General features: G+C 43.4%; 7 protein-coding genes, 1 long non-coding RNA gene and 2 pseudogenes across 10 annotated transcripts; 3 read left to right on the forward strand and 7 right to left on the reverse strand.

Annotated features, from left to right (window-relative positions):
* Positions 1 to 2744: 2744 nt before the first annotated feature.
* LOC133929277 (enoyl-CoA delta isomerase 2, peroxisomal-like) lies at positions 2745 to 5210 on the reverse strand. The gene is made up of 2 exons (XM_062375973.1): positions 4371 to 5210; positions 2745 to 2969 (listed from the first exon to the last, which is right to left on the reverse strand). The coding sequence occupies exon 1, from the start codon at positions 5114 to 5116 to the stop codon at positions 4388 to 4390; it is 729 nt and encodes a 242-aa protein (XP_062231957.1). The 5' UTR covers positions 5117 to 5210; the 3' UTR covers positions 2745 to 2969; positions 4371 to 4387.
* Positions 5211 to 6593: 1383 nt separating this feature from the next.
* On the reverse strand, positions 6594 to 10273 carry LOC133929278 (ER lumen protein-retaining receptor A-like). Its single transcript, XM_062375974.1, has 6 exons — positions 10056 to 10273; positions 9716 to 9981; positions 7996 to 8111; positions 7151 to 7224; positions 7004 to 7067; positions 6594 to 6928 (listed from the first exon to the last, which is right to left on the reverse strand). The coding sequence occupies exons 1-6, from the start codon at positions 10144 to 10146 to the stop codon at positions 6892 to 6894; spliced, it is 648 nt and encodes a 215-aa protein (XP_062231958.1). The 5' UTR covers positions 10147 to 10273; the 3' UTR covers positions 6594 to 6891.
* Positions 10274 to 14950: 4677 nt separating this feature from the next.
* LOC133929882 (uncharacterized) lies at positions 14951 to 21263 on the forward strand. Of its 2 annotated transcripts, none has more exons than XM_062376639.1 (4): positions 14951 to 14986; positions 20331 to 20451; positions 21003 to 21122; positions 21199 to 21263. In XM_062376639.1, the coding sequence occupies exons 1-4, from the start codon at positions 14951 to 14953 to the stop codon at positions 21261 to 21263; spliced, it is 342 nt and encodes a 113-aa protein (XP_062232623.1). The 2 variants fall into 2 exon arrangements, with proteins under 2 accessions (XP_062232623.1, XP_062232622.1); XM_062376638.1 differs by having other exon boundaries at positions 14951 to 14983; positions 20328 to 20451.
* On the reverse strand, positions 16619 to 17939 carry LOC133927944 (uncharacterized). The gene is made up of 3 exons (XR_009911404.1): positions 17686 to 17939; positions 17493 to 17599; positions 16619 to 17031 (listed from the first exon to the last, which is right to left on the reverse strand). It is a non-coding gene; the product is annotated as an uncharacterized LOC133927944 (long non-coding RNA).
* A 5075-nt stretch (positions 21264 to 26338) lies between the features above and the next one.
* On the forward strand, positions 26339 to 32707 carry LOC133929279 (protein STICHEL-like 4). 2 transcript variants are annotated; one of them, XM_062375976.1, is made up of 7 exons: positions 26339 to 28302; positions 29093 to 29312; positions 29632 to 30177; positions 30777 to 31022; positions 31125 to 31422; positions 31818 to 31878; positions 32424 to 32707. In XM_062375976.1, exons 1-7 carry the CDS (start codon positions 26620 to 26622, stop codon positions 32505 to 32507), a joined length of 3138 nt encoding a protein of 1045 aa, XP_062231960.1. In that variant the 5' UTR covers positions 26339 to 26619; the 3' UTR covers positions 32508 to 32707. The 2 variants fall into 2 exon arrangements, with proteins under 2 accessions (XP_062231960.1, XP_062231959.1); XM_062375975.1 differs by having other exon boundaries at positions 30777 to 31422.
* Positions 32708 to 47183: 14476 nt separating this feature from the next.
* On the reverse strand, positions 47184 to 49039 carry LOC133928171 (uncharacterized; annotated as a pseudogene).
* An 8912-nt stretch (positions 49040 to 57951) lies between these two features.
* LOC133929280 (chaperone protein dnaJ C76, chloroplastic-like) lies at positions 57952 to 60840 on the reverse strand. Its single transcript, XM_062375977.1, has 9 exons — positions 60488 to 60840; positions 60073 to 60201; positions 59832 to 59961; positions 59627 to 59747; positions 59374 to 59455; positions 59078 to 59128; positions 58750 to 58788; positions 58495 to 58591; positions 57952 to 58362 (listed from the first exon to the last, which is right to left on the reverse strand). Exons 1-9 carry the CDS (start codon positions 60737 to 60739, stop codon positions 58235 to 58237), a joined length of 1029 nt encoding a protein of 342 aa, XP_062231961.1. The 5' UTR covers positions 60740 to 60840; the 3' UTR covers positions 57952 to 58234.
* Positions 60841 to 62336: 1496 nt separating this feature from the next.
* LOC133929885 (ALA-interacting subunit 1-like) lies at positions 62337 to 67470 on the reverse strand (annotated as a pseudogene).
* Positions 67471 to 83763: 16293 nt separating this feature from the next.
* LOC133929886 (disease resistance protein RGA2-like) lies at positions 83764 to 85536 on the forward strand. Its single transcript, XM_062376640.1, has one exon. It carries the CDS (start codon positions 83840 to 83842, stop codon positions 85331 to 85333), a length of 1494 nt encoding a protein of 497 aa, XP_062232624.1. The 5' UTR covers positions 83764 to 83839; the 3' UTR covers positions 85334 to 85536.
* Positions 85537 to 106092: 20556 nt separating this feature from the next.
* LOC133929281 (uncharacterized) lies at positions 106093 to 110326 on the reverse strand. Its single transcript, XM_062375978.1, has 7 exons — positions 109533 to 110326; positions 108781 to 109020; positions 108011 to 108100; positions 107294 to 107443; positions 107083 to 107207; positions 106522 to 106651; positions 106093 to 106426 (listed from the first exon to the last, which is right to left on the reverse strand). The coding sequence occupies exons 1-7, from the start codon at positions 110190 to 110192 to the stop codon at positions 106301 to 106303; spliced, it is 1521 nt and encodes a 506-aa protein (XP_062231962.1). The 5' UTR covers positions 110193 to 110326; the 3' UTR covers positions 106093 to 106300.
* Between the last annotated feature and the right edge of the window lie 4710 nt (positions 110327 to 115036).

The raw sequence follows: 115036 nt of genomic DNA on the forward strand, positions 1-115036 counted from the left end.
ATAGTTGATATGGTAAACACATAATTGGAAAATAGATTTGAAGAACTCCAAACATTCAAAAGTATATTTTGGTTTTTACTGAGCTCGACATCCTTGAAGTAATTGGGTGATATTGAGCTGAAAGATTGTTGCACTAAATTTGCAAATACTTTCTCTTTATGGTTTATATGATGCTGAGTTAAATGATCTAATGTTGGAGTTAAGAGTTATGAAATAGACTTTACGAGATAGGTTAATATCTTCTATATAAAATTTTTAGTATGTAAAAAAAAGTTGTTATCCAAATGTTTCTATTACTTATCGAATCTTATTTATTTTGCCTATAACTGTTGCCGGCTGAAAGAATCTTTTCAACGTTGAAATTATTGAAAAACTATTTGAGATCCACAATATCTTAAGAAGGATTAAATGGTTTGACAACTTTATGTATTGAGAAGAAATAGTTGGAAGAGATTGATGTTGATATCATCATAAATGATTTCACATATAGAAATATTAGAAAAATATTTAAGATGGTATCTAGAAAGTGTTTGGGGGTGAGCGTTGTTTTTTGATATACTTTAAGTTTTATCGAAAATATTTTTTTTAATACACTGAATATTATCTTTACAATTTATATATTAATTGATTTTTTGATGTTTCAATTCAATAGGCCCCATTTTTAGTTTCACCTCAGGTCACCAAAATCTCAGAACCACCTTTGCCTACTCCTCCCATGGACGCGGACCCCATGCATTTCTGACGTAGTCAAGACGATCGTGAGGGGCAGCGCAACCGTACAGTAGGCGAGAGCAAGCAGAAGGGAGGAGTCGGAGGAGAGGGTGCCTCACTTTGGAATGCGTGGACGAGGATCCCACGTGGTCGCCGCCGGCAGAGGATAGAGCGGATGCCGCCTCAGCGTGATAGGAGGTGGCGATTGTGTGTAAGGGAGAAGATAGTGGCGCCGGGCCGGATGTGGCAAGCGGGGGCTCCGTAGCGGAAGAGATCACGTCGCAGGTTTGGACTCTGGAGGGGATTGAGGCTGCCTGGTGGTGGATAGATTCGAGGAAATTGACAATTTGCCACTAAAAACATTGGGCTTCAACAATTTGCCACCTTAAAATTTAGCTTCGATAAAATGTCACCGTAAAGATGAGCCCCCTTGATTCATTGCCACTTTGGACAATTTTGCATGTGGTCCCACCTGTCTGCTCTATCCTCTACCCATTCCCCTCACGACACCCACCGGACAACACCCTCTTCTACATCGTCTACCTGTTGCTGCCCCCCTGACCTACCCTCGCTCGTGCTCCTCGCCTCACTCCGATCCCTTCACCTCTCCCTCCGCTCCCACTTCGCAGGCGCCCATCCCAGTAGCCAGAGGGAAGCAACAGCAGCAACCGAGCCGCCTTGGCGGTGGGTGCGACCGCCATGAAGCTGCACCCCTTGTCCTTCGCGGCGACCAGCCACCGCTCGTCTCTACTCCACCTCGCGACCGTCGCCATCCTCTGCTCCATGTCCTACCTCCTCGGCATTCGGCACCACAGTAACTTCTCCATCACTCCTGCCGTCGGTGCTGGCACCGACTCCTCCATCTCCATCGCCACCACCGTCTCCCCCACCCCATTGTCTCCTCCTCGGCCTCCTCCTCTGCGCCGCTTGACTTTGTCGTGCACTACACAGGGGAAGAATTTGACCATGGCAGACACAGCGCCAGGGTGTCACACCGACGCCACAGAAACGAATATGTGCGTGGTTGACTAGCTCTTCGCCCACGGAAAGATGCTCCTGCTCCAGCCCTCCTCTACCATGACACTACCTGTCGGATGGCGAGCGGCTATGGCAACCACTTCCACCTCTGCGCAAGGGAAACAAGAAGGGGTTGGAGCTGATAGGTGTAACGATGGGCAAAATTGTCCAAAGTGACCGTGAATCAAGGGTGCTCATCTTTATGGTGGCAAATCGTCGAAGCTAAATTTTAGGGTGGTAAATTGTTGAAGTCCAACATTTCCAGTAGCAAATTATCAATTGGGCGGCCACCTAGCACCACGACGGGAAATCGGGGTGAGTCGTGGTGAATTGAAATGATTTGACAATGCAAATTGTTCAACGTACACTAAAAAGGAAACACTTAGAAAATAAAACAACTCGATAACACCACCCAGCAGCAGAGGTACAAAACAACAGTGGGTGTGCACAAGCATAATAACGTAATTAACCATATACAATTAGACTAATTAGCAAGGTGATCTACGCTAATAGCGTGGCTAGCCTCGCTGTGATATTTTATTACAATAACTCTGATTAAAAATTAGCTGTTTATTTTATTTTATTTAGACTATTTATTTAGATATTTTACTTCCCAGACTTTATAAAAATCGAACTGATAATTTTTTATAATTTTTAATTTCAAATTTAGTTATTTATTAGTCGTATTTGAAATAGACTTTTTTTATTTAGACAGTTAGATATTCATAACAATAAGTGATTTTTTTTTCAGATTAATGTGGTAATTTCGTAATCTTGAGAGCAAAGTGGTGGCTTATCCCTTCAAATATTAAAATAATAGATACTATACAAATTTATACATAATATTAAACTACTCACTGGTGACATCTGAGATTTTTAGAGGTGCTCGGCATACCCTGAACACCGCCCAGCTCCGCCAATGGTACCACTATGCCGTGAAACCATTTGCAACTTGTTAAGTTCCAATATACCAGCATGGATAAATTACGTGAAATCAAGCACGACATATGAACATGTACGGCAAATTCCTAAACGGGAATCTTCTTGCAATAATATAAAGTCCACAAGGCACACATGACAGGAGTTCTTCAAGCAAAATGGGGAGAGGAGCTCGAGTTTATTTCCCACTTCCAGAGGAAGCTAGATTACAAGGTTTGCAACTAGTACATCATACGTAGCATCAATGGCTGGTCGATGTACCCATACAGAATGTGAAGGGAGTTCCATGGTTCCACAGAAACCTGCAGAAAAGAAAAAGGAGTGGTTGCTTGCTTAGCATCACATAGCAGCGCCATGTATACACAATGTAACTTCGTAGCAAATGTAGTGTAGTCATAGCTCATAGGAGATACTTTGAGCTTATGCAGCACCTTTAATTCTAGTATGCTTTGTTAATGTAGATCAATGGTGACAGGGAAAACAAATATCACAGATAGATACATGAAAATCAGACTCTTGATCTTATAATGACGACGGTGATGCAAAATACAGACCACCTTCGAATCAAATTCCCAATAGAAAATAAAGGAGCATCTTCGTGAGAGTCCGATGGCCAAATAATTCAATATCATGATATCAGATATGACTGCATCATTATTGGGAAGCATGTGGTTCAATATACTAATAAGCAACAAGTAAGAATAGCTATACCAGTTGTTCTTTAGGTTGTTATCGTATACACTAGCAGGTATGCAATCTTAATAAGTTCCAATAACACCTTATCATAAGGAACATGAGTCCAGGACAGCAAAAGACATGATATAAGATGACCCAATGAGTCAAGGCCTTCTTACACTATTGCCCCCAACTTGACAAATAAATCCTCATTAAACCAATTGCACATACAAACTATAAAAAGATCATAAGGGATTAAATTTAAAAAATCCACGAGTTTGTACAGTGGACAAACATCCTAAGCACAAACAATTTGAAAATTGTAGAAATTGTAGCTAATATTATGACAGAGAGATGGACAAGGAAAGAGTACACGGTGGTGACTGTTAGCACCTAAAGTCCACCCAACTACTAAGCTCACCTCTATAGTTAAGATCCTCACGGTCACGGTGTTGTATTTAATTGGTCCTTTCTCCATTATGCTCTTAGCTTGTACATATTTAACGTTGGTTGACCCAATAAGTTCAATAACCGAATCAGTTAAGCTTGGCTACATATGAACCCCAATCAAATTCAAGCTACTCTCAAGTCTCAAGAATCACAACTGCAGCTCAAACCAAGTAGATTCTTAGGGCATGAACAATGCTAGGTGCTTATGACTAGGTATTTAAGGAAAGAGAGTGTTAAACACCTGCATAAAAATTGTAATTTCTAATGTAAACAAAGACTACATGTGCTTAAACATGATTAATTATCTTGTTAGCACTAATATAAACAGCAGTACTTAAGTAAACATCTTGTCATGTGCCTGAGCACTTGTACAAGTGCAGTTGACAAAAAAAAACCGATTTTTTTTCATAAGCACCTCATTGTATATGCTCTTACAATTCAACGACATAATTCAAATTACTGGGATACTGAATTGATTGGGGTACAGCGCAAATCGAACTGTATGTTTTCTCATCTAGCGTTATTGATAATGTTTACTCTGTGACAAGAAAAGCAACGAAAGTTATAGGAACACTGACCTCTAGCAGTCACGACATCAGAGTCTGGAAGCGAAGTGCTTCCTCTTCTCCTCATCGCTCTCCTCAACAATTCCAACTGACCTGCACGCCCCGGGGTACATGGACACCCTAATGGACGAGTACACGCTCCCGTCCCACTTCCTCGCCGCGAGAAGCTCGGCGAGCTTGAAGGCCTCAGCCGCCGTCTCGGCCGCGCTGGGGCAAACAACATCCACGATGCCCATCTCCTTGCCCTCCGCAGCCCTGACCTTCTTGCCGCGGAGCACGACGTCGCGGAGCGCATTGGCCGCGGTGATCTTCGCGCGGAGGACGGCCATGAAGTAGGGCGGGAGGGGGAGGCCGATGTCGACCTCGCTCATGTACAGTACGCCGCGGTCCCCGCGCATGAGGCGGTAGTCGTGGCAGAGCGCGAGGAGGAACCCGCCCGCGGAGGCGTGGCCCGTGACGGCGGCGACGGTGGGCATGGGGAGCGCGAGGAGGTCGGCGGCGAGAGGGCGGAGCGCGTCGACGAGCTCCCCGAGGCGCGCGCGGGAGGTCCCCGCCCAGCCGATGTCGAGCCCGTTGGAGAAGAAGCGGCCCTCGGCGACGGTGACGAGGGCCGCGCCGGGCCCCGCCGACGCCGCGGCCGCCGCGGCGGAGGCGATGGCGGAGCGGAGGGAGGAGATGAGGGGGTGGCCGAGGCGGTGCTCGCCGTCGCCGGTGAGGGTGAGGACGAAGACGCGGCCGCGCTGCTCCAGCGTGCACATCGTGACAGCGGCTGGGTTCTCTTCTCTTGGGGTTGGTGTGGAGCGCAGAGAGGCGGAGCAACGGATTATTAGCCAACGTCACGACCAACCGCTTGCTTGGGGATTCCTATGCTCTGAACGTTATGAAATATACAATAATCTAACTCTAGGTGAATAGTATCTTATTATTATTTATTATAGTGATTTATTGTAGTAAAATACTGTATCGATTTTACTGTTTATAAAGCTACTATAGCAGACAATCTGGTACATCCGTTCCAGATCTAATAGTTCAGAATAGCTAATGTCATGACACTGTTTGTTATCTGACATTGCTTCAACAAAGTCAGATGATACGAATCCCTTGCTTGGAAGACCTCTCTCACACAAGTCGCAACTCGCAAGACATACGCGGATGTAAACGGGGTTTAAGGGTCTGTTTGTTTCTCCTGCGGATTGTGAGAACTTGGATTCTGGATTGTAGATTGTAGAAGCTACTCTGAGGTACAATTCAGATCTGAGTTGTTGCAATCTGCTTCCAGAATCTGTCCACTTATTTGCATAATCCGATTGTGGAGCACAATCCAGAATCCGAAACAAACAGACTCTAAAGAGGTGCTTATAGAAAAACTGTTTTTTATTCTTAATTATGGTAGCAGAATGAAGTGCATATTTATACATCATTGTTTATATTAATACTTACAACATAGTCAACTATATTTAAGCATTATAGTCTTAGTTAGTATTGGACTATAATTTTTATATATGTGTTTAATACTCATACCCTTAGTGGCGACCCACGAACGCTCCAACGGCGAGAGATTAATTCGATGTGTAGACTTCGGATTAAGCTGAAATGGATGGCGGAAGAGGCGAGTAACTTACGACATTCGTATTATCATGTCCACGCGAAATGTCTGGACTTTGGAGTCGACGGCATAAGCATCGGGTGATTCAACCATGATTAAGCAGTTAGCACCAGTCCAGCACGAATCAATTGCAGATCTTATATTAAATTGCTAATTGCTACCTTGTACATCTAGACAAGGAGGTAGTTTCAGCAGATTAACTTGCAAAGCAGGTTTCGTAAAGAGGCGATGATATCATCACACAACTCGCATCATCAAACACATGAGACCGGTTGGTCTGGGGTGTTTGGGCTGAGGGATTAGACCATTCTAGATGGGATGGTCCATGGATTTATCCCATGAGTTTTGATGAGACAACCCCTTCACGTGTGAAGAATAAGATGGTGATGGATCAATCTGTTCCATTCCTCAAACAAAATAGTTGTTTGGTTAGAAATGAGATGGTGATGGATGTCTTGTTCCTCAAACCAAACACCCCATGAATGAACATACTGAAGCGCAGCTGACTGTCCAAGCGAAAATTTCTGGTGTGGCAAAGCACCGGAAAAATGCATAGTTCAGAACATACCGGTTTTACAAAAACTGGCAAGAAAACTGGACATCACATTATTTGTTCACGGCAAGTGAAATAGAGCGGGCAAACAACAGACCAACTGAATTGTATCATATATGATTTTCTATATCAAAAGTACGAGGTAGAAAAAGGGGCTAGTCTACTTCTGTGCCGCAGCATCTGTAAGCTTCCCAAACGTATCGACTTTGCCATGGGAAACACAAATATCAATTCTCACAGGCAAGACCAAGGGTATGGCATCAACTGCAACTGCTCAATTCATTACCAAGTCTCTCCCTGACAATATTAACAACTAATTTCTAGAACACTTTGAGTCATGTAGTGAGCACATTTTCTGGCACGACGAAGCATGATCAAGCAGGCAACTCGAGCTTCACGTTGTTCTTCCAACTGTAAAGATCAACGTTAAATTGTCAATAGCCAAGGACTAGTATGCCAATGACATGACAATAGTATGCAGTTTACCTTAAGAAATAGTAGTAAAAGAAATCTGCATATAGAGCTGTTTGCACCAAACCAGCAAGCCAAGCTGAAAGACATAGACCATTAGGACACAGCAATTCTCATTAAACATGTGAGATAAAACACTACCATAGAAACATGTCAACTTACAGATCCATCTGCTGTGATGACCCTCCGTGAAATACCGGTAAATCCAGTTTAGAATGTAGAATGCACGGTAGGCCCTGTGAATATAAGTATGTTGTGACTATAAAGAGATAAAGTAGTCACAGAACTGAGAAGCGTAATTAAAAGTTTAATCTTCTAAAGAAATTCTTTCGTGTCTCAGAATTCTAAGATATTAAACTCAGATTTTGTCCACCCAGCATGTATCACTGGAAAGAAGAATATGCTAAACTGCACACTAACTACAATCCACAGCCCAAGTCTAATTCAAATATGGTCAAAATACAAATTAAGATTGCAAAGTATAGCACAGACCTACAAAGTTAGGTCTAGAAGCTCAGGCTCAAAGGCAAAGTTTTGAGTTCAAAGTTCATACTACAAAACTACTCGGTACTTTTGATAACAACTTAAGTGCAATAGAGAACTACCAACAAGCTCCCTCCCTCAACTGAAATAACACATGATCATTCATTACTATATTTCTAAAGCGTCAATTGGACACTGTGTATTTACTTCCAGAAAGTGGTGAATGCCATTCAACAGTTAACTGTGTGTCATAACATGGTTACATATCTAAAGCAAAGATATTACTTTGCTTTATACCATAGTCTGAAGTTGTTCTTTTCATAAAACATAGGTTTGTGCCACTTATTGCGGACATCTATAAATAGTAAATGCTGCAAATAATATCTTTCCTGGCTACAACATAGGACAGTTCAATGCAGAATGTCACAAAAATTGATTCATCTGTTCCTTGTTAGACAGGCTTTGAATACAACAAATGTGTTAAGCAAAATGGTGAATTGCCTATAGGGAGTAAAAACTCATACCCAAGGAAGAAAACATATTGTCCAGTCAAGTTATCTACATTTCTGCTTCTCTGGAGTAAAACTAACTGCGGGAGAATTGCCACTGCCTCCAAGTATATTGAAAATGCCCAGCATATCTGCATAGTAATAGTATTTTAGCCTTTTAGGAAACTCCATTTGTCACGTTAATGAATCTTTGGAACGATTTAGCAACACTTCAGTAAGTCCAGTACCATATTATATCTTAAGTATTCTGGTATGTTATCTTTAACTTACAGATTAGTAGATAATACAACAACAACAATATTTGTCCCAAGCAAGTTGGGACAGGCTAGAGATGAAACCCACAAGATCTAACTAAAAAGATGATGTGAAAACAATAGTGATAATAAAGGTACTAGTACTAGTAACAAAATGAAAGTAATTACGGTGTAAGGAGACTGATGCATAAGTTATGGTTCTAGCAAGTGGATTGCTAACTTCCACACGCTTATATCCGTTGATAGTTCTTTGGGGATATTCCATTCCTTCAAGTCTCTCTTTACAGACTCCTCTCATGTTATGTTTGGTCGACCCCTGTCTCTTTTCACATTATTAGCGCGTCTTCATATCCCGCAATGAGCAGGTGACTCTGGAGGCCTCCGTTGGATATGTCCAAACCATCTCAACCGATATTAGACAAGCTTTTCTTCAATTGGCGCTACCCCTACCCTATCACGTATATCATTATTTCGAATGCGAACCTTTCTTGTATGACCACAAATCCATCGCAACATATGCATCTCTGCTACACTTAATTGTTGGACATGTCGCCTTTTAGTTGGCCAACATTTGGCGCCATACAACATCACAAGTCAAATCACCATCCTATAGAACTTACCTTTCAGCTTTTATAGCACCTGCTTGTCACAGAGGATGCCAGAGGCTTTGCGCCATTTCATCCATCCGGCTTTGATTCTATGACTAACAAGAAGGAAGGGCATTTTGCCCACACAAGGCAGTTACTGACAAAAGAAAGATAAACTATACCCTATGACTAAGATAAATACAGAGAAATGGAATTGTACTAAATTTACCAAAGTAGGAAGAAATGTTGATCGATTACATGGATGTGCAGGGTGAAGAAAATTTTAGAAGTTATAATGAATTCCATAGAGTTCGATGATGTTCACTCTTTCCTTTACAATTTTGCATTCTAGGGATTACGGAGCAAACTAATCATCAAATTTTCTACTGTAAGTAGATTACTCTGTTAAATAGATTAATATGTCGGCTCAAGATGAATTTAAAAATTCGACCATCACCAGATGGCATCTAGCCATGTACACAAACAATCTGTCGGCTGCCTAACTTTGCCTATTAAATTAAAAGGAGCAGATAGCCTTTGACTGCATGAAACTAAGAAATCAGGTATGCTCCTATTGCACGGGTCATCAAACTGTGAAATGTGATTGGTGCTGTGGCTCTACCAGACATTCAGCTAAATTAGTTGATGAAACTGTCACACATCACTAGCAACAAGTTAGTCAAACACAAGATGTTAGTTACAATTGTTTTCTAGGTTCAACCGTTCTATTAACGAAATGGTGGCATGCACAATCTTAATATGCGAAAGATATCATATTTCTCGAAACAAACACTGAATTGATATAAATTACAGTTTCACCACACATCCCATAACACCATCAATTCAACAATGTAATGAATAATCCAGGCCAGATCAGATGAGCGAAGACATCACCTCGCGGAAGGTGAACCGCTCGTTGAATATCAGCGAGAGCACGAAGGCGGCAGCGACGAGCGCCACATGGCGGAAGGTGTCCTGATCCTTGTCGTATGTGCGCCGCACCTGCGGGTGGCGCCGCATGCACCACACGATCGCCGCCGAGCTGGTGATGAACACCACTTTCATCACCGAGTTGTAGAGAGAGATGTAGTCCGTGAACAGGTCCAGGTACCTCGCCACGAACACCACCATGTACAGCTCCTGCGTCTTCCTCGACACCCCTACGCGATGGCGACCAGATTCGTCAGCGGCGAGCCCCCTATGCGGTCGAAACCCTAGCGGTGCTACGGCTTACCAGAGCAGGACTTGGTGGCGTAGATCTTGAGGAGGAGGACGAGAACCGAGAAGAGGTGGGTCATGTCCCCGAGGAATCGGAAGGCGTTCATGGCTGCGGCTGCGGCGCCGGCGGCGCAGCGGTTAGGGTTTGGGGGTTTAGAACAACAACTCTAGATGCGAGGGGAAATGGCGGAGATGAGGTGGGCAGGACGCCAGGACGGGAAGAAATGGGAAGGGAGGTGCGAGCGTCGTGGGTCAATGTGGACAGACACTGTATAGCAGGGACCATATGTCAGTGACTGGTTGACCAGTGGAATATGTCAGTGACTGGTTGACCAGTGGAATATGTGTATGAGAAATCAAAGTTAGAGATGTAGCATCTTGATTGTGCTGAGTTATTAATAATGTTTGACTTGACTCGAATTTGATTATTATATATTTATTGATGTTTATTTTTATTTATGACTAATTCGAGTTAAAGGAATAATGGAATTGATAATTTTCTCTGGGTCTGGAAATTTTAGCCTCATTGGATTATTCTGTGCTTGGAATTCTGGCTGCACCGAATGGTCTGGTGTGTAAAAGTAAAGGAAGCATCAGAACATTTTTGTATGGTGGCAAAATTTGAAAGGGTCACCGGATGATTCGGTGTACGGTGATGGTGAGCAGCGGATTATTTTCTGCAGGATAAAAAGATTGATGCTAAAATTTGAAGTGAACACTGGATGTTTTGGTGTTAGCAAGGAGTGCTCACCGAACTAATTTTTTAAGAGAGCAGATCTTTCAGTGGACATAGGAGTAACACTCACCGAATGGTCCGATGGTGTGTACATTGAACAATGGAGGCTTCACTAGACAAATATTTGCAGAGAGCTTGTAAGCTTGTGATCTGGAGAAGTTGAACACACCTAATACTCTGGTGATTGAACTGTGTACATCAGAGTTTTGCATTGGACAAATATTTGCATAGAACAAAACTTTCATCATGCAGAATGAGCTATACTGACCAAATGGTCCGATATTCAATCACAGAACACATCGGAGCATCCGGTATTCTCGAGTTTTGCGGAATGTGCTTTGAACTAAGGATTTTTGTTTTAAGCTAACTTAAAGATGGTTTAGAGTGGGAGAACATGTTTAATTGTTTCATGGTGTGCAAGTGATAGATGCGACTTGGCAGTTGACGACGAGATGATTGGAGCTAAGTGGGAGGCTTTGTGCCAGACGATCAAGAAGGTCAGGCGAAGTTCAGTGTGATCCTAACGGTACACGTGGAGGTTAAACAAAGCATGGATGGAGAAGGATAAAGATAGTGTTATGACAAAGTCAAGCGAAGGGAATTCCGATGCAAGTGATAAGGCGGTCCGAGGGATCAGGATTGGGAGAGATTTGTCAGGAGTCAAGATCGCAAGATGGAGTACACGCGTCGACATCGGAGCGCTTGTTTGAGGCAAAGCAAGTGGCGGCTAGTCATGCTTTGAGAAGCGTGTTAGGGTTTCGCGGTTTGATTACAAAACTATGGGAGGACTGAATGGTCATGTGACATCATTACGAAGCTTGCATCGAAGCGAAGCTAAGTCGTGAAGAAGACATGGTCGTTCGATGGAATGGAGCAAAATCTGGACCAAAATGACCCGATGGTAAGTAGGAGTACACTACCGGTGAAGGATATTTTGAGAACAAGGAAACTTAAGGGTCAAAAAAGCTCCCAAAAGCTATAATAGAGGGGTAGAGCTGTGGGAGAATTTTTAGCCAATTATTTGAGAGCCTAGTGACATGTTTTAAAGGAGAGTAGATGATAATCTTAGTCTTTGTAATAGGCTAGAGTTTTTTTTGAGAAAAACAACTTTATAATCTGCCAAAAATAGGCTTGATCTCTGTGCTTAACAAAGTTCATTTTCTTGCATGAGCTTGTGTTCATATGAGGAATTTAATGATTAATCATAGTACCGCTCCAGTAGTCTCGGCACGTGTTTTGTGTCCAAGATCGAACACATGTCTTTCCAACATATCACATCACAACAAAACTTAACAAAGTGCGAGTAATTTAATTATATTACAAGTTCTTAAGCATCCACAATTTCTTACAATTTATAGCAAAAGAGCGCTAGGAGGAGACTGAAACTAACCAACTCCTAGACAAAAGAAAACTATGTAACAGAAGCTAAAACTATAAACAACAAAATGAGGATGAAGCCATATGCATTTATGCTCCATCATAAAAGCATGAGCTTCGAGTAGTTGTCTACTCATACTTGACATCACTCCTAGCGAACGTGAAGTAGCTAAAGATCAACTCTTCCTCGCCGGTAGCACCTAAAAGGGCAACATGAGTACAAAGGTACTCACAAGACTTAATCCATATTGAGTTGTCGGAGGATGAACTCCTGTCGCAGGGATCCCGAGAGACCTCTTTTTAAAGATTCGGTCGGGGGGATGATCCTGAACGAGCTCGTCGGGGAAATAAATGGAAACGGAAATAAATGCACCGGCTGGTGGTGGGGGATGATCGACCTAGTGCAAAAAAAAAGATAGATGCACCGGGGTTTAGACAGGTTCGGGCCGCACGGGGGCGTAACACCCTACTCCTGTGTGAGTGCAATATCTTTCCTTGAAGGGAATTCTTCAAGGATGTGTCTGGTTTATAAGGGTGTGTTATCTACAAAGAGCTTGAGGCTCCCGTGTTCTAGCTCTGCTCGAGCTTGTTTGTGATGTTCTTCGTTTCTTGATCTGGGCTTGGCTTAGTTGAACTGGACTTGGTTTTGCTTGGGATCAGTTGTCGACTTCGATTGAACTTAGTCTTCTCCTAGACTTTTTTTTTCATGTGTTCTCCATCCTTTCCTTTTATACACACGCCGACCTCGACTTATCCTGAATGGGAAAGAGGGGGCGCGAGTGCCAAGGCGCCATGGAGAAATGCGTCATCATTCCGTCTTGGTGAAGTGACAGAGGCGGTGGAAAAATGCGGCGCGCATCCGACCACCCGCCACTGTGGACATCACCGGCGCCATTGAGAGGGCCCACCGGGCGGCCACAGAGGCGCTCGGTGCGCCCACCCTGTCTTGTTCTTCTGCCAGGGCAGGGTGACAGGCGGAACGCTTCGATCCTGGCAACGTTACCCCGAGTCACCCGGATGATACGGGACGGGACCCGTGCAATTAATGGATTCACGCCCCCCTACCAAGGCATGGCAGGGACTGACACTAAGGCGTGGGCAGCTGAGAATGTCAGGATGTTAGGATGTCAGGCCGCGCGTGCCTATTAAATGCGGCATTAGACCTTTGACTGGCTGACACCCTGCCGACGGGACCCTTCGGGTCGTCGGGCGATCTTGCGCGAACCTTCGGGGAATCGAGTGCTCGGGGGCTGCCACGTGCAGCCCCGAGCACTCCTGTAGGACCCTTCGGGGAACCGAGTCCTCGGGGACTACCACGTGGCAGCCCCGAGCACTCTCTCCTGAGTACATGGGCAGATTCTTCGGGGAACCGAGTCCTCGTGGGCTGCCACGTGCAGCCCCGAGCACTCTCTCCCGAGCACTCGGGCAGATCCTTCGGGGAACCGAGTCCTCGGGGGCTGCCACGTGCAGCCTCGAGCACTCTCTCCCGAGTACTTGAGCAGATCCTTCGGGGAACCGAGTCCTCAGGGGCTGCCACGTGCAGCCCCGAACACTCTCTCCCGAGCACTTCGGTAAAACCTTCGGGGAACCGAGTCCTCGGGGGCTGCCATGTGCAGCTCCGAGCACTCTCTCCCGAGCACTTGGTTGTTCGAACCATCGGGGGACTATGGTACTCGGGGGCGAGTGTGAACCCTTTCGAGCACTTTCTTCCCGGTACTTGGACTCTGCGGGTCATCGGGGAACTGGGGTGCTCGGGAACCAGAGGCTGTGGCCCCGAGCACCTTCTCCCAGAACTTAGATTCTCCTCATCCTGCAGGGGGGACCTCGCGGGATGGTGACACGTGGCGGACGGCCGGCCTGGTCTCGGGACTCAGGGACCCCTGGTTCCTGATACACCGACATGAGTACTTATAGATAACCCGACTTCAAGGATTATGAATTAGGATGTTAGCAAGAATACAACCACACGGTTAAGTAAAATTTATATGCGAAAGCAAAATTTGACAAAAACATGTTTGAGCATGTAGACTTAACCAACACAGCTATATAACCCAAAACTATCAACTGAACATATATGTAAAAAGAACCATAGTAATAATATCTGTAAATAACAATCTCAACCCATCAACCAACTCAAACAAAACTCGAAACTCTATGACTGCTAGGGATGATAATTTATCCCGATTACTCATTTACACGCGGGTAAATACCCAAATAGGGTAGGGTATCGGTAGCAAATGGTACACACGGGTATGTTTGTTGGTAAAAAAAAATACTATCCAACAGGTAAACGGGTACGATATAGGTAAGGCATACCCATACTCACGAAACTCATATACCCGCCATATAAATATCTCACCTCCAAACTCTAACATTCTACATCATATAAATACTCCACCCCGGCCCACCCGGTTATGCCGCCGCCGCCCTGTCTCGCTACCGCTGCCCCTTATCGCACCACCCCAGCCCGCCCCTGTCTCGTCGCTATTGTCCCGTGCCTCCTCGCGCCACCACGCTGCGTTGCCTCGCCCTGGTCCACCCGACCGCCCTGTTTCGCGGGTAGATGAATGAACAGTAAATCTGTACATTTTATGAACAATAACAATATGTTGTATTCTCATAAATAGTAACATCATAGGCACTGTAGCAGTAGACTCATTTTACTGTTTACCTCTGACGATAAGGCACAACATCAGACGATACCGTTCCCTCCACCCGTCTCTCCCGCTGCGAGATCCGGCTCCGCTTTCAGAAGCTTCTGGAAGACCCGCCCCATGAGCGTCTGATCGGCCGTCGGCATGGGCTGCGCTGGATCCACTTCCAAAGTCGATGATATCTTCTTGATGCTTGAGTTCTCGATTGGTTTCCTTGTTTGTGAATTGTTAGGTACTAAGGTCCGATTTGAGTTGTTTCCAGGCGCTGCGATTAAAAGTAGGATCAACGCGTTTGTTCATTAGTTTTCTTCGTTATTGATTACGTGAACCTTTGTGACCGTTAAATTTCATAGCTTTAAGACATCAATTCACGAGTCATGCAACAATTCAGCTGAACAAGTGTTGATCAAGAGGAAATTTAGCTTATTGCCACTGGTGGGTTACTGCAATGATGTTTGTATTTGCTTTACTGTTTATGTTAGCACAACTGTTGATTTTCCTCGATGAAATTGTCCAATTTCGGTAAGGCTATCGGTATAGTGGAGTCAGTAGTGGAAAATCTTACATCACGGAGGTAGTATTTGGTTACTGGAGGGATAACATTATCATGTTCTAAAAGGCATATGAAGTTACGGTTATATTCTCTTGGAGGACAACAGCTATTTTGTTTGTACCTAATACAAGCAAAGATGATTTAGGGCCTCACAAGCTGCAAGCTGAAACAGACAGGTTGCATTGTAAAAGTTGAATTGTACAATCTGCAAAAATTAGTAGAAGACAGATTGCTAAATTGTTATAATCTGGAGATTGGATTGTACAATTCAGCTTTTACAATCTAGCTTTTTACAATCTATAATCTACGATTAAAACAAACATATCCTTATTCTCACCATAGGTCGAAAGATTTTTTATAGACTAGTTAGATGCCTGTGCGTTGTAACAGAAACTATGTTTTATACAAAACGGTTTCATGTTTACACAAAAATAATTATGTTTCAGACACACCATGCACAACGCGTAGGAATTTGCAACAACCGAACATATAAAGCGTTCCCACATTTTATCAAACTCGCAGGTAAGATCACTTTCTATATAAACAATAGCTTCACGTAGAAGAGCATCATCATGAGCTATTGTACGTGTAAAACATATCTGTAATACTGAATATTTTTAAAATCAAATACCTCACATCCAACATAGAAGCAAATATCAAAAGCACAAATATGAAGAATTGCTATTAAGCAGTTGAATTTAAGTCATTGAAGCCAACAAAAACCAAAATCTAACAACCAATAACTTCTCAATATCAACTCATTTAACAAAATATGTCTTGGCTCCACCCCTGCCATTAATACACAAGTGGATAATCCATTGTGATCTTACAACACAATTATACCTGTACTTTATTCCTTCTTTAATGCAAAAGCTGCATGTTCAAGAAAAAAACCTCCATATAACCCACTCGCTTCTTGCACTTCAGGCTTTGCTCTGCTACTATACCTTTATTTTGATATCATCTACGTGTTCTATCCTTTTACCTTTGGTGACGCTAGGAACATCTATTAGAAATTTAAAATCACTATAAAACAACCGATAGTAGTTATTAACAAATAAGATTAAAAAAAAGATATGGAGTAGACATCAAGAATAGCAAGGGGTTGTGTCAAAGCCATAGAGTGACGCCGTTAACTCAAATATGATTAAATTTACATATGTTGAAATGATTAACAATTTCGACATATTGTTCATAGATCTAACTATTGCTATTATTATTATAACTAATACATTTTAAATTTTCCACTTAAAGCCATTATATCATGAAGCTAAAGTTAAGCGCATACCAATTAGGTTCAGTTAATAAACAAAGAAATTGGTTAGAGACGATGAAAATGTAGACAAATTGAGTAGTCCTTGTCTTCTGGGTTTTCAACCTCTCTTGCAAGTCCCAAATTTCACCTCTAACCATATTAAACAACCATAGAATTCAAATAAAAACATTAATGCATAGCTTGTAGTTTTTTAGCCTGAACTCTAAAAACCTACCAATTGAACTTGGAAAAAATCTTTGCATTTTTTTTTCATTTGGAAAACATGAGACTGCTTCCTTGGATGCCAATTACTGGAGCAGACCTTAGATGAAGATTAGGTAAGGAACAATGCCTGAAGAAAAAAGGAAACAAAATACTTGGGCCCACTTTCAGTACCATGCGCATCCATGATTAGATCTGAAAGGAAAACATGGAGATCGAGAAGCTTGTGAGATCAATCTAAATATAGAGCAGGAAAAACGCAGCAACCAATACGATGGAATTAATTATGCACCACAACTCAAATTAGTGATATCACATGCAAGAAATTGGAGAACGAATTGTAGAGACCTTAATCAGAGGCTACATATCATTCTAAACTATTCCACATAATCATAGAAAGCTAAATGTCTAAACGTGCGATGCACCCTTTGTTGCCAACCATCCAAAAACATCATAATTCAAGTCCAGAGAAAAGTTCTTGTGGGCTCTAGTCAATTTGGTCATTGCAAAAGCATAGATGAAAAGTAACACGAGAAAAGTGCTAATCACTCCATATAGTGCTCCAAGTCCACCCCTAGAACTGAATCAATCAAATCATGAAAGCAAACCACCATGCAAAGTGAATAGATATGCAAAGGCATAACCAAGATGCTCACCTTCATATTCAAGAGGATGAAACCTTGGTACGCAATGCACCGGTCACCGTTAGAGCTGTGCCATCAAGGCCATTTGCAACCATATAAAAGAATGAGTGGTACTTGTTCTAAAAATGAAGAAAAGGAAAGAGTGTTACTGCCATAATTCGTGCATTTTATAGGAGTATAAATAGGCAGTGGGTCCAATACCGACCTATAGATTTTTGACATGCATAATCCAATGACAATGTCGCTGCTGATTTGATCCTTCTTAAGACTCTTGACAAAGTATATCTGTGCAAGGGAACTGAAGATCACAACCCATCATGACGTCTAACATAGTTCATCAGATGGCCATTACCCATTATGTAGCTGACTCCATAGCACTTGGATGTTCATCTGGGGGCAACCAGAGAATAATAATAATTGGAGTTCTTATTCAATGATGATTACTTTAATGTGGGAACCAATGAGCTGCTATCAGCAATGGAAAGAAACTTCCTACTGATGTGTCGACGCAGACACGGTGTTGGGTTAGAAGGGTTGTGTCATTTATCTGCTTCTTGGCCAGCATGATCGGCTTGTCGAACAATCAGTCAATGGGGCTAACAGGGAGGACGTTGAAGCAGTGTTACCTGGACATGGATACGGGTGTCGGAATTCGACTCGGCCTCGGGTGTTCGATTCGGCAAAGAAAATTATCTTGTGTGAACCTCCCGGGCAGTTGAGAACAGCGGGAGAAAATTATCTTGTGTGATGGTGAAACTTTAGGGAGGCTCAATCAGATAGCGCAGGACTTGTATGGCAACCTCCAAATTGCAGCCGATATGCACATGGTCTCTACCCGATTCACTGCACCCACAGGTGTTCGTGAGAAATTTTGCCCTCTTGCGGCTAACTTGTAGCTTAAGAGCTTGGGGGGCATAGGTTTTGCTGACCTGAAGCTGCCGTCAAGGATTGCGCGGAAGTAGGAGGAGCTCTCGATTAACCTGGTTACGATTTACACACCACGGCATTAGACCAAAGGCACGAATCAGCGAAGGGTTAGATTGAGCGGCAACACGCGCGCTTGCTTGTGCCGGTCGGCTCGCGACGGTTGGGGACGGGATGGGGTCGAGGCTGGCGAGGTCGGAGACGGAGACTAGCGGTGGCCGAGGCAAGGAGGGAGCGCCTCAGTGGCGGAGAAGGATGTGTCGGTGATCTCCGGAACCACCTCATAGGCGGCGGCATCTTCTCCGTCGGCGGCGAATGCGTGTCCACCAACAGCGCGGGTGGCGGTGGTGGAGGAGCGCTTGCCGCGGCACGTGGTGAGAGGGCGGAGGAGAGCAGATGCCGGGGGGGAAGCGCTGGGTGTGGGCGTCGGCGTAGCGGTCGCCTGAGCGGAGACGGAGGTGTCAGTGCGATGGAGGGTTTGGGGACGAGGAGGCGGTGGGTTCAGCGCAAGAAGCGGGAATGCGGTTTCCAAATCACCGTAACAACGGGAAGTGAAAGTGATGGGGAGAATTTTTAACTGTGTACCGTTTGATTGTGCATAATATAGGGTATAGATTGTCTTATAATTCATGTATTTTATAAAGATATAGATTAAGTTATCAAAAATTTGTTCTTGATAATGTGTCTATAATTAGACTAGGGTATCTTTAAGATCATGGATCGAGCACAAAACAAGATACGTGATGTAGACAGGTTTAGACCTCCAGCTTGAGTAATACTATACATTCTACAGAAATATTGATGTATATGTATATGTATTCTATTAAGTGCAAGCAATGTGGTTAAATCTATTACAAGAAGTAGATTAGATCTAAATTAAACTAAACTAGAGTTGAAATCGTCAAGTATCTCCTATGGTTTTAGTGCTTACGTCGAGTTAAGTTGTGTTGGACTGCTCTAAGTTGTTCAAGTTGTAGGTTTTTTTTAGAAGTTATCCTTTCAAGAGTCTGGCCCCCGCCTTATATAGGCTCTAGCACTATCATGAATCCTGTCGTAATCGATGAGGAGTCTTTCATCTTATCGATCAATGTAATGCAATCAAATTTAATTTGGATACTAATCGTACTCAAGTCGGTTAACCCGATCGATATCTTCCTAGCATGAACTTTCATGATCTTTAGTATATCGGGTCATGCAGATTCGAATCCGCAATATTCAGAGTCGTTAAAGATACTAATAAGATATCCTATCTATATATAATATGCTCCTTATGTATATATACCTAATAGTTAGATATTTGACATAAGTAAAATTTCCTTTTCAATTGCTAGTTCTACTGCCTTATCTAGTTCGAAGTACTTCATTAGGTGTTGCATTTCAGAAAAGAAGCACTATTTTGTGCAAGTGCTTGTTATACCCGCTATTCAAAACATATAGAATAAGTTTCTGTTCGCTGTTGTGATGCTTTTTAATTTAGCATTAGTAATAGTGCTTTAGATTGTTAAATTACTGGTAACTTTGCTCACAGTCTACATAAAGAGAATTTAATGAAGGCTAGCTTTTCCTTTTCCTTCCCTGTTCTACAAATTATGAGACATCCATTCATAATCTTTCTTGTAGACTCGTGAAGAAAATTCTGTTGCTAGTTTGTCTTGCAGCTAACTAAAGAAAATGATCACATCACTCTCTTACCAACTCTTGCAGCTAACTAAAGAAAATAATTACACTACTCTTTTACTAATAGTTCGCGAGTTCAGATTTCTGCCTGCCAGATTACGCCCTGTATCCCAGCACCATGATAGCTTGATAGATTGTATGGGTTATTCTTTCTTTTAGGGTTATTAGCAGAATTCTTTTACATCATAATTTTGTGCCTTTGGATCTATTCAATAATGAACGTTAAAAGATTTTCTCATGAATATAGAGAACAGTAAGAAGCTGAAAAAGCCCAAGGCTTGGAAGCACACTCAACCAATTACACAACCACAACTCAAACAGATGCGTGATGAGTTCTGGGACACAGCTCCGCACTACGGTGGCCAAAAAGGTATCTTTAACTGCTTACGCAAATCTGAACATAAGTAATTCTTCTGTTGACGTGTGCTGCTTAACTCTTGCAACTTGATTTCATTTTGCTAGTCTTCAGTTATTTGGTTTTATCACTCTCTTTTCAATGTTTTGATGATTACTGGCTAATGTTTGGTTTTACCTGTCCAATTAGTATCCTTAAACTCAGGATTTTAGTTGTTCAATGTAAGCTCAGTTCTTCAGATAAAATTGATACTGAGCCCTGAATTAAGTGGTACTGGCTTCATATGAAATACGAACCCTGCCTTACTGGTGAATCTGATTCGATCGCTCCGTTTCGAAGGTCTGTCTTCATCTGGTTCCCTTTTTGGATAATCTTCAGTTTGGTTGCACAAAAAATAGTTGGTTTGGAATATAATCAAATTTTCACAAGTTGTTGATACTGACCAAATACAGATTTGTTGTATAATAATCGGTTTTAAGTTTCGATGACAAGTTTTTCGGTTTTTACTATGAAAGGACACTTTAATGAGCATAACCTTTGTAAAAAGTTACTATCTCTTTGTCCAGATATTTGGGATGCTCTTAGAGCTGCTGCAGTATCTGATTTAGCCCTTGCACAAACCATAGCGGATAGTGCTGGAATCATCATTTCAAATCCTGACATGACACTTTGCTACGACGAGAGAGGTGAGCATGTCTTATTCGCAAATCCGTGTTTTTCTTCATGATTTGTTCAGGACTGACACTGAAAATTTTGTTGCAGGTGCCAAGTACGAGCTGCCTAAGTATGTTCTGAGTGAGCCAACAAATTTGATCCGTGATGGTTGAATCTTCTGTGAAGACTTACAACATGAACAGAGCCGTGTAAAAATCATGTGAATCGTTCATTTGGTTGCTGATTCTGGATTGCAATTCTCAGAGACAATGAAGCTCCTTTTAGCACCTGTATAGTTATTTTTGTTGGCCGCTATTGTAGACCTGCCACTGAACTTATACTGGAGAGTGCTGACTTTGCTGCATAGCAGATATAATCCATCTGTTGCACTTGAAAAAAAACTGCACCTGTGCCTGTTGCAAAATATTGTGGTGTTAGCAACTTTGCATCAATCTAAAGCTGCGGCTGTCTGTATTGTAAATCAACTAGTCCAACTGCATAGACAACTCGAAGGTGCTGTGAGATGACATCCAGAAGTCATGGAAATGCCTCACCAGAACGAACAGTAAATGGAGGCTGCCACCTGCCAAAATATGTTCATGTTTGTTTTCTATTTCTAATTCTGTTTTTTTACTATTAGGAGTCAGAACAAATGTAATTCTGAATAAGTGGTTTTTGAATTTGAAGAAGTCTGATTTAAAAAAAAAAATAGACTAAAACTGAGAAGCTTGTTGAGAGATATTTTTTAGAAGCTATATGCTGAGAAACTTAAAAAATTTATTATAGAAGTTAATATCTTATTTTAAAAACAGTTTTTCATATAAATAAAAAATACAGTTTTTTAAAAAATTCTAAAACTACGAGCCCAAACAAATAAACCCTACAGCTGGTAGGATAAGACTAATGATTCAAGAAATTTTATCGCTTTTATTCATGAAATCGTGCAGGACCACGGTTGTGCATTATTTGTCTAGGCTTCTTAGAATACTGGGCAGCATGCTAATGTCGGATCTGAGATCTGATCAGCAAGGAAATGATGGAGCTACTGGTATGGACGTATGGTATTGTTAACCAACCAGTAGACGAACTGTTGTGTCGTGTGACGGACCTTTCAGAGTTCGAGTAGACACTTCGTAGACATAACACTATCTGACCCCTAGAGGTCACTCTGTAACAGTAGGATGCGCCAAGTCCATTCAGATTCAGGGACCCAGATGAGCTCTTATTTTGCTAAAGTACTGTTCAAGCTGGACCACCGCTGTTGTTCTTTCTCTACTTTTCAGAGCGAAGCTCTCGTGTTTTTTCCGACGTCCTGGAACTTGCAAAAAAGACCAGCGGCAATCTCGATACAACGACGTACGCGTGACCAAAAACTCACGAGTCATTTATTACTGGATTTTATATTTATAGGTTAAGATTAAATGATTTAAATATATTTTTAGATTAGAATAAAAATAAATAGTTTATCTAAATATGTTCGGTATACTCACAATTTTAATTCTATAAATTTTTAAAGCTAAGAATAATTAACTTAACAAAATTCAAAGAGGTCACCCAAATAAGTTCTTTATGTCGGCGAGGGGATTCCGTCTACCAATAACCTATCATTGTGCAGTGTCCACCGGTACGTGTCCGGTCACTACGTATCCTATAGCATCACTCTGCCACTCCATCCACACGTGATTTTAGGCAGCCGTTTGCCAATATATTATAAGTTTTTTGAAATCTGAACATAGAAATCGTCCGTGTTACTCCTGCTTCCTGCTTGCAGCCAGCCTGAGCCTGGTAAGTGGGTATGCAAGGTAATTCTATGTTATTACTTTATGTAGTTTATTTTTATTCCTATTCGGTATGATGAAAGTACATATTTAATTTGTCCATGTTACTCTTGATTCCTGCTTGCTTGCAGTAGGTCTAAGCCTTCTAAATGAGTATCCAATAGATAATTCTAGGTTATTATATTACATAGTTTATTTATACTCCTATTTTATACGGTGGAATTACATACTTAATTCATAATTAAGTAAGTTCTGGTGAACCCAATGAGCCAAAAAGGACGAAACTTATAGCTGCGAAGTCAAACGAGTAAGAATGAAGAAATGAAGTCTAACTGCTCGCTGCTCATTACTCTGATCGCCGACAGATCAGGCCACATACCCACAGCGATTAACGTAGGAAAGAGGGACGAACAACCGTTGATGCTCGTAGTTGCGGTGCAGGAGAGTGGCATCTACGCTTCCGTCTGGAAGCTGCAACTATATGCATCGGGGACCATCGATCTCGATGCAGTTCATCGGATGACTTGAGTACGAAGCAGGCAAGCTTGAGCTGCTGACTCGCGGAGAACTGAAGCTATCTTCAACAACGGAGCAGTGAGCACCCTACTGGCTCTGTACAGTTGTACTGTCACGCATGCATTGATTCCGCACGTTCGATGGGGCGATCGGACGGTCGGTGGGTAACGTGTATTGCGGCGCCGGGAACGGAGAGCCTGGTGTCCGTCCGATGGGAAAAGACAGGGGGCGTGTGGGCGACTCTAAAGGAGATGTGTTGTACTTGGTCTGCCGACAGGCTCTCGTCGCTGGTGTCAAATGAAATGTTGGTTTAGTCGGTAATCGACTGATATTAATATCTAATTTTTATTTTAAATTATATTTTTTATAATTTTCTAGTAGAACAGTTTATTTTATAAAAAAAATCTTGTAACAGCATAGACAAGATAAACGATTGAATTGAATACAAGTCAATAAAGAAACTGAACAAAGTGCCCCAAGATCAAATTATATAACTCAGTCTCTATGCAATCTTAGGTCATTTCCAGTACATATTTAAAAATTCATCTTTTATAATATTATTATAATATCCTCTTACACTATTATAATACTTTTTATTTTTTCTATCTCCAGTAACTACCTTATTTGCTAATTTCTATTACTCTTCTCATCTCTTCGGACTCACAGTCAACCTTTATAAACAGTATTATGATTGCTACAATGTTTTAGCAAATTTGAAGTAATCGATTATCTCTCCTCAATACTGTAGAGAGCAAATTCGAGTGCTATAGTATTTTACAGGGTACTGTAGCATTAGAAACCGAACCGCTGGACCTTAGCCATCCCTGTCACGTGAGGGGAAACTAAAACAATCAAATAATTAAATAAAAGGCACGGCAGTACATCATTCCATTTGAAGCAGCATCAAATCCGGCCGTTACTCGCATGGATGATAAAATGAGAAAAAAGCACAACCAGCTGCACCACTCACCAGTGATGTTTTGCCCACTGATACTGGGAACTTCCATCCAATAAGAATCTGGAACATTGGCGTTCCAGGAGACCCCGATGTGCACAAAATGACGCAGATACGTAGGACCTTATGAGCATCTCACCGTAAACAAAAATTGGCAGATGCTATTTAACAGGTTTTAGTCGATGGTTCTGAACCGTCCAAAGATCGTCTTCAACATCTAATCCCGCCCACCCTTGCTTGCCCTCCTCCAACCATCTCCACCGACATTCTAGCCGTCGAATCGTTGCTTATTGTTGTGCTAACCCGATGTCGTCGGACTGTATCCTTGCCTCCTCATTCCCATGCTTGCCGATCTCCCTTTAAACATGACAACGGACAAATCCACGTCGGGAAGCCGCTGCCACCAATCGGCGTGGAGGCAGTCCAGAACGCCATTAAGGTTAGCTTCATTAAACAACGGGGTCAAACTTAGCGATGCACAATAATTTGTTAAGGAATTACATAATTCCATCGGAATCAGTTGACCCTGATAAAAAGGGCTGGCTCCGCCTCTGGCCGTCAATCCCATCGTGTATGATGTAATGTGTTTACACGATCGATTGATCGGATCCTAAATTTCATATGTTTAAAATTTAGGTGGATTGAAAAAAAAATGACGAGCAATCGAATTTACACGGATATGATAATATGGGGGTTGACACTACAGTGTGTAGCAGAAAACATTTCGGAAGCAAGTTTCTAGCCCCTCCGATCGTTCGTGGTGAACCGGTGGTACACCGGTGCCAACCAAGGTTCGCGTTACCGACCGGAGGTCGGTTACCGACCTCCGGCGGTAACCGAAAAACCGCGGTAACCGCGATTACCGGTCAAAAATTCAAAAAAATTCGGAGAAAATTCATTCGGCAAATTTTAAATTTTTGCGAAAAAATCATGTTTTTGCCCTTTCGGTAACCGAGCGGTTTGGGTCGGTTACCGAGCGGTTTGGGTCGGTTACCGAGCAATTTTCTCGCATTTTTGATTCGGTCGGTTACCGAGCGGTTTGGCTCGGTAACCGCTCGGTTTTCTCGATTTATCGAGCGGTTTTATCGAATTTCAGCGCAGTTCAACAAAAAATCTAAAAAAGGGTTTAATCTTGTAAAATCAATAACTAATTCATCCGAGCTTCAAATCAAGTGAAACAAATTTTGTTGGATTCCTTGTAACATGATCTACATGATAAAAGTATTTATACTCATAAAAAAGTTCAAAATTTTCTGTGAGAAATTTTATTTGTTAAACCAAGGTAAATGCATAGTTTACTCTTTGCTAATCCAAAAATCATGAAACTAATTTTGTTAGTCTTCTTACATGATCCTATATCTTTTAAAAATATATGAACTCATGAATTAGTTATTGTAACATGCATGATTGTGTAAATGTGTTGCGACTAGATTAATTCATAACTGACCCATCACACCTTAAAAATTAGTGAAACCACTTTCATTAGCTTATTTATATTATGATTTACGTAGAAAAAATAATAGTAGACATGAAAAAATTAATTACAGTGATTTTTCTTAACATATTCACTTTATGCTTGTGAACTTTGTAAAAATCATAGAGAATTTAATAAAACTCTAAATAAAGTGAAATCAATTTTAAAGGTTCTCTTAAAATACGTTTTATACAAGAAAAATATGTGTTTGCATGTTACACTTTTCCTTAACGTGAGTTAATAATTGAGCCGCACGCTTCAATTTTTTTTTCATTTTTTTCAAACTTTCTCCCTATAGAATATGATGCAAACGACATTATTTTTGAAATTTTTTTTCACAGAAGTTCTTAGAATTGTGTCTAGTTTTTTTTAAGATTTTTTTTGAATTTTTTTTAAATTTTTTTATTTTTTCGAATTTTTTGAATTCAAATTTCGGTTACCGAGCGGTTTTTGAAATCGGACCGGACCGGGAAGGTCGGTAACCGCGATTTTTGAGCGGTTACCGACGGTTTTTTGAACCCTGTGCCAACTGGTCGCTAGCCCAAAACCACCAACGGCCGAGGCCCGAACGGCACGGACCCTGCTATCCCCAGCGCGGCCGTGCTGTCCCCTCCGCCTGCGCCGCTGACGCGACGTCGCAGGCACAGCCAGTTCCGCACCCGGCTCGAGGGAGGCCGTGGCTCGGCATCATCTCTCCGGCCGTGAAACGCTACAGCCTACACGACCCGATTCACCAGTCACCAGCCCCTAACCAAGCGAAGCACCTAGTCCCCAAATGCTGTAGCCGGAGACCTCGGATCAGCTCAATGCCGGCGCCAGCAGCGCCCGACTGCGCGGCGGCGGCGGGGAGCAGCGGCGGCGGTGGGGACCACCTCCGCGGGCACGCGCACCTGACCAACTGCATCCACTTGCGGCACCACCACGCGCACGCGCACGGCGCGTCCGGGCGGAGGCGCAGCCCGACGGGGTCCTCCGCGTCGGCCTCGGCCGCGCTGATGCGGGACCTCCACGCGCTGCAGCGCTCGCGCTCGCTCCGGGACCCCTCCACCCGCCGCTCCGTCGACTCCTCGTCCAATAAGGTCGCCGCCGAGCCCGACGCCGACCAGTCCCGCTGCGGCGCGCTCAAGACCCTCCTCGACCAACTCGGGGAGAACCCGCAGCCCAAGCCCTCGCGCCGCCCGCGGCGCCGTTTCAAGCGCGGGCCCGGCCGCCGCGCCGCCCCCGCTGCTGCCTCCAGCGCCTTAGATCGCCCCGCCGTCTCCGTCAACTCCAGCTCCCAGGAGGCCGTCTGCGGCAACAAGTACCTTTTTGGTGCCGGTGTAGGCGACGACGGCGGCGGTGGCGCGGAGCTGCTGCAGCAGCATGTGTCGCAGGAGTCGCGCAACGTGTGCGGCATCCCGTGGAACTGGTCGCGCATCCACCACCGCGGCAAGTCCATCCTCGACATGGCGGGCCGTAGCCTCTCGTGCGGCCTGTCAGACCCCAAGTCGGCGTCGGTGGCGCGGAGGTCCGAAGCAGCCACATCCTCGGCCTCGTGCTGTAACATGAACGGCTCGCGTTCGCATCCGCATTTCCCGGTGACGGCGAGGCTGACTTCCTCGACCAGTTCAGACTCCGACTCTCTGCCTCTGCTTGTCGAGGGCGTGCGCAACGGCATCGGTGGCATTTCCAGTAGCTTCTCTGGGGAGCTCGGGATTTTTTCCAAGAGTAGTGAGCTGGATTCTGACCTCGCGTCCGAGGCTTGGTCAGGGCAGAAGTCACGGGGCTCGCACCATGGTCGGCACCGGAGCTTGACACAGAAGTATGCACCGAGGACTTTCAAGGACGTCGTGGGGCAGAGCTTGGTGGTGCAGGCGCTGTCCAATGCCATTCTGAAGAGGAAGATTGGTCTGGTGTATGTCTTCTATGGGCCACATGGTACAGGCAAGACGTCGTGTGCTAGGGTGTTTGCAAAGGCTTTGAATTGCCATTCTGCTGAGCACCCAAGGCCCTGTGATTCATGTGCCTCTTGTATTGCACACAATCTGGGCAAGAGTAGGAGTTTGTTGGAGATTGGACCGGTTGGTAACATAGACCTGGACAGCATTGTGGATATCCTTGACAATGTGATGCTTTCGCCTGTGCCAGCCCACCACAGGGTGTTTATAATCGATGATTGCAACACACTGCCGCCTGATACATGGAGCGTCATATCGAAGGTCGTCGAACGTGCACCCCGGCGTTTGGTTTTTATTCTCATCAGCCCCAACCTTGATCTCCCTCATATAATTGTCTCAAGGTGCCAAAAGTTCTTTTTCTCCAAACTGAAGGAGTGTGACATTGTCAACACTTTGCAGTGGATTTCTACTAGTGAAGGCCTAGATGTTGATAAAGATGCATTGAAACTTATTGCTTCTCGGTCAGATGGGTCATTGAGGGATGCAGAGATGACCTTGGATCAGCTCAGTTTGCTTGGACAGAGAATTTCTATGTCGCTTGTTCAAGAACTTGTAAGTTATCTTAGTCATCAACAATGCTTCTTTTATAAATAATACATATCACTGAATAACTTCAAGGTTAAGCTGAAATGGTCAACTATTCTTTAGTGGGGTAATTGTCACGCATATATATATATATATTTCTGAAACACGTTGTGAATTTACATGACATTGCCCACATACCTACTCCCCAAATGTGTGTGACTACTTTGACAAATGGACCAAAGTGAGCCATTGTTATGGGCGTAACAGCCAGGGGCCAGCCCTCCTCACGTGTAGCAGGTGATATGATTAGTTAGTTAGAGATAGGATTAGAGATAGAGATAAACTAGATAAGAGATAAGGTTGTTAGCATCTCACGTTAGGCTATATAGGGCACACGGCTGCAACTCATTAGAGAGGAATCGAGAAAGAAGTAATTTCCCTCTATAGTCTAGTCTCCTTCCTAGCAGCCGACGCCGCCCGTCTATCCTCTTGGCGATGTTTACCGATTGATGAACTACGGTCCATTACAGTCAATTGTTTCTTTTGTTTCCAGTTTGAAGCTAACTGCAGGGAGTAATTTAATATCACAAAAAGGGATTTAAACCATATAGTGGGAAAGCTAGAGTCACAACTTGAACCACTAAAAGCTCTCTTTTGGTATCCCTTTTTTTTGTCTAAAGAATATACGGCTTCAAATTCTAAGTGTAGCATTTGGCGCCTAACAAGAGAATCAACTTGTAATTATACTACCGTATTGAATTTTTATTTGAAAATATACCTGACATTATGAAATAAAACATTGTTTGCATGTTCACAGGTTGGCTTGGTTTCTGATGATAAATTGGTCGATTTGCTTGATTTGGCACTATCTGCTGACACTGTGAATACAGTGAAAACCTTACGAGATATTACCGAAACAGGTGTTGAGCCGATGGCCCTGATGTCTCAACTTGCCACAATAATCACGGACATCCTTGCTGGCACCTATCCATTCACACTAGAAAGAGCGCGAAGAAAATTCTTCAAACATCCAACCCGTAAGCCGCATTGCCTTTGCTTATTCTTTTCACTGAAAGGAATTTATAGAGTGGATGATTCCTGCTTGGGCCCTGTAGTGCAATAAAACCATACCACAATGTTTTCTAGTACAAATGGATTGTCCAAGAATTCCTCCCTCACCAGTTTGCCTATTAGTCATACTTATATATCTTTACTACAAGAATGCAATACAGTAATAATGACAGTGTTGGGCTAGTTATGTCTACCCACCTTTCCCTCTATTAGCAATGAGTCTTGTTACTGTAAATATTCTTATTCCACACATCGCATTGTGAATTTTTTTAATACTAATTTCAGTATCAAAGGATGATATGGAAAAGCTGCGCCAAGCCTTGAAAACACTCTCTGAAGCTGAAAAACAGTTGAGGGTCTCTAATGACAAGATGACCTGGCTTACAGCTGCTCTGCTTCAGCTTGCTCCTGATAAACAGTATACATTGCTGAGTTCATCCACGAGTACGAGTCTTAATCAGTGTCTGCTTACCCATCCTGAGGGAGCCATATCAAGGAACTCTGCTATAGATCATAGTCAGATATATGCTGGTCCCCATGACTTACCAAAAGCATCTGGCCTTGGAAATCAGGAGTATAGAGATGTTAATCTAGGGGCTGGTTCTAGCAACAACGAGGCAAGCAATTATCACGGTGGAAGGAAACCTGGGGAACATACACCAGACAACCATCTATTGTCAATGAGTGCTACCAGAGTGAATGAAGGATCCAAATACAGCAAAACTGACAGTGAGATGATTTGGCAGGCTGTGCTAGAGAATGTTCAGTCAGACTCATTGAGAAAATTGCTGGCTAAAGAGGGGCGATTGATTTCCGTCAGCCTAGGCACAGGTAAGATTTCACTTATATTACCATTTATGTTTGTATTTTTGGTTATATCATGTCAAAAATTTCATTGCAGAATACACCCAAGGGCAGCTATTGTAAGGAATTTAGACAAATAAACTAAATCAACTATAGTGTGGAAGTGCTAGTGGTACTTTCTAAATAGGATAATCAAACAATAGAACAGAATGAGCTTTGCTTTTATATGTCATTATCTGGTATCAAGTAATACTGTGGATTTTGTTAATCTTGCTTGTGGCAGTGGTGGATAGTTTGCTGTATAGTCTAGACCAAGTGATTAACATATCGTGCATCTCCACTTTGTCCTTGGCTTGATTAGCTCTTCTAGATTGCAATCAAGTTATTCACAAATGTATGCAGAATATTGTAGAATATCCCCCTGACAATATCACCAGATTTCTAGTATAGATATGTAAGGATATTGAGATCATACCAAATTTTCAAACTCACCGTGCAAATCCTCATTCAGTCATTTTCCTGGGTTATTCAGTGTATTTTCAGCATATTATTTGTAAAGTGTGAGAAATAATATTTATATCGTTTCTAATATGTCTTCTGACATTTGCATTCTCTTCCTCATTCAGCACCAACTGCCCAATTAATATTCAGCTCCTGTGTGAATAAGTCCAAAGCCGAAAAGTATAGGGGACAAATTCTGCAAGCATTTGAGTCTGTTCTTTCTTCTGCTATAATACTTGAAATCCGATACGAATCAAAGAATGATCTGACAGCAGGTCATGCTCCAGTTATCTCTCACTACCCTGAGGATGGCTCATCTAATATTGCATTAAGGAGGTCTTTCACTAAACATAGTTCAGTTTCTTCTGGAGGTGAGAATTTAATTAGGAGGCTTAAAAAAAACAGAGTGGTCCAGGGTGCTAGCTCAAATCAGACACGCTGGATGCAATCTGATCCACATATATTGACTGAAGGTGAAATTATTGAAGTTGGATCTCAAATGGATTGGCATGCTGAACCAGACAATGGCATTGTTACAGCAAATAAAAGAAGACAAGAGAGTGTATGGGTTGAAGGTTTGTCATCACAGGACCAAGGAATTCCTCAAGGAGGAAATAATGTGAATAATGAACGTGGTCGACAAAAGAACATCGTAAGAGGCAAGGTATCTCTTGCTCATGTTATTAACCAGGCGGAAGCTTGTTCTCAACAAGGTGGCTGGTCTAGACACAAAGCTTTATCGATTGCAGAAAAACTAGAGCAAGATAATCTGTAAGTAATTCTATGCTACAGTTAATTCATACTTGTTCAACTCTCTTGTACTAGTTGAGTATATTTGCAGCAGTAGTAGCTAGTGCTCTGTAGGTAAACATGTCCGTCCAGTACTTGAGTTGCTAAATACTTCAAATGAAAATGGTCACTAGCAGTACTACACACAGTCAGCAGTTTATGATAAGCATAAACATTTTTTTTTGGGAATGATATCATATACTTTCAGAACTGTGAGGCCTAACTTTGATCCATGCTATGTGAAATATTCTATTTAGAAAGCTTGGAGCCTAGATCAAGTAGTAGTAGTCTGCATCCAAACTATTTATGTGAAAATCCCAGTTTTCAATCCTAGGATATGACTTTTGATGAATTTTTAAATGTTAATATGTTTGCAGGAGAATGGAGCCTAGATCTAGTTTACTTTGTTGGAAAGCTTCAAGCACTTTGAGACGGAAGGTAATGATTTTGATGCCATCCTCACTGAAAAACTTCAGGCTAACGTATTTTTCATTCTTTTCCTTTTCTTAAAGAACCAGGTGTCATGATAATCTATGTTAATTGTCTCTAAAAAACAAGCTGCTCGAATAAAATGTTGAATTATTGTTAGTTCACATGGTTACATGGTATGTCCGTAACACATCAAAACGCGGGATGGCTCAAAGCTTGTTGGTTGGTCCCTGCTGCAATAACTATTTGCTATGAGTATTATTCATTATACATATATCCTCTTGACCAGTGATCTCATAATACATAGGAAACAACCAAGTGCCAAATAGTCTTGAAATTAATTCTCAGTAAAATTTTGTACTTTTAGTTTAAAAGTACATAACAGCAGTAATCAGCTGTATATTTGTAATTAGATTGTAAATATTATATATCGACTACAACATTTGTCAACTACCAACCGGTGAGAGAATATGTCTAAACACAGTCAACACATGTTTCTTCTGTTTGTGGAGGCACTTTTCACTCCTGCTGACAATCATTTTCATGCCGCGCAGCTGAAGATCAGGACACGACGATCGCGAGCTTTATCAAGGCTCGACTTTTGCGGAAGGTGCATTTCAGCGAGATCACCTAGATAAAAAGTCGGAGTAGTCGCCCCAGATTTTACATATGGCTAACGTAGTAGGCATCCGTGATTTATTCTCTCTGTAACTGTAGCAGCAATCTGCAGGTGTTATTCTGTATGTTGTTTAACATGTAGGAGACTGAGATAAACGCCATAGCCCATTCTTTCCCGCGAAACACCATCAATAATCGCTCGAGAATTCGTTGATCTGAAGCCAAGCCATGCCAGTAAATTGATCTCGTGTTGATCTTTTCTTCTCCGAACGAACTCAAGACGCCCATACGGGACTGGGCCGTATTGGCGGACGACGGCCCAGAAACCTCGTTCCCTCGCAAGCTATCCACCCTCTTTAACCGGCGTTCTGATCCAGACTCAGCTCCCGAACGGCCAAGGACGAGCTACTCGAGCGTGGAAAGCTTCTCGCCGCGGATTCGGCTGGCCTGTTTGCCTTCGACGGTTTCCTGGTGTCGGAATAGGAAGGTGGCCTGGCCCCCACATGATTAGATTAGTGTATCTATTTCTTAGCTTAGTAGCTAGGTTAGTAGATTAGGTTTTTTCGTGAATTTAGTGTGATCCACATGTGATTTTGTTCCTCTGTGGTGACTCTGGTGGATGCGTCGGTGTTGGCTTCGGCTTCTCCACTGATGAGGAACCTTGGAGGTTTTTTTTGTTCTCAGTGTTTCTGCTCTACTGTTAGTGTTTCCGGTATTGACCCATGGTGTGAAGCTATTAAGATTAGTTTCCTCATCCTTTTGGGGTGCATGCGGATTGGCTCCCCCGATTTGAGGCTTTCTCTAACGTGCTAGTTTTGCTATATTAGCTCCCCATGATGTTGTTGCTTCTACTTCTTTCAAAAGTGAAAGGTGTATCCTACTTTGTTTGATGGGGTTGCTCGGTTCATTCATCATTTTCATCACGCTTTGCGCTGCTCGTGGCGGCTCCAAAAAAATTAATGGCCTCCAATGACCCTAACTCATCGGTTGTGGAAGCATCAGCGTTGGCTCATTTGATCTAGCTTGGCGGTGGCAATTCGAGAAGCTTCGAGGTGTTGGTGACCAGAACCTATGTTTGTATTGCTTTTTATTTTTCAGGTTTCTAGTTGTACTTCGTATGTTACTATGCTTAATTGAATAAAGTCACCCCTTCTTAAAAAAAAGCTATCCACTGCCTTTCCATAAAAAAACACAGCTCCTTTTTTTGAGGGGGGGGGGGGGGGCAGGGCAAGGGCTAACTTCGTCGCTGAACTTAGAAGAGGTCTCGGGGAGGGAGATCGGCTTGGAGGAGGAGGCAGGGGGTGGTGCAGTGGGCATGCCGTCGGCCGTGGGCAATAGAGGATGATCGGTGGGCGGTGCCAAGGCAAGGGCTAGCAGAGACGGCCCGGCAGAGCCGAGTTAGTGTGGTGGTAAGCTGCGATGGTGGATTCGGCGGCGAGAGTGCCACCAGAGATGAGTGCAGGTAGGCGGGGGAGCGAGCGACGCTATTGATGGGGCGAAGAGCAATGTGCTGGTGAGCGGCTGGGCTGGCCCTGGGCAAGTGCAACAAGGGTGACAGCCTAGGGCCCCCTGAAAGTTAAAGGCCTCGACTTAGGTATGTATGTAGTACATAGCCATGTATATGTAAAGGCCAAAAGACAACTACGCAAAGAGATATTATGGTTTAACCTAAGTCTCCACTAGAAGGAGTCGATGCTAGGGGTGAAAATGGTTCAGATAGTTTCTGGCCAATCCAAGTCGGAATCAGAAACGAATAGATTTTTCGGAATTAACATCGGATATTTTCGACTCAGAATTGGCATCAGATATTTTTTTTTTTTGGAATTGGCATTAGAATCGGTGTAGCAGTTTCCGATGGAATCAGCATCAGCATCGGATATCCGAACTGCCTAACTTCGGATATTATCCGAAGCTCAGTTCCAATGCTCTCAAAGTTCAAAAATTATTGAAATAATCATAAAAAGATTCTAAAAAATATATATGATGTAGAGGATTCTACAATCTAGCTCTAAAAAAAATTTCAACTCAAAATATGATATGTACAATGAGAAATAAAAAGACAAATTTTATTGTACACAGTGCATAGATCATATTTTTGTGTAATTGTTTTTTGAGAACTATATCATATATCCTCTATGTCATCAAAAGTGTCACCCATTCTCTCTCGATAGTTAGCTACCGTAGGAGACACCGATCAAGGGCAGGGGGCGTATTTGTATGTCAGTTCCCAACCGACCCGACGGTGGCGCCAGGGGTGCTGTCCACACTCTTCACCGCATGCAGTGCGGGGCTGGGCGCCATTGCTGTCTTCTTTCCCTATGACGGCAGGCTCGTCCTTAGGAAAGCTTTTCTTTCCATTTGTGTATATATTATCTTTAATATTTTACTAGTTTTATGAGTTTGTGATGAACTAAGTTTAAATATGTGTACTAAGTCAAAGTACTGTAAGCTTGTACCAAGCATAACGAGTGAGATTGTGAAGTTATGATGAACTAAGTTATGTTATTTATTATTCAAGTGACAAAGTGTATAGACTATTGTGCAGTAACTTCATAGTATGAATATGTTCTTTGCTTTTGTTATGATTTTACATACAATTTGAGTGGTCTTTCATATTCCGTAAATATTCGTCGACCGTATTTATTTTTATCCATATTTGTTTTGTATTCATTTCTGACATTATCCGTGATCATATTCGTATCCGAACTATCCGTATTCGAATTCGTTTCCGGCAAATGGTTTCAAATACAGTGGATTCTGAGCCGTTTTCATCCCTACTCGATGCCTTTGCTTGTGCTTTTTGCTTGTCACACCGTCGCAACCAACGGACGAGATGACAGGTAGCTCGTGCGACCGTGCCCCAAACAGTTCTGAATTCCTCTTCTCTCTTTCCCAAAATCAAATGCCACATCAATTACCTTACATTCTCCACCTTATGTCACCGCAATTAATAGAGGAGACGGCTTCGATTTCATAGATTTCTAACCTACCCGGCTTCAATTACTTTGTCACAATTAATGAAGGAGAATTAGATTGTTATCCTAATATTCCTATTATCTATCGAATCCTATTTGCTGTACTGAGTGTAGCATCAATGGAAAGAAGCTTTCAAAGCTGAAATTATTGAAAAACTATTTGAGGTCAGGGATTTCATGAGAAAGGTTAAACTGTTTGGCTACATTATGCATTGAGATGAATTTGCTAGATAAGATTTATGTTGATACCATCGTTAATGACTTTGCATCTAAAAATACTAGAAATTTGCTAGATGAGCTTGATGTTGATACTATCATTAATAACTTTGCATCTAAAAATGCTAGAACAATTTATTTTAAATGATCATTGTGAACTCAAAGTCACAAATGGTTTCTTTGTTTTATAGGTAATGAATGAGTGGATAATGAGCTCATTTCATGCTTTGGCTACTGCGATAGTCTCTAAAAAAATTATTATCATTAGTAGTCAAATACTATAATTTTTACTTCTTAATGTATTAACGTTATCTTTATGGTAAAATTTTAAATATAACATATATTTGATTTTTAAGTAAAATATAAATATTATTTTATTTATATGGGCCTTCAATTTTTATTTCGTTACAGAGCCACCGACATATCAGGACCAACCCTTGTGAGAGGAGAAAGAAAGAACTACATCCGTTCGATTGAGATCTGATGACTAAGGAGCGTCGACCGAATTAAACATTTTTTCAGATACGTGAGGTCTGCACTCTTGCAGACCGGATCCCCACCATCACCACGGGATGGTCGGATGGAGGGGACGCCCAGCAAGAAGCCGCGCGCGGCCAGCCTCCGCCGGCGACCTTATCGCCGACATACTAGCGCGGGTGCCCAACAAGTCTAGTATAGTGGAAACATGATTAAACTGTAAACTCATTATCTATGTTTGAAATCAGACATTGGAGTCTTGCATTTAATGCTAAAAAAAGAGTACTTTATACTTTTGAGTTTAATTTGCAAATTGCTCAGGAAACGATAACATAAAAACATAGGAAATTAAACTTATACAAGCATTGACTTTACATTACCCCCCTCCACTTACAAAAGAGCGATGCTTTTACATAAACATGATCTACAGAACATAATTTTAGCATTAATTTTTATTATAACATATTTGTAAACCATAGCAAAAGCATATGATTATAAAACTGTTTGATGAGAAAAATCCGCTCACACCATTTCCTAATGTTCATTTTCAGTGTAAAATTGTACACTGAGTAATTGTTGATCAAAGTTTCGATATATTGGGTGAACACAACTCAAAACATTATTCTTTTATGACTGAAAGAGTATTGCTATGTTTGGAAGCCCTTCGTTGGCACTTGGCACGTAACATTACAACAGGTGTCTCATACGTGTCTAGATATTTTTGTGCATGGGTCGAACAATTTCGATCCCCTCTATGGTATTAACTTTATCTTACTAAATTCGTATATTTTAGTTCCTACACTACTGTATATTTATAAAACACATAAACACACCAACGCTGTCCCACCCACTCACGAAGTGAACTTTTTTAAGTAATATTATTTTATTAAAAAAGTAAAAATAATACTAAAATCCGATACTTATATATATTATCGATCGGCACATGAAGTACTAATTAAGAAACTGTCAGTACTTCGTATGCCAATATGCTACATGCCAGTAGACCTTAGAGCCTGTCGCCACTTCGCGTGCCAACATGCTACGCATGATGATAGGTTCTGTGCCCCGCAGACAATATTTAAAGAAAAATTAATAATTTTTTCATATGATTTTCGGATGAAGATGATCTTTATATAAAAATTATACCTATCAACGATATCTATAATTTTGTAATTTAACATATTTCCATTTAAATCTGTTTAGAAACCCAAAAGTGGCTATAAATTTTAGTTCTAAAATTTATAACTATTTTTAGCATCTAAACGGATTAAAATGAGAAATTGTGAGACTATAAAGTTGTAGATATCATGTATAGGTACAATTTTCATATAAAGATTATTTTCATCCGAGATCATATGAAAAAGTTATAATTTTTTTAAAATATTATATAGGGATAAATGAACTATTAGCATGCGAAGTACCGACAGACGCTAAGGCCCATTGCCATATAGCACGTTGGTACATGGAGTGCCGATAAGTCGCTAGTCGGTATTCCGTGTGCTGACATTACCTATTTCTTCAAATAGCATATTTTAGTATTATTTTTGCTCTTTTCTAATAAAATAATATTGTTTAAAAAAATCGCTCACGAAGTTATGTACAGAGCAGCAACCCCTCCGTCTTATCCGGCCTCACCATGGCTAACCCAGCATGGATTGCCATCATGCTTGTCATTAATCGTTCTGTTGATGACCCTCAGGCCTCAGACTAAGGATAGTGTTGCGTACGTACGATGACAACAAAGATGTGTATGCTAATGTTCTCTTAATTATGTCTATTCTTTTTTTTTTCCCTATCTGATCGATTCGTGTTCTTTGCTTTCTTTCTTTCTTTTTCTTCTTCTTGTGAGTTATACTTAGCTAATTCCGGTAACAGAATTATTTTGCTTATTTGATCTTTTGCTTTTGCAAATATTTAGTAGGGTATGGCTACAACGAAGTTTCAGTGAGGTCTCCAATGTTTGTGGGGGAAAACTAGCTAGACGTCATTTCTGTCCTAGTGACCTAGATTAATCGGCCGGCCGCTCAATCGTCCGCAACATTTGATCAGGCTGGTCGGCCTCAAGCATATATATAGATCATGGTCGTCCCCACGGTATATCCAAACAATGACAGGTTACCCTAGCAGTGAAGTGAGCTTGGACAACATTAAAGGCACTGTTGAGAGGCTGACACAATAGTCCATGTCACTCATGGATGATCGATGCTGAATTTTTCCGGCAAACGTCAAAAATTTCCTTGAAACTGCTGCGGCCATAGCCTATGGAAGTATTTGCAAAAGGAAAATACCCAATTAGCAGAAGAAATTTGTTGAGGAATTAATGAAATAAAGTTCGCTAGGGCAAAAATAGGCAAGCAAAGAACACTAGGATCCATGAGACTGGGAAAAAAGAACTAAGAGGACAATAGCATACACCTTTGTTAGCGTTGAAACATCATGCACTAGTACATAACCGCTAAAAAATAGGGGGACGTTAGTACAGGTTGAACAGTAACTGATATTAAAAACATATCAATATCGATTCTTAATCTCTCATGCGCGAGTTCAAGCTAAGAACCGGCACTGGAACAGACTATTAGTGCCGGCACTGATAGTCCGTTGTAGTGTATTGGTGCTGGCACTGATAGTTCGTTGCAGTGTCGGCTCCAGCTACCAATCGACACTGATATTTGCTATAGTAAAAACACATCTTTTGTGCCAATTCCGACCAAAATAGAGCCACCACAAGCCTAAACAGAACAACGCCTTGATCAGTAAGTGTTCTATTAGCTTTATCCAATTTTGTTATATGAAGAATGCTTTATACAATTTCAAAAATTTAAACAAAGCAAGGTGTTGACGTTATCTAGAACTGTCTAGTCGATGGGTTCTGCTTGAAAAATTGTTAAAGTCATCAAAACTCCGATTGATCTAGCAGAATGTCGATTGCCACATAACAAAAAACCTTCAATGATGATTACGCACAAACCACTGGACCGACCATTCTTAAAATTTTACAGTAGATAGATTTCATAGTCCTCTACAACTTCTGCAACTTCTGTTATCGTAGATTTTACTAGTTTAGCCCTTAACTCCTTCAAAATAAAGATTGATCTGCTACTACGCAGGCAGTGGTTTACCTACACGGAAACCCCTTTTGATCTATGTTATCCCCTTAGGTTTTAACCATACTCTCTAGATTTAAACTAGCAAAAACCATCTAATTGCAAGGAAACCCATCAATGGAACACTAACCTTGAACACCAAAAATCTAGGGCTGTAGGGGGTCTAAATTTCTGTTCGTTTATTGGACTCTCTATGGAATCATCCGGTACCCAAATGGGGTGTTTAAATAGTCAAATAAAATTGTTTCGATGAGCTCTATGTATCTGCAGTCTCCGATCATCTATTAAACTATAATTTCTCTATAAAAAGAAGCAATAGTTGCAAAGGCAAAAAGACGAGTAATTCCCAAGCAACAAGTATACAAATTTTGTACTAAATATATATGTAGTTATGCTCTTTTGCAACCGAACTCTAGGCATTCTACATTGACATGGTGTGTTGCACTAATATCCTATCACCCATTTGATGAGGACATCACAACTGTAGATACATGCACTATAAGTAAAAATCCATAATTGATTGTTGTTGCATCATTGCAAGATCATATGACACGAGCCCATACACATCAATTAAATTATAAGGTGAGCTCGTTCCTCTGTGTTCATAACCATACTTATGAGGATGAGATGCTACTAAACAATTTTTTGATATCTTGTTACCTACATACACCATGACCATAACAAAATATTAATTATTTAATGAAAGCAACTTTTATGTATTTGCTGAAATTTGTATAAATTTAGAATATGCATGCAATCACCATCAAATCACCGAAGAGCCTACCTCAGTATATTGTTGAGTTACGACCATGTCTAGATGAATATGGTACTAATAAAACTATGAGTATTTCTCTTTTCATGACACAGAAACTTCCTTTTCTTTGGCTTTTGGCATGTGTATCATAGCACCACCGTGTCATCAACTCGCTACCATATCACTCAACTCTGCACCTATCCCAAAGATAATTCAGTGCACATTTCATACATACAAATATTTTTATCATGTAGGCAACAGTAATACAAACACAATAAATTTGGCTTCATATTTTTTTTAACTCTAATCATTTTTCTTTGAATTTTTTTAGTTTTTAGCTGAATTTAACAATAGAATAATTATTGTTTTCTGTATTTTTGAGAAAAAATAAAAAAATTTATCAGTGCTAGTTCTAAGTACTAATCGGTACTGATACATATATTGGTACTAGTTACTACATAGAACCGGCACTGATACCTTATCTATATTGCTCGCTCCATTCAGTCGCCTCCTCTGCGCTCTTCTGCCGACGCCGCCGCTTCCTCTGCACTCTGTTGCCTCACCGTGCCGATGCACCGCCGCCTCCTTCTGATGCGCCACCCCATTGCCTCCTCCTGACGGACCGTCCCGTCACCTCCTCCCTGACGTGCTGCCCCATCACCTTTCTCTGTGCCATGCCACCACGCTGGCTCCTCCCTGACGTACCACCCTGCGATCAATATAGGTTCTACGCACATAAGCCTGACAATGACTCGCTAAACATGCAAACATACCTAAGCCATGACTTGTCAATTTAGACTCCATTCAATTCAACAAAAAGGGTGCAATATACTTATATGCTTGCCTCGCTGCTTTGGCGGTTACTTGATACTCCCGGCGCAGCACTCACAGAACTCAAATAGATTGACGTCGCTTTCACTCGCTTGGACTAGCGGCGCAATATTCTCTAAACAAATAAAAAATGCATGCATAAAGAAATGAGCGATAAAAAAATGTGTAAACAATGCATGCTTGGATAATAATAGAGCGTTGTGTTTTGAAAATATTTGCAAAAAACCGCCAAAAGATTAGAGTTTTGAAGTTTGAAACCTCGGATAAGGCAACATAAGTGCATATAGCTTTAACTGGCTGGTAGTCAGACCGGCATTGAAGTAACGGTGAGACCACCGACATGTAGAAGGTTTTGGCCTTTGACGGTTAGAACGCATGTATAGTGGTGGTCGGACTGCCGACCAATGGTCAGACCGCCCTAGTGGCGGTTAACCTTGATCATGGGGCTGACTGATATTTTTGAACCATTTTACTGGTGGTTAGACCGTTAGACCCTGCTAGCAACACCTTTGTGGGGTCACAAGCGAGGACTCCAGCAAAACCTTCGATGACGAAGGGCACCAAAGTACTCCACAAGACTAGAGGAACGTTTTATGTGGTCGTTCGGATGACATGCATGACTCAAACACGTAAACCCCCCCCCCCCCCCAAAACGAGATCTAGATCTAGTGTCACTAGCATTTTTTGGTACAAAACAAAATGATGATCGCCTAGAGCTAGGAAACGACGGAAAAACGGTACGAGGATATTTACCTTGGCGTAGATGAACTTTCTATTGGATCGAAATCCTTCAAGGGAGCTCCGATTGATTAATTGGACTCTAGAAAGGGGAAACGAGCTCGTGGTGGGAGAAAAACGGTGAAGAACTCCTCCGGCAACCGGAGGAAGGGGGAAAGGCTTGGTGAAGCCTTTTGGGAAGCTTAAGGAAGTTCCCACCTCCGATATTTGACCTTCAAACGTGACGAACGGTAAGCTCTCTCTCTTCTAGGGTTTGGGAAGAGTGAGCGAGTGAGAGAGAAAATGTGTGAGAGAGAGTGAGTGAGAGAGATCGATTGCCTTAAATCGATCCTCTGCTAAGTTCTGATGGTTAGATCGCAAGTGGTGCTGGTCAGACCACGGTAACCCATGCGGTAAATCCACGTAGCTGTTACCTGGCAGTTAGACTGCGGGTGAGCCGCAGTCAAACCGCGAGAGGGATTTTTTGCTGAATTTTCCTAAGCCTCCCCTCTTTGCATACCTCTCTAACTCCAAGGCACTTAGGATTTTTCTAACAAGCTCTAAACTATATCCACATACTTTTGAAACATGTTTAACTCAACTTAATATTCAAATACTTAAAAACCCAACGTGATGATGAATAAGAACGCTTAATTACGTGATTAACTTTTTTTGAGACGTGAAATGGGTTGTGCGTGCAGGGAGACTGAGCCGACGACGCGCACGAGTGGGCCAAGCGCAGAAGAAGGAGAGGGGGAAGAAGGCCGGGTTGGCTGGGCTGCGCGAGGGAGAATGATAGGGGAATTCGGCCCGTTTAGAAGAAAAGGGAAAAGGAAAAAGAAAAGGAGAAAGAGTTTTGGGATGAATTCAAAACAGACTTTTTGAATTTGGATTTGAGTTAGGTCTTGGCACAAATTCAAATGGGGATATTTGAATTATGATTTGGATTTGGATCTTGAGACTTTGAAGATGGTTTGAATCAAAAGACTTGAATTCAATTTGGACTTGAGCTGAATAGAATCTAAGAATACTTTTGAAATTGAGAGACATTTAATTTCAAAACTCCACTAAAAAAAACTATAAAATCAATAAACCAATGCATATGCACTAATTCAATGCAAGGATTATTTTGGAACTAATTCTAGTGCATTTTAGAATACCTAGTCAATTTAATATATTTGAATATGTACTTTTTCTTGATTTTAGTTGGTTTAATTAATCACAAAAAGATTTTAATTTGGAGTGAAATTTGTTATAAATTAGTATGCTAAAACTCAAGGTGTCACAACATTGGTTGATAACAATAAAATGATGATCACTATCTCTTTTGAGATTGTAGTACCTAAAGAAGTATATATCACTTTAATAGTATCTAGCTCCGAAACAGACCAATGACTTATGGTTGAAAGATTTGATGGTCATGCGCTTCTATAATCGGTTGATCTGCAACTTGGATACATGTTCCCAAATTACAACCATTTCAAACTGAAAGCGCTTAAATAGAATGATGATGTGTGTGCAATGACTCCTAGGCCTTTGCGGTTACATGCAGCTGAAACGGTTGGTGACACGAACTTGTAGCTTGTATCTAGGATTATTTTAATAATATTAAGTTTTCCTCTATGTTGCTGCTATTTGCCTGTAGGATTTTTACTGCAACACCTGGACACGGACAAATGGTAGCTTGACTTTAATCTTACATCTTCTTGCCTAGTGGTGGGGTACACGGTGCTTGGCCCGCATTGTAGGAAGGCTCGTGTAGAAAAGTACCAATTACACCTTGAGTTTTGGTGTGATAGCATCAGTTTTGTTGTATACAGAAGTCTAATAAAACTTCTGTTTGAGGCAACAGCTAGCGCACTCATTTATGCACATAACTATATGTGTTTATTATCTATAATATTTTCTGGATGAATAGTTCATAACAAATAACTGGACAACATTTGAAAAGGGCGAAAAACACATATCACCGCTGGTTGTTAAAATTGCCGATTTTATTCACGAACCGGCATTAATGTTAATTTTTAGTGCTGATTCTATTCCCAACAAACTATCAGTGTTGAGTAATTAGTGACGATTCAAAATCTATCATTGATGACGATTTTAAACTGTCACTGATGACGTGTTCTGCTGCAGCTGCTGCAGTGATGCATGGTTGCCCATGTTCATCCATCGCTGGTGCAAATAAGATGTCAAGCATGATTGAAAAAAAAAGTCGAGCATGATGAATTTTTTGAGAATTAAAGCATGATGAATTGACGACGATATGTGGATTAACCATGGTGAGGCGGCCGGATTGAGGGAGAGATCGAGTAGGTACTGCTTCACTATATATATCTTTATGGGTGGAAGGATGGGCCAGGGCTGAGGAGTATTTGTACTAGTAATGTAGGGCGCTGCACTGCTAGTGCATTATTCGATCCGTTTACAGTTTTGACTAGTTTCAAAGAAACAATGTCTCCTACCTCCTTTAAGTAGAGAGTACAGGTTGATGACTCGATGTTGCCATGGCATTGTGGCAAGAGAGAGGTAGAAGCAAGGAGTATATATAGCTGGGTCCATGCCTCATGCCTTGACATTAGGGCTGGAGTTTGGACTGTTTTTGTCCTCGAGCTACATTGGTGACCTAGAGCTCGAGAAACCACATGAATGTTTGGACTGTTTTTGACAATTTATTTTTCAATATCTGCTAATTGGCTCTGCTCTTATAGGACTTTAATACTATGACAGTGAAACTAATGTGCATTATATTGATGGTAATGAAAGTATGGACTTTAATTATGATTCTATCATGTCATGTGTGTTAGTGCCTACTCTGTACCCATATGGTAATGATAGTATGGATTGATTGTATGGTAGTGTGTCCTGATAATTCTATTTATCTATTATTCTTGTGTGCTAGTACATTTTCATCCATGATCAATGATCACAATTCTATTATGTTCCTTTACATGATGATTGTTGTATTATTTTGCTAAGTGTTTCTAGATCTACGAGATTATATTAAAATTACTTTGCTAGTTTGCTGAATTGCTGAATTGTGATCTCTGAAATACTAAAACCTTGGCTGATATTCCATGATGCCTGAAAGGTTGAAGCCTGAAAGTCTGAAACTGTACCTTTAACTGTTGGCTCGCGAGCCTAGCCGAGTCGGCTTGAGCCGGCTTTAAGCCCGAGCCAAGTATATTTTTTAGCTCGATAACCTACCCGAAGCCAGCAGTGTTCAAATGAATTCGCAGTTCCGAAGATCGTTTTCCCAACAGGTAGTCTGGTAGGTCTAAAAAAAGCCCTGTAGTCTGCTAGAGAGCAATGAGTATATATTTTGCAATTTCTGAAAACATACCTTCTTTTGCGAGGAAAAAGGAATGCTCTTGTCATGGTGACAAAATGAGAAACTCACCGGTCTCCAAAAGGCCTGTTATCTTGTTACCTGCAAGCTAATTACAGATAAACAGTCTCACTGGTAGCTGGCTCACGGCTATATATTATCTGAACGGATTACCTCACATAGCCACAGTATCACAATCGCAATGCAAAGCTATCTTACACCATGTATCTGATAGTTGGTGCTTGGATGCATTTGCAGCTCAACTGTCAGATCAAAATTATCAGAACCGTGAATCGCAGGGCAATTCTCCTTTGGCACGCGCGGAACTTCAGCTGCCAAGCTAGCTTAATTACCTCCACTAATTAGCATACACGTATGCATGGTTGCATGCCTCCGTGCCAAAGGAGACCTGCCCTGTAATTCATGCTCCACAGATATCAGCTAGCTCTACTTGTAATTTGTTGCTGAATTCTGACTCTTGTCGATGAATGCATTTGAGCCTTGACCTCTCTTATATAGCGCGCCATAAGGCGGCATATGCTCCGAGGCCGAGGACTATCCCGAGGAGCTCCCTTTCTCGCCGGTGGTCTCACTATCGGGTCTCCTTTGGAATGTGCTCGAGGAAGAGTCCTTGTCGCTCTGTGTCGATCCCCTCTTAAAGCCAACCAACATTTTCTGATGTTCAGTACAAGAACTTTGTGTAAGCCCTCCGGTAATGTTACCAATACAACCTCTCAGGACGCCAAGCAGAACTAAGTTTGTGACGTAATGCCAACGGTATTTTACCGGTAAATAAAATTTAATGTAGGTCACTTGTAAACATGATTTATCATATATATTAGATAAAATTTAAATAAAATTTTAAAAATTACTGGTAAATATAATAAATTATTTCTTCCGGGTCCAACGGTAAAACGGATATATCGGGTCGATTTTTTCCCTATTATGCTATAGCTTTAGAAGTAGGTAATGGCACAGCAGAGAACATCTCCAAAAGACTCTAAAATTGATTCTCTATATCTCCATATAAAGAAGCATTCCTAGAATATTTACTCCTTAGAATATTTCCCCTTCAACAGATACCCTATTTGTGACTCTCTATATTCTAAAATTCGTTGGAAGTTCTAACCGCTCAGTCATACGATGCGCCTCGTCTTCCTGCGCACGCCCATTGCCACCCATGCCGTCTCCCTTCCAGCGATCCCGAGCAACGTCACACCGTCTCCTGTGATCTCCTGTGGTCACACCGTCACGCCAGCGATCCCGAGCAATTGTCTCCTGTGGTCGCGTCACACCGTCGATCCCGAGCGGCGCCGAACCCAAGCACGGATCGTGGATCGCGAGCAACCACACACCGTCGATCTCGAGTGGACACACCGTCGATACCGTGCATACGTAGGCTCTCGTCTACTGCCCCAGGCCTCTCGTGTGCATGCAGCACCAGAGGAGAAATTGATCTGTTTTGCGATGAGTTGTTGTAGCTTTCTCATGCAAGAGGTCTTAGATTCATCGTCATCGAATGATGATCATGAATTCATTATTGTTGCAGCAAACGTAGAACACAATCAATATCAGTTTGATAAGGAACCGTACCATGGTAGATCTGTCCTTGAGTCAACGATCATATATACAAAATTTGAGTCCACAATCATATATACTTTCTTCTGTTGCATAAGAGCCCAAATTAAAAATATGATTAGGCTGCAAGCGGCATTGGTCTAAAGTTGTATTTTACACACAATACAGGTTCAACTCACCCTTGATTGTCACCTGGAGAACGAACAAAAATGCTACACTAGTATACCTGACCATATGGTGCTATAGTAAGGTCAATAGCAGTACTGCAGCTAATCCCTAACTACTTCGTAGTTGTTTGGAACTGATTAGCAAATCCAATGATCTTTACAACCGAGGAATCTCCCACTTTAAGGGAAAAACTGCTCATTCTACAAGCTAGAGGATTGTGTATAGCCAACAAGTTTCTACCTAGTAAAAAATATGGCATAACATGCCACGTAATGGTAGATTCAGCCTGGAAGAAAACATGCAGACAGATTTATACCAATTCACCAGAAAATCCGAGTAACATTCATCAATAACGTCAAGAGCAGTCGATCAATTCACAACTCATAATAAGAATAAGATAGTAACAAAATCACTCATACTAATCTTATCAATTGTCCAACATGACACTATGGCAAGTCATTATTACTGAGACTCAAACTAAAATTAAAATAACCCAGACATCATATGGATCAGCACACAAGTAGCAGCTGCAGCACACATCTTATGGATCAACTCGAGCTGTTCAAACGTTGAGTCACTATCTCATTCTACAAGCTCCTGTAGTATTGTTGTTGCGGGTCAGACATATCATTACTATCTATCGATATAATTCTCTCTTCTTCCAACATTCTCTTGAACTCAAACTCTTTGGTCTTTAACTCTAGATTTTCCTTTTCAAGTGCAACCCTCTCTTGTTTCGGTGCATATGCTTGTTTGTATCTCTCATCTTTCTTGAGCTCTTTCTACGTATCAGCCTCTTTCTTCTTGGTCCATAAATTATCTAACGCATCTATGTACACAAGATCTCCACCTTGACATAATTTTTCTTTGTTTCTCTTCTTACCTATTGGTCTCTTCAATATAGAATACTCTGGAGTTCCAGCCTCATTCACATCAAGGCTAATAAGAGTAGACGTAGCCAGAGTTGAAGTGTCAGATGTCTTCTATTTTTTGTGAGATGACTTTTGTGTCTACCTATCAATCCACTTTGGCTATGTTCTTAAGAGGTTCCAACAATGCATGAATTGAAATGACTTATTGGTCTTATCTTTCGACTTGAACAAAGTGCATACCTGCACAAGCTATACAGGTCAACAAAAAAAGTCAGTACATTTAGGACCAATTCATGTTGATGTATATATAATAAAAAGTAAATGGGAAACTTGTCAATAATCTTGTCTTGGCAAGACACTTCACTTTGCTTTCTACCCTCAATCCGGCTTAGACATCCAGCAAACTTGTTGATATTTTCTTGAATAGCAGACCAACGGTGTATGAGAGAATTTTAGGTGCGATCTGAGGTGAAGTCCTTGTTGGAGTGGAAATAATCATAAATTCTCTTTCAATATGTAGAACGAGATTAATCGGTGCCTTGTACTGCATCCATACTGATATTGAGCCATGACGATACCAATATTTCGTCTTCCTTCTCACTAAAATCTTTTGATCTTTTTTGGTTTGGTCTCACGATGGGAGTAACTTCCACAACTGGTGTTACCTGCTCCTCAGGTGGGCTACTCGGTCCATCCTAAGCCAGTTCATTACTCTCTTCATTCATCAAAATAGTATAATATCCACTTCCGTCCATAGTCACTATTAAATTCATAAAAATATCAATTGTTATAGAACACTATGCAGGACAACTATGTCAACTATGCAACTATGAAACTATTGTATAAGACCCAGAAAGATGCTCATGCACTCAGCAAAAATCAACCTTAATGAAGATATAATACCATGTAGGGAGCATGTCTCATATCAGTGAAAAATTCAGTCCTAATTGTTGCTTAATTGGAGCAATTGCTCAAAATGTCATGTAAACAGACATCACATCTACTAGAGAAATTGAATCATGCAACTCATTGCGAATCAATATTGCATTGGAAAGTGTGTGCTTCTCCAGGGTAGCACATCTTAAACAAGTTTCTACGATCATACATCGATGAGATATGCAGACCACAATGCAACAGTTTAGCCGATGAACTATGGAAGTACTACAGTAGAGGCAAGGAGATACTGTAACTACTGTGAACAACCTAGAATTACTACAAAATCAGTACCACAAACAACCTCATAGTCGGAAATTTTCTCAAGGATTGGACTATTGCTACTATGATACAATAGCATATAGTTATACAGTTGCAATTGACAATGGCTCATCGACCTACCCACCAGAATCAACATTGATCTAAACTTTGTGTGGCCGTTTCAACCATAGATGGATCAGGCTATTTGTTAGAAAGCAGGAAAAGAGAATTGTTGTGAAATCGACCTTGTAGCGGGAAGGAGGAGGAGGGGCCCGGGGCCGGGCGAGGGTTGTCGCGGTCTGCGACATTGACGGCGCGCGGCAGGAGGGCAGGGTCATCGCGGTCGGTGCGTCGACGGTAGATGGCGCGTGGCGGGAGTGGCGGGGTCGTTGTAGTTGGTGCGTTGACAGCGCGCGACAAGAGCGCGGAAGTCATCGTGGTCAGCGCCATCGACGACGCGTGGTGGGAGGGCGGGGTCATTGCGGTCGGGGGCGTCGACAACGCACGGTGGGAGGGCGGGGGTTGCCGCGGTCAGGGCATCGACGACGCGTGGCGGGAGGGCGGGAAGGTGGCATCTGACGAAGCGCGTGACAGTAGGGCGGGAGCCCCCACTTGGGTTCTGGGTTGGCGCGGGAAAGGGAGCGGGAACACGCGTCTAGCGTGGGAACCTGGTGAGGGGAGGGATTGGGGATAAAGTTTGCTCTGTAGATATAGAGAGTATGGGGGTGTGTTTAGGGGGTCAGTAAAAATAGGGATTTATTTTGGAGAGCTATTGGGGGGGGGGTTAGTAAAAAATCTTTAAATTTACCTATAGAGAATTTAATAGGTGTCTCTTAGAGATGCTCTGAGACCAAGCTGTCTAACTAGAAACCACCGGTAGAGACTAGAGAGATAGATAGAGAAACTATATCGACCTAGATATGAAGAGATATTATTCTTAGCAGGCCAGCCAGCTTTCAACTGAGATGTTGCTGTTGAATCACCTGGTGTTCCACATGGAACAAAAGAATCGTTGATGTATATATGCTTTTGTTCGTAAGGATTTAGATGGTGCTGCTGCTACAAGGGTACATTCCATTGGATCTTCTCTATTCCATGCAGGAGTTAGTTGTTGCTGTAGCTGCCTGACAATAAAGGAATATTGCGTTGAGCACTTAAAAAACCTCGACCACGGGAGAAGACATCCTCAGGCTTTGTCTCAAAGATAAGAAAGTACCAAAACCTTTACAAAGGTATTCACACGACCTACCAGCACCAGTGCTTGAGCCCGGTTAGACAACTTCTCAACTAGATGCCTTACCAACTGAGTTGTTGCACAATAATGAAAAAAATAAAGTTCCCTGAAACCGCTATCGCTCAGTAATGAAGAAAATGAAGTTCCCTAACAAATTAAAGTAGTCGTCGTATGATAAGGTCTAGATGACTCTGAATAAGTCATCATTGCTTAAGTATATTTAAACTTTCGAATTCTCGCATCAGATACTACGTCAGCTCTGAGAATGAAGCGTACATTACTCTCTGAACAACTTCGATTTTTCTTGTAGCAACTCTGAACAACCACTGCTTCCAGTATGTAGATCAAGGTGTGGCTGCATGCTGGTTACTTTTTCGTAATGTAAAAAACGAATAAATCTCTATAGAGATCATGCATCATGCATCATGCCATCATGCATGAAATAAATACGTCTAGCTAGGGTAAAAGGCAAGAAAAATATGCTCATCTGCTCTTGAACACTGCATGCTGGTGAGGCTACGCACGCGTTTCTCGACGCTTCAAGCTGCTTTCTGCATGCAGCATATGCCACAGGCGAGGCATATCCAGAAGCAGTTGATCCAGAACAAGAATCGATGACCACCACTAACCACTACACCAACACATGCAGTGATGCAGTCATGCAAATCGACCAATCCCAAAATCGACAGCGAGAAATCATCGAATGCAAACGGCACCGAAACCATTGGACGAGCGCAAAAAATCAGGCCTGCTATATCTTCAGATATCTTCCATCAGAAATATATATGCCCTAGATATCTAGCTTGTGCTCAAAATGATGCCGATTCGATCGATCTCTTGGGCGCTTGGCGCATGCAATCACGTGACGCCACCTCGCCGCGCACCTATGAATACGCGAAACCTCGGACGTGAAATCGATGTCGGCAGGAGCGAGCTAGCCGGAAAAGACCAGACGTAGATAAGCAGGGTGTCTGGCCTCTGACGTACGGGGCCCATGCATTACCGGGTGGGTCGTCTTCGGCAGTGACCTGATGGGCTACGTGCACCGACACTGCCAAAGGAGACTTGCCCAGCAATGCAGCTTTGCCATATCATGTGTTAGCTTGCGTAATTGCATTGTTGGAAGCAATATATTGCGCCGTCACCCGGCGCCGCATTTGCAGCTCGGAATGCTTCTGCTGTTAAAATCTGAAAGACTGAAACGGTCAGTGTCCTAGATGCACGTGCAGGTAACGGCGAGTCAGCGAGAGGTGATTTGGTGATGCATGAAGGCATGTATCATTATTATAAAAATTATTTTTAAAGTTATCTAGATTTTATTTCTACAGCGGTTTATATAATAAACTGTCAAAGTAATAGATTGTGGTTCTATACGGTTTTGAACCGTTTGTGATTTCTTATATGAGCCGTCTGTGAAAATAAAAAATTATTTTTACAAGTGGTTCATATAAGAAACCGCCTCAAAAAATATCTATTTTATAGGCGGTTACTTATATGATCCGTATGTAGAAATAAAGCTATTTTTACACGCGGTTCACATAAGAAACCGTCTGTAGAAATTAATTTTTATAGGCGGTTTGTTATGTGAACTGCTTATGGTAATATCTCTATAAATAATGCATGTCCGCGGGTAGCTCGATTCAGATCGAGCTCACTGTTGTTCGAACAGTACAGCTCAAAAGGTGGTCATGAAATTTGAAAACGGAGGGGGAATGTTTTGTTTTTAAATTCTTCGGAGGAGGCATCTAAGGTAAGAGTATCTCATCCCTAGGTAACATATATTTGAAGTATAGATTTAGATTATGGTTTATTTAGGGTTTGAATATATTCTAGATTGCTCATGGTTCTAACCATTTAGATCCTTAAATTAGCTAAAAATTATGGCAATATTGATTCAATTGTGTAGATTCACATGATTCTTGTATTATATTTCAAAAATGTAGCTTCAATTTGATGTTTTTTAGTCTCTATGAGGTTTTATCAGAAATGGAGATTTTTTTTTATCTAGATCTAGATGTAGAGGGAGAGAGTAATGAATCTACATTATTTTGAGCCAATATAGATTCAATTGCGTAGATATATTATAATCATAACATGCTCAATTTTTTTCTATTTTTTTAAAATTAATTATGATTTTATTATTAATTAATTAATGTATCTAATTTTATTGTTAAAATTAAAGATGGACAGAGCATGGATGTACGATGTGCAAAGATATGAAGAAATATACATCAAATGACTTTCTGTTTTTATTGAAGTCATACAGAAGTACACTTTGACTAAGAAAACAAATGAAGTATATTGTCCATATTCTGACTGCAAGAACCAAAAATTATGTGTCAAATCAAGTATAATCAAATCACACTCGAAGACGATACTGATGTTATGGTAGATAATAATATTAATTTCGATCTAGAGAAAATATTGCGCCACGCAAAACCACATGTTTTAAGGGACATGAGAAGTTTAGATAATTTCAAGACGTTATAGAAGGTATCGAAGGAATTTTTGTATGCTGCCAGACCTAACCAAGTGGGCTGACGGGCCATGCCGGCATTGAAACGCGTAGGCATGGCCCAGCTACAAAACGAGCGGTGCAATGCCAGTCCGCGTGCCGGAGACTTAGTCCACGGTACGACCCGTGAAGTACAGTGCTAGGCCTGGCTAGCTCGGGCATGACTAAAGCATGGTCGGCATAGCGACAACAAAGCCGAACGAGGCAACGATGGCAGAGCGACAGTGGCACGACGGGCGGGAGGGGCCGTGCAACAGAAGTCGAAGGAACGGTGGTAGGACTGAGCGGCCAACGGGGTAGCGTAGCCAGGTCAGACCATGCCAGCATGGCATGCTCTACTGTCGACCCATGTATGGCCTGACGAGGCGTGTCGTGATGACTTGGCCCACTTAGCCTTCGGGCTGTGCCTACAGTAGCAGACTTTGTGCCGGCGCACGGTTAGTTGGTCAGCTTTACATGCTGCTCCTGCATGGCTGCAAGCGGCCGGCGCCATCTGTGGGTAATAAAACTAATACACTGATTTACATCATGTACCGTTGAATGCATACATCCATGCATGTCCAAAGGCTCAAAGATGTAAGTTACGCCTGGTTGGGCGCGCAACGCATCAGTGATGCAGTTCATCGACGTGATGCTTGTGGAGGGTGGATATAGACCTCGCCAATGTCATGGCTGCCACTCGCTAAGGGCGCACTCATCTTAGAGGGAGTTGATGCCCAAGTCCAGGTCACCAAAGCACCACGTCGGTTCTAGTCGACTCTCTCTGGACTATATCCCAGTTGATTCTTATCACATAGGGATCACAATCAGTTTTAGCCACGCACTGACTAAAATATAGTCCAGTCCGGTGCCATCCAAAACATATTATGATATTAGCTTATAAACCGGCTGTGTAATTCTAAGTCACACATGGAGCAACAGCTGGAGTTCAAAACCTTTAAACAATCAGTTATTTGAAACCGACTGGGATGAGATTTTTTGAACAGACTATGTTTGGCCTTTTTTTAAACAGTGAATGTCATGGCCGCCACTTGCTAAGGGCACACTCATAATAGAGGGACCAAAGCACTACGTCGGTTCTAGTCAGTTCTCTCTGGACTATATCCCAGTTGATTTTTGATAGAATCGACTATGATAACGCAGGTACTACAGTCGGTTTTAGTTACGAACAGACTAGAATATAGTTTAGTTAGATGCTAATCAGAATAGAATGTGATATTGATTTAAAAACCGACTATGTAATTTTAAGTCACCCGTGGAGCAAAGAGCCGGCTGGACTTTAAAACCTTTACACATTCAGATATTTGAAACCAACTAGGATGAGATTTTTTGAACAGACTATGTTTGACTTTTTTTTAGCAGTGAATGTCATGACTGCCACTCGCTAAGGGTATGCTTATCATAGAGCAATACACCAAAACATCTTATTAATATCGGTTTAAAATCGCTATTAGTAATAGATTTTAAATCGACACTGATTACTCAGCACTGATAGTTACTGATTATCAGTGCTGGGTATGAAACTGGCACTGAAAATCACTATCAGTGCCAGTTGGTAGCTTCAATCGACACTGATAGTCGATCCCGATTTAACATTTTTTGGCCAAAAAAAGTTTTAAAATTCTTTTTTCGTTACCAGAGGCTGCCCAACCGAACACGCCTAATATTCACAAAGTCACGTGATATTCGCTCACATGCGATAACCCAGACTCGAACTCAAGACCTCATAGCCTGTGCGCACACATGACCCTCTAAACATCTCAACTATCGTCCGATCATGAGTACAGTAGTAAAATAAATCATTTTGATATCTTTTGACCAAACGTTTGAATAGCTATTTGGATATCTAAATGATCTCAAATAAAAAATTGATCAACAACAAAATTGTAGATCTCATCGAGAGCTACAATTTTTATATAAAGTTTTTTCCCATCTGACTTCGTGTGAAAAATTTATGAATTTTTTAACATGAGCTGTCATCAACCACTGCTGCACTTTTATTATAATTATTTGGGCATTTAAATGATCTCAAATTAAAAAGTTTTTAACTACAAAGTTGTAGATCTCATCGAGAGCTATAATTTTTATATAAAGTTTTTCCCATCCGACTTCGTGTGAAAAAATTATGAATTTTTTAAAATAAACTGTGACAATAGCAATCATCAGTGATGGTTCGTAACTAGAACCGGCACTGATATTGATTATCAGTACCGGTTCGTGGCTAGAAACGGCACTGATACAGTCACTGTCAATGTCGATTCGTGGCTGGAACCGATACTGATGTATCAGTACCGGTTCGTGACTGGAATCGACACTGATAGTGGTGTCGGTTCTTATCTACTTATCTGTTGCTCGTGTGTGGGAATTTAAAAACTGATATTGATACATCTTTATTATTGATTACTTATTAAACCGATCCTAATAGAGTGCTATCGCAGAAGACGTCCCAGCATGCGCGTTCTGCCGTTCTGACAGCCTAATGTGCACAATGCACTTTCATGGTCTAATAATGTATATTTTCTAGTTACATTAATCTAGATGAAGCACCAGCACACGTAAGAACCGGTTAGCACGATTATGTCCTCCTCCTCCTCTTCTTCTTGATAGGATACTTTAGCTCTTCTTGGTTGGTTGGTGTCATGGCAGAAATACGTTCTAATCTCCCGCAAAACTATATAGGGCTAAAGATATAGGACCCCGTTTGAAATTAAACGTGAAGAAGTTAACTATCCTACTTACCTGTCATTACGTACGATTGCTGTGTGTTCCAAATAGTGCGCAAGCTAGGTTGAAGCTGTCACGGTTCACAGCGGAATGTCCCCCGCGAACGGGCCACCGTCGGACCGGTAAAACAGATCGGATGTTCCCCGACCCCAGGTTTAATTTAGTCGGTTTCGATCCGACGGGTTCCTCGGCTGACCTCGACGAGCATACGTACGGCCAACCCGGCACGTACACGTCGCGATGAGCCGCTTAGCGCACACGCGACGTACGACGTGCATCGAAAGAACTGGCTCGCTTGGGAACTCGTACCACCGGTGTCCGGTCTGCGCGCCCCCGCGCGCTGCCGGCGGCTGGCCTGTTCCGCTCCCAACATTTGCGTGCTCCAGCTGCCGGCGCGAGCGCCTCGATCGATCCCGTATGGCTGATGTTCCGCGCACGGACGGCATCCCAGCCTCAGCTACGGAACAACGTAACTCAGACGAGTTGTTCCAGTGGACTCGATCCCTTACCAAACGTTCTACACTACCAACCACCGGAGATTAAATTCTATCAAAATTTTGCGAATTTTAGAAATTTTGAAGTGAAACTAAATATCTCATTCTAAAATTTGCTTTCACTGACGTGTGAGATCATAAAGTATACGACGAAAAATAATAGAAATCCCTGCTGAGCACTCATAGGATTTGAACACTCGCTCGTAGTACCTCCGGTCCAGCGCGGTCCTCACCTCCGCTGCCTGCTGCCCTGGCCGACCTTCGCCCGTGTATGTGGTGTGCCCGGTCACTGTTCTAACTTCTACGCACGCACGGCGCGGCCGGCGTCCCAGCGGACCCAGCCTCGATCAGCTGCCGGAAAACCTCGCGCGTCCGGGCAAGAAGTGCAGCGCAGGAGATCAGACTCGTCAGAGCACACATGAGGAATTCACAGTGGCCAGATCGACGACCCAAGAGCGTCGGCGAGTCTCCGCGAAACCAATCCGGGCTAGTTTTCACCACACGCGCACCGGTGCCGTCGTGCGCACGCCTTGCTCGCACCAGTGCATTGCGTGCGCAGCTAGCGGAACCGGAGGTCCCGGGAGCCGAGCCCGAGAACCACCAGGGAACATGCTCTTGGATATCCTATTATTCTATTCTTTAGGGCTTTGCTCGCCTTTCTTGCCCTCGAAAGGCCGCCTTTCCATGATTCGATCCTCGTTGCATGCAGTGGTCTCACGGGAATAATATCATCTGCAAAAGCGTGGCTTCTTGCAGTAGCATGCTCTTTTTTGCCAACGCGTATGTACCGCCGTGTGAATACTTGTCCAGTGAATACACACAGACAGATAGACAGACAAACATCTTGTTGAGCTAGCTTTGCAACGCCAAATACCGCATTACGTACGTAATGAAGGGGATCCAAATCCTCCGACTTCACGAGGGTGAAGTCAGCGAGGAACAATATTTTCATGAGAGGTGATACAACGATTTGCAGCCAAATACTGTAGCACTAACTCTTGTCCATCTATTTACAATCCAACAGCATCTATTTACAATCCAACGGCTCACAACTGTAAAGTCAAAAAATCATTATCCAATGAAGTGTCTAAGCGTGTGTTTGGATGGTTAGACGGAGTCATCCGAGAGATGGTCATTCACCAAAGATGATGTTTGATTGTCTGGATGGAGTGGATGAAGCGGCCGGGCATGAGAGAATATGCTCTTGGATCCTGGATGAGTCAATCCCTAGCCAAAGTCGGTCGGACCGAGCCATCTAAGTTCACCCTGCTTGTGCTCGTCCGTGCTTCGGTTGTACATGTGCCCTAGGATTTTTCATTTAAATCATGATTTTATTTGGAAGTACAAAAGTGATCTAAAAATTCTAAACGTTTTTATGAGCAAACTTGGGCTCACTAGCAATCCATTTAAATTGTGTTGATCCAAAAAACATGAGCCAATATTTAATTAAAATTCTCCAAAGAAGCGTACTTTTGTAACTTATAGTAATTTTTAACGTCTTATAAATTCCCAAAAATTTGGAAAAAAATCACCAATATTTTTCTCATGTGATGTACTAATTTATATAAATATTTTTAACCCTAAGTTATTTAGTGAAAAAGTAAGCTCCTATGTAATACTCTATTTATATGCATTTTTATTATTTCATGTGATATTCTCTTTTAATTCAATTTGAATTTAAATAAATTCAAACATGCACAAATTAATCTAAATGCTTATGAAATACATATAAATATAAATGGATTATACTATCCACTCTAATCCCATCAACCAAACAGAAAACCAGCTCATCTTATTTATCCCAACTAAACAGAAAATTGAATAATCTCATCTACAAAAATATAGATTACACTATCCTATCCTATCCAATCTCGTCCTCCAACCAAACGCATCCTAATTGCACTGGGTAAAACTATCCCGATGTAACAAGATCTCATGCATTGTAGAAACTTGAATACTTGATGCTATGCTACCTTTTACAAAGCGCAAGCCTTTGTTCTTGTAGGCATTGTCCTAAGGTATATCCTCACTGTACCTTTGCAGCAGGAGCACAGCTGTGCTACCTTTCAGAATCCAGTATAAATACCCCTGCACAATGATCACTAATCTGTGTGCCTGCTCTCATACACACGAAACAAATTCTTATATAGGGAGCCAATCGCTGGTTCTGAGCATGAGATGGGCAACTGCATTGCTGGGCAACTTCTCCTTTGGCAGATGTGCTGGGGCTTACACGGCTACTGCCAAAGGAAATTTGCCCCGGAATTCATTTGCACAACCACATACAAAAGCGAAAATGGATCTTAAATTAGAATGTACCGCTGCGACGGTGAATGTAAAATGGATCTTAAATATGCGCTTGTTTTACATTTTGAATGTTCTGCATTTGGTGCTTGTCTTCTACAGGTCATCGACATCACTATTGTCTAGCGCACAATTTACAAATGGAGCATGAGGAGTGGGAAGGCAAAGCAACCCATGCATCACCTCTATACAAGCAATGGCACCGTACAGGTAGCCAAATATGGTCAAACAATAAATGCCAAATGTTTCTTTGTTCTGTTAACTAATCTTTGTTGCCCACTGCCTCTGGAAGTTTGTATGTCGGAGGCCTATCTGCGCCTCGTCTTGAGTATTCTCGCCACCGTCTAGCAGCAGCAGCCGCTCTCTTGGCTCTCTCTGATGCTTCTTCTTCTGACAATACGTATGAGGAATCACAATCAGATTCAACAATATAAGAGTTCACAGACAGTAATTAGATGCGTATTTAAATGCTATGAAGTAACCAATCTTCTGACAAAAATATGTTCTTTGTGGTAGCATTACCATTGCTTTGATGTCGTGCTTGGGATCCCCAGATCTCACTCCAAGAGCTGCTTGTGTCTGAATTCTTTTGGTTAACCATCCGTGTTCTGACTTTTTCCTGTAAAGCCAGACAGATTTTCATGAAAAGCATCAAGTTTTTTTCTTTTGCAAATCAATGACGATTGTGCAGCTTCAAAAGAAATGCAAGTGGAAAAATGACTAAGTGATCCTTAAATCAAATAAGCAAAAATATTAAGGTTTACAGAGGAGGAATACCAAGACTTTTGCTTGCCTCTTCTCCCAACGTGCACTTGCCTACCACAGGTAGAAAATATATCAATAACAAGTTAACACTATAGAACAACAGAACAGAAGTCTTATCTTTAGACCTGGAGGTCCAGAAGAGAACTATTCTCCTATTACATTTGTACTTTAGTAACCTTGATATTGAATCTGTGATTTAAACTGAATAATTTGAATTTCTCCATGCAAGGCAATTAAGTTACTATGCATGCTTTATAGAAGAAAAGAGAAGCTTAATACAATGACATAGGAATAAACTAGATAAAGCAAAACAAATTTACATAAATGAAGAGATAATTACCATACGGAACACATCGACTGAATTTCCCATACCAGCAAGCATCAACCCAACCTGCTCAAATTAGAAATTTTCCATTGTCATACTGCTAGAAGAATATGGGATAATATCACTTGGTATTTCTTCAATTCTGAATCCACTATTACTCTAAACACTACTTATCTTGAAAGACATCCTAACAAAAAGAACAAAGCATAGGAAATTTTCTTGAGTAGTAAATTCTTTGCTCCAGAATCAACCAGGACAATAAAGCAATATGATCACACAAAATTTTTCCATCTGACAGAAGGTTTACTTACATTCACCCTCTCTACTCTGCGCATTTCATTCTCGAGGAGTGAAAGTTGTGCAGCGGAAGTCCAGTGAATACAATCAACTGGGCTGGGAACGGAAATACGAGAAAGTTTAGCGCAAAAATCTTAGCGTCTGCAGAACTTAAAAACATCAGCAACATATTCATTATTTTGTTCTGAATTCCGAACAATTTGCAAGAACTGTTACAATACTGATGCAGACAACTAAATTTTTTTACGGAGGACTTAAAAGCCTCACCAACTATCAATGGCCTCCTGAATTAGTTCTGTGCTACCCGACTGGGAGTAGACTCTTGACCTCCCAAAATCCTCCTCAATTTGAAAGACGTTAGGGCAGATATTGGCACAATTTTTACATCCTGCATCCACAAGAAGATTAAATGAATGATGGTCCTTATGAACCAAAAGAGAAACTTCTATTCTCAAGAGATATATCAATATACCAATGCAGGTAAACTCATCAACGAACACATGATCCTTGGGTGCACTGTCATCAAAGAAAGGGTTGGTTGCTATTGCTGTATACCCATGGATCTCATCATACACTGCACGTTGTGCTGGATCACTCAGCACCTGCTCTTGCACGTACGCCCCGTATTAGCCCAGTGGAATGACAAATTTTCAATGCAAAAACAAACATCTTGCACGTCATAAGTAATCTAAGACTTGACAACAGGCTCTTACCGAGTAAACCTCGTTGATGAACATGCAGAAGTTCGTCACGTCAGGGTCGTCCCCACTAAGGTCGGGGTGGCACGCTTTCATGCAACTGTAGTACGCCTTCTTGATTTCCTCAGGGGCTGCATCTGGCATCTGATGGTCGAAAAATCAGGTGCTCTATATTAGCAGAAAAATCATTATCTCAAAGATAAACAAGTTCAAGAATATTATCTGAACCTAGAATCTCTACAGAACAAGTACCATATTTGATCTTCCCCCAAATGTTAGTATCTCTAACGAAAATTACGGACTTGCTACTACCAAGAGCCAAATAATCAAGTGATTACCTACAGTAGCAGCACCAAGAAGTAGCTCTTCCCTCTTCGATCTAGTCAAATTGAATAAGCTAAAGTGCATACAAAATGGTAAGTATACTTACGACACCAAGAACTGAGTAGTAATCGTCGGCGACATCCTCCTCCGGCCTCCCGTATTCCGCTTCCGCCGCAGTGGAAGAGATCCTGAGGTCCCTCCTTCCCCTCGCGCTCCAGCTCCGGTGCTGGTTGCTCCGTACGGCTCCGGCGAACCCAGCGGTGGCCAGCGGCCGCGTGGGGTGGGAGCAGGGGAAAGACCGCAGTGGCGTCGCAAGCCAGTCGGCGAGCAGCGGCGGAGAGAGGAGAGGGGAAGCCATTGGTTAATGGATCTAGAATGCGGCGGCCTCCGGCCCGATCGGATTCGAAGGAGGCGGAGGCGGCGGTTGGCTTGTTTTTCTTCGCGGGACTGTGCCATTTTAATGCTGTCGTCTGCCGCCACTAATTCTTCTGGTGCAGGTTTAACGGAGGTCCTCTTTTACATATTGGACCTTGCAGACGATTATATTATTAAATGAACCCTCTTTCCAATAGAGTCATAAAACCACATGCAGGTGCAAGAAGCAACTGATTCTTTTCTTTGAGAGATGGAATGAGTTGATCTTTCCGTCATGCCGCTAAAAGATACTGATTGCGAAGATATCCTAGCTGTGACAGGCAGGTGAGATCCCGGATAAGTTGAGTCTCTCACTTGTTCAGGAAAATCTGTGTATAAATAAGTAAATGAGTGTACATGTATATAACGAATACTATCTATCTGATTCTTATCTGAAAGCTACGATTAATCCTATCATCTTACCTGTGACGGGTTAATTTTTAGAAAACTCCATATAAAGCTATAAGATATTATAAAATAACCTCTCAACTAGTATGCTCAACCATAGTTCAAATAGAATAGGACGAACAATATTCATTAGTTTGCATGTTTGTACTTATTTGCTAGTTTGCATGCTGGCCGGTGGTACGTACATTCATGAGCTTTCTCTCTCCGGATGCATTTGATAAAATGAGAAGTCTAGAAGGCTGCAAACGCAAAATTGCCTTATTGGATGACTCCGAGCCATTAGTCCATCAGTGAGTCGAGACATCGATATGTGCACGATTGTTCTGGTGGTTTGGTCGGCATGGACCACAGCAGATGCGTCACGCAAGGACGGCAATCGCGTGAGGAGCTTCCCCCATTCTCTCGCTCTCGCATCTGAATTTTGACGGCGACGCCCTTGCTCTTTTCCGGGCTTCTCCGTAGTCCACGGGCCACGTCGACGAAGCACCAAAGGGCAAGCGCCTCCCGCGGCCCGACTGCCTGCCGCGCGCCAGCAGGCGGCGAACGCCAGCAGCCGCGCAGCCCGATCGAGCGCGACCAGCTTTGAGCTCTGGGACTCGGCAGCGCTTCGCTTTTGCACGGCGGGCCGCAGCGGCGTCGCCTGCAAAGTGGCGTTTCTCGGCAAGTCCTTGCCCAGCACCAGGCCCTGCGTCGGCGTGTGTTTGAGCTTCTTCGTTGGATTTCACGATAGGAATCCGCGGCCAAACCTCAAGTAGCAGCTTGCTTGAAATGGAGAGGTGTTCATGAAGCGTTTCGTCACGCTGTAAGCACCTTTATTTAACGGCAAATTTGATTATATATCTGAAAGTTGATCAAACTTTGATAATATGTTAGATAATACGAAGTCACTGACAAGTGAAAACAGAGTACAACGTTCAAATATCATCAGGTAGATTCATGGCAGGAACATCTCCCGGCAACTTTATACAAACGGTAAGACTTCACCAACGGTTATCACCATGCCTGCCTACCTATGTCGGGCACAACAAAACAAGGGAACACGAACAAACACCTCGAGCGCAGCTGAGAGAACATTTAGCCGCAAACTTGCAATTGGCAAATTCCTGTGTCTGCACAATGGACCTATCAGTCTTTCAGTTCGGATGATCAAGGGTTTGTTTGTTCCACGACAAGTACGAGGGGTCTCCAATGTTAGCAATAACTTTGACATGGCCGTGTGCGTTGTGTGGCATGTGTCGCCGAGTTGTACATGAGCTGCAGAGAGGCTGCGGCCATGGCGGAGTCCAAGTGCGTCGTGTCGCGCTCCAGGTCGTTCGAGTCGGGCTCGTGAGTGGAGGCGTGTGCAGGTGGGTTGCGTTAGCCGCGCATTGAGGAGCACGTTGTGAAGACGAGCGTGAGGCTCGGGCATGGCGTGGTCCGGGTCGAGCGGATCGGCGCGAGGAGACCGGGCGATGGAGGAGAGCTCCGTGTGTGTCGCTGTGGTCTATAAAAGGCCGTTGTAACCCTCCATCTCAGTGAGCTAAGTCCAGAGAATAATCTAGCTAAGAGACAGGCGAGTTTGTCGCCGAAAAATCTACTGTGCTTCTTCTACCTCGCGTTCGCTTGCTTCTTCTACCTCGCGTTCGCTTGTGTGTGTGCGTTCCTGGGCATAGCCGACAATTGGTACCAGAGCTTGGTTTGGAGAGCATGTCGTCGCCGTCGAGCCCACCGAAGATCGGAGACAGCGGCAAGGCTGTCGTCACTGTGGAGCGCGTCGTCAGCAACTCCGGCGCCGTCGAGCTACCGCTGCTGACCAAGGCCAATTATCACGAGTGGGCCTTGGTCATGCAGGTGTCGCTGGAGGCCATGGAGCTGTGGGACGCGGTGGTGGCCGTGTCCAAGGAGCGCGCCAAGGATCGGCGGGCGTTGGCCGCCATATTGCGCGCGGTGCCGCCGGAGATGAAGGCCAGGCTCGCCGTGAAGAAGACGGCGAAGGAGGCGTGGGATGCGGTGAAGTCCATGAGGGTTGGTGACGATCGTGTGAAGGCCGCGAGCGTGCAGCGCCTTTGGAAGGAGTACGAGAACGTCGTGTTCCGCGACGGTGAGTCCGTCGGAGACTTCACCATACGCATCAGTGGCCTCGTCGGCAGCCTGCGCGAGATGGGGGAGACGCTGGAGGACGGTCGCGTGGTGAAGAAGATCCTGCGCGTGGTCCCGAAGAAGATGAAGCAAGTCGCGGTGGCGATCGAGATGCTCGTGGACATCAACGCCATGTCCGTTGAGGAGCTCGTCGGGCGGTTACAAGTGGCGGAGGAGGCCGACGTTGAAGAACCCGCGGCGGACCATGCCGAGCGGCTGTTCCTCACTGAGGAGCAGTGGGAGGCGCGGCGGCGTCAGCGCAACGGCAAGGAACGGGCATGCAGCGGTTATGCGCGCCATGGCAGTGGCGAGAAGGGCGTTGACCGTAGCGGCGGCCATGACAAGGATGACGGGGACGCGAGCAGCACGAGCTCGGGTGCTAGCAGACGCTACCGAGGAAGGTGCTTCAACTGTGGCGTTCGTGGCCACCGCGCCAGGGACTGCCGGGAGACGAAGAAGGAGAGGGCGCTGCTCGCCGACGTCGACAAGGAGCCGGCATTACTGTGAATTGGAGTACTCGCCATGTCAAGCTTAGGGGGGTGATTGTTAGCAATAACCTTGACATGGCCGTGTGCGTTGTGTGGCGTGTGTCGTCGAGTTGTACATGAGCTGCAGAGAGGCTGCGGCCATGGCGGAGTCCGAGCGCGTCGTGTCGCGCTCCAGGTCGTTCGAGTCGGGCTCGTGAGTGGAGGCGTGTGCAGGTGGGTTGCGTTAGCCGCGCATTGAGGAGCACGTTGTGAAGACGAGCGTGAGGCTCGGGCATGGCGTGGTCCGGGTCGAGCGGATCGGCGCGAGGAGACCGAGCGATGGAGGAGAGCTCCGTGTGTGTCGCTGTGGTCTATAAAAGGCCGTTGTAACCCTCCATCTCAGTGAGCTAAGTCCAGAGAATAATCTAGCTAAGAGACAGGCGAGTTCGTCGCCGGAAAATCTACTGTGCTTCTTCTACCTCGCGTTCGCTTGCTTCTTCTACCTCGCGTTCGCTTGTGTGTGTGCGTTCCTGGGCATAGCCGACATCCAAGGGCCCGGAAAGTTCAGCATCACCAACACAGCTGCTTCAGCACTTTATAATTTGCTTGAAGTATATGCGCAATACGTAAATAGCATCGCATTACGATCGAGTCCAACGATGCTACGTGCATACCTCGGCTTAACCACGTAGAGGACGACGAAGTCCATGGCGAGGAAGAGGCAGATGCCGCCGACGGCCGCGTACGCGATGCCGATGAAGTTGTTCTTGCCGCCGATCCACGACGTGGTGGAGAGGAGCAGCGCCTTCGTCCCTCCGAAGCTGTACGTGTTGTAGTTGTTCTGTATCTCCACTGTGATCTCGTCGCTCGCCATGATGTCCGTCTCAATTCTGCCATACAGTTTTCTGAATGTTGGGAGGGCGGCAGTTCGCATCCACACAATGAGGTCCTCCTGCTCACTTAACTGAAAAAAAAAACGCAAGCAAAATCCATCCAGGAAGAAAGTCAGTAGCATCTAAAGATAACCCTGATGCAGGGCAGAGGAAGCTGTTGCCTGCACCTACTGGTAATTTCTCATCCAGCTTGGCACCACCGATAAGTCCCCCTTTCTGGAAATTACTGGGGTAAACATCACTGCCAAACTTGTTGCTCTTGTCACTGTCCCAGGCTATGTTCTTCTTGTTCACTCCGATGGCCTTCTTACTGACTGACAGAGTTTATAAAACGTCGAATTCTAGGATACCGGCGATGATTCTGACAGAAGTTTTCATGCTGGTAGTATATGTGTATCGGCCCTTTCATTGGCTTCGGAATCTGAAAGACGATACAAATACCATCATTACTTACCAAAAAAATACTCCATTTTCTTTTGACTAAATAAATGCTCAAAATTTGCAAGATACAGAGTGAGATAATTAGCAAGAATGGAGTTCAGCCATCATATGTATAGAGCTGCATCCACCCAATTTTCCATGGCACACTCACAGTGATCGTCCTTGTGCACACTTTGTCAGTCTTGGTGTCCTGAATGAACCCGACCTTGTCGTTCGCGGACACACACTCGGCATCATACCGATCTACCAACTCAACGATCCGCATTGCAAATCAGGTTAACAGACAACCAAATGCATCACATAACGTTGCAATTGAGGTTTGAGAATAACTAGTAAAGCTGTATTCGTTTGCATCATTTACCGCTTGTGATGCGGACAGAGAAGCAAGCCCTATCGGGACGAAGATGATGCCGATGACAGAGAAAGCGCCAATGACCTGGGCAACACATTGCCCGTTTTGAAACCTAGCCCCACATGATTAGAATGAAGGTACACTTGTCGCAGTACAGGGGATGGAGTGATTACAATTCCAGGAGTTAACAGTGGCTTGCATGCTGGAACAGTGACGGACCCAGGATTTGGCGATTGGGTATTCAGTATTAAAAAAAATATTCAATCTAAAATACGAGAAGTCTATAGTAACGTAAATTTTAAAGTATAAATTGTTCATAGTAGAGAAGTTTCAACTAATTAAAAGAAATTACAAAATATTTAAAGAAAATTACAATTTAACTTTGTGTTCCTTTATGGCTTGGAAGCGTTTAATTATGTCACTATCCTTAACTTGCACAAAAAATTCACGCTCAACTGCTGATTGCCGAATTAGGCAGTCACAACATAGATATCATAAGCTCCTGATGTTTGTTGCTATGTGGGCTCTTTTCAGTTAGGAAAAAATGCAAATCCCCCCCCAAAAGTCACTTGGATTTTAACTTTCCCCTCCAAAAATTGTTTTGTTGCAAAAAAAAAAACCCAAAGGTTTGATTTTGTTGCAAAAACACGCCCAAAAATTTAAAAAATTTAAAAAAATCATGAAAAATTCTAAAAAAAACTAGAGACAATTATAAGACCTTTTGTGAAATTTGTTTTCAAAAATAATATCCTTTGCATCATATTACATGGAGAGTAAGTTTGAAAAAAAAGAAAAACGTGCAACTCATTTATTAATTCGAGTTAAATGCATAGTTACTTATTTACTAATCCAAAAATTATGAAACAAAATTTTTTAGTCTTCTTACATGATCCTCTATCTTGTAAAAATACATGAAATCTTGAAATAGTTATTGTAACGTGCAGGATTGAGTAAATGTGTTGCAGATAGATTAATTCATAATTAATCCATAACACCCCAAAATTAGTGAAACCACTTTTATTAGTTTACTGAAACAATTATTTGTGTAGGAAAAATAATGGTAGACATGACAAAGTTAAAATAACATGAGTTAATAAATGAGCTGCACATTTTTTTTTCAAACTTCCTCTCCATAAAATATGATGCAAAGGATATTATTTTTGAAAAAAAAATCACAGAAGGTCTTAGAATTGTCTCTAGTTTTTTTTTAGAATTTTGTTTTGAGATTTTTTTATTTTTTTGAATTTTTAGGGGGTTTTTTTGCAACAAAATCAAATTTTTGGGGATTTTTTTGCAACAAAACAACTTTTGGGAGGGAAAGTCAAAATTCAAGTGACTTTTGGGGTTTTTTTTTGCGGCTTTCCCTTTCAGTTAATAGGTCGAGTGAAGGATGGATAGTAGCTTGGGCTCACGATTTGCTGAGTGGTCTGATGGATTGAAGCAGCAAAGATATATATACGTAGTATATGTGCTATATACTTAATTTTTTTGCAAAAAAGTTGGGTATTCAATTGAATAACCATACATCATGGTGGGTCCGCCCATGTGCTGGAAGCTCCTGCTGAGTAAATTTAGAATCTGCCCACAACAAAGAGACATCAATTGCTGAACCACGCATCAATTCCCCAAGACATTGAACATTTGATATTTGAGATGTTAAGCATGGCCCTTGATTCAAAAAGATGTTAGACAGGGAAATAATTACTATTCAATAAGTTTTTACACAACAACCTACACCCTAGTTTACAAAAGAAAATCAAAATACATGAGATCGAAAGATCAAACAAAAAAATCCATGAATAATGAACAGGGGAAAGAAAAGAGGCGCATACACTTGGGCTTCTTGGACCGCCGTGAGGCTAAGGAATCGCTCTCCGATCTTGATAAACTCATCTACACAGGCAACCAGATTAGGTGGTGATCAAAACATGATCGAATTCGAACGCACATTGCCTCCAGGGGCGGATCTACCACCCGGCAAGCTCTGGATGGCCGCCAGAGGTGGCCGGCAGAGCAACAACACCCCTACCCCGGTGGCAGATCTACCACCCCGAGCGAAGCGATGGCACGGTGTCTCTCAATTGGAAGCAATTTTTACATGACCTTTCCTACAAAAGACCCCCTCACTTGTAACAATATGCGTCCCTTTTCACTCTCTCCTCCTCAATTCAACCGTTAGGATCAGAAGATGGATGATACAGATAAGATCTCATAGAGTTCTTTCTGAACAAAATCCTATAAAATTTATTTCCTCTCGATACATTAAGGGATAGAAGGGGAGACGTACTGTTGCGATGGACGACACGTGCGGAAGGAACAAGGCAGAAGTCAAGACCAAGGGCATCGACCGGTGGATGGACGACGCGTAGGGTAGAAGGTGGAAGCTGAGACCAAGAGCGCCGGCCGTTGGATGGGTGACGCGTGCGGACAACAGAACGCAGAAGCCGAGACCCTGAGCGCCGCCAAGATAGGATATGAATAGACTAATACGCGGTGGCCGAGAGTGCCAACAGCGTGATTTTTACTTTGGATATATATAGCTAATAAGTTTAGTACTCTCCACTCATAAATACTACGTTTAGAAAAATATCTAATCAAACTTTTAAAATGTTAATGTGAGAAACATAAAAATCATGTGTAGATTTGTTGACTAATATTTTTTTAAATATATGTATATAATTCAAATAATTTATAAGATAATGAATGTATTTTTTAAGACACACCATGTCATGTTAAAAACGTTATGTATTTTTTTTAATCAAAGAAGGTAACATAGATTAACTCATCCGTCATATGTTAATTTTAGTTTTGGAGTGGCTTGCCTTCCAAAATCATGAGTAACAAGATATCGCAATTTTACAACCACGTTGTAGGCAGAGCGGTGTACTCACAGTTGCGATCCAATCGATCGGCCGGAGGAGGGTTCGTTGTTGGTTGCGAGGTGGAGATTAGAGTCACCCCGGAACGGATCCGTCCCTATCCCTGACCCGTGACCCGGAGCTAGAATGACGGAGCGAAAAACTCCCCACGCGCTGTTACAACGCGCGCGAATCCCAATCGTCCAGTGCGCGAGCCGAACCGCACCGCTAACGCCAACTCTAGCAGATCCATCCTTAAAATTTGCAGATTCCGGCGCTACAGTATTTTTACGGATGGTACTGTAGCAGTACTGTTCACAGAGGTAGACAGCGGGACTGGAGTGAGGAAAAAAAGGAGTAAAAGGTCGGAAATGAGGTAGCTGTTGGAGATGAAAAAAAATAAAGGATGCTGTAATAGTGATAAGGGATGTTGTAATAGTATTTTTGAGGATAAAAATTTAAGGTAGCTGCTGGAGATAGCCTAAGGCCTATTCCAATTGAGGAGCCATCGGCAGACTGTATCACTGTTCCTGACCGATTTGCCGTTTGCTGCTGCCGGAAGCAACTCCAACAGAGACAGCAAACCGTATAAACGGTTGCTACAAGGAAGCCGGTTGGATGCTGGAGACACCAAATTTGCAGCTGGATAGAGACTCTCAACACTGTTTATGAGAGTATGGTTGTGGATCCGAATAGAAGAGGAGAGTAATGGAAGGTAGTAAATAGGGTAATTGTTGGAGACGAAAAAAATAGAAGATACTGTAATAATGTTATAAAGAATAAAATTTTAAAATATCTGTTGAAGCGCCTAACGCCGAGGTAGCGCGACACGTTTCGACCCGTGCCGGACACGAGTTGTTCAGAGTACGTCGACAAAGGATCTTCTTGTTTTTTTTTACTCAAAGCAGAAAGGTCTTCGTTCTCGAGCCACGCAAGTGCTCATCACTTGGCATATTATATACGAAGCTGAGTGAGTTATCCCGATAAAATTAATTAAAGACCTATCTAACCGTGTAAAAAGGCCATTTTCTAAACTTTGTCTCCCATATTTTTTCCCTTCGTTCCATTTTGAAAAACTATCATGGTCGCCCATGATAATCTTAAAATTCTCCCAAGTTTCTAAACCATGTTTACAAAGAATAGTAATATCAGGAGCCAGCCGGTGAGGCGACGAAAATGCCATTTTCCACGAGAACGCCGATTTCCACTGGCTGCATGAAGGAATTGAGGACGCGAGCAGACGGAAACAAAGAAACGAACAATGGTCGCGACTCGGGAGGGAGAGAAAAAATGGATGCACCGCCCGCTCGCAATGCGTTCTCGAGTCAGATTGGCCTCCCTTACGCTCGTCGCCGTCCGTTTCCGCTCGCGATTCCTTTCGTATTTTCGTGCTAAAAACCAGTGGCTACCATGCCGACATTCCGATGCCCAGTTGCTACTAGGTTACTTCTAGTCCTCTCGTAGGTCAAGAACATCATCGCTGACGCCCCCCCCCCCCGGTCCCCTTCCCGAGTGTTGTTTATATATTCAGTTTCGTCAGTGACAAAAGCATGTAGCCCAGGAAAAGTTGCAGCTGCAAGTTTTGAGTGAAGATGCTGCATGTTTGCCAAAAGTATCTTCCTCAGAGCGCTTGATGGAAAACTAGTCAGTTCTAAGTTCTAATTAACTACCCATGCTTATCTCTAATAAAAAGAACACGTCAGTCAGCTGGTTGACAAGTTTAGGTTAGAAGCAACTACTCAACGATGTCATCACCTGCATAAATTCCTCACTCATCTGTTGTTAAAAAGAAAGCACGAAAATGCCATGTCTGGCAGCAGGACAGGTTCTGCACACATGAAACAAGGTTCTATACTATATAGTATGACTACAAAATTCTCCTACTATGATGCTACTACTGAAAAACCACGGAATAAAACTCAAACTGCCGTTTCAGAAAAAGATACTTTTGAGGCCGGCAGTTAGCCATGAAAAATTCTCAACCAGAGACGAGGAATCGTGCGCGCCGCAGGGCTATAAATAGAGCTCGTCCTCTATGTCCCATCAGCACAAGCAACCCATCAAAGTCTCTCTATCTCTCTGAAGAACAAAGCAGGTAGCCGACTAGCCAAAGCCAAAGGCAAGCGCCGCCCTCTCCCGACCTGAGCAGAGCAGCAACTCCAGGACACCACCATCCTACGCTTCATTTCCTCGGTTCACTTGCAAAGTCCAGACCCACGCGCGCCCTTTCCCTTCTCGCCGATGATGGGTTCACGCGGCAGCATTAGCAGCAAGACGTGCGCGTCGTCGCTGCGGCTCGTGTGGGCGGTTCTTGCACTGTGCCTGCTTCTGCTGTCTCACTGTTCGCCATGCGAAGGCCGCAAGCTGCTGGTGTCCGAAGAGGAAGGCGGCAAGGTGATGCACTTGGAAGGCGGCCTGGTGCTCAGAGTGACACCGTCACCGAGCGGCAGCGAGGAGGCGGCGGCGGTGCCGAGAGAGTTCTCGGCGAGCGGCAGGGCCGCGCGGTTGATGCGGTCCGTGCCCAGTCCTGGCGTTGGGCACTAGCTACCCACAGTTTTTCGCTACTACTTGTAACCTTTTCCAGTTGAGATAAAAACCACGCGAATGATCCTTCCAAATGGTGAAAGGATCAGGTGTGTTTGTACATGGACAAGTTGAAAAAAATTGTGTAAGTTGATGCACGCAACCTTGTGCACTGGAGAACGCTACTGCGTCGGCGTTGGGCGCGTTCCCCTGCCGTGCCAGTTGCATGCATCAGGTGTTCGGTGGCATTCAGCTCCGTACTTGCCATCTTCTCTTTTGATGTCTCGACTAGTCAGTGTGCCCGTTTTTTTTACTTTTGGCACTATATGCTCAAAAATAAAGTTTTTTTTCCTGTAAATAAACTCATGCTACTATGAGATTAACAGAGACGATACATGAAGGGAGTTGCTGTTTGTCATGCAATTAGAAATGGATCAAATTTCAGTCGACCAATCTCAACCCTACGATACCAATTGAACAGCTAGTGTGTTTTCTTCAACCTCTTGGCTCTGTCCCATCTCTTCTCTGCATCACTATCTCCTCGACTTTGTCTCACTGCACCACTCATTTCTCATCGATTTTCTCCCTTACCCCGGCTTTATCCATCATCTCTATCGGCTCCACATCGTCAGATCCGCCACTGCCATCGCCGCCCCTGCCATGCTAACCCGCCCATTCTTTGCCTCCCCTGCCACCAGCGGCACCACCCACTGGCGGTCCTCTGCCTTCCCGGCCAGCATTGCCGTTCTACCTGCCGCCCGCCTCCTCCGCTGGCCCAACCTGCCTCCCAAGGACCGCCCTCTATGCTCGACATCCATAGAGACCCCCTAAAATCCCGAAACCCTAACCCGGTGTGGTGAACTCCAACGTCGACTATGAGTTTCCGAGATTTCAATCGCTTAAAATCTAGATAGTGTGATACATAAAAGCATGTACAAAATTAAAGTGCTCTAGACTCTAGTACTATAATCTTTGATCCAATCCTACAACAGGACAAGCCCAAGATATGCCATCACCGTATGATCAATGCGAGCAAACGTTCATAAGCTTGTTCACTTCTGCTGTTTTGCAATTGCATTTCGTAAATTAAATGCATGTGTACTGAGACCGAGTAGTAAACCAACTTCGGAACAGAGAAACACATTTCAGCAAAGCAAATGCAAACAGGTTTACATGATAGATGCCAAACCACGAGTGCATCTCAACTTCTCAAGTGAAAATGGCCTAAAAGTTGGAAATTATACAAATTTGTTACAACCCTACTCAGAGTTCTAAAAAAAATCTCAAAACTTCATGAGTTGTAGGTGAGGTTATGTTCTACATCCACGTAAAATTTAAAGTTCAAATTCGATTACGTTTGCGAGATAAAAAAAAGGCATTTTGTCCTGTATTGTGCACCTGAAATTTGCCTCTTTTTTATCTCACAAACGGGATCAAATTTGAACTAGAAATTTGCATGGATGCTTAACATAACCTCGTCTACATATGAATTTTTGAGAATTCTAAGTAGGATTTATAAGGATTTGCACCATTTCTGAAAACTACGCCATTTGTACTGGTACCTGAGTTGCACCCGGTAAACCACATAATAACCGAACCATATATCTAAGCAATTGTCACAAAAAACTAAGAAATATCAATACTTAACATTACATGCCACAGGTTTACTGTTCCAAGATAATTTTATTTTTTTGGTGGGAGATGCCCAACACATTGCAGTATGCAATCAACAACAGAGTCTTCGCTAGAAGTATGATCCGTCACCCCCCAAGACAGAGTATGATTCCTCATCCTCCTGGTATGCATTCCATTGGAAACTGAGCTGCTTCTGACTTGAGAATGTCCCTGGGGAAAACAACTCTAGCTAGCGTTCAAGGAAGGATCGCTCGCCAGGCCCAATTTGCGCCTGATCGATCTAGCATGCTTCTCTTCGTCGATAGGTTCATGGAAAATCTTGATGAGCTGAAGCACACAAAACAAATAAATAAAACCCAGATAAACCTCTAATGTACCATGGTTCACTTCGTGCATGTTTCCAAATCATAACATTAAATTTAAGATGAATTGGGTTACTTTTAGCATAATTTAATTATCCAAGTTCGTATTTGTTGTAAATTTGAAAAGGTTTATTTTTTGAGTAACTTTTTGAGGGTGATCAAAACACAGGGTGTTAAAAAATTACCCCAGTTGAAAGAATCTCTTCCTTGAGATTCAGGCTAACTAGAGAAAAGAAAAAGGGATTCGAAGGTTCCTTCTGACAGGGACACTTTACTATTTCTCTTGGCTTACACCATCATCCTTCTTTTGATAGATAGCAACATATGCATGGTGACATGAGCTGTGTTGTATCAGGGCATAAGTTTCGATGGTACTTAGCGCAGTTATTACTTAGTGAACCATGGTTCCTATATAACTCTGAGCATCACATTTTCTGACCCAATTCACCGATAACTCATCAATGATCTCATTATTATGTCCAATTGTTTTATTGGATAACTTCCCCAGGGATCACCCTAATCAACTTGATCTATTGATAGCTGCCACTTGATTCTATCAACCAATGGTTTTGGCTGACAGGTCGTGGTTTATTTTGACATCCACATTTATTCAACGGTAGGGTTTCCAGGTTACCAAGGGAGGAGGAGCTAGTGAGCTACCCCACTTAGGCCTCATTTGGAAGCCCGTGTATTGGCGTGGATCGAGCTCTCATTCTGGCCTGCTAGGAAATTTTATACACGTGTGGCCCAAACCACATGGGTGTCCAAAGATTGTATTTGGTTGGGCCGTGGATCAGGACAACCCACTCCAATCCACGCCGAACCGAGGGAAAAAGAAAAATCTCCATTGAGGTGTGGAATGGGACGGCTCTCAAGTCTAGCGTTGGAGGCCACGACGCCCGCTGCTATCCTCCTCGATCCGATGGCTGCGGTGCTGCTCCTCTTTTCGACTCTGGCAGCCTTTTCCCCCAGCGAAGTTAGCCGGTGAGATCCTCTCTCCTCCCCAACTCTTCTCCTCCTCCCCCCACACCAACTGGTACTGCTATGGTTTTGCGTGGTGAGCAGTAGATCCCGTTGTCTAGCACACTGCCTCCCCGCACGCCACCGTCCCCGCCCTACCCCTCTCCCAGCACGCCGTCGTCTCTTCTTATCATTGATTACATTCCTTCCATACCAGGGTGCACTTGCTTTTGTTTGAGATGGTTGGTGTTTATAGACTTCTGTAATTAAATAGGTAAAATCTTGGTTTTATAACCTGAATTAAATAGGCAAAATACTGGAATTGAATTGCTTTTATAAATTTTAATTTTTGGATGTCCTCTCCTAGACTACACAACATGGCCACTGAAATAGACTAGTATATTTTGTTCAGTAGTTGATTCTTCATGGCAAATGTTAGACTACCAATTTGAAGTGGTTTATTTGCTGAATCACGAACATAGCCTCCACATTATGTTTTGAAGTTTTTTATGTGAGTAAGATCTCAAAGTTCTCAAATTTCTACGATAGGTTTGATCAGGGAGTGGTAATTAAACATGTCGGTCAAATGGTTTTTTTTTTCATGTTGATATGATGTTTTCATGTTTGAAATAATTTCCATGTCATATTTAGTTAATGAGAAACCAAGTTAAAATGTACCTTGGTTTATTTGTGATGAGTGATTGGCATAGTTGTCGATTTGGTTTGTTGAGTTTTGGATTGCTTGAGTTTGGTTTGAGTATTTTGATTATGGACTAACTGCAAATGGAGTTGGAGAAATGTGTTTGCTTGTCTCATGGTGTGTAGGTGATGGATGCAACTTAGCGGTCGACGACGGGTGATCGGGAAGCGGGGTGCTTGGTGATGAACGATCAAGGAGGCCGGACGGAGTCAAAGATGATCCTAGCGGTACACGTGGAGGTCAAGCGAAGCATGAAAAATGGATGAAGACGATGTGTTGACAAAGTCAAGCGAAGGGATGCCGGTGCAAGTGACAAAGCGGCCCGAGGGATCAGGAGCGGGAGAGACTTGACGACGGTTAGGATCGCAAGATGGAGTACACGTGTCGACATCGAAGCGCTTGCTTAAGGTGTAAGCAAGGCGACGAGTCACGCTTTGAGAAGCGTGAATGAGGTTTTGCGGTTTGGCCTCAAAACCGTGGGAGGACTGGAGGAGTATGTGGCACCATCGCGAAGCTTGTGTCGAGGCGAAGCTAAGTTGTGAAGGCGCTGCGGCCGTCCGATAAATAGAGAAGAAAATGGACCAAAATACCCTCGGTGGTAGGTAGGAGTGTACTACAAGAGAGGGATATTCTGGGAAAAAGCTAGGAAACTTAGTGGTCAAGTTTTTTAGGCCTATAAATAGAGGGGTAGAGCTAGAGAGAGCTTTGAACCAACCACTTGAGTTTCCTTTGTGCCACCCATTTGAGAGCTTAGAGTTAGGGTTTTAGAGAAGAGAAGGATGGGTGCTTAGCCTATGTAATAGGTAAGAGTTTTGAGAGGTAAATCTTTGTAATCCGTCTAAAATAGGGCTGACCACTTTGAGTAATGAAATTTATGTTTTTGCATATGCTTGAATTCCCCTCCTTATAGTTTCTCTCTATTGGTTTCCTTGCAAGTTTGCAAGTTTTTCGGTTTTCGGTTTTGATTTTCGTTTTAGTTTTTAGGCTAAAATTTCAGCACCTTGTGAGGTCATTCTTCTTGTTGCTAGAGGCATAAAAACTCACATATGAGTGTATGCTCATGGGTCTTGAGTACGCTTACCTCTAGATCATCAACTAGAGAGATTCCTTGCCCGATGATCTTTTCTTTGATCTGCAATTTTTCTCTTTTGTAAGGTTGTTTTTCTTGATGCTAGTGACTTAAACACTCACATACTCATGTATTTGAGTGGATCTTGAGTCCCCTTGCCACTAGACTATCATCTTGGAGAATAATCTTATCCAGTGTCCATCTTCTCTAGTTTCTTTGAAAGTTGCGAGTTTTTGTGCACAAAGACATATGGAATGGTCTTAAATAGAACATATGGTTCATATTACATCTGTGGAGTCATGTTGCCATGAAACTAGTCTGCTTGCTTTGTCTCTCTGATTCTTCTATTTCCGCTTGAGCGTTTTGAGGTGCGTTAGGTGAGAAATAGGAAAAGACCATCTATTTCAAAAGAAATTTGTTGAGGTGCCTATTCACCTCCTCTAGTCGCCATTCTCGATCCTTCATATACATGCATATTCATGACAAGGTTGGTTTGGCTTGGAAAAATTTCAATGCCATAATGTCATCTTGTGTTCTTTTTATTGTTTAAGCTGGTTGCCAACTTCATGGCCGGAGAAATAAGAAAGTACTGAATTATTTTTTGCTATTCTTTTTCAAATGAAGTGCATCATAATATTTGCCAAATTGACACCATGATAAACAAATTCCAGACAAAAATGTCTGTAGGTAGCTCAATAGTATTGAATTGATTTCATTGTCAACTGATTCATATATTGGGGAAGTATTTGTAGCTTGTTTCTAGCATATTAATGTTTGTACTTGCTATTGGATTGTTGCCACTACAATTTTCAATTTAATAGCTTGGTTACCTAGCTCAATATCATATCGATAGCTTGTTTCGTGCTTGGTTTGAAGTTTATATGATGCAGTTCGCTCATTTGTGAGATGTTCACAGGTATCTAGGAGTTGTGTGTGCTGATTGAAGATGCAGACATGGGTTATTGGTGCCAAGTTCTTTCTTTTTCTATGGTGCCAGTGTATGAGGTGGTCCATATGGAAATTTAGTCTATGTACCTGTCAATTATGAATTGGACTAGTTGGAATGCACTTAAGAATGATCATATGCTATTAAGCGATGTTAAGATGTATTAGTAGATTTAGCCTCCAAATTGTTTTTTTTGCGCAATGTAATATGATCAGATGTTGTTAAGGTGTATTAGCTCTAATGCGCATGCCTTTTCTATCATCATGTTTGATAGATATTTTTTCCCTTTTTTTATCATTTTGACTTGATAACTTGACCTTTTCCATTTGCGTTGCATCTGTGTACAATTACATATTTGTAATGACAGCTTCTTGTATAGCTTACTAAAATCCAAACCAATCCAAAGCCTCCCAAATAGTAAAAATCTGTCCATGGATTAATCCCCAATGGCAGGAGGGGATTGGTTGGTGGGAGGGGATTAACCTAATTTCCACTTGAATTGTGTCACACGTGTATATGCTCCCTAGTTGCCAAACGAGACCTTAAAAGGCTTTTAATCCCTAGGTGTTCCATAAATTATGTGACATCCTTTCATCTGCATTTGTCGAAGACTCGTGATAGTCCCTTGTATTAGTCAGATGCTGCTCTTATTAGGCTGATTAGTTGTGATAAAGCTTTTCGTCTACCCTTACCATCAACAACATCTACCTTCCTTTCAATGGCCCTCAACCATTAACTTCAGGTGAATTATACGATCCTGTGAACAATGGGTCCCGATTTTCACAATCTCTATCATTTTCTATTTTGCGAATGCACACAGGTCCTTGTTTGTTGCTGTTGATTCTTTGGGAAATCAGCTCCATCAACCCGTCTAGTTGTCCAAACCAGATTCTAAATCCTTCGGTCGGTGTTGGTGCTTAAGGCCATTCCCAATACTAATTTCGTAGATATTAATTAGGTATCCGTCTAAGAAAAAGATGATGTGATAAGTAATTTAAAGATGAAAAAGAACAAACTTATTTCTTAGGAAAGAAACTAGCTCTTTGAGCAACTCTAGGTGATTATGAGATAACAAATTACTTTGAGAGACCTTAAGAAAACTAGCAAGACACATGCATCTATTATAAGCTTGTTTCTTAACATCAATTTTTTACTCTCTCTCTTCTCTTAGACATTACCTAAGAAATAAAGCATTGAGAGTGACCTAATTACTACTTACCATAAGGATTTTGGCATCCCGATAAACTGGGCCCTCATGCTCAACTTTGTCGTTGGTTCTTTCCATTCAAACTTACTCTATCTATCTTAAAATAGATGATATTTTAGAATTAAGTATAAATATTAAGATGAAAAATAAAATAACCATCTTATCCTCTTTGAATACCACTAATTACATAGGAAATGAGACTATTGGAAACGAAGTTACTTAATGGAGGGATGAGATTGAAAAACTTAGGCTAAAATTATCTCAAAATTGTAGAACGTCATATATTTTGAGTATTGTAAAAAAGCGTAAAACACCATCTATTTTGAGATGGAGTGAATATCTTCCCTTGAGTAGCCCTGTCATTGTCCTTGCTATACTAGGGTAATTCTTTAATAAGTCTACGGTAATAACTGGTTAAATTAACCAAGAATGCTTCCGACCTTGATCACATTTGACAGCTGTTTCTAGTTAGTGACCGTTTTTCGACTTTAGCAGAATCTGTTGTGGCTTAATTAGAAGTATCATTGGATCAAAACAGATTATATGGTACTGATTTGACTCTTACACTCATCAAAGGTGGCATTGAGACATATGAGTTCATAAGTAACAAATTTTTTATGTTAATGCATCTCAGTTCTAGACAAAATTAGGGAAAAAAAACTTCACGTTTTGAAATAAAACAAAAGGATAATAGGAATCATATCAGAAAACATATACTACAAATATAAAAGATATATAACATTTTGGAAACTAGCCCGTGTGAAGGCACCGGTTAGTAATTAGTCTCACTAATATATAATATCAGTTGGCTCATAGAGTAGTATTAACTCTTCTAGACGAAGTGTAAATGGATATTTCAGGTGCTACGCATGTGTGCCCGCTACACAACAGTCAGGGGGAGTGGCCGAGTGCGAACCGAGCTGCATTTTCTCCGGTCGACACGGCCATAGCAGCGAATTTCCCCCCGCCCATCCGGTCCACATTCAGTGCATTGCAGGAATGGAAGCGGATCGAATACGTATGGAATCGAATTCAGATAGTACGATTTACCATATTTTAATTCGCATGTGAATACGGATCTGGATATCTTCGAATACGAATATGAATCGGATAGTTCGAATACGAATCCGCATTCGGATATCTACTCGATCTTCGAAATTCAGGTCGGAAATTTAAATTTTTGAAAAAATTTGACTGAAATTTGTTCTAATTTGATTGGGCCGGAATTTTAGAAAAAAAATTTCAAAATTCATGTTGGAAATTTAATTTTTTGATGAAATTTAACTGAAATTTGATGAAATTTGACTGAAATTTGTTCCAATTTGATTGGGTTGGAATTTCGTTCATATCTGAAATTTCTAAAACTTTAGCAAAATTTGGTTTCCTGGTTGGCGGATATGGATACGAATCGGATATATCTCGAATTCGGATATCCACATTTGAATCCGAATCTCGAAAACGAATTCGGATATATCCATTTTAATATACATTTCAGAAACGAATAGGAATACGGATATCCATATCCGTATTTTAACGGATACGAAATCGGATAATTCAGATTTCCTGCTATCCATTTCCATCACTAGTGCATTGTGATCCCCCGGCACGCGCTCTCGCGTGCTTGGAGGGCTCGCATGGTCCCATCAGGCGGTGGCGGTGCCAGAATTCAAACCCTGTGTTATCAGGGTTTTACAAATATAATATTTACGTAGGCAGATTATATAGAAACATAAAAGAACATAATTTATTATACTATTTTTATGATAGCAGTCCATTACATTCATACGTAACTTGATATGTATGCATAATAGCATCAGTAGTAATAGACTACAATACATCGGTTTCAATATAGGTAATCAAACAATGATACAAAAATTTATTGTCTATTCTATTGCACAAATCAGACCTTATATATTTCATTTCAATGTTAGCTTAAAAAAATACTAGAGAAAAATTAGTATGATTCTTTGTTTCAACTAGTTTTCGGTAAAGATCACCGATCCCTTTTAAATTAGAGAAAAATTATGTAATGTCGCTTGACATCACAGCTTTCACAGCTTGAAAGTGGCTTCGCCACTGCCATCAGGGATTAAAATTTCGTTAAAATTTTGATAATTTTTCATAAATTTTGGGAATCTTAGAGGGAAACAAAATATCTAATTATGAAATTTTCATTCACTGATACGTGAGACTCGTAGAGTAGATGATGAAAAATGACCAAAATTTTGATAAAATTTTGCGAATTTCGATCTTTTCATCAGTGAATGAAAAAATGTAAAACCAAATTGAAATCCCTAGTCGCACCTCCTCCACTCCACTCCAAATATTGATGATAGGGTAGCATGATATAAAAGATAGAAGATCTCTCACCTATCAGGCTAGTCTTTTGGGTTGAATTAGTCTAGGACCTTAGTCGTGGTTTCGGTTGGACTTATGTGTATAGCAGATCCATTGAGATTTGGGCTCGGTACATCGGCTCATGGGTATAGTGAGCTGAACCAGACTGTTGCGTACTCTAACAAGTTTTATCAGAACTCAAGATCGGTAAATCCGGAACATCTCCAGGGTCACACGGTTGTGGGTGAGCCCTAAATGTCTCCAAGGTAGCACGGGTTGTGTGTGGTGAGGGAGATTGTTGAGACCCGATGTGTGACGAGGGGATTGTTGGATTTAGTCCCACATCAGATATTGATGATGGAGGAGTATGATATAAAATGTGAAGGTTTATTCATCTATCAAACTAGTCTTTTGGATTAAGTTAGCCTAGAACTTCGATCCTGACTCTAGTTGAGCCTGTGTGTATAGCAGCACTACCACAAAAGGCTGATCACTGCCGGTTTTAGAACTGGCAATCTTTACTCGGCGGTAATAATCGTAACTATCATTGTCGAGTCTAGAACCGACAGTGATAGATGTTCTCAGGAGCAAAAAAGAAGAAGAGAGAAATAAACGAGCCCGAGCTGTGGCACGTCAGAAATCAAGCCGGCTCGGCTGCCGCCGCAGCTGTGCCACAACTCACCCTGCACAGGAAAACGCGCAGTGGCACGAAGGCTGCCGCCACAACACACAACAGTCCACTCCCGTGGCCACCGCTCCCCTCGCAGTCCACTTTCGGGACCGCCACTACTGTTGCCCTTGGACCTGCTCCCCTCATCGTCCACTCCCAAGGCCACCGGTCCCCTCACCGCCGTTACCGCCACTCCCCTTGCATGCGCATCTTGAAGGTCAGGGTCGACGAGGCCGGTGGCGCGCTGATCTGTAGCTTTTGGAACCCACAAGTACGACAAGTCCCTCAATGGATCCCGTGAGGACGAAGAGACCCTCCATGGATGCCACCCCTTCCTTCCCCGTCGTGGATCTCGTCGGCTACCATGGACCTCGGCAAGGAGGGCGCGACAACCACGGATCCAACTGTCGCCTCCCTTCCCCCATCGTGAATCCCGCCGGTCGCCATGGACCTCGGCAAGAAGGGTGCAGCCTCCACGGATCCGGCCGCCGCCTCCCTTTCCTTCACGCCGCCTCCACGGATCAAGATGTTGCCTCCCTTCCCTTCACGAGGCCTCCATGGATCCAAACGCCGCCACGAGAGAGAGAGAGAGAGAGAGAGAGAGAGAGAGAGAGAGAGGCGATGGAGGAAGTATGAGAGAGAGAGAGGACATGGGCGGTGGGGAACAAGAGAGAGCGGATGAGTGCAAAGGGATAAGGTTAGCCAACAACCGAGCCGATTGGACGCGAGAGAGCCAAAATCTTATTGAATGAAAATTTCGAGTCTGGTGACCTTTAGTGACGGTTCAGGACTGGAATCAGCATTGATACCGGCACTAATAGTCGGTTTCAGTACCGGTTCTTAACAGTTTAATCATTTTCTGGGTACGGAAGGTTAAGAACAGGCTATAATATATTTTTAGTAGCGGTTCTTACACAACCGATATTAATGAGCTATTATTTATGATATATTTTGCAGTAGTGTAGGTCTATTAAGACCTGAGCTTAGAGCGTCAGCTCGAGGATATAGCCAGCTCGGCTACACTATTACATACTCTAAGACACGTGCGGCGCGGCCGGGGCCCCTCTTCTCGCCAACCCCGTCGCACTCGCGGCGTTCTCTCCAGCGTACTCTAACAAGACACGTTCGGCCGGGCCGGCCCCTCTTCTCGTCAACCCCGTCGCACTTGCGGCGTTCTCTCCAGAAGCGGATTCCTCGAGTAAATGGTCCTCATGTCGCGTGACAACTGCCGGTTACATGTGAGGACATGCTCCCCAGGGTACAACGTACCGCCGGTGCCATCCGGACAAGGCGTTCACGTCGTCTTTGCAGCACGTCATCGACTCATCGTGGTCGCCGCGGCCGCCTTATCTTCAACTTTTGTACATCAACGATCAGGAAAAATGAGATAGCGAGCTAGCGACCGGCCTGAGGGGATCTGTTCCGTGCGATTCCGTTGTTGATGCGTTACTAAGGGTACGTGCATTTGACGCTCGCACGCACGAGACAACAAGACATGCATGATCGATTGCATGTGTAGGCAGGAATCAGCCAAGCGCCCAAGCCATCTTGTTGCCATTGTGGTGTATACTTTTTCTTGAGATGATTCGGTTCATGGTTGCCGTATATTCTTACTCTGCAACGAACATCTCCCTTAGTCCTTTCATGAGATTAGCACGAATCAGTGGGTAGGTACGATCGACCGCTGAAAACGGCGCCTCGCTTTTCGTCAGTTGGCTACAGCGTTCAAAGTTCAAACCACGCGGATTGACGCTTTGGGCAGGTCTTTCACTCAACCTGTTCAGACTCGTCGTGTCACGCACCCAAACAGAAACTAGACGTGACATCCATCGTAGAGTTATAAGTATTAACGAGACTATCTAATTATCTTTCAACATATTTTAGAAGACAAATCTATTGATTTTTCTGCCCTTAACGAGAATCCAACGATTCAGATCTCCGTCACCTCTTTAACTCCTCCCGAGCATCCGACTCCCTAACCTCATCCACTCCGCCCCGCCACCGCTTCTGCCGCTCCGCCCCCTCCCTGTGCGCCGCCACTCTGCCGCCTCGCTGGCGCCATCCCCAGCATCGACGCGGACCGCCCACCTCCACCGCCCCTCCCTCCTCCGTTACCAGTCCTCTCTCCGCCTCTCCTCCCCCTCTGCCGCGCTTCTTCTTCGCCGTCTCTGGCCACGGATCTGAGGTCCTCCCCCTGCCTCCGCCTCTGCTGCCACCCCACCCAGCTCCAGCGGCGACGCCACCATCAGAGCAGCCACCCGCGACCGTCGCCCGCCGCTAACCAATTCAATCCTGATGCCCCCGCCACCACCACAGGCCAACCGGCCATCCCCCACCACCACGGCGGGCAGCGCCCCTGCTGCCTCGGCATCCCACCCACCGCCGGGCCAGCAGCCTCCCTCTAAGCTGACAACCCTCAAAACCCCAAAAACCTAAACCCGAACCTAAAACCATAACCTTAACCCTAGCCCTCACCAGAGAAGACTTGAGCTCACCGGAGAAATCACCGGGGAAGAAGGCCGCGTGAATCTTGGCGCGGATCCTACGATAAAAAATTCGACAGATTTCTCCATACTTTTTCTATCGACAGATAAATAGCGTTGTTTTTAATTTAATTAAGACTAAAATTAAACACAGATAAGATAGCCACACGGCACACGACTTCAGCGTTCAAAATAATCACACGGCTTGACTCTTTCGGCTGGTCATGCACTGCACTCAACCTTCAAGACTTATCGAGTCGGCAGCATGGTTCGAAAAATCGTTGGCTGCTCAGTTACCGTGGTTACCGACCGATTCGGTTCGCACCGTATTCATAAGTTAACTGGTTTTTGATTAAACTCAAATTCAAAATTAAAAAATCAAAAGTTTGACAAAATTTATCTATTTTTTATCGAATTACACCAAATTACTGTACGGTTACCGTCTACGGACGGTTTTCGTTGGTCAAAAGCATTAGTGAATCATGGTCAGCAGCCGCGCTACACACGAAAGATCTAGCAGCTTGGCGCCACTAAAAATACTAAATACGCGTTGCTCCTCCCTTCCTTTCTCTTGCGGAGTTCCTGCACAATATCCCAGAGGGGGCGGGGTTCGCAATGGAGATGCTCTCCAACTTAGTGATGAGCGAGCTTGTGAGCAGGTCCCTATCCTTCCTGTTCGCCAAGTGCGAGAAGCAGACGACGGCGACCGTGCAGGAGGACCTGCAGCGGCTGCGCCACCTGCTGCTGAGGAGCGGCACCATCGTCGAGGAGGCCGAGCGGCGGCTCGTCACGAACCGGGCTATGCTCCAGAAGCTCAAGGCCCTGAGGGACGAGACGTTCCGGGGCAATTACGTCCTCGACGCCTTCAGGTGCCGAGCCGCACTCGGAGGAGGAGACCGGCGCAAGGATGACAATGACGAGGAGGAGGAGGAGGTGAGCCGACGCACGTTCGCCCTGTCCAGGTTCAACCCGGCGAAGCGTGTCCGCTTCCCCTCCGGTGGTTCAGAGACCACGGCGGCATTTAGTGGTGCAAGCTCGCGAGAGTTGCAGCAGGTGGTTCGCAGCCTGGAAGCCTTGATCGGTGACACGAAGGAGCTTGTTGTGTTCTCGATGAACTATACTCCCTTGTACCGCCAACCTTACAGTGCCCATCTGTTTCTGGACAAGTGCATGTTTGGCCGCCATATGGAGAGTGAGAGAGTCATGGAGTTCTTGCTGCAGATCGAACCTCCTGGTGCGGCAAAACTGGGTGTTCTTCCCATCGTCGGCCCGACGCATATCGGGAAGAGCACTCTTGTGGAGCATGTTTGCAACGATGAAAGGGTGCGCAACCACTTCTCCATGATCTTGTTTTACAGTCGGAATGACCATAAAGATGAGACCATGGCCAATCTGAGAGACAACTGTGTGATCAAGCATCAGAATGATAGGGCCCCAGGGGAGAGGTTGTTGATCGTCATTGAGCTCTTAGAGGATGTGGATGAAGATGCATGGAAAAGGCTGTACTCTTCCGAAAGAAGCATGGCACAGGGGAGTAGAATGATCATCACTAGTCGATCCGAGAAGATTGTGAGGTTAGGGACAACACAGGCTCTTAGGCTGAAATGTTTGCCGACAGAAGCCTACTGGTATTTCTTCAAGATGCACGTCTTTGGAAGTGATGATCCAGGGCAGCATCCTAAGATGGCATCCTTAGCTTTGGAGATAGCAAATGTGATGCAAGGATCTTTCACGCATGCAACCATTGTTGCTGTCCTGTTACGAGATAATTTCAGCACTCAAATTTGGTCCATGGTTCTCCCAAGGCTAAGAGAGTACATGCAAAAGAATGTCTCCTTGATTGGTGAATACCCAGATGATATCAAGTCCAAGGATAATCCTCTATTCACCTGGAGCATATTGAAACAGAAACCTGACAAATATTTTATGCTATCTGAAATTTGCGAAAGAGGCTCTGAGGAGGAGGTTCCAGAGATACCATTTTTGGATCTGCTAGCCGGATGTGCTCAACCGGGAGGGAAGAACGAGTTCCTGCTTTGGAAATCTCGAATTCCACCGTGCTTTAGCTACGTATGCAAATGTGAGATTCGTGATATGCAAGCACCATAACATAAGTTCATAGATAAGTGTGTAGGTGCTATGCTTTGGAGTGGTTATGTTCTTGTGTGGTCTCACTCTCACCGGTTAGATGTCTGGAAGTTCCTTGCTTGTTTGTGAATGGTGATCTCAAACAAAATCTACCTTGTGAATGTTTTCTGTTATCTTGTAACTAATTGCGGCGCCTACAATAAAGAAATTGCAGGTTTCTGCTACCCTGTATGTTCCCTACTCCGTCTTCTACAGCTCTAGGCTCTAGCGAATGCGACCTCAGGAGTCAGCAGTCGACTTCCGGGGGTGACGTGCAAGGCAGTGTGCAGTGCAGGGCAAACGCGCTCCCCCTTCTGGGCGTTCGTTCTACATCGGCGGCCACGAGTAGGATTGACATTAACGATTAGAGGTATTAAATAGACGTTTTATTAAAAAATTAATTAGATGGTCTTCTTATTTGTTTCATCTAATGCACTTAAAAATTCAAGTAAAAATAAATAGAGAAAAAAAATAATAATAGATAACATGTGACTCCATAGATAAGATATGAACAAAAGTTACATTTAGAACCATTCTACGACCTTAGTAAAAAAACTCGTAATTTTAAAAGAAACTCAAGAAGATGATCTTCGGTGAAGAAACTCTCCAAATTGACTTAGATACAATGGAATACGAGACCTAAATTTGTACTATTGTATGCGCATTTTATACCTCTAGCAACAAAGATATCAACTTCACAAAGGTGGAAAAACTGCAGCTCAAAAAGGAAAATAAAAATCATAACTGAAAATGAAAAACTTGCAAGAGAAATAAGAGAACTAAAAGAAGGAGATGAACAAAAGCTCTTGCGGGAAAATCAACTTCATTAAGAACAGAGATCAACCCTATTTTAAACAGATTATAAGGTATTTTTCTCTCACAAAAGCTTTAACATATATTACAAAATCTAAGCATATCATCTCATCTCCTCCAAAACCTATCACTAAGCTCTCAAATGGCATTGTTATCATTGCAGTACATATACATGATCAAGCAATCCAAAAATCATCGAACCAAATTCACACAAACTTGTCAATCACTCATCACACATGAACCAAGTACATTTCCATTTGGTTTCTCAATCTCCCCCTTGATGAGTGCATTGACAACCCTCGAAGCACAAAGAATTTGGATAGAACAACACCAACAAGAGAAGCTCATCCAAGTGACAAAAACTCGAGAAAGAGTAAAACATGTCACTTGGCATACGAGAGATTACAAATGCCAGAAGAGAAGCATAGACGAGCCATAACACCATACAAGCTCAAATAAGCAGAAAAATGCAAAAGATGCTCTCCCTTGATGAATGCACATGTTCATCCTTAGCACATTTTCTCCCCCTTTGGCAATGCAAACATCAAGGATAAAATCACAATGCAATGCATGAACATGTAACCCTAAGGAGCTTTTACAAGTATACCACAAAGCATTTGCAAATGCTAAAAGTGTCAAAGTGCTATGAAAAATAAAAGATGGAGCCCACAATCACACAAAGGCTAAAAAAGAGACATGGACACAAGAACATGATGCTATACAAGCTAAACCAGAAGAATTAGTTAGCGCATTTAATTTCACATAGCCGAATCATGTTCAAAATGACCACCAAATAAGCATCCACTCGTGTTGAGGCGATACAAGTATTAAGAAATAGTAAACTTCAATCTCAAACTAGCCAAACAAATATTCATGATAATAGGCTTTCTAAACACTCACATATTAAACCAAGACTTAGTTAGATTAGGTGATTAAAAATTGTGATATTGAAGCTCATTTCTTTGTTTTTCTTTTTATCCTCAAGTTGCCTCTTATCCAAGCGAAGTATCGCACGACTGGTACAGTAATTACCTTGAGGCTTTAAGACAACCGTATTGGATTATATTTTAGCACAAGAAACTTGATTTCTCAAAAGTGTTCTAATTTGCATACATTATCAAGTTTTCGCATGATCAAGTTAGGTAATGCCTTTGCGACACAAGGAACACATGTTCCCCGCATGTAGTATTTCATAGTCTACATGATTCATAAAATTGCCAACTTTCATCTTTAGAAAAGCTAGTTTGCTTGAAATGTTTCATGTTAAAGTATCAAGATGAGCTTAAGATTAAAAACTTACTCCGCACAGCTACTCAACTAAGTCCAAATTCGAGTATAGTAACAGAAAATGCTAAAGATATACAAGTCAAAGCGCAACTACTATGTTTATCTTATATGATAAGATGCAATGTAAATGCAACAAAAATAAGATATAGTATGTACAAGAATAACTCCCCCTCACACAATACCATAGGGATGACACACTCCCAGCTCACCCCTCAAATAGGTAAATTTTATTGCATCTAGAGGCTTGGTAAAGATATCGGCTAGCTGGTATTGGGTATCTATGTAGCTCAACTCAATATCTCTCTTCTCATTGTGGTCTGACAAGAAGTGGAATCTCATATCTATGTGTTTGGTTCTAGAGTGTTGAACTGGGTTATTTGCAAGGCTTATGACACTGGTGTTATGACACAAAAGTGGCACACTCTTGAAATCTAACCTATAGTCCCTCGAAGTAGCAACCATCCATAAAATCTGTAAGTAACAGCTAGCAGCAACTGCATATCCAGCTTCAGCAGTAGACTGCGCAATACTATATTGCTTGCGAGAAGATTAACACACAAGACAAGTACCCAAGAAATGACAAGTACCGGAGGTACACTTCATGTCAATTCTACAGCCAGCAAAATCTGCATCAGAAAAACCTCGAAGAGAAAGAAAAGAGGCGGAAAACCAAAGACCATACTAGAGAGTGTGCTTGAGGTACCTTAGAATACATTTCACCGCTTGGCGGTGAGATGTCCTTGGTGATGCCTGGAAGTGAGCACACAAACAAACGACAAAGTGGATATCATGTCTTGTCGCCGTCAGGTACAGGAGGAAGCCAATCATGCTCATGTACTCTCACTGGTCCACCTCCTCTCCATTTTCATCCGGATCGAGCACGATCAAGGTAACCATCGGTGTCGCTAAGGGCTTAGCATCGCTCATGTTGAACTTCTTCAGCAAATCTTTGGTGTACTTCGCCTGGTGAACAAATGTATCTTTCTTGCATTGCTTGATTTGCAATCCAAGGAAGAAGTTGAGCTCGCCCATCATCGACATCTCAAATTCCATGCTCATACTTTCTGCAAATTTGGTCACAAGTGCATGAGAAGAGCCACAAAAATGACATCATCCACGTAAATCTGAACGAGTAGGAAATCATTGTCATGCCTAAAGGTAAACAAAGTTTAATCCACCGACCTCATCACATACTCATGCTCTAGTAAGAAATACCTAAGCCTATCATGTCAAACTCTCGGCGCCTGCTTAAGCCCATACAAAGCTTTCTGAAGCTTGTATACTATATGTGGGTATTTAGAATGCTCAAAACCTGGGGGTTGCTTAATATAGACCCCTTCCTTTATGAACCATTTAGGAACGCACTCTTGACATCTATTTGAAACAACTTGAAACTCTGGGATGCCGAGAATGCAAGAAGGATCCTAATAGCTTCTAGTCTAGCTACATGTGCAAAGGTCTTTCCAAAGTCTATCCCCTCAATTTGAGTGAAACCCTGAGCTACAAGTCTAACTTTGTTTCTCACTACAAACCCATCATCCCCCTGTTTGTTCTTGAAGACCCATTTTGTGCATATGGTGTGAATGTTAAGGGGTGGATCTACAAGGACCTAAACTTGATTTCTCTCAAATTTTTCTAGTTCTTCATGCATGACATTAACCCAATTTGAATCAGATAAAGTATATCCAACATCATGGGGTCAAAAGGAGTAACAAATGCAGAATTTGTGAAATGAGCATATTGAGTAGATTTGGACCTCGTTACCCTCTCACCAAGGTCTTTGCTGAATGTGTCGAGGAGCCTCGTGCTGTGAGACGATCTTCCCCTCAATTGCTGCTGGTGCTGGCTCGAAAGCAGCTGAAGTGGAAGTAGAGACTACAGGACCCTGTGCCGGTGTAGAAGTAGCAGGAGCCAACTTTGAAGCAGGTGCGATGACATGAAGTAGTGGATCATCCTCATCATCACCGAGAGCTGGAAGGTTGCTATCTACAAAAATGCTTTCGCTCATTTCCTGATCACCTGCACACTCAAAGACAGGGCTAACACAAGGGACTAATTCATCAAAGGTCACATCATATGACTTTATGATGGTGTTAGTGTCAAGATTAAGAAACATGTAACAATGACCATGAAGCGAATACCCCAAGAAAATATAATCGGGAGAACGTGACTCGAACTTGTCAAGATTACCACGCTTTATGATGAAGCATCGACAGCTAAAAACTCTTAAATGAGAAACCTTCGGATTCCTCCCAAAACACAATTCATAAGAAGTCAAATTCAAGATCGAGCGCAAGAAAATTCGATTAGAGATGCAGCAAGCGATGCTAATAGCCTCAGCCTTTCCTCCCAAAACACAATTCATAAGAAGTCAAATTCAAGATCGAGCGCAAGAAAATTCGATTAGAGATGCAGCAAGCGATGCTAATAGCCTCAGCCCAAAACTTCCTAGGAGTCCTATGCTCATCGAGCATCGTCCTAGCCATCTCCACCAAGGTGCAATTCTTACTCTCAACCACGCCATTCTGCTGAGGGACGCGTGGGGCAAAAAATTGATGCTTAATGCTATGCTCAAGATAGACAGCATCAAAGTGATAGTTCTTGAACTCGGCGCCATTATCAATATGAATTGCTTTCAATGCAGCAGAAAGTTCCTTGAACAATCTCAAAGCCAAGCTCCGAACGTGTGAGAACACTTCATTCTTGCTCACAAAAAAGAAGACCCAAGACTAGTGAGAGTAATTATCAACAATGACAAAATATACCACTTCCCACCCGCCGAACAAACCCAAGAAGGACCGACAATGTCCATATGAGCCACTTGTTCTCCAGACCTCCACGTGCCACTTACATATGAGAAGAATAGTAGGTGGATGACTCAAAACTGGGGTTAGACAGAAACCTCTTGAGAATCCAGTACTGGGTCATCCGCCCTGAAGCAGTGTAAACAAGTGTATGCAAATCAATACTAGTGTGCTGGGAGTGAGTACCACGAAGAGGAAAATGTGGTCCGGCAAAGCATTGTGACTCAAAGCCTCTTACACGTGTACCAAAAATATATGAGTCATGGTAAAATCCATGTCGGGCACAACCTCTAAAGGAGAACTAAAGAGCGTCTGAAACTCATTAGTGGGAGTGATGAAAAGGTTCATGTGCACCAACAGAGGGGTGGTACATGTCCCAAGTGCTCCACTCCCACTCACGCCACTCATCTCTCCTACGGCGAAAGCAAAACCCAACCAAGTGACCATTTCTCTAGCAGTAGGTGTAGTGGTAGCGTCTCTCAGAAGCTTTACTGCCGGTCACTCTGGGCTCTCTCACAGGCACTCTCATCTTAGGTTGTGGTGCGGATTTCTTCTTGATGTGTTGTAGTGTGGGTTTCTTCTTGATAAGTGGTGATGTGACATTAATCTTAGATTTTTCTAGCTTCTAGGATAGTAGGTGTGGTGAATACAGTCTTACTTTCCCCATTGTAAGCCACCCCCTCAAACTCCAACCCAAGAACCAAACTCACCTTGTCAGCACATATCTTGGTCCAAGATCAAATTCATTTTCCCTTGCCCTTTGAGCACTTGTCCACTAGAGAAAGAAGGTACTCATTCTCAGTCAAGAGCTTCTGAACTTGCCCTCTAACCCAGCTGATCTTGTCCTGAAAGACTATACAGGTGGAACAATTCGGCTGCGCGTCATTCGAACACCCATCACTCTCCAATCTAGATTCTAGCTCCTTAATGTGCTTGTCTTTCAGTTCGACATTATTCACAAGCAAAGAGAAATTGTTGCAAGCGCCTAAGACAGTAGACCTAGACTCCTCCTAAGAAGATTCTTCTTGGCACTCTCAAGCCAATTGGCGACTTGAGCATGTATATTCTGAAGCTCGGCAAGTTCAGCCATGATAATTAAACAACTCTCACATTCCTCAACATCAGGCCTAGACCAAAGCAATGCAAGTTCAGTAGAACCAGACTCATACTTAGGCCTAAGCACCTTTAACTCACGCATAACTTTCTTAAGTTACCTATCCTAGCTAATGAGAGCATCATTCAAGGTATCGATTTGGACGCAAAACTGGTTGTAGGAAGGCGATATCTCGGAGGAATCGAGCTTGGGGTCGTTGTCATTGTCGTTGTCATCCGCCATGAAGCAGAGACCGATAAAGTCCTTGTTCTACTTCTTGTTGTCCTTCACCGGCATCTCCTCCTCCTCTGAGCTCTCCTCCTCGCTTGAAGAGGTGTCGATGTCACTTAGAGCTTCTACGAACGCCCTCGAAGCCACCTTGACCACCTTCTTGGCCATCTTGTCGTGGTTCTTCTTAAAGAAGGACTTCTTGTTCTTCTTCTTGTGCTTGTCGTAGTCGTGGTCACAGTCTTCCCTCTTCTTGAGCTTGGGGCAATCCACCTTGAAGTGAGTGGTATCACCACACTCAAAACAAGCACGAGAGCCCCATCTCCTCCAGTCTCTTCTGTTGTTGTAGAAGCGAGTGATCTTCTTCACAATGAGCGTAAGGTCCTCATCATCCAGTGCGTCCACCTGCTCCTCTATGATAGAAACCAAAGAAGACAAAGCAAATACACTCGGTAAAGTGTTAGCACAAGAGAAGCTAGCTCTAGCCTGATTGCCACTATTAGATTCGGAAACAAATGCCATGTTCTAAGACTGGGTATTTCTGAGAACTATCCGAGCTGTCTTGGCTATCTCGGTGGACTTGAGCTTGCTGAAGAGTTCATCACTTGTCAATGTGTCATCACTTGGTGACACTTCAATGCTCGAGATCTTCACTTCTCATATGCTACGATCAAGAGCGTAGAGAAGCTTGATCGCCCTCTCATGATCAGAGTAGGGCAAAACACCAACGGATCTAAGGTTACTAACAATTACATCAAATCAAACATAGCATTCAAAGATTCACCGGGTCCTTGCACAAACATTTGATATTCTTGGTTGTATATGCTTTACATCTGCCTTAATCTAATTAGTGCATTCATGAAAGATACTCAAAGTAGACCAGATCTTCCGGGCAATAGGGAGCTGCTGGACCCTGTCAAACTCATTCCGACTCAGGCTTGTGAACAAAATATTTCTGACCTTTTTGTTGGTCTCATACTATTCGATTTGAACCTGAGTCATGCGAGCAGTAGGGATCTATACACACCTTCCAGTATGAAAAATCTCTACCGTCAAACAACAGAATCTTTCCACTTCTTTCCATTGTCGCCTACAGATCACACAGCCAATTAAGGTCAACAAGTGGTCAAAACTGGCTCTGATACCAATTGTAGGATCGAGATTAGCGACTAGAGGGGGTGAATAGTCGCCTCACCAAATTCTTTCAAATCGGATTACCTTCTCCTTTGTTTCACCCAACGCACATAAAAAATTCAAGTGAAAGCAAATAGAGAGAGGCAAAGAAAATAACCAATAACATGTGACTCTATGCATGAGATATGAACACAAGATTCCATTTAAGACCATTCTATAACCCTAGACATGAAAAGCTCACAACTTTTGAAAAACAAACTCAAGAATATGGTCACCGGGTGAAGAAACTCTCCAAGTTGATGACTTAGAGGTAAGGAAATACGAGACACAAACTTGTACTATTATACACGCATTTTGTGCCCCTAGCAACAAATAGATCAACTTCACAAGGGTGGAAAACTGTAGCACAAAAAGGAAAATGAATATCACAACTGAAAATGAAAAACTTGCATGAGAAGCAAGGAAACCAAAAAAAGGAGACTAGAAGAAGATTAACACAAGCTCATGCGAGAAAATCAACTTCATTAAGTACAGAGGTCAACCCTATTTTAAGCAGAATACAAAGTATTTTTCTCTCACAAAAACTTTAACCTATTACAAAGACTAAATCTATCCTCTACTTTCCTCCAAAATCTATCACTAGGCTTCAAATGGCTAGCTCAAGGCTCTCCTATAGCTCTACCCCTCTATTTATAGGCCTAGGGAGGTATCTTAGTCCTTAAGTTTTCTTGTTCCCAAAACACCCCTCACTTACAATGGTCTCCTACCTACCACCAGGGTATTTTGATCCATTTTCTGTTCCGCCCATCGAACGACCATGACACATTCACGACTTAGCTTCACTTCGACGCTTGCTTCACGATGATGCCACGTGCACTCCATCCCTCCATGGTTTTTAGGCCAAACCGTGAAACCGACTCGTACGCTTCTCAAAGCGTGACTGCTACTTGCTTTGACCCCAAGAAAGCATCTTGATGTCGACACGTGTACTACATATTGCAATCTTGACCACCGGCAAATCTCTCATGCTCCCAATCCCTCGGGCCACCTTGTCAGTTGCACCAGCATCCCCTTCGCTTGATTTTGTCACCACATCGTCCTCATCCTTCCTTCCATGCTTTGCTTGACCTCCATATACACAGTTAATATCACTCTTAACTCCGCCTGACCTCCTTGATCATCCGGCACCAAACTCCCTGCTTGGCCCTGATCATCCCGCCGTCGACCGCCAAGTTGCATCCATCACCTGCACAATATTGGATAATCAAACATGTTTCTTCATACCTCCAAAAACATCTCCAATTAGCTCAACATCAAAATCCTCAGTTAAAATACATCTCAGAAAAATTGTGAACGCCGGATAGTTCAGCATGCAAACCTCTTGAGCGTCGGACCATCCGGCGTGTGCAAACCATCAAGCCAGCAACTTCTGCAAACCTCTCTACACTAAATGCTCCAGTGTATTCTCCGGCGTGCACACTTCCAATCGCGAGACCATCCGGTGCATATATGTCCACCAGAGCCAATTTTTCAGTCTCTCTTCACGAAAATCTCCAGCGTTCACATAGGTCCATCGCTGAATCATCCGACGTACCCTTCACATTTTGCTTCAGAACCAAATTGCTCTGGCGTGTACTCTGTTTGAACGCCGGACCTTCTGTGTTCAAAGCTTGATTTTGTTTGAAAACTTCTTCTCTGCAAGGATTAGTTCGAGGTTCACAAGGGTACATCGCCGGACCATCCGGTGTACTGATCTTCTGAGCTTCAACTCCTGGAACAATCCGGCGTGCTTAATTCCTTATCGCCAAACCTTCCGACGTGCATAACCTTCTATGCACTGGACCTTCCAGCGTGTGTAAATTTCCTTGGACAGAGACAAAACTCCCAACTCCATTTCTTTCCAACATTGGTTAGTTATGATTATCATTACAGTACATATACATGATCAAGCAATCCAAAAATCATCAAACCAAATTCACACAAATTTGTCAATCACTCATCACACATGAACCAAGGCACATTTCCACTTGGTTTCTCAACCTGTTACTCCAACAAGCATACTGCAGCTCCGGCATGGCAGGCAACTGAAGGCTATAAGTTACTATCAGGCTATCAACACTATATGGCAGCGCCATGGGTCTGAGGCTAGATCCGTATCAATATTCAAATTTTAGCAGCAGAGTCTGGCAGCAAGCACCATATGAATTACCAGCATCTGGAAATGGACAGTAGGCACCACATAACAAAAAATAGAGCTTGCAACTCGTGAGAAATGAGTGAGTCAGCAAGAAAAAGGGGCATTGATAATAGCCTACAAAATTAAGGCAAGCAACTATGATATACAAAGTTGCATGACACATCGGAGCAGGGGTGGATCTTCAAGGAGGGGAGGGGGGAGCTCAAGCCCTACTGGACTGGCACACATGGGAGCCCCCCTTCATGATTTTGGCATGGTTGCATGGAGATGGAGTTGGTCACCTGAGGTTCTACTGAAGACTAGAGAGCTAGGCATGGCGAAGAAGATGTGTGCCTTGCCACACTCCGTTTCTATCTCAGCAACTGAGTATCCCACAACGAGACATGGCCCATGACTATTGTTCACTTGTTGTTTCCTTTGATAACCGGCCCAACTCTACCCATAGGCCCATCCATCGAGCTCCCCACTCCCCAGCAGCCCATCTTCCCATCTGAGCACCTGTCAAGCCATGAATCGTCGTTGCTCGACGCTCGTAAAGATCATAAAGAAGCTCTTGAAAGCGATTGATTCCCTAAGAAGGTGTTTTCGCTGGGCTAGAGTTGACGCACCCACAGGGGGAAGTTGCAAAGTTAAATGGAAGCGTGTATGCTGGCCAACAAAAGATGGCAGTTTAGGCATCCTCGGTCTTTTTTTAAAAAATTAGCAGGAGATCTACCAATTTTATATTGATAGAGGAGGAGAAAGAATAGAGTCTTTAAGGGATCAAAACCAAAAAAGAAAAAGGAAACCAACTAGGGTTGCGAAAGAAAAAATGTTAGGCTCTTGGCTCCCGCCGGGCACCAAGCCCGAGCCTCCTTGATTTTCGCCACCAGGGGAATCATCGTATTCTCACAATGTTGTAAGATTCTCCCATTCCTCTTGTTCCATAGCTCCCAAATTTTAAGGATGATGAGGTATCTAAAGGCCTTATGCGGCACTCCTTGCAGGGAGCCTATTGCAGTCCACCATTTGTTGACTGTGTCAAAGGTATCCCATGCCGTTGTGCAGTTGGCTCTCCTGGTACACCAAGTGTAGATGGTCTCCCATATGCGCATGGAGAATCTACAGTGTGCGAAAATGTGGATCGCTGACTCATCTGCAGTTTTGCATAGTGGGCAAGTCTTCTGGTTCGGCCATCCCCTCGTTATGAGCCTGTCCGCAGTCCAAATTTTGGAACGCAAGCCACGAAAAAACTTGCACTTCGGTGGCACCCATACATTCAAAATGAGGCACTCCATAACTGAGGATGTTGCTCCTAAGAACTGCGCTTGGTAGGCTGAGGCAGCAATATATTCTCCATGGGAGGTGAGGTTCCAAGTGATAGCATCGGGGACATTTTCATTTAACTGGATCTGCTGTAGGCATGGACAAATTCAACTAGGGTCTGGGCGGAAGAACTAGTATTAAAGTTGATGTGCTGCACCCAAGAGTTGTTGTGCATAGCCTCCCTCACCTTCTGATTCATTCTTTTGGAAATGGCGAAGATTTTCGGCGCTATCATCTTCGGAGAGATTGCACATCTTTCTTTTTGGTGCTTGATGCCAAAGTGGGAGAGAATGCACATCTTCTTATGTTGTCTATCCTTTCTTATTTATCTCTTCGAATCTTTATCATTTCCGTTAGACATGTAAAACATATGTATTTATTTGTGATAAGCAATGTGTGGTGTGATAGTCGCTGAATTTATATTTGTAAGATAATATTTGTGCTAGTGTGATGTCATGAGATGTTTGATATGTAATGTTTGTTTCTCTCTTTCTTATATTTTGTGATAGATCTTGTCATATACATCACGTGCTATCATGTTCACTCACACTTGCACCCCACGGATTCTAAGATATAGGGGGAGCTCTCACAAAATTTCTTTAAATATGTGCATTTGATCTCAAATTCCAATTTCAATCAATGCACACATTTAGGGGGAGCTCACCATATATCTTAAATTCAAAACTCTTTAATTCGATTATCTCTTGTAAGCTTTAATCGTGTTGTCATCAATCACCAAAAATAGAGAGATTGAAAGTGCATCTAGGCCCCCTATGTGGGTTTTAGATAATTGATGACAAACTATTAAGGGACTAATGGGTTTGCTAAAGTTATGAACAGGTTTTAAATCTCATTGGATAAGTTAAGAGATGCTGGCATCCCTCAAAAAGAAAAGAGAAGCGACGTGTAGTTACTCAATAGGCTTTAATTCATTTTATTTTGAATTTGAGTTAAGAATAGCTGTACTATCCAGAGGGATGCATGTTGATAGTCTTGAAGGTGTCTCGGTGCTCAAAGTATCCTTTTAGAACCAAAAGTTGAGAGATGGTAATCACCCACGGACACCAGGAAAAAGGTTTTTGTTGTCTGAGCCCGGAGTCTCCGAGTTAGCCCGAATACTCCGGACTCTGATCAGTTGTTCGGAGCCTCCGAGTGAGACTCTGACAGAGAGTCTCTGTTTGAGTTTGAAATCTCAACCTAGAGTCTCTGGTTTAGCCCGGATACTCTGGTGTCTAGTATGTGGTCGGAGCCTCCGAGTGAGACTCCAGCAAAGAGTCTCGGTTTGAGCGTGATAGCTCAACCTGAAGTCTCCGAGTTAGCCCGGATACTCCGGAGTCCAGTTTGTGACCGGAGTCTCCGAGTGAGACTCCGCGAGAGAGTCTCGGGTAGGCTTTAAGTGCTTAACTCGGAGTCTCCAGGTTGGACCAGATACTCCAGGTTCTGGGGTTTCTGGACCCTCCGGAGAGGCTCCGGACAGTGTTTATGCCTGAGTGCCCATGTGTTACCTGGAGTCTCCGGGTGAACCTGGATACTCCGAGTCAGTACAAAATACACAGTAACGGCTAGTTTTTTTGAAGTGGGCTATAAATACCCCACAACCCCTTCTTGAATAGCTGCTGAACCAACTCGTGGACAAACTCATTCAAAGCCATTAAATAGGCCTCCTAACTCCTCTAGAGCTTTGATTCTTGCAAGATTTGGAGATTAGGTTTGGGATTTGAGATTGAGTGCTAGAGAGCCAAAATCAATTCTTTTGAGCACTTGAGTTAATCGCCAAGCTTTCGATTCGCGTTCTTTACTCTTGAAGCTTTGAGCTCCTAGACGGCAAGGCACCTACTAGAGAGCACCCAAACTTGTGAAGTGCTCCGGGAAGTTTGTATTACCCCCTTGATTTGAGTAAAAACACTAGCTTGATCTTTGTGATCGCTTGGGTGAGGAAAGGGTTGAAAAAGACCCGGCTCTTTGTGAGCTCCTCAACAGAGACATAGGCATTTCTTTGTAAGGTGGCCGAATTTCGGGAATAAATCCTTGTCTCTTTTACTTTATTGCATATTTACTTGTTCTAGTTGATCTTTCGGGATTTTCCCGATCTACTTGTTTGTGTGCATGTGACTGTAGGTTGTTGCTGATAAGGTATTTAGGCATCTCTTAGAACATGTGGTAACTTATAGACTCATTTAGATTTGCTCGAAAGTTCATAAGTTTCAATTTCCTATATAATTCGGATAAGCCCAGAGTATCCGGGTTCTGTATAACCCAGAGTCTCTGGATTGTCCTGGAGTATCCGCATTCAGAAATCCGCTGCCAAGTTTTAAATTTCAAGAAACGCTTATTCACCCCTCTCTAGATGACATCTCGTACATTTCACCAATCCATTGTCTATTGTCCACCTCCATTCCTACCATAGCCAACGAAGTCGGAGCACTCTTGCGAATTTTCTCAGGTTTAGGATGCCTAGTCCCCCATGTTTTGTAGGGTGGCAAACACGTCTCAAAGTGACTTTGCATTTTCCCCCACGATCTTGTCTGTGCCAGACCACAGAAAAGTGCGTCTCTTGGAGTCTATTTCCTCAAGGACGTTTGCTGGGGCCTTCAATGCAGTCAAGAAATAAATAGGTTGTGATGTGAGCACCCTGCTGGGTTTAGGTGTTGTCCTTGCCAATTTGCTAGACGGTCACTCACTTTATCAATTATTGGTTGAAAATCCGCTTTTCAAATGCGCATTAAAGTGATTGGCAAGCCCATATATTCAATCGGGAAAGAAGTGTGGACTGCTAGGAGGTTTGCCAAGATGGAGTCCAGGTCAATGTCTCGGCATCTAATGGGGGCCACCATACTCTTATGTAGATTGATGTTTAAACTTGTTACTCTGCCAAAATGGTTCAAAAGCTCAGCGATTGCATTGACGTCCCGAGCTGTGGGTGCTAGAAAGATGACAACATCATCAGCATAAAGTGATAGACGCATTCTGGTATGGTCGCCTTTCACTTCGTTAGGATCCCGTCATCGGTTGCTTGGTCGAGTAGTAGTCTTAACGTGTCTATGGCCATGACAAAGAGGAGCGGGGAGAGCGGGTTCCCTTGGCGTAACCCTCTCCCATTTTGTATGCTTGTACTTGGTGCTCCATTTAGCAGAACTTTTGAGGAGGAGGTTGTGAGAAGCGCAGTCAGCCAATTTTGCCATCTTTGCAGAAAACCTCTCTGTTGGAGGAGATCAAGTAAGTAATCCCATCATACAGAATCGAAATCCTTTGCAATGTCGAGCTTGAGGAGTAGAGCTGGGGTCCGAGATTTATGGAACCGTTGTGCCAAATTCCGGACGTACATGAAGTTATCGTGGACAACTCTCTTTTAGATGAATGCACTTTGGCTGTTGGAGACTAGGGAGTTCATGAGAGGTTGCAACCGTAAGGTGAGGATTTTGGTGATGATCTTTGCCACTCCATGGATGAGATTAATGGGCATGTAGTCAGTAACTCTGTCAGTGCCTTCTTTCTTGGGGACAAGGACGATATTAGCGGAATTGAGCAAGTTCAAATTATTGGTTCGTTGGCTGTGGAAGACATGGATCACTGCCATTAAATCTTGCTTGATAATGTCCCAACATGATATGAAGAAAGCCACCGTGAAGCCGTCCAGCCCTGGGGCCTTGTCCTTGGGCATCTGCTTGAGTGCAGTGAGGACCTCCTCCTGAGTGAAGGGGTCAGCAAAGTGTGTTAGGTTCATCGATGGGATGTCAAGCATTTTCCAGTCGAAGTCTAAGTCTCTTTGCTGTGAGGCCCCCATTACCGCTATGAAGTGTTCTTGGACAAGTTCCATTTTCTCTTCATGAGAGGTCGCCCAACCGTTTTGTTTTTGTAGTTTCGTGATGAAATTCTTTCTCCTCCTTGAGTTGATTTTCAGGTGAAAATATTTTGTATTTGCGTCCCCCACCCTAAGGTTTCTTATGCATGAAGATTGTCGTTTCCACGCACGCTCAAGAATGACAAGGCCCAGAACCCTGTTCTTCAGGTTAGCTCTAAGTTCCCTTTCCTCAGGAGTGAGTGTTCTACTCTCTTGAGCAATGTCGAGTTGGAGTATAATTTCTTGGGCCATGTGGAATTGCATCTTGGTACCCGACACCAAATTTTTGCTCGAAACGCGCAGATTCTTCGTTGCGGTGATGAGCCTATGGTATAGCATGTGCATTGGTTCTGTGTGAGGGTTTGGTTCGCTCCATGTTGTTCGGACCACATCCTTGAAACCCGGCATGGATAGCCAAAATTCTCAAACTTGAAGTGTTTCGGCCGCGACGGGTTGTATTGATTTGAAAGGAGTAGAGGGAAGTGGATGGAGAGTGATGCAAGCGCGTGTAGGATGTGCAATTAAAAAGCAAGGTCCCATGCCTCATTGCAGAAAACTCTGTCAGGGTTAGGTTCTCCCTCTCGTTACTCCACGTACACTTTTGATTTTGGAGATGGATCTCCTTCATGCTACAATGGTTGAGCGTGTCGTGAAACTGATTCATACACTGACGGTTTAGGTTTGTGTTGTTCTTGTCACGTGCTTTGTAAATGAGGTTTAAGTCACTCAGGATGAGCCACCTTTCCCCTGCTGGCGGCAATGTGTCTCGAATCTCGTCGAGGAAGGCCGACTTATCACGATCACGCGAGGGCCGTAGACTATGGTTAGGATGAAGGATGTGTCAGTCTATTTGATTGTCGCTTTGGTCGAGATGGAGTGTTCTTGCTGGTTAAAGACTAAGATGTCAATGTAGGTATCATTCCACAGCAACAAAATTCCCCCCATGCGTCCTGTTGGCCGGTAGGAACGTGAAATTTCTCAGACAGAAAGCACCCACATAGTATGCTAGTGCTTGGTCTATGGTACTCAATTTTGTCTCCTGGAAACAGGCGATGTGGCAGTTCATTGAGGCAAGGCACTCGTGAACTGCATCTCTTCTTGCCTTCTTGTTGAGGCCCCTTACATTCCAGCATATTATGTCTAGCTATGGGTTTAACATGGAGAAAAGGTGGTTGTGCTGGAATTGGCTTTCCTTTGACAAGCATGTTGGAGTCGCGGGATGAAGCGAAGCGAAATGTTGCAGATAGTTTTGATACAAGTGGAGCATCAGGCGTCCATGCAATTAAAAGCCCAACGCAGTGGGCTACACCGACGTGAGATGCAGAATAAACCGACATGATGACAGAACATAGTAGCCATAGAAGAAAAACTAGAGCGCAAACTTGATCTTCTTGGCAGGTGAAGTGACGCATCAGGCCACGTTCAGGCCAGTTGGGGCCATCTTCGCGACCCCATCCATTGCCTCCTGTCCGTCGAGGGAAATCATAGCACAGTCTACCTCCTTGTTTCCCTCATTATCAAGGTGGAAGAGAGCTATCAGAGCAACAATAACCTCCTAGAGAGGGGGCCCTTGAACATGTCGAGGTACTCCCTGATCGCCTGCTCGATCGGAGAGAGTTCATCTTTGAGGTAGACCAGCTTTTTGCAAAGATTGCATCATGCTCGCTCTTGTATCAGCAGGCATTTGAGCTTGTTGCAGGCCTGCCGCTTGCTGCACCGGAGCTTGGTGGGGTTGATTGGAGAGCGCTGCACTTTTGTCTTCAGCTTGATGATGGGTGGTGCCGGGGCAGGAAGCAGGGCTTACAGAGGAGTCACAAACATCCTTGCCAGATTCGGTGTGGCAGTGCCCGATAGAGAGGGAGCCGTGGGTGTGGTCATTGGCCCTAGGCGGGTTGCTGTCGAGCAGGGTGCTGGAGTCCCATGTAGTGTTGCTGGCCTGTCGAGCGAAGTGCTGGAGTCCCCAGGCTACACATCCAGAACCTGCACACATGTCTCAGCGCGCGGGCGGGGATGAGCGGGTGGCGCAACTAGAGCAGGACCTGGTGGCGTGTTGTTGCACATGGCCAGGCTCAGTGTGGCCTGAGTGGAGGTGGCCACCATCATAGTGATGGGGCTCAGATGGAGTGGTGAGGTGGCAAAGTCCAAGACCACCGCGAGCTCCATGCGGCGGAGGGCTTCTTCGACCTATTGCACTGAAGGAGCAGCCGCATGATACTTCCATGGCCCCGCATCAAGTGGAAGATCTGCGGTTCCCATCTTGACAAACCAGGCTTCATTTCGCGTGTTGGCCAGCAGCGGTGTACTAGCGATGAACAGCCTGTCTGCCAAGTGACAGGCTTTGCTGATGCACTCATCCGCGTCCTTCATCCATCGCAATTGAGAGTCCTGCAAATCACGCAACCAAGAGTGCACCGGTAACATAGAATCACACAGAGAAGAATGAACTTGTTCTCCCAACACATGCTAAAGGTCAGTGCAAAGAGCCACAGCCTGGGTGGAGAACAACTGTTGTAGATCGGACAATTCCTTAGCTCGGAGCTCCTCCACCAAAGGCAGCTTGAAGCTGAAATCCACCGGGAGTGCATGCGTTGGTTCGGTCACGGTGTCATGCTCACGACGTATCCCACGGCATCCCTCGTTCTGATCTCTCCTTCGTGGGGAGCGTGTACGCTCCCTGTGTGGCCTGCCATGACCCCCATCGCCACCATGGGCGTGTTGATGCCCAGGAAGGCCGTCGTGGCCAGAATGGTCGTCGTCGTCATCCGAGTCATCATGGCGGCGTTGATGCCTGTGATGTCGCGCGTGGTCATCTCTATGACTGCGTCCGCCGCGTGCGTGGTCACCACTCTTCCTGCGGTCGCGCCTACCATGTCGAGCGTCCCGGTGACCACGGCTAGTGCGGCCATCGTCGAACTCATCGTGTGGAGGTGCAGGGTGTTCATACACCCTGTTGGGTCCCGACTCACCATCCTGCTTGCCCCTGAACCAGGAGAAGGGGTGCAGAGCGGGCGGGTGTTGGAGGATCTCGTTGTACCTGGAGTCGAAGCCGATGGAGGAGTTGGTGTAGTCCTCGAGCTGGTCCAAATGAATGAGCACATGGTACTTGGTGTCATATTGCCACCTTTTCGGCGGTACAACAGCAACCTGGACGGAGGAGGAGGGGTTTCCCAGCGCCCTGTGCGTTAAGAGCAACCACATCACCTTAGGTATTACACTGGGGTTGGCCGTCCATGCCCACAGGTTGATGATGCTGGTGTTGGTGGCCTGAAGCATATCCGTCTGGATGTAGTGCAGAGAGCAAGTGCGGCCGATAAGCTTATCAATGATGTCCGATGACCAGGCATGCATCAGGACCCCCTCCAAGAATAGACAGACCCTGAAGAACATAGTCGTGCCGAAAGCCTTGGCTAGGTTGCGCAAGGGTCGTAGCTGAAGCTCGACGTGTTTCGCTTGATACGTCGCTGTTGTAGCGCCGCCTCGCAGTGCTTCTTCTTCTGAAACTTGATGAGGAAGGTGTTCTGGTTGTGGGTGGAGATGGTGGCCTTCCCACGGTGGAAGCGGAACTCATCGAAGATCACCTCCTCAACCTGTCGCGCGCCGCCTCCTGGAGGGAGGCTGAACACTTCGCTAGAGCTCTGCGTCTCCACTGGTTATGGCAGGAGTGGAAGGCGCAACATAAACCTTGGAATGGTTCTGATCACCCATGCAATGATACTGATAGATTTCTTTTCGCAGCATGCACCAAAGTCACCATCAGCATTGGTGATAAGCTATCTTTATGGCATTCAACCTGGATGCAGGGTCAAGAGCCAAAGGACATTGCTCCAAACATCTTCCATTTTTCGGGCCATAAGCAATGTTTCATCCGCGAAACAATCACTCATAACCTTTGGATACCCAAGATAACATCCCCTTCTGCAATTTCTACCCAAGCTATTCATGAGTTCTTATCACTCTAGAATAATGTTGCTCGGGTTCAGCTTCACCCCAACATTCAAGATGACATAACATGGAAGTTAACAGAGAAAAGTGAGTACACAGCATCTTCCACATACAATGTGCAATTCCTAGGATCTATGGAACCAGAGTTCCAGTTGATCGTTTGGAAGACTTGAGCACCGCCAAAGTGCAAATTCTTTGCCCGGCTCATAATCCAGAGCAGGCTTTGGACCTCGGATAGGCTTTCTATGAGACGATGGACTCACACCCCGCGGTGTCCACTCTGCAGACTGGTTCTGGAGTCGAGCAACCATTTATTTGTCACATGCAAATTCTCTCTGCACGTCTGGACGACCTCGTGAGGTGGATCATGCAGCCCTTATTGCTGTTGGCTTCCTAGCCTACCTTCTCCTCAACCTTTCAATGGTGGATCATCATGTCGAAGAGCCAGGGCATCCCAAAAAAGGGACTCAAATCCCTCGTTATACTTGCTACCTAGAAAATTTGGAAAGAGTGAAACTCTAGAATTTTCAACTCGATTGAAAATCCACCCTCGGTGATTGCGCAAAACATTAAGGATATGATGAAGCTGATGTTTGGACGTTCGCGAGAGCACAGCACTTAGGCCGCTTGTTTCGGGGAGAGTACAGAGATCTGCAGAAAAGAGGTGACCCGCTACGTTTGTGGAGCCTTCGGCCGCATATCCTTCTACTGTCCGAAGACAAAGCAACGAAAGAAAAGAAGGACGGCTCGCTTTACAACCTGGGCAGCTTTTGTAGCTCCTTTTCTAAAACCCTTTCAGGGTGTCCTTTTCATTGCTTAGTCTAGGACTTTTTCTTCTTGTAATTAATATAACAGGCAGCTCCTGCTGGCTCTTTAAAAAAAAAGAATAAAGTTTAGCGAGTAAGAACGATCCATCATGTCGCGAGTCACTCGGCAAAATTCACCAAGCGAAAACAAGAAGATATATCGGTGCATCACCTTGATGTGGAGTGCTTCCAATGTAGGGAAAAATTTCAGCATCTGCAGCATGTGATTCACGTGAGAGATGAAACAAATGTCCAAGCACAGGCCCAGCATCTTGACTTTGTGGATCGGACCTGGCAGCTCCAGACTCATGCCCCTGATCACCTGCATGCATGTGGCCAACACATACATAAGCACAGTCGGAAGAAGGAAACGAGGGTCGAGCAATTCACGAGTACAGATGAAATCAAGCATCCGAATCTTGGAAATGGTTGGGAGATCACCTGACAGGGTGAACGGAATCTATCAGGCTAAGGTTCATGGTCAGGACGCCAATGATCTGCAACTTGGGCGCGTTGACGAGGGTGACCTTGCAGTATACGTTGCCGTACTTGACCCCTCCGAGCAGGCGCTCCAGGTTGGGCGCGTCCACGACGACGACCTCCGCCAGTTCGCAGATATCCAGGGTGAGGCTGCGGAGGCTCTGCGACCGGACGTGCAGCTTGGCGATGTCCAGCGGCACCCGGGCGATGCTGCTCCCCTTCTGGTCCTTCAGGTGCGATGACAGGAGCAAGCTCTCGAGCGCGCACTCTGCTCCATTAGCGCGTGCACGTCGGCCAGGCCGGGAGCTCCTTGATGTGGGCCAAGACGGCCGCCGCCAGTGGCTCCGGGGGGAACCACTCGCAGTTGATCAGCTCAACAGAGCGGAGCGGCGGGGCGGGGAAGAACTGGACGGGGTGGGTGGTCGAGTGGACGATGGGCTCCTCCACGCCCCGCGTGGAGGAGGCCTCGGTATCGATGCCTTGGCCGTCGCCGTGGCCCCGGAAGCAGGTCTTGGCGAGGCGGACGGGCCCCTTGTGCGCCGCCAGGATCCGGGTGATCGCGGACACGCGCTCGGCGTGGAGGACGGATTCCTTGGGCTGGCGGCCGACGCGTCGCCGGGCCACGAACTCGTAGTCCAGCGCGACGGGGGAGTACGCGAACACTATTTAATTGGGTAGATCATGTGAGGAATGAGAACCTCTGTCGAGTGCGTAAGTGGATAAAAAAATTGGCAGGTGCTGCAACTTTTCTTTAGTATAACTGCGAAGGCAGCTCCAATGCTTATTTCCGAGGTCAAAATCCCACAATACATAAGAAATGGTTCGAACGCACGACCCAAGGCTTCAAATTTGTCCAGTGTATCAAAACAGTGGACCATCAGATCAAATCCCGCATACACTACACTCGTTGAGAAGCTATCTCCAGAAACATAACTATATATGTGTGGGAATCGTGCAATATATACAGTGGTATGGTGTGAAAATATATACAGAGGTATCTACAGCTTATAGGGGAGACGTCAGAACTCAAAACCTCCGTTCAATTGAACAGATAACGATGGCCTTGCCATGTTGTCAAGGGGTGTTTCCAAGGTGATCACTAGTCCCGAACTGCCGACTTGGCCATTCCACTTGGATCGCCCAAGCTGCCAGAGCACCATACAAGGGCATCAGTTACCGGTAAAGTGTGCGAATTCCTAAGAAATGGGTTAGTATACATGAGAAGATCTGGAGGGCTTACAGAAAGAGCTGTGAAAGCCGACGGGTGTCTTGAGCAAGAGCATCCGCACATAACGTTAAGTTCCTCCTTCAATGAATGGACAAACTCCGCCCGTATTCCAGGATCACTTCCTCCAAAAGTGGGGCAAACACTGGTGCATGTGTTCAGAAATGGAGAACAGATCATTCAACAAAAAAAAAATTTGGAAACCAAAAGCAAGGATTTGATGGAGTGCCATCTAGCTGTGTTGGCAAAAAAAAAAAAAAAAAACAACAACAACCAGCACTGGAGCAGTTAAAACTCCAAAAGCACTAAAATAGGTACCACTGTTTTCTGCACATTGCGAAAATAGAAAATGACAAACAGCATGGACAAACAGGACCAATGAACCTAGGTATCTGCCAAAGCTTTCTTAACCAACCAGACTATTAATAAGGCTGCCTATCCTACAAAACTGTACACTTCAATACTGTATTGTGACTAACAGCAATCCACCTTTTTACTTAGTTGCTCAGAAATAACCTCATTACTTGAATAGTAAATACCAACTATGACTTTGAGCAAGTGCTTAGATTTGTGTACCTGACTTGAATGCTAGGCCTCACCATAAGACTAGATCTCTTCCATGCTACAGCTTGAGCAACTCCAAATGAAAGGGAATTGTCAGGCCATTGAAACATAGGGGTGAACCTGGTGCCATGTTTGCTCTTCAATGAAGAAGTGGAGTGAATAATTAGGAACATATCTCAAGAGGATTAAGTGATGCTACAGTTAGCATAATGCATATACTAACCTTGAAGGAGAAGCTCACTCTTGTTTCTCCAGGACACTTTCCATGAGCTTGGAGCAATCCGCCAAATAACGGGAAAAAACCACTTGCTGTTATCCCCTCACCAGCAACATATGTCAGTTGTCCATTTGGAAATTGCACATCCATGAAGGACTGAAACAAATAGCCAAGCCAAAGAGCATTACACGACAGAATATGTCATACAACAGCAGTAAGATGATGTCAAATCGCTGTAATCCTACAAAAGGCCATGCCAGAAAAAAAAGAAACATTACATTCTTCATGGGCTTATATGCTGTCATCACATTAGAAAATAAGATCACTACAACAATTATGAGTAGGTTCCATTGTCTTGCTCGGTTGTTTTATAAAACCCTACATTCAAAGTAAATTACCGCAGCTGATTACATCAGCCAGTAATTAATGGGGGGAAATCCTATTAAAAGAATGTGATGGAATTGGAAACATGTATCCTTTGATAGCATGGTGGCAAAATAAAACGGGAATGCGTGCTAACCAGGTACAAGCTGTCCAATTATCCAGCTACTGTTCTTAGTATATAGAGTGACGATTTGTAAAATTAGTTGGGTACATTGTTAATATGCTATACAAATATAAATGAAATGTGATAGCAACTAGAAATCAGGAGAGGAGTTTAAACAGAGAACAGAGAGGACAAAAGGTACACGAAGAGAAGGGGAGAGAAACATGTACACTTACACAAGCTACAGGGTTGAGACACATCATTGACATCAGCATCCATTTTCTATGTTTCGACCAGATAGCTGGGCACAGGGAGTGCATTCCGTTCTACAATACATACATGGATTTCAGTAAGGACATATAACAAAATATAAGCCAGTACACACACTTGAGGTGATTGAATAGGCATAATTAGTGCACACACTTGAAGTGCTTGAATAGGCATAATTAGACAAATACAACTACATTAAGTACTGGCTCTGCTCAATGATTTAGCAGAAATTGGTATGCAAAATAATATACTTCTAAAAATATTCCAAAGAATGCTACATGCATGATGTGGCCACACATGAGCCAAGTTTGGTCTATCTATCCATGCATTTTGAAAACAGCAAACACTTGCATATTAATCTGCAATCTTCAGCAATTTTTCCACAGATCTACTTCAGAGTAGTTGAGTATCAGAACATAATAACCTAGAATTAAAAAGAGCATTCCGTAATTCCAAACAACATGCCACCACTTGTATCTACGGACTGTCCATTGAACCAAGAATGAATTCCTTTGGAGAGTTGGAGTAGAAATTCTACATATCATTATACTAATCATATTATTGAGCATATTTGACTAATAAACTATATATAAAGCTTCAAAACTATCATGGTCCACAGAAAATATTTAAACAGTCTGCCAATTATCTTCATCAAACATTTGCGACAAAAAAATAAGACGTGAATGATCATAAAAGATGAAAACACATCAAGCCTCGAGAGGGGAAAAACAAATACCTTGCGATCATAACCATACCAAAGAAGGTGTTGTTTTGACAAGTGAACAGGTAAAAGAAGCGTGGAGTCTCGGACAAACAGTAAAGGCCCCAGCTGAATAAGGAAATAAGGTGAACTATCATTCCCAGAAGTTAAGTTGCCACGTGACGACTCTAATCTCCAAAGGTCTCCTCGTGCAACTACTGAACTCTCAATGTCATGGTGCCTGGTATTGTATGTTGCAGAGACATTTAAAGTTCCCTGCACCGACATCAGTGCAATTCAGGACATAGAATCCATTTCAAATCTCATTCCAAATATCATTAAACATCATCAATTGTCCACAAGAATCAATTCGAAATCTCGATGTCAGCGTTCAGTAGTGAAGCAGTCTATATGACTATAACTAAATCCATCATACATCTGTAGAAAGAAGGTATTACTTTTGATACAGTAAAAGTAAACTTAACTGCATGTACAGCTAACTTACAAGCATATAGTCACAATTTGGCAATTAACATGTAAAGCCCATCGCACACATATTAAATCACGATGAGCACAAGCAATTTAAGCACCACTGCACCAAAGCTTTCCCAAATCTCAACGTGTACACGCATGATACACAGTTCTACAATCCACACCTAAATAAACCATATAGACCCCAAAACGTCATTTATAAACAAAATCTAACCGCCCATGCTTCCAATTAGAATACTGTAATTAAGCACATAACAGAAATGTGTCAATTAGAACGTGAAACTAATCATCAGTACCTTAGCCTTCTTAAAGTTCTCAATTGTTCCAATCTCACAACCGAACCCGTCTTCCTCCTCATCCAACCTATCCGCGCTCTGAGCCCCAACCCCGCTCGCAGTAGCTGCAGTGGCACTTCCAGTGGCCGCAGCGGCGGCGGCGGCCGCCACCTCGAGGGACCCTCTATCTCCAACCCTTTCCAAAGCGACCCTCTTGTGCCCAACCGTCCCTACAGCGAGCGCAACCTCTCCTTCGTCCACCGCCGCCGCGGGCGGCAGCTGAGCGGCCTCCCACTTCGGGCGCCGCGCGCCCTCCTCACGTAACGGCACGGAAACCCGCCGCGCGAACTGCTGCACCGCGCCGCCGACGCAGGCGCCCAGCTCGGCCCCAGCGTGCCCGAGCCGGCCGCCGATCTCGACGAGCGACGAGGTGGCCACGGCCGGGAGATCGATGCCCCCGCCTCCGCCACCGCCACGTACCCCGCCGATGAATGGTACGACGGGGAGGTCAAGGTCGAAGGGGATGACGAGCTTGGGGGGCAGCAGCGCCGGCGGTGACCACGGGAGGAGTTGCGGCGGCTGCGCGTGGAGGAGCCCCGAGAAGCCCTGCGCGAGGCGGTCCGCCAGGTCCTGCCCGTGCCGCTGTACGCCCACCCACGACGCCTCGAGCGAGATCTCCATGGATCCAAGCCCCTAAGAGATTCGAGAAGCGGAGAGGAAGCGGCGGGTTCTGTGGTGGTGGTGGGAGACTGAGAGAGTGAGAGGGAGCGCGACAACGGCTTGCTTGTCCGGGACAAGACGACGTGGATGGATGAATGGACGGCTGGTGCCCAACGAGCAGCGGCCCGAAGCTGGCTCAATTAGCATTCGGGAGCTTAGGGTTGATGGTAGGGCGGACGAATTTCGGGTTTTCACGTGGTTATACAGTATGGGGGTAATGCTCCATGTGGAGCTAAATCCGGCGAGGATTTATCCTCCGTTTCACTTTTGTCTCAGATCTTAATAAAAACTGTGCAGATGAGGCCGACGCTCGGATGCTATTATTCGTGCTCTTGCGATGAGCGGGGCCCACCCGTTCCGTCCCATTCAGGTGCTCATGGGTGGCGAAAGTTGGTTGCCCGGGCATTTCTTTAGTGGGGAAATTTATTTTTTGTCATCTATAACAGTGACATATCTTTAAATACCACTTTCTTCGTTGTCTTTTATAATTTATTATAGGAGAGAACTCCCTATTTCTGTACCACTTTTACTACTTAGATCAGAGTACCAATATCCTTTCTTCTCCTACTCTCTTTTCCTCCATCACCGATGGCCCATCTGACCATAAGCACCCACTCCACGACCATAGTGGTGAGCAAATCCCTCGAGTGCTCAGGGGAAGAAGGGGGTGTTGCTGCCACCCGACAGGTGAGGGGGAGGAGGACGGGTATAGCGGTACAATGGGAGGGAGGTGGTTGTCGGGTGGGTGGCGCAGGTCGTGGTGAGGCTGGGATTCACCGCGCTCACTGTCACGCTTGTCAACGCATACATCGACTGGTGCTTCCTTGGTGGCGCACTCCGACTTGGCGACTGGCCGTGGATGGTGCGCATCACCGCCATCATGTGCATCGCACTCGTGGCCAAGGCTGAGGAGACGCGCGTGTCATTACTCCTCGACCTCCATCTCTACGTCTCCGCTGTCACCAAGCATCGATGGGGAATGCACGACACGATTGGCTAACCATGGCGTACTGAGAAGGAAGAAGAAAGAGGGGCAAAAGAGTCTTGTTAAAGTATATATCTCTCTGGTGGTATTTTGGCATTCACATGAGTAAGAAATTGTTTCTCTCCCGTGGCAAATTATGAAGGATAACGAAGAGAGTGACATTTGAAGATGTGCCACTTTTAAGGGTGACAAAAAGTTAATTTCTCCTTTCTTTAGAGGTTGGCAACTAATTTTCTGGCCGGGCATTTCTTTGGAGGTTAGCACCTAATTTTCTAGCCCACAGAGCAATGCGTGATTCATGCTTCGAAACTTTTTCTCCAACTCCGGCGATACTCTGGCGAGGTTAGGGTTCAGGGTGGGGGTTGACTGGAATATGGCAGAATTAGAGGGAAGCTCATGGTGGCAGGCTGACCCAGCAGTGGCTATGGTTGGTGGGTAGGACAGTGAGGCAGCAAGAGTGTCGCCAATCGAGGTGGTAGAGGATGGTTGGAGGGCAGGTTCAGGGTAGGGGTGTCAACCCAAGATGGATTAGCGTGACAGTGGTTGATAGTGGCAGATCCGACAGCGGGTTGAAGTCAAGGAAGAAGAAGGTTGGGGTCGACAGTGATGCCTCGAGCTCACCGGTGTCGGAGGCAAAGTCGGCGAGCGGTGGAGAAAGTGGTGGTGAGGAAATTTGGCCTACAAAGAAAAATTGGTGTTGGAGACACCTAAAACACTCAAGCATGGCACGGGGCCAAAAACTAACGGACTAAAACGATCCAGGTTTACCTGCTCCTTTCGTTTGTGAAACTATCGTTGGGCATGGTGTCTCAGTTTGCATTCTCCCGACGCTAGTGTTCCACACAATGCCGGCCTAAATTAAGCACCATCAAGCATACACGTGTGTAGTTCTAAAACTGACGGATACCAATGCCGAGTCTAAGACTCCAACTCAGGTGGGCTAAGTACATACTCAGACGCTAGTGTTCCACACAATGCCGGCCTAAATTAAGCACCATCAAGCATACACGTGTGTAGTTCTAAAACTGACGGATACCAATGCCGAGTCTAAGACTCCAACTCAGGTGGGCTAAGTACATACTCGGACTCTAAGAGTGTGTTTGGTTGGAGAGGAAGTTGAGATAGGATGGAACCATCTATGTTTTTAGGTATGGAATGATTTAATTTTCTGTTTGATTGGATGGATGAGATGAACCAGTTTTCTGTTTGGTTCGTGAGATTATAGTTGATAGAATGAGCCAATTTTCTGTTTGGTTGGATGATTAGATGAGCTGAGTTGGTTAAAAACATTTTTATAAATGTATATAAATAAAGCATTACAAATGAACTCACATTTTCACCAAATAATCTATAATTAGAAATATTTTTATAAATTAATACATCAAATGAGAAGAATATTAGTGAATTTTTACTGATTTTTGGAATTTATTGAGACATTAAAAATTACTAAAATTTATAAAAGTATGCTTCTTTAGAGAATTTTAATTAAATATTAGCTCATAATTTTTGGATCAAATTAATTAAAATGTGTTAGTAGTGAGCTCTAATTTGCTATGAAAATATTTAGACTATTTAAACTATTTTTATACTTTTAGATAAAATTGAGAGTTAAATAAAAATACGAACGCACGACGAGCGTGAATATACGAAAAGGGATCGCTTGGTCCGGCATTTTTCCAGGGATCGCTCCGTCCAGCATCTGGATCAAATATTCGTGCATGATGACCATCCCATCCACTGATGAAGTAAACCAAACACCGAGAAAAAAAAATAACTATCTCCCAAATGACCATATCCATCGAACCAAACTCACGGTAAGCCATCTAGCCTCAGACCAGCTAACAATGTGTCTGTTCTCGTGGATACCAACTATTGTTCCCTCCAACACCATTCATAGCATGTGTAAGCAAAGGTTGTTTTTCACCAGTATTAGATTTCTAACAAGTTTTTTAGTGGTTTTTATTTTTTTAATCCCATGATAGTTTTGAGTGAACATGAGAGCTCCTGTTATTATTTAAAGAAAAACAATCATCGTGACCACGGACAGATTCCTTATCTTCGTTCGGTTTACAAGCTTTAGTGGTTCGTGTAATCTGAAGTCACACTTCGGAGTCTATACGCCAACTTCCCTCAGTGATTTTTTCTTCGAAACACATATTTCCCTAGTGACATGTACACCACAAAAAAATAATCTCACGTTGTTCCATCAGCAAGAATAGATTACCGAGGTTACCCTATCTTAACCAACAAAAATATTAAAAATGGAATTATATAAAAATACCAAGATGTATGTTGAGATGAATCTGTAGTCAATTTTAAGTACACCACTAAATGATAAATACTTTTACTTAAAAAGATTGACTGCTGGTATTTTTTTAAAAAAAAATGAGTAAAAGAGAGTAGCAGTATTTAGCACTTGGCATGTGAAGACATTTTCGACAACAAGTAAAGTTAATTATGCAAATACTTATTTAAAGTAAGGATATATGTTCATCAATTATGTGTATCGAAGATGAAGACATAAGATTTTATACAGGTTTAAGTCTCCCGTAAGATAATAGACTTACATCATGTGTTGTCTTTATTAATCTTAGGAGAAGATAATTACACAGGATATGTCTAGATTTACTCTTATGAATTTTGACGAGTTCTCTCGTATTCTAGATACTGATTTTTCTTTTTAGATAAATCTGATCATGACTTAAATCTATTATTGATCTCAATAGGTTGTTTATGTTTTCTAGCCGACCTTTGCTTCTCATCCTCTCCCTCGAACCCCCTCCCCTGCTTATATTGTTAGGTTGAGGAGATGTACCATACTGGAAGTATTGATATTAATATTTATAGATTATATTATTTGGAGGATTCTTTCATAACTAATAGTAGATACAACCAGAAATATGAACTAGAGTGGACTTTTAGAGAAGATCGTAAGACTACATAAAAAAGATAATAATGAAGCGAATATCTTAAGTCCCCAACTAAACGACGCTAGTAAGTGTGTACATGTAACACACGTGTAATTAATAATGTTACGACGAGAGTATGCACATAAAATTAATAACATTGCAGTGCAAGTCAAAATTTTAAGCAAAATACGGTGTATAAGTTTACGATCATCTATTATATTATTTAAATAAACTACGGGGTAGAATTTTACGGTCACCTATTATAATTGTACATAACCGAAGTCATGAACAAAAACATAGGCAATCTATAAATGACCACAAGGTGGCTCTCGGGTGAGGGTTCTAAGGCGTTAGGGTGCGGAAGAGCTCCTAGGAACGTCAGGGCCATCTATTTATACTCAGGAATGAGGTAGAGAGAAAGATCTATGTAACATCCTGGTTTTTAGCCAAAAAAATCAAACTACAAAATCCTTTCAAAATTCAGTTCAAAACTATCTCAAATGTATTTTCAAAATCAAATTCCAAAAGTCTAAAATATTTTTCTCCTTCTTGGGCTCAATCTTCTTTTTCCTCCTTCCGGCCCGGCCCTCTCTTCTCCTTTTCTCTGGTCTGGTTCCTTTTTCTCTCTCTTTGGACTGCTCCCTCCCAGCCCACTCTCCATTACTCTCTTTCTCTCTTTCGCCGCGCGCCAGCCCAACCCACATCTCACTCCCCTTCTTCCTCCTCGTGCACACGCATGCGCCCGAGCCCCGAGCTCGCATGACAGTCGTACCATCGAGCCCAACACCTCTATAGCCCCTCTGTTGCGCGACGTGCAACCCTCACCGCCCGGTCTCCTCTGCCCCCCTACTTTGCCAGTCATCGCGTGCTACATTGACGACGACCACGACTGACCGCCGGTCACCTACCAA

This window comes from Phragmites australis, chromosome 9 (genome assembly GCF_958298935.1).
Source record: "Phragmites australis chromosome 9, lpPhrAust1.1, whole genome shotgun sequence".
NCBI classification, from domain to species: Eukaryota; Viridiplantae; Streptophyta; class Magnoliopsida; order Poales; family Poaceae; genus Phragmites; species Phragmites australis.

Bases quoted from the DNA above. Each gene is read 5' to 3' on its own strand.
- LOC133929277 (XM_062375973.1), bottom strand. From the start codon at position 5,116: ATGTGCACGCTGGAGCAGCGCGGCCGCGTCTTCGTCCTCACCCTCACC.
- LOC133929278 (XM_062375974.1), bottom strand. From the start codon at position 10,146: ATGAACGCCTTCCGATTCCTCGGGGACATGACCCACCTCTTCTCGGTT. The intron at 9,982-10,055 runs GTAAGCCGTAGC...GCCATCGCGTAG, and splicing joins CGCCACCAAGTCCTGCTCTG to GGGTGTCGAGGAAGACGCAG. The intron at 7,225-7,995 runs GTATGAGTTTTT...TTATATTCACAG, and splicing joins CAATATGTTTTCTTCCTTGG to GGCCTACCGTGCATTCTACA.
- LOC133929882 (XM_062376639.1), top strand. From the start codon at position 14,951: ATGGGCTGCGCTGGATCCACTTCCAAAGTCGATGAT. The intron at 14,987-20,330 runs ATCTTCTTGATG...ATGAATATAGAG, and splicing joins CCACTTCCAAAGTCGATGAT to AACAGTAAGAAGCTGAAAAA. The intron at 20,452-21,002 runs GTATCTTTAACT...CTCTTTGTCCAG, and splicing joins GCACTACGGTGGCCAAAAAG to ATATTTGGGATGCTCTTAGA.
- LOC133929279 (XM_062375975.1), top strand. From the start codon at position 26,620: ATGCCGGCGCCAGCAGCGCCCGACTGCGCGGCGGCGGCGGGGAGCAGC. The intron at 29,313-29,631 runs GTAAGCCGCATT...TACTAATTTCAG, and splicing joins ATTCTTCAAACATCCAACCC to TATCAAAGGATGATATGGAA. The intron at 30,178-30,776 runs GTAAGATTTCAC...TTCCTCATTCAG, and splicing joins TTCCGTCAGCCTAGGCACAG to CACCAACTGCCCAATTAATA.
- LOC133929280 (XM_062375977.1), bottom strand. From the start codon at position 60,739: ATGGCTTCCCCTCTCCTCTCTCCGCCGCTGCTCGCCGACTGGCTTGCG. The intron at 59,748-59,831 runs GTATATTGATAT...TTGTGGATGCAG, and splicing joins TGATGAGTTTACCTGCATTG to GATGTAAAAATTGTGCCAAT. The intron at 58,789-59,077 runs GTAATTATCTCT...TACCTGTGGTAG, and splicing joins CAGTCGATGTGTTCCGTATG to GCAAGTGCACGTTGGGAGAA.
- LOC133929886 (XM_062376640.1), top strand. From the start codon at position 83,840: ATGGAGATGCTCTCCAACTTAGTGATGAGCGAGCTTGTGAGCAGGTCC.
- LOC133929281 (XM_062375978.1), bottom strand. From the start codon at position 110,192: ATGGAGATCTCGCTCGAGGCGTCGTGGGTGGGCGTACAGCGGCACGGG. The intron at 107,444-108,010 runs GTAAGTGTACAT...TATTTGTTTCAG, and splicing joins GTCTCAACCCTGTAGCTTGT to TCCTTCATGGATGTGCAATT. The intron at 106,652-107,082 runs GTACACAAATCT...CACATGCACCAG, and splicing joins AGGCCTAGCATTCAAGTCAG to TGTTTGCCCCACTTTTGGAG.